The following is a 144,179-nucleotide window of genomic DNA, read 5'->3' on the forward strand; positions in this document are numbered from 1 at the left end:
TATTATGGAGCACACAGCAGGCACCTATCACCCTGGGAATATTTTCCTCATTTAGATCTAACCTGCCACAAAGACATCACCAGTGAGCTTTTAATCTGCCAAATGCACATTCAATGGTCATTCAGCACCTGCTCAACCTGTTATTGAAGCATTCCTTGCAGCTATCCAGGTTGCCCGTGTGAGCCATGGCAGTAAGGGCTAGGCTGGTTTCCCAGGATCATACGGGCATTTCAACATCCCCCATTGGAATATTTTGGCCCAGAAAGGAAGTCCCTGCTTGCAGCTTTCTGTATAGATCAGTGTTCCTGAATATGTGTGCACCATGCACTTTCCCTGACCAACCCGCACTGATGTCAGTGAAATGCTCACAGTGATCCTCAGGCACCTGCAGTACCATAGAGAAGTACCCCTTTCTATTGATGTACTCTGTCACAAGATGGTCTGGGGCCAAAATTGGAATATGTGTGCCATCTATTGTCCTGCCACAGTTAGGGAATCCAATCGCTGTGAAGCCATCCACTATTTCACACACATTTCCAAGACTCAGTCCTTCATAGCAGAATGCGACTGATGGCCCTGCACACTTGCAATAACACAGCTCCAACAGTGGACTTCCCGACTCCAAACTGATTAGCAACCAACCGTTGCCAGTTTCCACATGGCAATTGCCACATGCTTCTCCACCGAGAGGGCAGCTCTCATTCTGATGTCCTTGCACTGCAGGACAGGGGCAAGCTCCACACAGCGTTCCATGAAGCTGGCTTTGTGCATTTGAAAGTTCTGCAGCCACTGCTTGTCATCTCAGACCTGCATAACGATGCGATCCCATCACTCAATGCTTGTTTCATGCATCCAAAAGCAGCGGTGCACTGTGTGCAAACAGTAATCCTTCGTTGTTTGTTTGCATGGCACACAACAGGTCAGGCACCTCGGATTCCTGTTCTGACTGGGAGCTCATGACATACTGCATGACCAGGCATGATGTGTTCAGAACACTGACAACAACAGTGGAGAGCAGTGCAGGAGCCATCCATTCAGATAGAGATGGCAGGCGCTTAGGAAACTGGAGCCATTGAAAAATGCCACAAAACGCAGTCAGAAACCCATGGAATGACAGGATGGAAATCACTGCACCGTGGGATGTTGAGCCCACACCCATGATGCACTGCAATCCTCTCTGCCGTCCCACAACTCCTAGGGGCACAAGGTGGCAAGATGCACAGTGGGATAGCTGCCCACAGTGTTCTGCTCTCACTGTCGGTGCTACAGCACCAACTATGGATGCACTTCGGCGACACCCTTCATCTATACCTCTCCCTCCCCACTTCAGAAAAAGCCTAAAATATCCTAAGAGATTTCTCTCTGCTTATAAAAACCAGTCTTTAGAAAAAAATAATTAAATATAGCTTCTTTTTTATTTTTTTAAACCCAGAAGTGGATTTCTTAACTCTGGTGACTATATGATACCATGTCATTAAAAAAATAATCAGAGGGGATAGAGACTTTACAAATCTTAGTGCTCATCTACTTATAGAAGTTGTACTTTAAACTGATATGTGTCCACACACAAAGCTGCACCCATTTAACTAAATCAGATTAAGATCACACCTTTATTTAAACTGGTACAATTTAGCAAAAAAAAAACAGCTGGGAGGTGTAATTCCCAGCTGACATAGCCATACATGCACTAGCTCTGCTCAAATTAGCATTGTGGTGGCAGCTGCACAGGCGACAACCCAGACTAGCTGACTGAGATTGTACCCACGGGCTTGGTGGGATTATACATGGGCGACTAACCTAAACTGCCAGATTGTGTTGCCACAGTCATGTTGCTATTTTAGGCGTTAACTCAAGCAGAGTTAGTGTGTGTACATCTCCCCCTCGCTGTGAATTATACCTCCCAGATGTTGTACAGACATAACCTTTGTATGTAGATCAGGTCTTTAGATACGTTTAAAAAAAATCTTATTTAAAATAAATACAACCTCAAAAGAAAAAAGAGGGTGGAAGGGCAGAAATCACATAAAACACATTAAAATTCAATACAGTATAGTTTAAAAACATAGCTCATATGGCACTAATCTTGCAGCCTATAAATCAGGGGTGGCCAAACCACAGCTTGCGAGCTGCATGTGGCTCTTTTACAATTAAAGTCTGGCTTGCGGAATCCCCTATGAGCCACTGCCACCACCATTCTCCACCTACCAGACTGGGGCGTGCCTGCCGGGGCTCAGAACTTCAGCCTCCTGGGCCTGAAGCCTCGAGGCCTGGCAGGCGCACCCCCCAGCTCTCAAACGTCTGAAGATTGTTGTATGCGGCTTGGAGGGTCAAGTAAGTTTGGCCACCCCTACTACAAACTGTAGGCTCATCCTGCAATCAGGTCCACAGACAAGAACCTTGACTCCCTTGCAGAGTCCCATTAGCTCTGTCCCCAATAAGGAATTTTTGCAAAAATTCCCCACCGTTGCTAATGCTTGTTCAGCTAAACCCATGTTAGCAATACTGAGAGGGAAAGGCTGCCAATGACATTTTAAGCACTGTGTTTCAATTAAATTAATTACTTTGAGTGGGGTTAGATGATACAGTGATTAAAAATTCAGAAGTAGTCAAAGCCACATCATTATGGCTCCCAAACTTGCTAAGGTCTTAGTTACATGGGGAAATTGTCCAGAATAGCTATTATAGACACTTATTTCTTGATGGCTATTCTGATCTATTTCCCTGCGTAAACAAGCCCTAGGAAGCCATGAATCTGTGGTAGAAGTAGACAAGGCCATTTACTTCAGTGGAACTCTGTGCAGGGTCCTCATTTGTGGATCTGTTTGCAGGACCAGAGCCTTGGGTCTCACTTTGCAAAACAAAACAAAACACTTTGATACAATCATCAGATTGTCCAGCTTTCCTTTGCCATTCATAAGATGCACTGTCTCTGTGAGCTTTAGAGACCAGAACCAAAGTCCATTGAAATCAATGAGAGCTCATTGACTTTCATTGGGGTTTGGAGCAGGCCCTGAATGAATGAATGAATGAATGACCTGAAACTTCACATTTCTGCTCAGGATTATTTACATAACCGCATATCCTCAGATCGGGAAATTAACAACAAAAACCCAACAAATGGAACATGCTTTCCTTTTGCAATTGCTAAAAATGTTTGTTTTCCTCAGCACAGACATCACTGTCTTTTTAATCATATCTCATTTTCTGCTCTATAGCACACACACAACGTTTTCTTTGCTTTCCTTGGAGGAGTGGGTTGGACAGAACGTGTCTGTTTTATCGCCAGGGCTCCTGCAGTGATTTGTTCAAGAGAGTCCTAGAAGGGAAAGCAGCAGAAAAGTCTTGAAGTCATTAACAGAGGTAAATAGTTCCAAAATGTTGAGAAAACAATTATGCAAGCCACAGAAAAGTGGAAAGAGGAGGAGGGGGGAAATACATCCCTTGCAAGGCTAAGTAAAGTTTCAAGTCAGGGAACAGATAATTTAGCAGGGAGGGGGAATTCCCTGACTTTCCCCATATAGAAAAAGCCCCATTGGCAGTGTGTTTTTCCCTCTATCTCCTCCTCTCTCCATCTGTGGTAGGCATTATCATCTGCTAAATATATTTGACCCAGTCCATGTCTTCAAGACGTATGTATTGAGTTGTTTATAAGACCCCCACTAGTTATGTCTACTACCTATTTCCTACTCGTCCCTGCATTTTTACTAATTGATGTAGTCCTGCTAAGATTTACATTCTTTCTAGGGAACCAATCCTGAAAAGAGATGTGTATCAACAGATTTGATTTCAATGTGGTACTGCACATAGGCATACTTACAAGAAGGTCTTTGCAGGATAGGGAGGGAGTCTTAATTAGATAAAAACATACATACAGAAAAATATTACACATTATATAGTCGAGAGGTTATTTCTTTGCACATGATATGCCTTGTGTTAGTTCTGTTTTTGTTTTGTTTTTATTCTAGTTTATTTTTACTAATTTGGCCCAGGAGTAAGGTTTATCATTGGCAAGAGAAGCCAAAAGAAGTGTATATTGAGAATGAATTTTGAGGATAGAGAGACTGTATGACATGCAGGATCAGAAAGGATGGTCCAGAGATAGGGGGCAGCTTAGAAGAAAGTGCAGCCACTTGAGGGAAGGGAACAAGGGGTGTAGAAGAAAGCAGACTTAGCAGTGTGCAGTATCTGAACAGGACAGCGGTGAAGTCAAGCTATGTAGGACCTTGACAAGGAGAACAAAGAGTTGAATTGATTGCAGAAGGAGATTCAGAGTTAGTGAATGGACACTAAGGGTGGTCTATCCTATGACAAAAGGCATATTTTAAAAACATGTTAATGAACACATTTTAACTAACATATTTAAAAACCCAAGTGGAGACAGTGTAAGTTGTATTTTATCACATCAGTTGGGTGGGGTGTACCATAGGGTGAGGGTCAGAGTGGAGAAAAAATAAGGTACTGGTAGTATTCCTCCAAGTTCTGCCCACAAAATATGCTCCCCCAAACCAAAGTCACCAAAATGAGATGCTGCTCTCAGTAGACTGTGCGGATATTTTAAATATGATTTGTGTTGCCATTTGTGGGCTGGTTAAACTTGACTCCCTCTCATTGGGGCTTAAATATGCCTGTGGGCTCTGCTAGCTTCCTGGTGCTTGGCTCTTTCTTGATTTGGGTGGGCTGGGTCACCTAAACAAGAAGTGCAGATCTGTAACTCTCCTTCTTCTTTCTTACAGAAGGAATTAAATAGATTACATTTAAATTATCATCACTGGGCATCTGTGTTAATGATTTCCGGCTTCCTGCAGACTTACATAGACGTTTGTACATCAGGCCTAGTCTACACTGGAAAAGTTATATTGTTGTTAGAGGAATGATTTTTTTTACCTATATATAGCTATATCAGCATAAACCCTAGTGTGGACATAGTTATCAGTTGGGTTCCATAGGTATAGTTTATTTTGTTTTTACTGGGGAGAGGTTGCCATTCTAACTAAAACATTGTAAAGCAGCCTGAGTATGTGCCCAGGGGGTCAGGTGGGATTGTACTCGGGTGGCTAGCTCAAGCTGCCCCCCGGGCCACAGTGCTATTTTTAGCATGCTAGCTCAAGCAGAGATAGCACTTGTCTGTCTACCTGCACTGAGAAGCACCATGCCAGCTGCTGTGCAAACTTACGCATAGCATAGACAAGCCCTCAGTGATGTTCAGTTCACATTTTTTAGGCTTTCTCCACAACTATAACAGCTAGAGACTGACTTCTTTAAAAATATGAAAACTGACACCTGGTCTACACTTAGGGTTTGTCTACACTTAAAACTTATTCCAGTAATGCTACAATCTGCTAGATGCTACCCATGTATAAAGAAAGACACAGCCCCTGCCTCAAAGAACCAAGGCTATGTCTGCACTTAAAATGCTACAGTGGCATAGCTGCAGCTGTGTCATGGTAGCACTTCACCATAGATCAATGTTTCTCAATTGGTGTTCCGTGGAACCCTGGGGTTCCGCAGGAACACTGTTAAGGTTCCGCGAGAAAGTGACATTGCGCCGCTGAGAGCAGCTGTTTCTCCACGCCACCGAAAAGGAAGATGTCCCGGATTTTTCGGCGGAGGGTATCAAGTATGAGTGTAATTTCCCCACGGAGCCTAAAGGGTTCCGCGGGGAAATTTAATTGAGAAACGCTGCCATAGACACTTGTTACAGTGGCTCTCCTGTCACTTTAGTAAATCTACCACCCTGCAAGGCAGTAACTAGGGCAATGGAAGAATTGACCTAGTGCTGGCTACACCAGGAGTTAGGTCATTTTAACCGCGTCGCTCATTGGTGTGTATTTTTCACACCCAAGTGATATAGTTGTACTGACCTATTTTCCTAATGTAGAACAGGCCTCAAAATTTAAGTCAATGTTACTGCATTGGTCAGGGGTGTGAAAAATCCACACCTTTGAATGACGTAACTACACCAACCAAAACCCTAGTGTGGATGCAAAGTGATATTCAATTAACTCAAGTTAAAAAGACACTTGTTCTAAAGAAACCCAAGAGGATGATACAGTGATGGAGGTGGGATAAGACGACAAATTAGGTGGCAATATTTTGGATAGATGGGAGGGAAGTGAGATGGGAACTGGGGAGACCAGAAAGTTGGAGCTCTACAAGTAATCCTAATGAGAGACTACCAACAAACCACTGACTGATATGGGTTTAGGTGGTGGAGGAAGACACGGATTTTGTAATGTTGTAGAGAAAGAAGCAACAAAGTTTGCAGCAGCATGGACGAGGTTTACATTTCTCTATCACCATTTCAGCCAGGAACAATCTACACCACTTTGGGTGAGAGGAGGAGGGCCAGTTGCATTCACAAATATCATTCAACACCGCAGCAGCCAGCACCGGAGAGGGGAAGAAGGAGCGGGGCAGGCAGGTATTAATCAGAGGGAGCGGGGGACATGACTTTTGATGGGGAGTCACACAACCCCCGGGACAGTTGGAGCAGATCCCCGATCTGCACCCCGGAAGGTTTGCAAGCACGGGGGAACAAGGGGTTTGTTTGGTCACTTATACGTGGCGGCTGGAGCGCGCTGGGAGACTCCTCGTGGCCCGGTCAGGCTGGGGGGCGGGGCAGGACTGCTGCAGCCCCCTGCTGGGTCAAGCGGCGAGGGGAAGGTGACGATTCCACACGCGCTCTGAGCGGCGAAGGGCTGCTGCGACCGGGTGCACGTGGCACGTGCACAGACCGCCCCCCCCCGCCCGGCAGGGTGACCGGAACTGTCTGTGACTAAGCCCCCCTCACCCCGCAGAGCCACGGGCCCGGGGACAGCGGCACCCCCGGATTTCAGGGCGCGAGACCAGGTGTGCCCCTCTGTGCCCCTCTCCCCCTCCAGGCTCAGGGAGAGGGAGCGGTGCGTGCAGGGTGCCTGCTGGGGGAGGGAGACAGGATAGGAACGGGTCACGTGGGAGGCTCAATCCCGGTCGCTGGGAACGTCAATAATGACATCAAACATGATTATAGACAGTCTCGGCTGACGTCAGCACCTCGCACCTCCCTCCCTCCCCCCGCGCGGAGCCCAGGTCGTTCGGTCGGCGTCGGGGGGCGGCTCCGCGCGGGCAGTGGGCTGGTCCCCCCCCGGGGCGGGGCTCCGTCCGCGCGGCACGATTGGCGGAGGGGGCGGGCCGGTTGGGCGTGTCCCCCCCGGAGCGGGCGGGGCATTGTGCTGAGTGGGCGGGGCGCGGTGGCGGCTGCGCGCTGGCCGGGATGGCTGGTACGTCAGCCGCAGCAGGATGGCTGTAGCTGCGGCGGTGGCAGCGGCAGGGGCAGGCAGCGCGGCCCCGGCGGTGGCGGCGGCGACAGCAGCGGGGTGGGGGGCAGTGTAAGATGGCGGCACTGCGGGAGGGGGGCAAGTACGGCGTGTCCTGCGGCAGGGTCACCCAGGACAACATCACGGTGCTGCACGTCAAGCTGACCGAGACCGCTTTCCGCGCTCTGGAGAGCTACCAGGGCAGCAAGGTGAGGGGCGCCCCCCGCTCCCGGGGCTGGCTCCCGCCCCTGACGGGGATTAGCCCAGGCGGGGGGGAGAAGAGGCGGCGGCCGCACCGTGTCCGGGGCTCAGGCGGCGGCTCCCGTGCGCGGCGCTCGCCCTGCCCGCCCCCCCCCCCCCATCCCCTCCCGCGGGAGGCGGCAGCTGGTGAAGAGTAAACTTCAGTCCCCGGGGCCGCGGGGCTGCCAGGCAGCTCGGAGTCCGGTTGGGCTCCCCCTCCCTCGGCCGGTCCCTGAAGCCCCCGCCGGTGGGGACTTGCCCCGCGGAGACCGGCCCCTCTCCCGCTGCTGCCGAGTCAGTTCCAATGGCACTGGAACAAAACAGCCCTTTTCCCACTGGTGGTGCCAGCTGGTGTCCCTGGAGCCGGCGGTGACCGGAGCCAGCAGCTCCCAGATGGGGCAGATTTCGCTGAGCTGTCATGTGTGTTTGGCTCTGCCTGTCTCTCCTCTCCCCCCCGGCCCCCCTTCAAACCTGACTCCTCGGGAAAGCGGGAGGTGGCAGACTGTGGGTCTGAAGTGACAATGGCATCCATGACAGTTTTATTGCATATCCTCACAATGCTGCCAAGAAAACTTTTTTATGGCTGCTCGCTGCCTCCTCGCCCCCTTTCCCTGGGCCTCCCTGCGACCAGGCTGCCCTGAGATTATGCTTCAAGCCCCGTCTCCGGTGCCAAAGGCTGCCTCTGCTCCAGGGGCTATTGTTCAACGCAAGAGAGTTAAAGTTGCAACAGATCTCCTGCCGGTTGGGGAGACCTGTCTTTTTGGGGGAGACAGGAGATCTTGGTTTTGTCTCTTTGATTGTCCTTTAATCTCTTTCTATAGGGGGAAATTGACCTTAAGTGTGTCTCAGTATAATTAAACTGCTGTTTAAATTCTGGTTGGGAAGTTTTGTAAAGTTTTGGGCAGCATTTTACAACTTGTTTAAAAAAAAACACACACACACCCAAAAATCCCCCATCTTTACAGATGGTGTGCAGAAGGGTGATGGTGCCCATAACCTTTTTTCCGACTGTAGTTTTCCAATTGAAACTTGAGACCTCAGGTTGCATTTAATGGAAGTTAAAAGTGGCTATGTGCTTCAGTGTGTCCTAGGGAAGAGGAGGATTAAACTCTAATTAGAGTATGGCCTTCCATTGGATTTCAAGTTAAATACCTGCCTTTTCCCCTCCCCTTTCACTTTTTTCATTATGGTTAAGAGAATTGGTGGGGGTTCTGTGTGGTGGGTTTTTTTTTGTTTGTTTGTTTTTTTTTTTGTGGGGAGGGGGGGGGGATGTAATGCAGGACTTGGGGAAGGGAAGGTGCTGATTGAACATTTCCTTTCTGAATATGCTCTCTTCACTGCCAGCAGGCCTTCATCCAGAAGGCCTCTTCCACTCACTGAATTGGCTTCTAGAAATACTTCTGAAAATATGAAGAATTAAGTGCTCACACTAAAAGGAGAGACAAAGCTGGGTGATGACTTGTCTTCAGGCTCTTGATTGACACTAGTTTCTCTCCAAGGCTGGCCACTCTTTTCCTTTATGACCTCCTTCATGCTAAGCTAAGGGCTGACTCAGACCTGGATTTCCCAGAACTGACCCCCCAAATGGAGCCTTTTCCTATGACTAATAGTGGCTTCTCCTTCCTCTATAATAAATGGGTTACTCTAAATAATGTTGGAGTGTACTGTGCTCTGTCTCCTCTGGTGTGCTGGCATGTTAAGTTTGTTTTAATGTGTTTGGCAGCTTGCTTCCATGTTGCACTCTTACCATTTAGCAATGTCTAGCCAGCCTGGGTTTAAATGCTGCATAATTACACCACGGCTTGACTTTTTTGCCTGTAAAACTGAAAACTGTTTTTGCCTGTAAAACTTTTCCAGAGAAAGAATCAAACTTTGAATTGCAGCTAGTTGTCCTATATGTGATTGGGGAATTGTAGTTATTACTATGGCATAAATAGTTCTGGGTTTCCTTTCTTCTGGTGGGAGGGACTTCATTAATTCCTGTAGCTCTACATGTAAACCTTGCCTCCTTGGGTTTTGTGCATTATTCACAGCTGCAGAATGAGTCCCATCTGGGCAGGGTTAAAGCTGTCACTCATACTCTAGACTTTTAAAGGGACAGCTGTTCTTGTGAACCAGTGGCTTAAAGAAGACACTTGCAGGTGTTAAATGGAGAATTTTAGAAATACTTAGAAGGCTTCATCTAGTGCTACTTGGTTAAGTAAGTTCTGACTAAACTGTGATTTTTTTTTTTACCTGTATAAACTGTTTTTGAGCCTTTGCTCCCCATGTGGGAGGGCTGTAAAATGTATTAGCAATGCCATAAAAGGTTTTAAAGCAACTTACACAATGCACATGGGTGCTTAAGTGACTAAAGTTTCTGTTGATATTTGAAGTTGCAACTCGTATTCCAAGCTGTTAAAATCATAAAGACAATTAAAGTAATTATTCAAGGTATCTTGCTTTATGGTAGTAAAGAAAGGAAGCATTCTTACTGGTCCGTATAACACAGATGAAATGTATACTTCTCAGATCATGTTTGATTTTAAGATAATTCTGTAACTTTTAAACAAGTTACTTTATATTCAGATTTAATTCTAAAAAGTAATTTTCATGTGTGTGTGTAAACTATAAATATGGTGTATAATGTTGTAATCTGAAATTGACACTTGCATGTTAGAACAGATGACACTTTGGAAATTCTGCTGACTGCAGTAAAACTGCTTTCCTCACTGCAAGTAAATGCATCTTGTGTGAGGTTTAATTGCCTGAGACTTGTAAAACAATTATGCTAAATTAAACCTTATTTTTAAGTGATAATCAGTTTCTCAATTCTTGTGGTCTCAAAGAATATACGAGAAAAATATTTTAATTATTACTCTTCATTATTCTGCAGATTAAAGGAAAATTGAAGTATTAACAAAATAATGAAAATTCTAAAGAAAAAAACCAAATGTCATCATAAGTACCTGTTGCTGTTTTATTATCTTCATAATAGTGGGGCTCTCACCCTATGGAAACTGACTCCCTAGTTGCAGTCTAATAACAGCAGAAATTGAAAATGAGAGAGGGTATAGAATCTGTCACCATTTGAACAGATGGCAAGTTAAAGAATTACAAAACTGTTGCATAAAATTAATTTTGTCTGAATAAACAATTTCAAGTTGTCTTAGCCACTGAAATGTCTAGTTTAAAAAAAAAAAAAACAAACCTGACCAGTTTAAAGGATTAAATCAATTTAAATAATCTTATAACAACTCTGATTTGTCCACCCAAGCATTCATCTACATCAGGCTGTCAGTAACTGCTTCCTGATTATTTAATATTTGAGATGCTTTTCAGTTTTTTAGCAATTGATTAGAATATCTTTTTATATCATTGCCATTTTCTGGGTGGGAGAGAAGGAATCACTTTTCATAATTAACAACTAAATGGTCCCAATTATGCCCTGCAATTCACATGTCATTGAGATGGCTGGCGAATGAAGAGTTCTTCTCACTCTTGCAGCTGCTGTTTTTTAGCTGGTAAAACCTGTCTGTTAGCCTAGACAGATGAGTATCGGAACACCAGCTTACCTTAGGAATTCTCTCTTTGCAATAGGAAACATTTCTTTTAATGAAAACTTAGAATTTGCATTGCAGAGAATTGAGGAATGCTGTAAAATTCTATCCTTTTCACCTATGTTTGTAATTCCTCTGCTCTCCCTAATGTTACCAATTCTTGTGTTGAAGGGTTTCTGTGTAATACACATGAGCAACATTTCAGAGGCGGCAGTAGCCAAACTTGCAGAGCTATGAGAAGAGGTCAGGGTCAAGGATAAATCTTCAAGTACTAGTGAACCCATCACTGTAGTGACTAGGTACCATGTTAGGCTGCAAAGCAGTATTGTGCTTGTGTTTAATACTCAAATAGTTTACATAAAAAAGTGTCTGAAAAGCACCGTATGTTGTCACAGCTACTAAACCAAAAGTTTGCCTCCTTCACATAAACTGAATTCTTAATACAAGGATTCTTAATATTTTGGTTTTTTAAAAAAACAAACAGTGATAGCTGCAACAAAACTGTTAACTGAATCTCTTCTGCATGGTTTGTGTAGCAGCAAATCTTGATTCTTTACTTGGCTTTAGATGTCCTGACAACATGGCGTGACACACAAATTGGGATGCAAATGTAGGAGATGGGAGCCAGTAGTAATTTATGCTTCAAAGGTCCAATGTATAGGGAGTGCCCTTTTTAGCACTTTTAAAAATAAAATAAAGTCCAAGTATCCACACAATTTCTGGGTAAAATATTGTTACACTACCATGTTAGGTAGCTGTGGTGGGAGCACTGGTGTACACAGACTCAGGTGACAGCTGGCATTCTTACTGCTGTGTTGGTAATCCTGCTATGTTTGGGGTTAGGCAACGTGATCGTGAAAATGCCCGAGCCCTGTTCACACTAGTATTCCATTCATAGGTAGAGCTGAGCCAGAGCAAGATTTCTCAAAGAAGGCTAGTGTCGACTTGAGCCTGGTCTACACTAGAAAATCAGTTTAACTACGTCTTTCAGGGGTGTGAAAAATCCATACCCTTGAATCAGAGTTCTTCCTTCCACCTAGCTACCACCTCTCAGGGAGGTGGATTACCAATGGGTAGTGTCTACACTGATGCACAACAGCAGTGTACTATGCCACTGTAGTGTTTAAAGTGTAGACAGGCCCATGATCAAAGTTTGCTTTCCCATGTGAAAGTAGAGTGAATGCTGCAGATTACTTTGGGTGCCTTTTAATGGAAAATTGTTCAATTTTCAAAAGCTGAAACCATTATTGAAGGATAATGGTAATTGCTACTAGTCCTGAGCAATGAGAAAATAGAGTTGAGAACATGGATTCCAAAAATCTGGTACATTCAATTGGTTTTGCTCAAAACCAAGTGGTCATTCAAGTCTCTCAGTTGCAGAGGCAGTGTAGCTATACTCTTTATTTACTATTTGATCTTATGCAACTCAAGCGGCTAATCAGGGTTCAAAAAAGAACTAGATAAGTTCATGGAGGAGAGGTCCATCAATGGTTATTAGCCAGAAGGGCAGGGAATGCTGTTTGCCAGAAGCTGGGAATGGGCGACGGGATGGATCACCTTATGATTACCTGCTCTGTTCTTGTCCTCTGAAGCACCTGGCCACTGTCGGAAGATAGGATACTGGGATAGATGGATCATTGGTCTGATCCAGTATGACCATTCTTATGTTCTTAATCATTTTAAAAAATAATTCTTCTAGACTGTTTGTTTTTTTGCTCATGTGAGGCTTTTGCTTTCACTTGAATGGACAAATCACTTGAAAATGCACACAAAGGAATAATTGGGTAATTGAATGGAGCGGTTCCACTACAGTTTTTTGTGACATTCTGCTTGTATTCAGTCTTTACCTCAGATGTATGTTTAACTGAAAACTTAATTTTTTTCCCCTTAGGTAAAATGTGACTGCAGCAGTGTTTTAAAGACAAAAGCTGCACTCTATTGCCATCTGATTATAACTTAACTTTTTTACATTAAGGTTGTGATGCTTTGCATAAGGTCCATCATAGCAGCATAGGCATGAGCAATCTTGCCAGTGGGATTCTCCCTGGGTTGGCAAGCAGGACTCAGTTACTCAGACTGCATTTACTTCCTCGGTATTTTTCTCTTCTCTTGGTGATCTCTCTGTCTTGCTATTGGTCACTTACATTTAGTGCAAAGATTATATGGCTTCTTTCTTTGACCGCACAAACTTCTTGAACATTTTACTTGGCATGGGTGCTGCAGTGCCTGCACCCTACACAGGCTTCCACTTAGCAGCTGCAAATCCACTAGCTTAAGATTTGAACTTTGGGTCCTTCATGATAGTGCATCATGCTGCAAAACAGATCAAAAAGTCATGGTGTCATATCAGAATATGAGATTAGTACTGGGTAAAATACTGCAGTGCGGAACTGTTTTGAAGATCGGGATGGAGGGAAAAAAACTTGCATTCTCAGTGGTTCTGTCCTTTTATTTAGATAACATGTTAAGGTCTCATTTGCTCATTTTTAGTTGCTTTGCTGCTAGAAACTTAAAAGATCCTGTAAGGCATTTTCTCCGTTGAAGTAGATAACCTAGTGTCTTGGCCAACATTCCTTTGCAGAATTGAAAACTGGTTTATATTTAAAAATCTATGAGCTTGTCTAAGAGCATATGGTTACTGCATTAGCCTACGCAGTCACTACATTAGTGTCTAACTCAATGCTTTGTCAGGAGCCCTGATATATAAAATTTTTTACTTAGAATATTAAACTAAATTTTATTCCAGAAAATTGTGACTATGGACTGTTTCCTCTATATTTTTCTTGTACTCAGCAGCTATAAACTCCACTGAGCACTACATTTTTGTCCCTGGGCAAGTGTAAGCTTGAAGTTGTCACCCCTTCCACACCAAGGTGTGTGTGTTGGGTGGGGAGGGGGGGAGAGATTGTGTGGGGAGGAGTTTGCCCCAGGGTGACTCATCTCCAGTATCTCTCACTGGTTTCTGTCCCTGCCATTCACAGCCTTAGGAACCTTGCCAGGAGTCAATGTGTGTGGGGAAGGAGGGGCTGAACACCACCTCCCACATTGATTCCAGTCTCGCTGGCTACTTTTCTCTCCTCCCCTGCCTCTCAGTGGCAGCAGCAACTGCCACAGTGCTGGAAACCAACTGCTGGGCAGGGTGGCGGGGGGGGGGCAGATTTGGCACCATCAGACTGCAGTCCAGAGCCACTGCTGATCTGGATCAGCAGCAGAGAGCCCAGGAAGCCCCCTCCCCTGAACTTCTGCTCATGTGGTGTCCCAGAACTGCCGCCTTCTTCCAGCTGTGCAGGCATGTCCCTGAGGCCAGAAGTGCTCCCACTCCTTTCCCCACCCTGGCTTGTAGTGAGGAGGCAGGCCACATACACCCTGACAAGGGAGGGGCGGGGAGTAGAGCACAGCAGGTTCTAAGGGCCACAACACATTCCGGCTGGGGCCACACAGGGAGACAGAAGCGGCGCTGTTTCTGATATGCTCAGTATATACAAGATTGCTACATGGCCATGTAGTTTGCAAGGAACATTACTACAGATCAACATTGGGAACTTTAATTACACAGGACCAGTTACATATAAACTTATGGATTACTTTAGTTGTTGGATACTTTTTATGGATCCATAAATATGTGCTGACTTATATGCTCACTTAAAAGTGCACTTGAAAAACACTTCAAAATGGACCATGTTTTGAGTTTTGCAGGCTTCTATGAATGGAAATCTCAACAGAATGCCACTCCTTCCAATTTGTGGTTGATCTTTTTTAGCTACATGATAGTAAAAACTACCTGTGTCTAATCTGCATGAGGATTTTTCAACAAGATTGCTAAATGAAGTTAGCAATCTTGTTGTAAAAGGACCTGTTCTTTTGCAGTGAAGCTATGGCCAAAAACAAAACAGTCTAATTTTAACACACATTAGTATATTGAGTTAATGACTAGGCTCCCCCATAGTCTTTAACTTGACCTTATATCTTGTGTGAAAACTACAAACTGCCTTGTCTTCACTAGGATTTTAACTGGAGCTAAGAACACACCTTCTCTTCCTAGTAAAGATAAGGTCACAGACATCTTGGCATCAGTTACATTCTGGTCACGTTTTTTAGGGTTGTTTAAACAAAGTGGCTTGGAGTATCTCAAGTGTTCACGAGGCATCTCCCCGCATATCACTTGACCAAACAAACTTCCCAAGTTCCTTTCATACTGCTTAGCTCTACGTGGAGGCAAGGTCCTTGACCTCGGAAGTTTCACATAGTTCAAAATGGAGTCTTAAATGTTGGCAAAACACTATTTGGTGCGTATGTTTAGCTACAAAGATGGAAATATGGCTAAGCAAAACTGGAACGTGGTATAAGCAGAATTTCTATTAGCTTCATTCACATTTTTTTCTCATTGTTTGTTTCAAAGTGGGTCAAAAAGAAGTTTGATGAACTAATTAAAACATCTTCTGTATTAGGACGCTGATTTAATTATTTACCCTTGTTTTTTGGCAGCTGTTTTTTGGCTTTCACAGTGAAACTTCAGGTCTGTCGAGCTAATGGCATGTCTTTACTGCACAGTTAATCCAGACTCTTCTTTGGGTTTTACACCAAACCCCGCTACAATCCACACAGACAAACCTCTGACAGGTTTGGAGGTGCGTTAAACTTAAGCTAGTTTACATGCTGGGGGTATAGAACATGGCTCCAGTCTAACTTGGCTGGAACTTGCCCACTTTGATGTGAGGATGCAGACAATATCACTGCTGATATTCCTTCAATGCCCTTCCCACAATTACTCCCAAAAGACAGACCAGTTTTCCCACGGTTGACTTGGAGAAGGAGTACTACAGTGTCAGTATAAAGAACCAGCAACTCCTGTCTCTCCTCCTCTCATTCTCTGCACCTCTCAGCTTCTTTCCTCCCCTCCCCCCTTGAGTCAGGAAGCAGAGGGGACAGTTCTCTCAGTTCTTGTGGCTAGCAGCCACTGGGCACCAGGAGGAACAATTTCAGGAAAAGTTGTGCTCAGTCCCTTGCAGCCTGGGTTGGGGCATGTCTCATTTACTCTGGGCAGGTCTACACTAGAAGCGTTACATCGGTGCAGCTACATCAGCGCATTGTAGCACATCTGTTGAAGACACCTTAGGCTGATGGGAGAGCGTCTCCTATTGACATAGCGCTGGTGTGGACAGTGCTTTGGTCGTCACAACTTGTGTCACTCAAGGAGGTGTCTTTTTCACACTTCTGAACGACATAAGTTAGAGCAGTGGTTCCCAGCCTTTTTGGCTCGAGGCCCACAGATATCATTTTTACAACCCTGAAGGGCCATCAGTCTCCCCACCCCCATACTGCAGCAGGACAGAAAGAGTTCAGTGAGGAGGCTGCCTCCTTGCTGATCTCCTGTCCCCCTGCTGTAGAAGAGAAATCGTATGCGTCCTGTAGCCCCGTGCAGTCCAACAGGGTCCCTAGGCAGTGGCTGCCTTTTGCAGCTAGGGGGACAGGAGATCAGTTCTCCTCTTCCTCTGGCTCCAGCAGGGACCCCAGCACCTATGGAATCAGGCGCTACAGTCGGGGAGGGGAGTGTTGATCTCCCATCCCCTTGGCTGCAGCAAGGAGCCTGCACCCGTCTTGTAGCCATACGGCAACGCAGTCCACTCAACACACTCCTTAGGTAGCGACTCCCTTCTGCAGCCACTAGGAGGGGATTGGTGGGCCACTTTGAAAGACCCTGTGTGCCAAAAGTGGCCCATGGGCCACAGGTTGGGATCCATTGAGTTAGTTTGACTTCAGCAGTAGTGTAGATCTGCCCTCTATAGTGATGACGTGTGTGGTCTGATCAATATATTGGAGTTATGCGTGGATGGGGCATGATCCTTGCAGATGGAATCTGCAGAGAATTTAGTTACCAGCCTCTTACAAACTTGTACTGAGCATACATGGACTGCAGTTTTCAGAGATTTATAACTTTGGCCAAATTTAGACAGATTGTCAGAGAGACAGCAAAAGGCACATTCCTGACACCAAGGTGACTTCCCCTACCAAATTTCAAATTCCTGCTTCAAAGCATGGGGGCCCTAGAGGTTTTCAATGAAATGTTTGTTTGCTCATGATAAAATAAATACAATTTTTAAAAAATCAAACAAACTTACGATCTTCCATTACCTTAACCGTGTGCTTAGAAACATCTTAAAATATTTTACCTGAAATTTCCCAAACAGATTCAGCCTGAAACATACCTGGTATGGAATATTTCAGCCTGAATGGTTAAATTTTATCAAAGTTATAAGCAACTGAAAACGAGGCCTTATGGAAAGTGTTGAATAGCCATAACTATAGGCATTGCTACCAGCTCTACCTATAAATATTTGACTATTATATTGTGTATTTTTTGGAAAAAATAAATGCAATTATCATACAATCTGATGATTTTGAGTTGAAAATGTATGCAGTTTTCAATCTGATAATATTTCCTTTGGGGGGAGGAAAGGAGTTAAATCAGACCAGAAAACATGATTTGATTTTTGTTTTTAAAAAACTCATGATTTGTGGGGATTTGATTCAAGTTTTTGGAACTTTTGGGGGTTGGTAATATTGCTGTAGAATGTTGAACATTAGTTGGCATGTCTTACTGCATTTTTTACCACAAAGCTGCATTTTAACACTGCTGTCTATTTTAAAATTAAACTTAAATTTCAGTAACTTTAAAAATTAAATGGGACTTCTCAGTACTGATTTGAGTATATTTTTTTGCCACTTAGTGTGTGCAAGACAGGCTACCTTTGTAGTAGCTTTGCAATAAAGAGCTTATTTACTCTAATTTATTGTATTTGGATCAGTCCCAAAGTTTTATTCATGTAGTGATAGGATGCCTAAAGTTTTTTAGGTTCTCCAGTCTAGCTATTTTCTGATTAAAATAAACCATGCTGTGTAGGCAATGAAAACATTAAGCGTTAAGCATTAAGTGTCTTTTAAAAATATTTAAAATGTTCTGAATCAGAGTTAATGATTACATGCACTACCATAACACACATGCCTCTTTATTCTTTAACAGGCATGCAGAGCTATTATAAGACAAAATTACATTACCTTAGTTGTCTTTCTGTAAAATTTCACTGCTGCCCAACTACATTCAAGCGCCTCCTCTCAATTTTTAAATTCGCTATAGTCTGATCTAAGGAAACTGAACTTTTTATGGTGTAATATGTAAATGTAAACCTATGGAACACTTTAAAAGGCTTAATACAGCTTTTAAAATGAGATATTTTGTGCTTTTACTTTTAACTTCCACTTAATTATTAGAACTAAAAAGTCATGGAGCGAAGCTTCAAACAAGAATCCTAGTTTTACAAATTAACCCACACTTCCCTGCCCCACTCCGGGTCTCCCAAAATAGTATCTTAAATTATCTCTAACTACTCTTTAATGACAAATTCTGAAACAGCTTTTCTGTGTTCAATACTTCTTTGGAATTCTTTGTTCATGGTTTCTAGTAATGTGTTCCTCACAAATTGTAAACTTCAGTAAGTGTCAATTAAAGAATGATGAAAGACTGTCCTTCCTTTTATATTGGGTAACCTGCTTCTCTTTGGTTTTTTTACATGCAAGAACAATATGTTTCTAAAGTCATATAGTCCCAGTCAGTTTAATCCTCTCAGTATTAAATTGTTGAGTATGATCTGTAGTTAGCCACTTTCTATATATTAGCTAGATATCTAGCAGGGTTTGACAGGCATTTAGAAAAAAACAAAACCCTCTTTTTTCTTATTCTGGGTGAGGTTGCTGAGTTGCAGTTAACACTTTTACATAATTTCATAATATATGTAAAATATGTAATCTTAGAAGATCCTCTATTAGTTGTACTAAAATTAATATAATTTGAAGTATAATTCAATGTAACTAAATATAACCTGTTTGTGTGCACTTCAGTGACTGACTCAACATATGAAAAAATAAATGGAAGAATGTTAGGTTACATCTGACAAAGCAAATAACTCTTAGAGGGGAAAAAGGTTGGATCCATGCTGAAAAACTTGAAATTTTGAAAAATTATTTAATGCATATTAAATCTCATCTTGGTTTGGCATTTATAGCTGTTTACAGATTATGACAGAAGTTTTACATTTTCATCAAACTTGTATAAATTTAGAAATACTCTAGGTTTGGAATGCTAAACAAAGTTGGTACAATATATAAGTATTTCTTTTACCTAAAGGTTCAGGTTCTCATTTTGATAACATCTTTATTTTCATTTAGGGGTTGAAGTTCAAGGTCAAATGTATTTACATTACTTCAGATTATAAAACCTTTATATAACTAGCTTTCAGCATACCTTTGTCTTGTGTTGCTCAAAAGACCACAGCTTTGTAAATGTCTGTTCAGATAATTTTGTCGTGGCAAACCCCAGTCCGGGTTGGAATTGTGAAGTTTATTACAAGATTAATTAGTTTTTCACTTTTTTTTTTAACTTTTTTTAATAGAATCTTATTCCTTCTCGACCTTCAATCCAATTTCAAGGACTTCAAGGGGTGAGTTTTCATTACTCTTTTTAACGTGGCAGATAAAAATAATGTAGTATATAAAGTTTAGCTCTTACTTACATAGCTGCCTTTTTTCTTCTAGAAATATTCATAATTAAGTATGCAATAACTAACTTTGGCTATCCCTCGATACGAGGATGATGTCTGCACAAAGGGTTCATTGGTGGATATTTAGGTGGCTAAAGAGCCCAATTCGTGCCCTACAGATTTTCCCACAGAAGTGACAGGTATAATCTTGGAGGACACATAGTTGTTAGAGTGTTGTGTGCTTTCTTTCCTCCTTTGTCACTTCTCTGTCTCATGAGCATGTCTGTTCTCCTCAGAATGGGCCATAGCTTGGTGTATGGTATGGTGCCACTGTGTTCTGTTCTGTGCCAAATCCTCCCACTTTGTTGGATTGATATCACCCTTTTTAAGGTGTTCTTTCAGTACCTCTTTGAAACACATCCGTTGCCCTCCACAAGCCCTTCTTCCCTGACTTAACTGAGAGAAGAGGACTTGCTTTGGGAAGCAAGTGTCAAGCTTACATACACAGTGGGTAACCTAACAGTTGGTGTTTCATGACCTGAACTTCTACACTGCTGATGTTGGCTGCAGAGAATGCTAATGTTATTGCGTCGGTCTTCCCAACTGATCCTGAGGATCCTCCTAAGGCAGTGCTGCTGGAACCACTACAGCCGCTTGAGATGTTGTCTATAGGTTTCCCATAGAGGAGGGTGAGGATGAGAACTGCATTGCAGACCAGGATCTTGGTGCCTGTTTGCAGCTTTCTGTCTTTGAAGACTTTTTAAAGTAGTCTTCCAAAGGATGTGCTGACACAGTGCTCAGTTTCTGTGTCCATGCTGGCTGTTTAGGAGAGGTGGATACCAAGGTATGGGAAATGGTCCACATTTTCCAAGGTTCGCTACCGATGGTGATTTGTGGAGTACAAAGAGTAGTTTGTGCAGGGGATGGCTGGGAGTGTATCTTGGTTTTTTCCGATGTTGAGAAAGACACCCAGGCTGTGATAGGTATCTGCAAAAAGCTTTAGGGTGCTTTGCAGGTCAGCCTTTGTGTGTGCAAGTATGACACAATCATCTGCATGATGCCAGTTCTCGTGATCTTAGATATTGTTTGGAAACGTCGGAGATTGAAGAGTTGGCCATCCATATGATACTCAGTTCTAATTCAGTCAGGAAGGCGGTCATGGAGGCAAATCAGGATCACAGCAAAGTAAAAAGAAGAAAACGTTGGAGCAATGGCTTAATACCAGTGGGAATGATGAATGGTTCGATCTGAGCCATTGCACAGAATGGTGGCCATCATCCCATCATAGAGTAGTCTAATGATGGAAATGAATTTCTGTGGGCAGCCAAGCCTACACAGCACCTTCCATAGGGCATGGCAATTTAAAGGCCTTGGTTAGGTTGATGAATGCCAGGAACAGTTCCTGGTGTTGCTCTCTGCACTTCTCCTGAATCTGTCATGCCACAAAGATCATGTCAGTTGTACCTCGAGAGGGCCTGAAGCCACACTGTGATTCAGAGAGAAATTCCTCAGCAAGGGGGAGGAGGCAGTTTAGTGGGATCCAGGAAAGGATCTTCCCTGCAATGGACAGGAGGGCAACACTTCTGTTGTTCTTTCACAAAGATTTGTCCTCATTCTTGGATATTGTAACAATGTTAGCATTCTTAAGGTCAGATCTAATTTCTTTGCAGGTCCGGATTTTGTCAAGGAGTTGATGGGGTTTGTGCTGGAGCATTGGTCCCCCTAGCTTTAAAAACCTGAGCTGGGATGCCATCCGGGCCAGGTGCCTTGTGATTTTTTTTGGCTGGGTGATGGCACATTGGACTTCCTCAGAAGATGGGAGATCAGCAGGGTGTTCCATTGCTGATTGTGGAATAAACTTGGTGGTGTCTTCCAAGACCATGGTTTTGCGGTTTAGTAGGCTCTCAAAATGCTCCTTCTGGCATTGTGTAATGGTTTCATTGTCCTTAAGGAGGGTTGAGCCATCCTGGGAATGTAATGGGGTTGGGCCTTTGGAACTTGCCCCATAAATAGCTTTTGTTGCTTGAAAGAAGCTTCTCGTATCATCCTGGTCTATGAAACCCTGGATCTCAGAGGCCTTCTCTTGTCACCACTTGTTTTTGATGTCACATAACCTCCTTTGGACTTTGGCTTTGAGCAGGTGATAGGCCGCATGTTTTCATTGGTTAGAGGAATCATTTTGCCAGTTACAGAATATATTTCTTTTCTGTTGAATTAACGCTAGGATTTCCTCATTGTTTTAATCAAACCAGTCTTGGTGCCGGTGAGTGGAATATCCTATCACATGCACATTTCAGCACCTGCACTGTGAATTGTATTTTTAAATTGATCCCAATGCTCTTGAATGTCAGTGATGTTATCAGGCAAGTTAGACTGTTTCTCAGACAGGTATTGCCGGAAAGTCTCGCAACTGGCTTGGTCCTGAAGTGCTTTGATGTTGTACCACTTTCACTTAGTCTTTGGGTGTTTGCGGTGTGGTGGAGCAAGCTGCAGGTACGTGATTGTTCTTACTGATCGATGGCCTGTCCAACAGTGGCAAAATTCGTTGTCTTGTATCTCTCATTTTGGCTGCAGAGTTGAGTGATCTCACTGGATGCAGCCATCCAGTCGGAGGAGTGAGACACAACCTATGTTTAGGGCACCTTTTCTAGCCCGCTCCCCATTTGGGGTGAGCAGAGGGGATCCTAAAAAGGCCTGTTCAGTCTCAGCCGCTGCTGCCGAAATACATTCTCTCCCATCCAAGCACAAGATGACCATCACACGGCTCCACCTGCGTGCAAATTTGTGACTGAAGACTCCCAGAGATCCCTGTTCCTGTCTTCACTGCCACTCATCTGTCGCCACAGGATTTTATGTCAGTGTGAGCCCTTCATCAGAGGCCTATATATGAAATCTTTTAATGTGGGGAAACTAGTGCGCAGGCATTAACCACACAAACCTTGACAGGAGGAAAACCCAGACCCATTGGCAAAGAGATTCAAGACAACCAGGGGCCTCCTTCCTGCTGCAGCCCTCATCTGCCTTCACAGCCACAGAGTTCTAAAAGATCCTCTTACACTTCTGATCTACTGTTGGAGTCTTGTGGCATTTGGACCATATTTAGTCAGGAGCCTTGCCTCAGACCTGCTGTCAAGGGTGACTCTACCAGAAGTATGAAAGCTCCGGACAGTATAGCTGTGAGCGTCTTTATCCCATGCAAGCCTTTCCACCACAACAATGTTGTGGTCCATCCAGAGAGGGACTAATGTGCATCTCACAAATAGTTAAGAAAAGACTCAGTTACCTGTGAAAATTCCTTTTCCTTTGAATAGATCAAGATATTTGGCATGTGTTGCCCCTTAACTCCTCTCCTTCGTGTTTAGGGTTTAACTTGTATTGTAAATCAGCAGTTTAAATACAATTGGAGTGGGTTCAGAAGAAATCACAAATGTAGTCTGCTTGAGAAGTGTAGACAGGGAAGTTCTTAAACTATTGTCTGAGCCATCAGTGATATATGAGCTGTTCTTGGAAGTCTGTAAAAGGAAACTTTTTTGGAGCCAACTGGTGAAGGTTTGAGGTGAGGATGGGAGTGGAAATGGGGTCTATGAAAGGATCCTTCTCTTATGAAGTGGTTCATTAAGTGAAACAGTATGAGACATAGTGCAGGAGACATACTTGAGTACAGGTTATGATTTTCCAGAATACTATAATGAGTTGAAAGCATTTTAGATAATTTTTTTAAGGTGGCAGTAACCATCTATTGAAATAGATCAGCTCTTTATAAAACAGAGACACAATGAAAAATAGTTAATAAATTTGTAGTTCAAAAAAAGCTCTGAACTGGTTGTAGGACTTCATGCCAATATAGTTACAATGACAGCTACTTATTACTGTTTAAATTCTAAACTTAATCATCTATTCACTCCCTCAGCCCCCCTCCCATCCTCTGTTTCCATTTGTGTAGAAGCTAATGTGACTGTTTACTTGTTTTTATGCACTGCTGAGATTGTTCTTAATTGCTGCAAAGAAGCAGGGGGGAAGTTTGAGGTTACTAAACTGGTGATAGATTTAATATCAATACCTAAAATCTGTATGGCACGTTGTAGCTGTGGTGATCCCAGGATATTAGATAGACAAGGTGGGTAAAATAGTAGCTTTTATTGGTCCAACCTCTGTTGGTGAGAGAGACAAGCTTACAAAGAGCTCTTCTTAAAATATGGGTATTTATTACGGTATGTCAGATACTGAATTTTTAATATAGGTGAAGTTCTTAACATGTATAATCTATAAATGTTTCTGAGACAATTCCTACTTCACTACCTAAACAGTTTTATGTTCCAGAAGCCCTTAATATATATTTTAATTTTATTCATCAAGGACAGTGTTTTGGATGCCTCTTCCCTTTCACCTTAAGAGACCTTTGCAGTACACTGGAGGAAAAAAATGAGTTCTGTGTACTGAATGCTACTAAAATTCCAGTCATGTTAAATACACATAGTATTCTACTAGTATGACACCATTAATGTATTCTCTTCAATATGCAACAGAACAGTAAAATACACTTAGAGAAGAGGTAAAATGTTTACATAATTATTCTGGTCCTTCAGCGTACCCTTTTTTAAATGAATGTGATTTGTGCTAGCATTTTCTATTCAAGAGAATACACTTACATTTTGGGCATTACAAATAAAGCATCAATTCTGTTTTTAAGGATATTCTGGTAATTATTTCAGAATGTGGCCATTCAGCAGAGTGTGTTCAAAAGCTTCCCAGTCCTCCACACCTCTTTTTTTAGAAGGGGTTTAGCCGTGTTGTTCAGTAACCTGCAGTATTTATCTGTGTCAAATTTGGTTTTAAGTGAGCAAAGCATTGATGGATTTGTAGTTCCTAGACTTCAAAGGTGAACTGACACTTTTAAATATAAAACTATTAAAGTTCCAAATATCGCTAATCTGTAATGTGGACATCAACATTCCGAAGAAATATAAACACTGTAGTTCAAAATGGACTCATCTGTCACTTAATTGTTCCGTGCCTGAATTTCATACTTGGAGTTTTGTTTCCATTGAGATGGTTGATGCCAAAGCTAAGATCTAAAACTGTATAAAGAATGCAGCTGCTAAAATGCCTCAACTGTTTGTTTTGGGAGAAATATGCACAAGAGCTTGGGTGCTTTCAAGCAAAAGGCACTTCAGATGATCATTATAAATCTATTTGTAATAAGTTCTTAATGTGTATTTTGTTAATGAGTTAGATCTGAAAGTTTCCTGTTTGCTGTAGCAAACATTAAAAAGGTGTTGCAGGGAGAGATTCTTATGAAACACACAGTAGTTTAGTACTACTGTTCATAAAAATTCTAAAAACTGTCTTAGTTATAGATATCTATCCCAAATTCCCCAAAATTAGATGCTTTAGACAGTACACACTTTATTACCTGCTATAGGTAAGGCCCTATGTACTCTGAGGTACGCTAGAACTAATTTCTGTGGCACATTCCCATGACTTCAGTAGTGATTTGCTGCTGAAGTCTAAAGCAGTGTGAGTATATTTATTTTAAATTTTCAGGAAAATGAAATGTATTGTATTGATGTGTTGATTATAACTTCTCCTAGGAAAAGTTCCAATGCTATTCAAGCTGCTGCTTAACTTCCATTGAGACAGGATACAGCATTGGCACCTTTTAAAATAAATCATGGAATACTAGAATTTCTTTATATGTCTGCCTTTTGGCTACATAAAGAATATTGTACTCCTCCTTTGTAAGTGTTATGAGGTCTTGGGGGAAGATGAGAGGGATTACACTGACTCTAGGTGTTGTAAAGCTGCAGTGGATGTGAGAAATGAAGGGCTGAGCATTGGGGATGGGAAGGTAAGGCAAGAAGAGGACAACTCTTAAATAAGCACATTCCAGTTAGATGCCAAGGCAGGTTACTTGGTATCAAACCAATTTCCAGGAAAACTCGGTTTCTGTGCCCAGTGTCCCAAAGATGGATTTGAGAACTTTGATCAGTGTTTCTGGTTTCCAAACAATCAACAATAAAGGCTACTTCATTGGGCTGTTTTAGAATCTCAATTTGCCTTGTATTAGGGTAGTCAGCCATTATAGTGAAGTAATGGGAAGGAAAATAAATCAAAACAGGGGAGAAATCAATTTTAACTGATTATTTTCCTCATATTATTTCCGGTTAAATTTAAAAGTTGAGTTGTTCACATTCTGGTCAGTGAAGGGAACCTTTCAGCTTGCTCGAAAGCTTATACATTTCTTTGATTATGAAGTTCATACAGTCACCTAGATGCCGTGACGACGAGTGCCTTTTAAGTACTTGTAATAGTAATAAGTGGGATATTATAAAGGTAGTCATTTAGAAAACCGTTTACTTTTGAAGTAACATATCATGGCTGCCATACTAATATTTTGCTAGTAGAAGGCCGCAAAATAACTAGCTAACTTTTCATACATGCAAAATATAGCATACTTTATATCCACACAAATTTAGTAGCAATCTGGAACATGACAGTCATTACATAATCTTTGTCTGGTAGACAAAGGTTTTAATCAGATGTAATGGCTGGATGGTAAAAGTAGGCAAATTTGGACTAGAAATGAGGTACAGATTTTTAACAGTGAGGGTGATTAACTATTGGAACAATATATCAAGTACTGTGGTGTGTTTCCCATTACTGGCAAGTTTTAAACCAAGATGAGTGTTAGAAATGATATGCCCTACTTCAGATAGGAGTTCATTAGAGAAGTCCTATGTATTAGTCACAATGGTCCCTTCAGGGCTTAATCTATGAACCAAAAAGAGTAATACCCACCTATTATATCAACTGCTTTCTTCCCGTACTACAAAGGGGTGCTCTAATGCTAGAACCTGAGGGGGTCTCCTTTGTGCAACCATAGCCCCCACCAAAATGTTGGCTCAAGAGCAGAACTTGATTGTTTGGAAGGAGTCTAGCACCCACAGTAATTGGAGAAAGTACAGGAACTTCTATTCACTCTCAATACAAGACAACAATTGAAATAATGAAAGATGGCAAATTCAGAGCTGATAATAGGAAATCCTTTTTCACACACAACACAAAATTAGCCTGTAAATGTGATTGCCATAAGATCTCTTTGAAGCTGAAAGTTTAGAAAGATTTGAAGAAGCATTGATCAGTATATGGATAGGGATTTCTAGAGTTGCTATGGTAAATGTTACCATGTATAATCAAGAGTTTTGTCAGGAATATAAATGCTCATGCATCAAGGTATAACCAACTCCTTACTCGTAGAAATTAGGAGAGAACTTTTCTTGGAGGCAGGTTGTTTTCAGAGTTGCCTGGTGCATAGTTTCTTGCATCTTCCTCTGGGGGAACTGGTAATGGCCATTGTCCAATAGAATACTGGATTAGATGGACCGCTGGTCTGATCTAGTATAGCAATTCTCATGTCCAGAGCAGGCAGCCACAAAGCACAAACGGAACAAAGAAAATGTGGAGAGAAGTTGAGGGTTACTATGCCAGGTTACAAAGACTAGTTGTGTGCACACCTTGATGGTTCAGATTAAAAAGTTTTACTAAGAAATATCTGTAATCCCACATGTATCTCTTATGCCATTGGTGATCTAGACTTGTAAGAAGTTATGCTTCTTTTGATCTCCTTTGATAGTAAGTGCTCCTAACATTTTGGCAATAGTCTCCTTGTTATGGTATTGTGCAGTAAGATGACTAAAAGGAGGGTCTGCTCATTATCCATTATACCCTCCAATCTTGTCTGCATTTATAAACACTCCTATACGAAGGGATCACACATTTTGTAGTTTCTGAAGGATCAACTTATTGTGTACACCAGGGTTTCCTTGCATTCCACCCTGGTGTGCCACCCTCCCATCCGTCTCTATTTCTAAAAGAGCTTAAATCATGCAGAGAAAATGGACTTGCCTCTTTAAACCAAGGAACTCCTCCAAATCAACATCTCCAACAAGTGAGAGTAAATAGTTAGGGGATTAATGTAATTGGTTTGGTGAATCTCCATACAAACTCACTGTGCATCTTGTCTTCCTTTCTCCTCCCCCTTGCCTAAATTGCAAACTGTAGGAGTAGTTTCATGCATTTGACGAAGTGGGTTGCAGCCCACGAAAGCTCATGCCTGCAGAAATTTGTTAATCTTTAAGGTGCTACAGGACTCTAATTGTTTTTGCTGTAGGAGTGGGAGATCCCAGAAACAGTTTCCTGCCACTGCTGCCTAGTTAACTATGGACTTCTCCATTTTTATGTTCACCATTTAATTTCACTTCCTATATGGATCCCATCACGTCCAGAAAAATGCAAAATTTTCACATCTGGTGAACTTTAAAGATCCAAATCCAGCACTAATTAATGTTTAATACCCTGGAGTTGGCCACCTGTGTGTCCTCTTTCTCTGTTAATCCAAGTAGTTTTTGGTCTAAAATAGCTGTAATTCTAGTAATCCCTGAATGTTTAGACACACAATCTTTATTCAACCCAAGATTCTTTTATCTTCCACAGTTACTCCACTGGCTAACTAGGTGTTAATTAAGAGGGATTTAGCTAAACACAAAGACAAGGGAAGGGAGAGGAGCAAGGGGGACAGAGCAGGTGAGAAGAGGGAAGAAAGGAAGTCTGAGATAAGTGTGGAGTGAGGCTGGGGTAAAGAGACTGAGGGCTTGTTTACACTTAAGGCTGCTGTGGCACTTCAGTGAAGATGTTAACTAGGTAATCTACCTCCCAAAGAGGAGATAGCTATGTTAATGGCAGAAGCCCTTGTTTTGTCCTGGTGTTGTCTACCCTGGGAGTTAAGTTGGGATAGCTGCATTGCTCAGGAGTGTGGATTATCCTCACCCCTGAGCAACATAGTTATACCAACATAAGTGGCTAGTGTAGACCAAGTCTAAAACAGCGTTAGAGGGGGTTGAAACAAACACCCAGTTGGCACAGGGCAGAAAAAGTTCAATCAAAATTGTAGAAAATATCTGTCCATTGGTCCCAATTTAAGGTCCCTCTGCAGCTGTTGTGCTGGTTTAAGTCTCCGGTTGGCTGTTCCCTGCAGTCTTTCCCAAACACCATATAGCTAGGGGGGGAGGGGATAGGGCCTGGGGATAAAATGGATGTCTCCCTAATACAGTTCTTGGTCCCAGAGTGGGGTAGGCCCAATTTTACCTCTTCTCATACACCCCTATGCAGCACTACACACTTAAGCTGTTTCTGCATTTACATGCCTTGTCTAAGAAAACTACCTGGCTTTCAGCAATGGGTGCTGTTGAGCACAGTTTAGTGGAAAGTGTAGATACAAGAGACTAATTGAGAGAAGCACCAAGACCAGGTCTCAGCAGTGGGCTTGGACTGAGTGTAGAGGGGAAGCTGAGTTACTTGCCTGCAGGAGGAGGCAGCAGCAGCTGGAAACAAAAAGGCTGAATTTCCTGCTCCAAATGTTGCTGAATGGAAGAAGGTGTTAGAGGTTGTACAAGGAGAACAAAGGGCCATGAGAGAGCTCCTCTGGTGCTATGATAAAAGTACAATCTCTGTGAGGAGTAGCAGTTGCACATTGCATTGTACTACACCTTATGGTAGCTGAATGAATTTTCCATGCGTTGGAATAAATGTTTATGGGGAAAAATGGGAAGGAAGATATACCCCACTTAAAAGTTTGTGGATGAAAGGAAATGATGCAGGAGAAAACATAAAGGCTCTGGTATCCCACACTAGTACCTATTTGCTGGAAAAATGGCAGCTTGAATAACTCTCCCCTGAAGAGACCTACCTGTTGAAGATATGGAGTAAAGGCATAGACAGTTAATTTCACTACGGCCAAATCTACACCTAGACAAGACCTAGGTGACTGTGTAGAAGATACATCCATAGACTTTGCAGAGCTTTCTAAACTTTCATTGCCTTTTTTTGTCTGGGAGCTAGTAAGGACAAAGTAGGCCAAACGACGTATTAGGCAAGGATATTTAATTGAGGCAAGGACTTCATAGTTTTCAGAAGGAAGTAAATAGAATGGATTTTGATTATTGTACCACCTTCGATCTGTGCTTTATGGCATATGGATATACAGTATTTGCTGTTTTGGAAATATGTGGCAATGAAAGATAAGGGGGGAATATGACTAACATTGTTTTTAAATACATTGCATACCAGGTATCTACATGGATGCATTTTATTGTAAAAAAGATTAATCAGAGTTGGGTACATACAGCAGCTTTTCAATAGAACTTAAAACCAAAAAAAATATTGCTTCCTGATAACTAGGAATGGAAAATGCAAGCTGTTCCTGCTAACACAAGTGTTGACTGAAGAATATTTAAAGTATGGCTCTCTGACCTTCTGCTAAGTATACATCAAATAGGAAAAACAAACATTATAAATGTCCAAAAGTTTATCTTGAGTTGAAACATTGCACTTTCATTCTGATTACCCCAGAAGTCCTTGACTTGTGCATTGAAGTTCTCTGATGATTATTTAATTTTATTGTAAAGAAAGCAGGACTAATACAAAAAATGAGTATAAGTAAAGTTTGTGAGGATCACAATGATTTGACATTTACATACCATTCTGACTTTAAATTCATCTCCTTATAAAATCAGAGCAGACAACTAACAAATCATACAAAGCTGCAAAAGAACCCATATTACAGATTAGCAATCTAATTTTTGAGAGCCCAGGCTTTAACTCAGCCATTTTAGCTAATGTTAAAGTAGACACTGTGTGGTCCATACTAGACTTTTAGCATACAGTAGCAAACATGTTCCAACTCTGCTACTTTAAATCCTAACCTAGATAAAAGCTTAGTTTGAAAGTGAGCGTCTTGAAAGAGAAGTGGGCACTTGTTTTATTGGAGGAGTTAAGCTGCTCCTGAAGGTACAGCATAAAGCCATGAAATCAAAATGGGAGGAAGACAGCAATTTTGGGTAGGTCTAGTGGAGTTGACAGAGTACAGTGTGCTGGAGTGGGGAAAAAGAAAAGATAGCAGAATTCTGTATAGATTAAAGTAGGAAGCCAATGGGACTCAACAAGGGATAGTGAGACTATCAGAATGGCTGGCAAAAAAAAAAAAATTCAGTTGTAGTATCTTGACTAAATCAGAAATGAAAGTTGAGACCAGAAAGGAGAGAGACTAAAGGAGTGCAGAGTTTTAGCTGTGGGAACGTATGAAGAGAAGATTTTAGAAGTTGTAAAAAGCGAAATATAACGTTTTGGGATAAAAGATCCCAGATAGGAGAGTAAGAAGGGAATTGGAAGTGAGGAAGGTAAGGTGTTATTCTCTAAAGAGCCTGGAGGCATGGCAAAAGAGAGGCAGCTGGGAATGCTTCTTAGAGAAATGGAAGTCAACAGCCTGTTTAAAGGTGGAGTAGAGGGAGCCAGAGAGTGACATTTCAGAAACTGGCAGGACCTTGGAAATTTATATTTTGCCTACGGATTTCATCCATAACCACTGAAACATGCACCCATTTCTCTGGAGTGTTTCTTTGTACAGGCAATATGTAACAATTTGATTGTCAGGCACTACATGGATTTTCTTCTGCTGATTTGCACATTCTGTGCTCTGCCTATTGGGAAACTGAGTAGATTTATTGCACAATGGGAATCTGTGGGTTGTAAAGATGAGTGGGTATTCTTAAAAACCTCTAAGATTATTTTTTTAAACTTCTAACTGCAGTTTACAAGTGGCAATCAGTTTAAACCTCTAGACTATAAATCATATGTAAAATATTTTAGGATTATGGAGAACAACATTTACTTTAAATCCCAGTTGTTCAGTGATTACAGATAGAGACAAGGTTTTGGCTACTCCCTCTTCCGGAAAGATAGGACCTGATATATCATGAAATATCTATACAAGTACAGTATACTTTTTGTAGCTATTTCATGCCATTTTAATCTGATCTGATTACAACAAAAACAGTCAAGTTGTGTTCCCACAACATAACCGTGTCCCAACCACATTTGCATGTTGCGTAATTGTTTCAGTGCTATTTGGAAAAATCTGGGTAGCTATTCTGTAGTGTCTCAGCAAGGGATAGTACACAAAGGACATGCACACAGGCCAGACTTGGCAGTGCATGGAGTAAAGCACTGTAGGTAGGGGCCTAACAAATTCACACCCTATTTTGGTCAATTTCACAGTAATAGGATTTTTAAAATAGTCAATTTCACGGTTTCAGGTGTTTACATCTGAAATTTCATGGTGGTGTAACCGTGGGGATCACGACTCAAAAGGGAGCTGTGGGAGGTTGCAAAGCTGTTGTAAGGGGGTTGTGGGATTGCCACCCTTACATTTGTGCTTCTGCTGGCAGAAGCACTGCCTTCAAAGCTGGGCAATGCCCAACTATGAAGCCAGCACCACCACCAGAAGCAGTGCAGAAGTGCGGGTTGCAGGATATAATGATATCATTTTTTTAATATCATTTTTTGGGCGGGGGAGGGCTGCCGAGGGTTCCATGGTCTGGGGGGCACTGTGGTTCATACACCTCCCACACACACAGCCAGCCCAAAGCCCCTTTAAGCCCCAAGCGCTGGGCCAGAGCCCAGGATGGGCAGAGCTGGAGGTGTCCCACTTGGGGGCTTCTACTGTGCACTGGCTCCAGCGGCTAGTCCCGGTAGGGCTGGGGTGGGACAGGACTTCCTCTTCCCTTGCAGTGGCCATTCCTATGGCTGAGTTAGACCCACCGCTGGGAACCCCCTCCCAGCTGCAGGAAGTTCCATGCCTGTACTGCCTTCAGAGCTCTGCTCTGGTGTGCCACCCTCACTTCTGTTCTGCCTTCGGAGCTGGGCTTCCAGCCAACAGCTGCAGCTCTTCCTGCAGCTTGGAGAGGTTCCCAGAGGTGGATCTAACTTGGCCCCAGGAGCGGCCCCTGTAGGGAAAGAGGAAGTCCTGTTCCTCCCCAGCCGGGCTGGGACAAGCAGCTGGAGCCCAGTGCAAGGTAGGAACCCTGCACCCAGCAGCATGGGGAGATCAGATCAACCTCCCCTATAATAGCCAGATATCACAGGGGAGATCAGATTTCACAGTCTGTGACAGGTTTTTCACAGCTGTGAATTTGTTAGGACCCTAACTATAGGACATCCGAGCATGCACAGAGCTGAAAAGAAGGGGTCCAATCCAAGAGGTCTTCTAGGCATATGGGTCCTGTCGTCTGGCACTCCTTTGCCATGTATGGTTACAAAAAGACAGTTGCATACTAACCTGGATGTGGGGAAGGATTAAAGCAGTTAGTAACCATGTTGAATATGGACACAACCATCTGTGTCACCAACTGGTTACAGACTTAGTAAAGTCCTGACTACACTACAACTTTTAACCATCAAATTTCTCCCTTCCCCCATGTTCATTTTTAACTTGTCTAAACTGAGTTGTAAGTTCTTTGAGGCAATAACCTCCCATTTGTTTTGCAGCATAAAATACAGCACCATACATGTAGATGTGGCCTACTTGAGATATCGGACACGTCATTGGATATGTCTATGCTACATTTTAAAATCCGCGGCAGCAAGTCTCAGCGCTTGTCTTAATATGCACCAGGACAGTGGGGCAGCTGCACCGCCGACAAGAGAGCTTCTCCCATTGGTGTAGTAGTTAATCCACCTCTCCAAGAGGTGGTAGCTGTGTTGATGGGAGGTCTCCCATCAATATAGCGTTGTTTGCACAGGAGGTTAGGTTGGAATAACTACATTGTTCTGCAGTGTGGATTTTTCATACTCCTGAGCAATGTAGTTATACTGATATAAGTCTGTAATGTAGACCTGACCTCAGAGCCCGTGTTTACAGGCTCAAGCTTGTGCTCTGGTATTAAAAATAGCTGTGTAGACATTAATCTTTGGGCTGGAGCTCAGGCCTTGAAACCTGTGGAGAGAGTTGGGTTGCAGAGCCTAAGCTCTAGCCCAAGCCAGAATATCTACACTTCTATTTTTAGTGCCGTTGTAGACCCAGGCTCCGAGACTCGCTGCTGTAGGTTTTAAAAGGCAGTGTAGACACACCCGTTGTTTCCCAGCTATTCCCTAAATGGATTTCTGGGTCTAAGCTTCTTAAAGGATGGATCCCAGAAAACCATTTAGGATATATCTGAATGATGTTTGGTAAACAAGATAATAATATGGCTGTCACAATCTACAAATAGATCCTAAGACTTAAGTACTTGTAGAAATTTAACCTCTGTAGATCATCCTATTATTGGAAACTTTTGGGATAGCTTTCAAGTTTTTAAGGTTTTAAGTACAATTATATGACAGATCCTTGGACATTCACTAATTTGGATGGGGTTTGAGGTGGGAAGGAGTGATAGTGTCAGATTTCTGTGTCTAAAGGCTCTTTAAACTACACAACTTTGTGAAGTAACCACATCACTGCTTTCTGAAAGTGGACATGGAAGTGTTCCATATTTTATAATCCATGGGTTAGTCAAGTTCCTCCAACTTTCAGACAGAGCTGAGACAAAAATATAGGGAGGAGAAAGTTTGAGTGGGTCTTAAGGTCTCAGTTGATAAACTTGTTTAGGAATTCTTCTACTAATAAAACTCTAGTTTTGGACATGGAGTAGTAGTTAGTATAGACCCCCTTTTAATGCAGAGAAGTTGAACTTGAATTTAAATTGTGTTGACTTCACTAAAATGAAAATAACTGCTTGACCTACAGTTCAGTCACATTAATGGTAACTGCTTCCACAGGGGGACTTTATTGGCCTTTTAAATATGGTTTTTACTTCCCTTGTAAAGTTCTTTCAAACGCAATAGCTTGAATAGTAACTATTGTCAAACAAAACAAAAACCCCACTAAACTACTGGTTCAAACTACTTAGTAGAATTCCTTTCTCCCATCTCTGGGTGAAGATGGGGAATTGAGTTAAGAAATGCAATCACTTGCTGATGACTGCAGTAAATGCTTTTGTGTGAAAGTACGTCATTGCTGTACAGGCCCCATTGGTTCTCTGGCAACCTGTAAGAAAAGGGAGCAAGGAAAAAAGCTTATGCAGCACTGGAGTAAAAGGCAGTCTGACAGGCTCATACACACAGAATTCCTCCAAATTTGCACCACTTGCTGCATTGGAAGCTGATAAATTAACCCTCAACCATAAGAGCAACAAATATTTCCCTCCTCCTGCTCTTCTGGATGATAAACCCTGAATATTTCCACTCAACCCCAATCCTAGTGTCTTTAATTGTGAGAAATTTTCCCCTCATTAGATTAAATCAGTTGCACATGTGAGCACTTCGCTAATCTCCGGAAAAAGAAACGAAGCAGAAAACAAAAGGAGAAACAACCCCACCAGCATCCCTTTCCCAAAATTCAAACCGTTCACACAAGAAGTGATAGAAGAACGAAGAGCACTCAAGACAGATACCTTCAATGCTGATCCTTGCCCTTCCTGGCTGGTGAAAGAGTGGGGGACATTTAAGACCAAGGCTAACCGACATTGTCAATAATACCTCCTTTGAAAAAGGAATTCTACCTCTTACCCTAAAATATGCAACAGTCTGCTTGTCCAGTCCTAAATAATAACTTGCTGGATGCCCATGACCTCCCAAACTATCATCCAGTTTTCAATATTCTATTTTGAGGCAAGGTAACACCAGCTGAAAATAATCTCCATTTCTACTGCCAACATCCTGGATCCCTTCCAGTCTGACTTCAGGCCTGGATGTGGGACTGAAACAGCATTGATTGCCCTCTTGGATGACCATTTTCTGTTTACTGATGGATGTACTTCATTCACCACTAATTCTGGTGGACCTCTCACCAGCATTAGATGTTGTGGGCCATCAAACTCTTCTTTCCCAGAAGTTAGAGGCGGCAAGGCTGAATGAAGAAGCCCTAACGTTGCTCCCAGAGAGACCTGAGCTAACCGAAAGGGTTGTCCTAGGCAACTGCTCTGCCTTATGGTGTCCCATGTAGTTCTATTCTCTCTCCCAGCTTTTTCAATGGCTACATGAGGCCATTGTGAGAGCTAGTGAGACAATATGGACTGAATTGTGAACAACATGGATGATACCCGATTCTGTGTAGTCTCTACATCTGAAAATACCACCTTCAAGAAGAGCAGCTGGCTGACTCTTAATGTGGATGAGACTGCAGTAATGCTAGTACGATAAGAGAAGCATCCTAATGAACATCTCCTTCATAATTGTCCTTTCCAGCAAATGCATCAGCCTTCAACCTGTAATAGAAGAAATGGATAGATGTGTCATTCTGGTATTGTCTTCTGTACTATCTACAGTAACTATTTTGTAACGTTAATTATGTAAATACTTGTAATATGTCATGTGCCTCCACAATGCATTTTTTTAAGACGGTCAATTAATACATTAAGTTGTGTACACTTTCAAAGTAAACTCCAAGCATACATGGCTGCAGTCATCCGCTTCAATCCATTTAATTGTTTTGGGGGAAATACTCTTGAAGTATAATTTTAAATGGAAGGAAGACATCGTCAATGGAATGTTTGTAGTCTGTTTTGGCTTTCTCAAAAGTGGAGCTAGGGAAAAAAGCTTACTCTTTTTAGTGGATCAAAATCTCAGAAAACTTCATACAGAAATGTCAGTCATGCAAGGGACACAAATATGGAAATTAGTTTTACTTGTTTTTCAGATACTAAGTCTACATCTGAACTCTCTGCCGATTCTTGTGGGTTTACAACCAATCTTTAAAACGTGAAAGACCACACAAATGGGAAATCATGGAACTGACTCTCTACAGTGCTGTCCAATGTTCACAGTAAACTTGGGGGAAATATTTTTTCTTTCATTTATAGTAATCTGGTAGTGAACAAGAGTAGGCTGAAAAAAATTATCGTAATATTTTTAGTGTTCCTCTAACAGTTTGGTAGATTCTTAAGATAAATCTGTGATTCAGGATCAACAATGGCTTCTACAATAGGTCTTTTTATAGCTATTTTATTATAAATCTTCCAATTAGGAAAGTAAACTGTTATAACAAATTCAGATACATAATAATCCAAGATTCAGATCTGCTAATTAAAATACTTTGCTTAAATCTTTCTCTATAGTATACAGTGCTTTATTGAATAGGAAAAGTACATTCATGTTTTGAGTTTAAATAGCTGAATAGTGTACAGGTATAGTCCCTATCTTTCTCTCTGCAGGCCAGCAGTTGTCCCAAGCTGCTGATATGTTCTGTGTAACACTGGTTATCAAAACATAAATGGCAGAGACTTTTTTCCTAGGCTTTCATTTCAAGGAAGAAAAACATGTGTTCTGTTAGTTGTGCAGGTTAACACTAAGCATGACCGTTGACCAATTTTATAAGCAAAATAAAAGATGTGTATGAGGAGGATTCCAAAAAGGGCATTATGAATGTTGCTTGTAAGTAAACAAATATTTTCCTTCAAAATGGGTTATTTAATGTGTTCAAACTTCAAATAGATTCCACAAGAATTTGAGTTTGTCTAAAAATAAGTTTAACTTACAAAATATAGTACACAAAAACGTGTGTGCTTATTTTTGCTTTTGTAGAACAGCATGTTGGAGCACGCATCACGTGACTTTGCTATTCTGTTGATCATGTGAAACTGATACTTTTAAAATCTCCAGAATACAGAATGTTCTGTACTGTGCACGAATTATAGGATGAGTGTATTGAACAAGGAAAGCAAGTTTTGTCATCTGACTTCCTAATTCTTGTACAGAAAGCTATGTTTATTTTATATTTATACAAGCAACTTGATTTAAAATAGATAAAAATATTTGTTTGACAGGCTTTTAATCCAGGAGAGTTTAAACAAATCCATATAGCTATACTATTGTTGACAGTTTTACAGTCAGTTAATGTTCTTGATTTCTCTCCTTCCATCCTTGGTTTGTTCTTCAATTTTTATTCTAGAAATTTAATCCTATCTAAATTCCACTAGAGTTAATTATCTGTTAAAAGCCTGGAAGCAAGGTACAATAGCTTCTACTTTCAATACACTAATAGTCCTCTTGGAGTCAGTTGGGTTTATTGGATACATGATCAGAGTTTAACTTGTACAGTTACAGGTATAGTCTTGTATCGTGATTAGATTTTGGTGGGGAAGTGTCTGAGTTAACTCTTTTTAACATATACTTCATAATTTGAGTAGCATATCACAAATATTAAGCATACTGTGTCACTGCACTTGAATTTAAAGTAATATATATATTTATATTATAGTATAGTATATTTAAAGTAATATAATATATATATATACACACACACAAATCACATTGATTGGCACCTGTAAAACTTCAATTTATATTTATCTTTTAGCTTGTCAAAATTCCTAAAGCTGATCTCCCTAATGAAGTGCATAACTTTAACTTCTACTTGTCAAATGTTGGCAAAGATAATCCTCAGGGAAGCTTTGACTGTGTCCAGCAAACTGTCTCAAGGTAAGCAATACTTAAATTTGTCCTGAAAGAAAATACTTGGGTGGTAGTGTGGTCTAGAACAGAAACAGTGAAAGGTTGTAAAACTTTTTTTCAAACTACAGTAAAACATAATCCCCAATTAAAATAGTATCGCCTCTTATAAAGTATAAATACTTGCTTTTACATATCACTATTTTTGTTTTGCTTTCCAAAAGCTAACCTCTGAGTACTTTCTCACCTCCCTAGTGCCACACTTGAAAAGTAGGCAGTATTGTCAATGCTAGGCTCAGATCCATGCTACTACTGTGTTTAAATATGACTACACCTGGCAGTATTCTAATATGATTTCTCTGACCATGATGAATAAGGATTTTATTTTAAGAACTACTGCACTAGTCAAAAATATCATCCACAGTTGCACAACTACCTTGTTCCAGGACCTGGTTACAGCACAGCAATTCCTTGACACTGTACAGTGGATTTGCAACAAGGCTAATACTGTTCACTTGCACCTATGCAGGCAAGACTGCTATACCATGCTGGAGTAGAAACTTATAAGTGGATCCAGGAAAATGGTGTGTCTGGTACTGTAAATTGAATCCTGTCCTCTTGACCAACTCTCTGTGTAATTTATAATGTTAGAACATGAATTGCAGACAAACAGCTATGCATACTGATCAGAGAAATTGTGCTAAAACTCTGCAAGTAAACAGCCATGCATGTACCGGGGTTTAGATGATACAGTTGTGCTCTCAATCTAGACAAAGCGAAAAGTCTAAAATTCTTAAACCTGTGTGGAGAAACTACCACAGTCAACACACTAGTTCTTTTTGGTTTTAGAGCATGTGTGCAGAAACTTCATGTTGGAATTTGACACAGTGTTTAATTTGTTCAGTTTTGAGAAGATCGTATGAATCTTTCGTAGGACAGAAAATGCGATCAGTACTTTAAAAAAAAATTGTTCTGATGTTTCATCACTAGAGTTGAGAAGCTTAAACTTTTAAATTACAGTGGTTTGGAGTTGCCAACTGGTCAACCCAGGCTGCAGAATTCCCCGGCAATCCCTTTTCTTCTCTGGTCCCTGGCCTCCTTTCCTTTTCTCTCCCACTCCCCTATCCTTAGACCACCCAAAATTATTAGCCGTTAGTGGCCATTTTGTAAGCGATAGCATGTCCTACTTATTTTTGTCTAAGAGATAACTAAAATGTTTATCATGAGTCTCAAATTCATTAACTTGAAAATTTTGGTGTAAAAATGTTGAAAGATAAACTGAATCTTTCTTTTTAAAAAGCCAAAATGGAGCCCAATTGAATGCTGGAAACAGTATTCAAGGAGTCAGGGGAAGGGGTGCAATTTGCCTGGGGGTGATGGAATTAAAGGAGTACTGCCTTGGGTTTTTTAATATCCTTGTGCATTCTTTGAGATGTAACACACTAAAGAACATGGAAGTTATACAGTATTATAACATACAATTTAATTTGAGCCATAGTAGAAATGGCACCCTGCTCCAGCGTGGCACCGTAGTAGCTGTGAAATCTTAAATGATGTATTTTGGGATGTTAAAGCTGAGCTTGATCTATCTGGCATGACTTCATGGGAGCTAAAAATAAAATGGTAAGTTAAGGAGAAATGATGTGCTGAATGTTCTTTACCCATTCTATTTGGAACATCCATCAGAGAATTATGGGATTGCTTTAAAAAATGCTGAAGGTCAGCTAGAGGCACTGTCCTTTGTGGGATCGGAGCTGCTCAGACGAGCATGGTTTTAACTAGGCATTTATGCTGTATTTGTCACCAAGTGTTTAAAACATGGTCATTGTTAGAATTTGAATAGTCTTCCCTGTCAGTATGGAACAGGGACTTTTATATAAGAACTCTTTTTAAGCAACAACTGTCTTCATAAACAGTTACAGGTGTAGCACATTTTTAATCCATGTATGCAGGTTTCATTGTTCTTGGAGCACCATAGTACTTGAAGGGACACTGAACTTAACATCTAGTCAGTTTTTAATGCACAAATTACATGTCCTACACCTGCCCTTGAGTTTATAGGTTTTGCTATCACACTTTACTGTTTTTAAAATGTTGGTCCCTGTTGTTACATGTAAGACCGACAAAAACGAATGTAGAAACTATGACAGTAGACTCTTCGGTGTGCTGTTAAATGCACAAAGTAAGCAAGTTGAGAAATAGAATTTTTTAATAACTGAAGGATTAGAGAAATTTTAGGCTACAAGTAATGGTAAAATTGACACTGAGCATTAGGTTGATGTTTTTCCTTTAAGTTAGACACAGTTAATTAGAACTGACTAAGACCCTGTTTTGATACACAAAAAATGTCGGTTTTTCACTTGTTAACTCAGTTGAGTGAGTTTAACACAATTTGAAGTCTTTTAATGCTTATTAAGAAACCAGCTAATGCATATTTTATGTACAGTTTTGGTACAGTATAACTATTTTGGTTAGAGAGGTTACTTTTTTATTGAAATAGTCACACTGTTACAACCAGCATAAGGTTGCCTAATACCATCATCACTTTGTTCACACTGGGGGGGGGACACGTACTATTACTTATACCAGTATAGTTAGTAGTATAACGTGTGTGTATAGAGATGCCATAAAACACATTTGGAGCCACGTTAGAAGTTAGCTAGCTGTGTTATAGCCTAGAGGGATTGAAAAATGCATCCTTTTTGCACATTAAGATTTGCCATAAATGCTCCTAATTTTTATTCTGTATTGATAAATTTAAATTCAGAATAAATGCAGAATACTTATTCTCTTGAAACTGTATTTTCTTTCAATATTTTCATAGTTCTGGAGCCTCGCAGCTCAATTGCCTGGGATTTATACAGGATAAAATTACAGTATGTGCAACAAATGACTCTTATCAGATGACAAGAGAACGCATGACTCAGGCAGAAGAGGAATCTCGCAACCGCAGTACAAAGGTCATAAAACCTGGTGGGCCATTTGTAGGTATGGTTGTATTTAACTTTTTAATCTAATAGACAATCAGAAGGTAGTAATTCTGACAGTCTTCAAGATCCATAACTTTTTAGTCTTTTGACACTGCTTATGTCAGAGCATCTCAAATTTTTTTGTAGTACAGCTTCACATAACCTATTCACATTGCCCCACTCACCTGTTTTCCTTTTTCTCCCTAGCCCTTGTCATTCTCCACCTTACTCCCTAGCTCCTTCCTGCCTGAATCTCCATTCTTTTCCAGAACCTAGTACATCCATTTTCTCAGTTCATTACTTCCTGTGCCCCTTGGTTATTTTCTTCCCTTCTTACTTAATATTCTCGTTGTTTGTAAGTACCATTACAAGTTATTTAAATATTACATATGTTCATGGATTGACCTGCAGTGTCTCAATTCATAAAGCTATCAATATTGCCTTAACCTGTAATCTTGAAAAATAATACAGTGAAGTTTTGGTATACAAGATCATAAACCTAGGAGCTACAGAAAAGTGTATTCTTTATGCAGCGTGATGCATGATTTTGATTAAAAATCCATTTAACAAGGACACAATTTCCTCTGATAGTAGTTTGACCATCTTATTTGCAGGGTTATAATGAGAACTAGATTTAGTGATTTACCAGAGACAGTAATTCTTTGCTTTCCTGGGAACCACTGGTAGGATCATAGAATTGGAGCCTTCCTGTGGATTTTATAGTGTTCAGAATTGAAGATTGTTATGCTTTAAATAGTCGGCTCTTATTATATAAAGATTCGTGACAATATAAACCATTCCATGCATGTTTGTTAATCTGCAGCCTGTTTGAAATAGTACCAAGATCACAGAACCCTAGAGATGTAGAGCTGGAAGAGACCTCGTGGTCATCTAATCCATTCCCCCCACACTGAGGCAGGATCAAATATATCTAGACTATCCCTAACAGGTGTTTTATCTAACTTGTTCTTAAAAACCTCCAATGATAGGGATTCCACAACCTCCCTTGGCAATCTGTTCCAATACTGAACTATTCTTGTAGTTAGAAAGCTTTTCCTAATACCTGATTTAAATCTCCCTTGTTGCGGACTAAGCCCTGGTCTACACTTACCTGGAGATTCGGCGGCAGTCGACGGAAGTTATGCAAACTACGCAGAGTAGCTTGTGTAACTCACGTCGACTGCTGTGCTTCCCTTCTGTGTGCTGTCTACACTGTGCTGTGCCAACGGAAACAGCATTCCCATCGACGCAGCGCTATGCTACTTGAAGAGGTGGTTTATCAGCATCGACTTCCTGATCGATTGAGCGGGTCTACACTGACCGCTCAATCAATCCAGAAAGATCGATCTGGCGGCGGCGAAATTGCCTAAGCCTATTACTTCTCCCTTCTACCTTCATTGGACAAGGAGAACAATTGATCATCATCGCCTTTATACCACCCCTTTATGTATTTGAAGACTGTTATCAGGTCGTCGTCTTCTCTCTCTCCTCCTTCCCCTCCCCCCACCCCCAGTCTTCTTTTCTCAAGACTAAGCAGGTCAAGTTGTTTTAGGCTTTTCTTATGGATCAGGTTTTCTAAACCTTTTATCACTTTTTGTTGCTCTCCTGTGGATTCACTCCAGTTTGTCCACTTCTTTCCTAAAGTGTGGCATCCAAAACTGGATACAGTACTCCAGCAGAGGACTCACTACTGCCAGCTAGAGCAGGACCATTACCTTCCATGTCTTACATATGACACTCCTGTTGATACACTCCAGAATACTAGCCTTTTTTGTAACTGCATCACAGCATTTGCTCATATTCAATCTGTGATCCACTATAACCTCCAGATCCTTTTCTGCAAGTACTACAGCCTAGCCAATTATTCCCCTTTTGTGTTTGTGCATTTTATATTTCCTTTGTAAATGAAGTACTTTGCACTTTCTTTATTGAATTTCATCTTGTTGATTTCAGACCATTTCTCCAATTTGTCAGGTCCTTTTGAATTCTAATTTTGTCCTCCAAGGTGGTAACACCCCCTTCTAGCTTGATGACATCTGCAAATTTTATAAGTATACTCTCCACTTCATTATCCAAGTCATTAATTAAAATGTTAAATAGTACTGGAGTTAGGACAAACATCTGCGGGATCCCCCCAGTTTGACAGTAAACCATTTGGTAATTATTTTTTAAGTGTTTTTTCAACCACTTGTGTGCCCACCTTCAGTAATTTCATCTAGAACACATTTCCCTCGTTTGCTTCTGAAAATCTCATGTGGGACTCCAGCCTTGCTAAAATCAAGATCATGTCTACTGGTTTCTGTCCTCCCCTTCCCCTCCCCCCACGAGACCAGTAATACTATCAAAGAAGGAAATTAGATTGTTTGTCATGACTTGTTCTTAACCAATCCATGTTGACTATTACTTACCACCCTATTATCCTCTAAATGCTTACAAATTGATTGTTTAATAAGGTAAGTGTAAACTACCTGCTCTCTTATTCATTTTTATTCATTTAGTGGTCCAGTCAGTTGCAGTGACAATCTCTGGATGTGAATTTTGCCATATGGGAATGTAAAATCCCATTAACACAGGTAGAGCAGATTACCATGCCTTACTCCAGCATCCACACACTTCTACTTTCTCCTTCATCCAGCAGTGACCTCTAGAAAGAAAGAAAGCAAGATATTTAAATCTTAAAGTACTTCCCCTGTCATTATTTAAACATTTGAGTCCAGTTACACTGCAATGCTGAGTTGGTCAAGAGCAAGTCATCTGAAATGGGCACCTACCTGGCCTGTTGAAATGCAAAACTGAATATATGTTGTCTATGAACTGTAGACTCCGGGAAGGCACATTGGCTTATACTGGAGCTTCTCCTGCTGTACAGTGAGGCTCAGAATTCTTTTATCCTGTAGACTGCCTTCAAAGAACAGCCTTCTGTTGCTTTATCAACTGAGATGCTGGTGGGGTTTTTATTGTTTTATTCCATTTTCAACATGTTGATAGGATGTTCACCTGTTTACTTAAAATTGTGTTCTTTTGAACACATCATTCACTTTGGCTACATAACCCTTATAAATCATGTTAAAAACAAGCTTTTAGATGAGAATATGCTTACCACAAAGAAAACAAAAAGTAGGTTCTATAGCCAGTGTCCAGACCCTATGTCAGTCTCTCAGGATGTATACCCTTAACTCCACTAAATTTTCAACAATTATAGCTATTCCCTTCTGAAGATCAAAATTTTAGTATGGTATGGAAAGATCTTAATACACTACAGTTTTAGGACTAGATTGCAATGAGGTCAGGCCCCCAACTCTGTTTTTAATTGCTAATGCATAGAGTCCTAGAATTAGTTTTTGCTGGAATAATGCTTAAATAAATCTTGAACTCTGTTCTAGCCTGGTGTGCAAGAGATGTGTGCCTAAACTGCAGTTTAACTGATCACACTGGTGTGAAACTAATCCAACTAAAATGACTGACTAGTTAACACGGTTGTGCAAAAAATACAAAGATTTATCTGTTCATGTGGTTATGGTTATTTCTGAAACCCCAAGTGTAAGATCTAAGGCATCAGTGTGATTCTAGGAATGGTTAAAAATGGTTCAGTCTCTACTGCAAAATTCAAACGCTTTTACTATTCCAGCGGATGACAGCCAATGTAGCTGATTTCATACTGTAAACGGAGTGTGTTTGTGTGAAGTTCTGATTTCAAAAAAATCATTTAAGAAACTTTTCAGGATTTCGAAGTATCTAATCCATGTGAAGGAAGAAGCCAGAGCCTCAGACATTTTAACACTCGCAAGTTTCTGTTTTCCTACATAAGAACAGCCATATTGGGTCAGACCAATGGTCTCTAGCCTAGTATCCTGTCTTCCAACAGTGGCTGTTGCCTCACGCTTCTGAGGAACAAGACAATTGAGTGATCCATCCCCTGTCATCCACTCTCAGCTTCTGGCAGTTGAGGTTTAGGAACATCCGGACCACGGGGTTGCATCTCTGACCATCTTAGCTAATAGCCATTGATGGTCCTATCCTCCGTGAATGTTTCTAATTCTTTTTTAATTCAGTTATACTACTTTGCTTCACAACATCTGTTGGCAAAACGTTCAACAGGTTGACTATGTTGTGTGAAGAAATACTTCATGTTTGTTTTGAACCTGGTGCTGCTGCCTACTAATTTCATTAGGTGCCTCTGGTTTTTGTGTTGTATGAAGGGGAAATAACACTTCTTCACTTTCTCCACACCATTGATGATTTTATAGACCTCTATCATAGATTAGTGAGGCATGATTTCCCTTTACGAAAGCTGTGTTGACTCTTCCCCAGCACATTGTGTTCATCCTATGTCTGATGATTTTGTTTTTTGCTATAGTTTCAACCAGTTTGCACTGAAGTTAGGCTTACTGGCTTGTACTTGTCAGGATAGCCTCTGTAGCCTTTTTTAAAAATCAGCTTTACATTATCTATCCTCCAGTGATCTGGTACAGAGGCTTATTTAAATGATAGGTTACATATCACAGTTCTGCAATTTCATGAGAGTTCCTTCAGAACTCTTGGATGAATACCATCTGATCCCGGTGATTTATTACTGTTTAATTTATCAATTTGTTCCAAAACTCACTCAGTTGACACCTCAATCTAGGACAATTTGTCACCTTAAAAAGAATGGCTCAGGTGTGGGAATCTCCATCACATCCTCTTCAGTGAAGACTGGTGCAAAGAATTCATTTAGCTTCTCCGCAATGAGCTTGTCTTCCTTGAGTGCTCCTTTAGTACATTGATCATCCAGTGGCCCCACTGATTATTTGGTAGATTTCTTGCTTCTGAAGTAGTTACAAAAAATTTTTGCTGTTAGTTTTTGTATTTTGCTAGTTGATCTTCAAATTCTTTTTTGGCCTGCCTAATTATACTTGACTTGTCAGAATTTATTCATTTCTGTTTTCCTCAGTGGAGTTTGACTTCTGATTTTTAAAGGATATTTTTTGCCTCTAACCACTTCTTTTACTCTGTTAGCCATGGTGGCCTTTTTGGTCCTTAATGTTTGGGTTTTGTTTTTTTTTGTTTTTTTGTGGAGAGATGTACATTTAGTTTGAACCTGATTTACAGTGTTTTTAAATAGCTTCTGTGCAGCTTGCAGGCATTTCACTCTTGTGACTGTTCTTTCTAATTGCCATTTAATTAGCTTCCTCATTATTGTGTAGTTCCCCTTTTGGAAATTACTTTGGTGGGTTTCTTTGGTATTTTCCTCCCTACAAGAATGTTAAATTTAATTACATTATGGTTGACCATACTGATCAATTCAGCTATGTTCACCTTTTGGACCAAATCCTGAGCTCTACATAGAGCTTAAATTAAAAATTGCCTCACCCCTCATGGGTTCCAGGACTACCTGCTCCAAGAAGCAGTAATTAATGATGTGTCTACATTCCATCCTGTCTCTGCATTTTATCTCTGCATTCCTTTCTGAGGTGACACATCCCCAGTTAATATAGGGATAGCTGAAATCCCCCACTGTTGTTGAGGTTTCAGTTTTTGTAGCCTCTCTAATTTCCCTGAGTATAGCAGTCATAGTCAGTCACCATCCTGGTCAGGTGGTTGATAGTATATTCCGACTGCTATACTCTTATTTGTCGAGCATGGAATTTCTATCCATAGAAATTCTATGGTAGTTCTGCTTCACTAAAAATTTCATTATAGTCGACTCTGTGCTTTTTTCATATATATAGTGTCACTCCCCGCCAGTGCAACCTACTCTGTCATTCCTATATATTTGTACTCTGGTAGTACTATGTTCCATTGATTATCATCATTCCACCAAGTTTCTATGATGTCTATTATTACATCAATATCTTCATTTAATAACAGGCACTCTCAAGTTCACCCCCTTGATATTTAGATTTCATGAATTTGTATACAAGCACTTGTAATATTTGTCAATATTTAGTTGTCTGTGTTCATGTGAAATAACTGAATGGGGCCCTTTTTTTTTTTGTTTGTTTGACAGTTTCTCTTCAGTTCTTGCCTGTACCTTACCAATGTCTATCCTCTCCTCTTTACTAGGATATAGAGTATCCCCTTTAATACATCCTCCCCTAAGGGATGTCTGTCTGAACCATATGCTCCTTGGCTTTCCCCCAGCCCTTATTTTAGAAACTCCTCTACAGCCTTTTTAATTTTACATGGCTGCAATCCGGTTCCATTTTAATTTAGGTGGAGCCCATCCTTCTTTTATAGGCTCCTTCTTTCCCAGAAGGTTCCTCAGTTCCTAATAAACTTAAAACCCTCCTCCCAACACCATCCATGCACGGAGACCCACAGTTTAGCCTCTCTAACTGGCCCTGCAGCCTAAATTTGACCTCCAGTACCTCTCTCCTACCTTTCCCTATGTCAGAGGTACATATGTGTACCATGATACTGGTTCTTCCCCTGAATTACACATACATCTATTTAGATGTCTCGGGATCCATAGCCTTTGAACCCAGGGGGCAATTCCCCATGCGGGTCTCCCAGTCATCACAAACCCAACTATCTATATTAGTGATAATCAAATCCCCCTTTACTCTTACTTGTCTCTTCCTAATAACTGGGGTCCCCTCTCCTAGAGGGGTATCATCAGTGTGAGAGGATACCGTGATATCATCTAGCAGTAGTATCCCAACTGTGAAGAGTTTTCCTCCACTCCAGCTTGATGTTCTCCCTCCCCGAGACTTTCATTTTCCTCAACAGCACGGAGGCTGTCGGACTGGGGGTGGGACCACTGAATTGTGTCCCTGAAAGTCTTCTATACCAAACTTGTAATAAATTGGGTTTGGAGGAATACCCAAGTCTCAACTTTACTCCTTGATGTAAGCCAAAATAGTAAACCTATTACAGTAAAATTCTTAGATTCAATTAAATCTGTGTCCTGTCTGTAGTGGTGAATGTTTAAATGCTTTTAAAAAATATTTTTTTACCTGGCCACTTTACTTTGATTCTGGTGAAGAAGAGCTATTACTATTAACCATTTACCTTTATGGAAAAAATAGCCAGTTTGATTAAATAAGCTGTTGCATATGTTTACTTCATTATCTTTGGAGGGGTGCCTTTACAAACATGCAGACCACTTGAATTTATTGGGAAACAATGTTTTCTAGGCATGTAAAACTTTTAATTAGAAACAGAGCATTTTTGAAACATCTGCGGATTTGATCCTTGGAACAAAGATGTTGCATTTGACAGGTTCTTTCTAGTGAAAAATTTCAGGTCCATTACATGGATTGTTTTGGTAATGGAGGTAAAAGTTTCATTTTTGAAATTATGTGGCACCAGTGATTGGATCTGACATGCCACTGATCAATTCAATACTTGGTGTTGAATGTAAATTTTTGTTTTTCCCCCCAATAAATTTCACAACCACATGGCTTGTATATTCACTTCCAAGCTATGGAGTTGTTAATATGTAGATTTGGGTTCCTTAGGCACCAGTGGAGAACATGTTAGTCACCTGAAGTTAGTTTCATGCGAGTTTTGTCCTCATTTAAACCATAAAATATCACGTTAGCTTGGTGTTGAACTTTTCTCAGTCTGTGAATTAATAAAGAAAATACTGAAGGCATGCATCTGTATAAATAAAGCAACATATCTTGCCTTCCTAACAATATCACTTACATTTGAGTAATTTTGTATCAGACTTTTTGAGTTCTGAACATGATGCATTTTATGATATTTTCTTCGAACTAAACCATACTTGTACAGATAATACTCTGAGTTAAACGTTGGGAAAAAACAGATGTTTATAAATCATGCAAAAGCTATTAATTTTTTCCCCTTTTTTAAATTCTGGATTAGGTAAAAGAGTACAGATTCGGAAAGCACCACAAAGTATTCCAGATGCAGTGCCTGAGAGGAAAAGGTCAACACCCATCAATCCTGCAAATACAATACGAAAGACCCACGTAAACAACAGTATTTCTCAGCGACCATATAGGGACAGGGTGATTCACTTACTGGCACTGAAGACCTACAAGAAACCAGAGCTACTTGCTCGCTTACAAAGAGATGGCGTTAATCAAAAAGACAAGAACTCCCTTGCAGCTATCCTTCAGCAGGTGAGACCATCCGGACAGGATGTCTTTCCTGATCTTTCTCCTATTTGTTTCTTAATACAGTTCAAGATGTTACTGCCATATTTCATCTAGAAAAGTGAGAGTTCACTTTGGTGAATGGTGGACACATTCACTGTTCTTTGACTGACTTCTTGAAAAGGTACCCTGTTTTGTAAATAATTAAATCAAAACTAATTGGAAGTTTCACGAGTTTAGAGTGGAAGTTTGTAATATTGAAGACTTCTAAAGCTTGAGTGTTAGGGAAAAATTGCTGTCTATATTTTATGTATCTTGTTCCTAGTGCAGTTTTTTTTTCCCCTTAGGAGGCTTACTCTTGTTACTCCAGGATGCTTGCTTGGTGAACATAGTTTCTCTTAACTGTTCAGACTGATTCACTAAGGAACTTATGTTTCCTGTGACAAGTTTACTTTACAAGCCCATTTTATATACTTGAAAGAAGTTTTGCGGGAGGGGGTAATGTTTAAATGAGAGAGAAATCTGTATAATCAAGTGTAGTGGCCTATGACTTGGTGCCTAACTACATAGTTAGTTAAATATTTTGTGATAGAATAATCTTAGCATTGAAACTTAAATGTTACAGTAAATGAAAATATTGGTGTTCACCTTCTGTAAGAAAGAAAATTTCTTAAAATAATTCTTCACTAAACATTTCAGAAGAAACTATATCTCTCTGCAGAAGAAAATACATCTGTAACATTACACATATACTGCACATTTTCCCATACGTATATGTATGCAAAGATGGCCATGGAATTGAAGAGATTAAATCCCTTTTTACACTGCATGTCAGAGCCCTTTTGAGTAAATTACAGTTCAGTCTGGAGTCATCCTTATTCCTTGGCTTCTTTAACCTCCATTGAGAACATAAGAATGCCTATACTTGATCAGACCAATGATCCATCTAGCCCAGTTTCCTGTCTTCTGACAGTGGCCAATGCCAGATGTTTCAGAGGGAATGAACAGAACAGTGCAGTTTATCAAGTGGTCCATCCCCTGTCATCCACACCCAGCTTCTGTCAGTCAGAAGTTTAGGAACATCCAGAGCACGGACCATCTTGGCTCATAGTCATCAATGGAAGTATCCTCTATGAATTTATCTAATTCTTTTTTGAACCCAGTTATACTTTGGGCCTTCACAACATCCCATGGCAACGAATGCCATAGGTTGAGTATTGTCTCTTGTTTGTTTTGAACCTGCTGCCGCCTAATTTCATTATTCATCATGACCCCTAGTTCTGGTGTTATTTACCCCATTCACATAACGCTTCCTTATTCACTTTCAACACACCATTCATGATTTTATAAACCTTAATCATATCTCCCCTTAGTCATCTCTTTTTCTAAGCTGAACAGTCCGTCTTTTAATCTCTCCTCATGTGGAAGCTGTTCCATACCCCTAGTCATTTCTGTTGTCTTTGTACCTGTTCCAATTCTAATATATCTTTTTTTAGATGAGGCAAGTAGAATAACATGCAGTACTCAAGGTGTCAGTGTACTGTGGCATTATGGTATTTTCTGTCTTATTATCCATCCGTTTCCTAATGGTTTCTAACCTTCTGTTAGTTTTTTTTGACTGGTATGGAACATTCAGCAGATGTTTTCAGAGAATTAGCTATGACTCCAAGCTCTTTCTTGAGTGATAACTGCTAACTTAGACCCATTATTGTGTACATGTAGTTGGCATTGTGTTTTACAATGTATATTACTTTGTGCTTACCAACTCTAGTGAAGACTGGGCAGCAGCGAAGTCTTCATTACCCACAGTGGTTGAACCCTTTTATGTCAATGGCAATGGTGGCCATATAGCTGAAGCAAAGAACTAATTGTTAGGAAAACAGCTTCAGTCACTGCGCTTCCGTGCCCCCGCCCCAAGATGGCGAAGTATTTAGGGACATACGATCCAATATGGCACGCGCCATAGGGGACTGTCGCAACAGACTTTTGCTGTCTAGGCGAACTGATGATGATGATTACCAACACTGAATTTCATCTACTATTTTGCTACCCAGTCTTGTGAGATTCCTTTGTAACTCTTCACATTCTGCTTTGGACTTCACTATCTTGAGTAATTTTGTATCATCTGCAAACTTTGCCATTTCAGTGTTCCCCCTTTTTTCCAGATCATTTAGGAATATGTTGAACAGCACTGGTTTCAGTACACATTCTTGGGGACCCTGCTGTTTGTCTCTCCACTGTGAAAATTGACCATCTCTTCCTTTATTTCCTATCTTTCAAGCAGTTACTGATCCATGAGAGGACTTTACTTCTTATACCATGATCACTTACTTTGCTTAAGAGCCTTTGGTGTGAGTAAGGTGACCAGTTAGCAAATGTGGAAAAATTGGGACAACTGTGGGGGGAGAGGGAATAATAGGCGCCTATATAAGAAAAAGCACCAAATATTGGGACTGTCCCTACTAAATCAGGACATCTGGTCACTGTAATTGTGGGACCTTGTCAAAGGCTTTCTGAAAATCCAAATACACTATATCCACTGGATCACTCTTGTCCACATTTGTTGAGTCCCCCTCAAAGAATTCTAATAGATTGGGGAGGCATGATTTCTTTTTACAAACGCCATCATGATTCTTCCCCCAATTCATCATTTGTTCTCTCCATGAGTGTAACGTTTTTGTAGCAGAGTTATAATTGTTTTGGAGAGGGTAGTGGAATTTTATCCTTCACCAAAATTATCCTTAAGTTTGTGTTCCCTCAGTATATGCTCTTGGACTCCTGGACACAAAGGATTGACTTCATTTCATGTTCCATTATAAACAGTTGTGACAGAAATGCTTGCTAGGATGCCTTTTTAACATTCAGCTGTGCACCTGTCCCTGCATTGCCTACCAGAAATCTGCAGATTTAGTCTCCCAAACTTTTTTATTCATCTCTAAAATAGGCTTTAGTTAAATTTAAAATACGTTTAAAATACCTTTAAAATACCACTACTTACAGAATTCTTTTCATACAAATTTACTGTAACTTCCATCTCCATAATATTTGAGCAAATATGCTTAATTCAGTTTTTCACACAGTAAGATTAAATTTATGTAAATTTTAAATTTATGTAGGCTGAAGGTTTTTTTATTGGCTGTTAAAATATGTTAACAATTATATCATTTTCTATAGCTCACTGTAGTAGTTCTAAAAGATTAAGATGACAGATCCTGAAACTTAAGCCATGGTGTAGCTGCATAGCAAAGGAATTGGACCGTAGATGCAGTAATGCTTTTTTAACCTGGCTAAAAGAAAAAGATTGCTAATAAACTCTGTACATCTGCCAGACCAATAAATTGAAAGTTTGAATAGTGCTTTGTTAAAATGTTCAAGGTCAGATGTCAGTTAATTGTACAGTTTAGTTATAAGCTATACTTAACGTCTTTTTTAGTACAACATTTCAGTCCCCTTGTAGCACCTACTGATGCTAATATAAAATTCTAAAGGCCCAGGCCTGTATAAATGCACAGTGAGAGGAGGCAGAGAAGAGTGCAATGATTTTTCTCCAATCCATCCTCCTCCATGGCTATAGTATGGAATATCTGTCTCATAGCCTGCTGCCTCCTCGGCACATGCATCTTTCCAAAAAGTCTGCAGTGCAAAGTGCTTGAAGTATACTTGGGCTTCAGAAGCCAGCAGGGATGGTTGCTGATTTAGTATAGTGCTAACTCATCTTATTTCTACAAGGCAAGTTACAAAGTTTTTTTATTTTTAGATCCGTAATGCTATCATTTCATCAGCAAAGTTCTAACAGACCTTTTATTAGACAGTGTTAAACTGTAAATGGTCCTGAAGTATGCACATGTATTCAGTGAGGGGCTGAAACTAGGAACCTAAACATAGTGAATATTTGCACATTGTAAGAAAACATTCTTTACTGAAAGTATTGCTGTTGCTTTTGATTCTAACAAATGGATCCACTCTGCTTTGATTTTGGTAACTTTTATTTGTTTCAGACAATATGGTGGGTCACTAAAAGTCTTCACAGGCAAAATATAGGCATGTACAAGTCCTAGTTTAGTAATGGTATTTCAAAGAACAAAATCACAATCAGCTGTGACAGAATCCATAAAACATTTTAAAAATGAGATGTGGAACTATATAAGACACCTAATAAATGTACTTGATCCACTAGCACACATTCAGATATCCTCTTCCTTTGAGACTCCATGTCCAAATTCCGGGAGGGAGGAAAATCTACATAAATCACAGTGATTTAGTGTCCATATGCATTTCAGTGTGCAAAGGCTCTTTTAATATCTTAATTTGCTAGGAGCAACAGGCAAAGGGCCTGTTCCTAAATTCCTGGAGAAGCAAAAATTTCAGAGGTCTGTTACACATAGTACAGTTTGAAGGTATAAAATTGGCCTTAAAGGGGAAAAGTGTCAAATTACTGCATTGATGTAGTAGGCATCAGTGAGCATGGACTTTTAGCAGCATGGCTTTTTTTCAAATACATAATGTATTTCTCTTCAGGAATGGGAGGGAGCTATCAGAAGCTGTCTTAAAGCAGAGCACTAATAGGCTGCATATGCTAATGAACAACAAGGCTTTAACTAGTATGGAATTATGAGTACAACCTTTCTCCTGGAATTCATGGATATGTTTTTGCATGTACACTTGGGGCTTGTCATAGAATTAGGTGTGGAACAGGGCCTGTGCATCCCTTCTAAATTGCATTAGTGCTAAATTTTACTTGGACCTTATTGCATGCCTAAAATGTATTGAGGTACATGGCTGCAATTGTTTATCTTCATTACACTAAAAATTTTAGATACACTTAAAAAAAATTGGTCACTCATTTAACTGACAGTTGTTTTTGTCCCTTTATCATTAAAGGGAAAATATAGTGGTGGGTCAAGTGTTGTACTATCTTGACACTATCCAGTGGAATGCTACAACTTCACATGGTTTCTAAGGAGTGTGCATATACTAAACTCCATGACACAGTCACTAGGAAACAAGAAAAGTAACCTATTTTTGTCATAATCATTTGGGTAGATAAAAAAGCTCCTTTTGCTGGCACTGCAGCATTAATTAGCATTATTCCCAGAGCTGTGCCCACTTTTCTTCTTTTTTATTTTTTGTGATCTAGCATCATTGATGTTGGCAGAACTGTGTTGGCTGCTAATCCATTAGAAATACAGGAAGAATAAACACTTGAATTATAATGTTTGAACTTGAATTCCTAAAGTTAGAATTCTGCATTTGTACTTAGACATGTAAATATGAATAAGCCTGACTAATGCACACTGACCTTCAGATCCTCTGAAAAACCAGGTCATTCTTTTATAAGTACCTAAATTCATACACCCAAGATTGAAAATTTTGGCATACAAAAGTGTTCACTATATGAAAGGTCTATCCTTTGTTGCCTTTAAAGTTGAAGGCTAAAAAATACATAAGAATACATTTTTATTGTTATATTTTCAACCAATATTTAAACTGTCCAATCTATTCTCGTATTGTAACTTGTAGATAGCTTTAATGTTTGTATTTTTAAATATATATTTGTAGGTAGCCAACTTGAATCCCAAGGACAACTCTTACACGCTGAAGGATTATGTATTTAAAGAGATCCAAAAAGACTGGCCTGGATACAATGAGATAGACAGACAGTCATTGGAGTTAGTACTTTCTAGGTAAGTTCAATCTTTTTCTTTAAAGGTAGTAATAAAAGAATACATTGTTTGAGAATTAACAGGCTTCTTTCTTCTCAAATAATGTAAGATCTATTAGAGCATCTTTTTCTTGATTTTTTTTTTCCTTGTAACCTGGAATATGGGTGATCTTTACAGAAAACTAAATTCATCTCAGAATGCCACCAGCACCAGTCATTTGGAATCTCCTCTAAGTTCTACTAAAGATGCTGCATCTGCTTCTCCTTCCCAGGTATTTAATTTGTGACTTTCTTTACATTGCAATATGATGCAATAAGACATAATACATATGAGTTTTATATTGGTGTGAAAGTTTTAATAATGTAATGAGGCACCAATACTCCTTCTAATGTATGGAAAAGGTGAAGCAACTATTTCTATATAATTGGATGGTGGCATAGAATATCACTTAAAAATAGTTGCATCATGGAAGACTGTGGAACTTGTGTGGGGTTTTAAAAAAAATTCTTGTCATGTAGTCCCTAAGGACCTCTAAACTTAACCTGTGTTTAGAGATTAAATAGTGTTGTTGTAAACAAAACTTCTACATAGATGGCTCATAAAATGTTTTGTGAACATAGGTTCTCAAATTGTGCCTTCCGATATGATATCGGAACACGTAAATGGTCATGCAAAATGTAACTATTAATAGTTTGTTGGCAAAAGTTGTGTCCTTGCTCAGATTTGAACTTGTCCTCAGAGGCATAACTTTTAGGTGTTCATTATTGTCACACAATCACTTTGTGGTTGCGAAATATTCAGACAAAAAACATATATCGTATATATCCAAACAATTTTATCTTGGTGTGTCTTGGTACTTCAAATGAGGGCAAGATATTTGTATTGCTTAACTCTCATACCCTGTTGCATGCTGTAGGAGTTTGGTCATATTGTTTTGATATTTGATATTTCTGTCATACAAGCATTTTTATGCTGCATCTTTTTAGCCATTAGTTTAAATGCAGTATCTACGCAGGAAAGGGTAGAACTAATGTGTTCTAGAGCAACCATATTCTTTTGCTGGAAAAAATACTCCATTTATTTTTGCTGTGGGTATTATTTAGATATCAGTTATGATTAAGTGTAAGCTAGTGGTTAAGGGATGGAATGGAGTCAGAAGATCTGGGTTCTAGACTCAGCCTGGCTGCAGACTTCTGAGACCTTGGATAAATTATTTCTCTTTGCTTCATTTGTTCAATCTATAAAATTGAGATAATACCCACTTTTATAAAGCACTGGAAAACTTTCAGATGAAAAGCACTATTTAAGATAAAGTATTACTGATTGCAATAAAAATATAAAATAACACTCTAGCAGTAGCAGAGGTGCTATTGGGTTGTGCTTGCTTACATTTTCTGTTTCAGGACAGGTGGAACTAAGTACTGAACATCCTGTACTGAGACCATTAACATATTTAGGACAGGGCGAAAATACATGCCTGTTTTTTGCCAACTTTGGCTACTGTTTCTCATGGGAACAGTTAAATGGTATAAATTGTGTGGTTCCCTCTTCTCATCCACTCCATCACACACACACTAAATCTGGAAGTAATTTAGCTGTGTAATAGAGCTGTACCTGCCACTTCTGGTCAGAGCACTGCTTTGTACTGTAACATAAGCAATATCTGCATATTAAGCACACTGACATGAGTCAGCTAGTATTTCAAAAGAACTCCAATATTCTCTGAGAATAATTTAGAATCCAGGCTCCCAAGTGCAGAAACTAGATTTTCCTTGCCCCTTTTTGAGGTTTAAGCTTTCTGATAAGCGCACTGTTCCAGATTGGTTGGAACTACTTGAATAAAAGCACAGACTATATGGAGGCAACAACTGTTTACTTATTGAATGTATCTATAGTGCACAAATATCTACAGAGTACTGACTAGCCTGTCACGTTCAGCACGGACTGTGATATTTCCCCAGATAATATCATATGTGGTTCCAAAGTCTTGATCACAGGCCTGAAGGGGGAATCTTCTCAGGATGACAGATCTTCTTTTTTTAAAAACAATCTAGATTTATTTTTTAAGCATGAAACAAAGCATATGTTTAGCTGTTGTGATCTTCATCTTATCTCAAGATAGACTAGCAAGCATAAAAGATTAGGTTTTAATCAATTTATGTTGTACCTTAGAATTGGACTAAATAGAAACTAATGCCTTTTTTAATTGCAGAAACGGCTTTTGGATTCAGATTTTATCGATCCTTTAATGAATAAAAAACCAAGAATATCTCACCTTACCAACAGAGTTCAACCAACATTAAATGGTCACTTGACTACTTCCAATGAGAGAGCTGTTGCACCACCACCACCACCACCTCCTCCCCCTGCAGCTGCTGCCACTCCAGCCCCTCCACCACTTCCTTCAACTCGCCTTCCTGTTTCAAATCCTCCTCAGCCTGTAAACTCTAACTCCAATTCCCCTAGCACTCCTGAAGGCCGGGGGACTCAAGATCTGCCTGTTGATAGTTTTAGTCAGAATGGCAGCAACGTCTTTGAGGACCAGCAAGAAAAATATACCTCTAGGACTCCTTTGGAAATCCCAGCACCCACTGCAGTTCAGTTAGCATGTCCAAAGTCAACAGATGAGATACATTCAGTGTTGCACAAAAAATCCAAAAAGAAGTCAAAAAAACATAAGGAGAAGGACCAAATAAAAAAACATAACATTGAGAGTGTGGAAGAAAAGGAGAGAGACCTAAAGAAAGAAGAAATTGCCAAGCTAAAAAACTCCAGTTTGGATTCAAGTGAAGGTATTTAAAGAGCTGCTTTTAAAAATTATTTTATGAATAAGTGAGACTGATCTAGCGGGTAAAACAATGGACTAGAAAAAAGACGACAGTTCCACTCCTAAGTGCCACTGACTCACTAAACTTTGAATAAGTTACTTAATTTCTCTCTGCTGTATCCTTCCTTAGCTGTAAAATGGGAATAATGATATTTACTTGCCTTTATATATAGCGGCTTTCGCCTGAACCAAAGTGTAAATTATTACCTTACTAAGCTTTAAAGCTATATAAAAACAAAGGGGAGGAATTACATATTTATACAAGTACAGCTAATAATGGCATTCCAGACAGAATGTTCTTCAATTTTATTTTTGGTTAGATTGATTTCAGCTTTTGAATTATAGGAATAATTCATATTTTTTTTAATTATAATCAGGTTGTTGGAAAGGAATGTTGGGTAGTCAAAAGGAGAGAACAAAAAATATTTCTTTAGCTTTGTTTTCTTAACTATCAGGTGTTCACATACCACTTTGAGCATAGGGCAGTTTAATTATTAACTGTCTTAGGTTAAATCAATTTATCAGTTGGCATCAGTGTTGTTGGGATTTTCTGCATTCTTCAGAGAATTGACTGTGACTTCCTGGCTGTGAAATGACTTTTAAAGAGAGAGAGAACTAACTGAAATTTGATTGACCATACAGCAAACAGCATTATTGAATCTCACAATACAATGTTATTACTTCACAGTGGCTTTTATAAATTAAGAAATAAAAGTACACACTAAAGGCTAGAGATAATGCTGCATAGCATACTTATCAACTGCAATTTATATTTAATTATAGTACAATAGCAAATGTAGTGTAATTTGTAACAAAAATCTAACATTGTGAATCTTGACCCCAGAACACTCCAGATCTCTGAGAATTGGGGAGAGACTATACCAGTTTTCTCTAGACCAAAAGCCTTGCAGTTTACTCAAATAGTACTGAAGTCTTGGTTTGGAAACTTCCTCTCCTCCCCGCTCCAAAAAGTGACTCTTACTGCTACTTTAAGCAGTAGTGAAGAGGATATAAAACCCTTAAAACCCTGATTGCAAAACTAAGTAAAAGCTTACCAAATACATTTGCTTTCCAAATGCTATTTAAAAAAAATAAATAAATAAAGCTGTGGAATGTGGCTAATTGAAACCCATAAGATACCAGTTGGAGTTACAAAGTTTTTAATATTCACATTTAGTAAACAAATTATCAAGAGTGAGTAAGTAAGGGCAATTCCTTTAACATTGCATTTCATGTTCTAAATAGCTTTTGTTAAATCAGAAGAGAGATTCAGGCCTCACCTAGTCTAAAACTGTTGTTTCATCTCTGGAAACAGAGCTGATTGTATGGATTGGGCTCTCTTTGAAGGCATCCCTGCTCTTGTAGACCGCTGATTCCTGGATCTTTGTGGTTCATTTAGGCACACAATATGGCTGCGTTTGCAGGGATGGAATATGTTTCTGAAAATCTTTGTGCCCAATACACCAATATATGGTAGCATTAAGAACACTGTCAGCCAGTTACAGAATTCTAAATGCCTAGAAAAATTCTATATTGTGCCTTAAATTGATATTTTATATTGATAGAGCACAGCCTGCTGGGCACATTGAGAGGAAGACCTGATTGTAAAATATTTTTATTTAAAAAAAAAAAAACCAAACGTTCATTTTTAAAATTGAATTTTTGTTCATTGTACTGAAATGTGGATAACATAGGTTTATTTGTATAATAAAATTTATTTTGCACATCTCATTGAATTGATAGTTACTATTAAACTTAGCATGTCTCCTTTATCTGTAGAAATTAGTACAAAGAATGCCACTTGTAGGAAGAGTAATCCATTTAGCATAAATATAATTGCTTTACTCAGACACTTGTCTAGTCTGAATTATATATATTCTTACAGACCTCTGATTATTGGAGCCTGCGTGAATGCTTTCGCCAAAATAGTCTGTTACTCAAAATAACTCAGTGTTCTGCAATATAAGGGTAACACTAATTTGTCATATGTGGGATGGTGTGTTCAAAAACTTGCTAGCAAAACTAAACTTTTAACTTTGGGTTTTGCCCGTAAGTTTCAAATACCACATCTGAAAATATACGTAGTGAGTAAGAACATAAGAATGGACATACTGCGTCAGACCAATGATCCATTTAGCCCAGTTTCCTGTCTTCTGACAGTGACCAGTGCCAGATGCTTCAAAGGGAATGAACAGAACAGGGCAATTGAGTGCTCCATCCCCTGTTGTCCACTCCCAGCATCGGGCAGTCAGAGGTTTAGGGACACTCAAAGCGTGGGGTTGCATCCCTGACCATCTTGGTTAATAGCCATTGATGGACCTATCCTCGATAACTTATGTAATTCTTTTTTGAACCCAGTTCTACTTTTCGCCTTTCCAAAATCCCTTGGCAACGAATTCCACAGGTTGATGGTGTTGTGTGAAGTATTGCTTTTGTTTGTTTTGAACCTGCTCCCTATTCATTTCATTGGGCCCTGGTTTTTGTGTTATGTGAAGGTGTAATAACACTTCCTTATTCACTTTCTCCACGCCATTCATGATTTTGTGGACCTCTGTCATATCCCCCCTTATTTGTCTATTTTCTAAATTGAACAGTCCACAATTTTTAATCTCTCATCCTATGGAAGTTGTTCCATTTCCCTAATCATTTCTGTTGCCATTCCCTATACCTTTTCCAGTTCTAAATATATCTGTTTTTTAAATGAGGCAAGCAGAACTGCATGCAGAATTCAAGGGGTGGGCGTATCATGGTTTTTTTATAGTGACATATTTACTGTCTTCTTACCTTTCTGAATGGTTCCTAACATTGTTAGAAATATAAGAATTGTCAAAACACGGGGCTCTTCCTAAAATAAAGGAAATAGTCCCATTTGTAATGCTTGCAAATAGATGGATTGTTTAGGGATTACATGTACTCTACTTTCATAACACCTTCCTGAAGAGCAGCATTGATATTTTTTTTTTACCTATAAAAACCAATGTTGCCTTATTGAGGAAATTGTCTATTGAAGATTAAAGCCTAAATCCTAAATATATTTGCATAAAATGCTATAAGGACTTCATTTATAGATAAGTGTTCAAATTAAATAATAAACTTTGTGTACCCATACAAAGGGTTGGGGCAGGGGGAGGGAGAGGAAGAGAATCCTGCACCAAGCAACGCACTTTTGCTTTCCACCCTATTGTCCTTTAATTTGGTCCCATGAATCATGTAAAACTTCTAGCTACTATTGTGTGGCCACATCTGCCACCTCGGATTTTGAATTGTTGTGCAGATACCACAATTTATCTTGATATAATAGAAGGGTTGACCTTGGGTTAAGATTGGTTCATTTATTTGTACAGATTCTGCAGTAGCTAATGCACTTTAAATTCCTGATTTTGACTACTGTAGGGTGGTCATATGGCCCCTATATTAAATATTCAGTTGTGTACTTCACTCATGATTGCATACTGACACAACAGAATAGAATTCCTGGGAAGAAGCATACCCAGACTCTTCAAATTTGGATCGCGTTAGGTATATTAGAATCCTATTATATGTCAACCTTTTATTTTCATATAGGAGTTAAAGAGACTTGCACTGACTCCACAGATCCTTCATCAACAAGTGAACTACCAGACTACTTTGTGTAAGTAAAATTATGCCTAAGATTGATAAAATTCATGCCATGCACTAACAGGCAGTTCAAAAATCAACTGCGAAAGATCTTCTGTAATTAGAAAATGGAAGTTACCAAAATATAACTTTTTAAAGGGCCAATTCAATGCTGCTGGTTCTAAAAGTAGATCTACCAGCCACATTATGTGAGCACACGTGCATATTGAACATTCTCTGAGCTTGTCTGTTCAGGTCTTGAGCAAGAGCCAGTCAATATCTAAGAATCTTTCTTTCTGAAGAGCTTCAAAAAGTGAAGTTCTTGAGCAGGCAAAATACTGAAATAAAACAACGAAGTGGGTGGTAGACATGCTCCCTATTTAGTAGTTAGATTGCCCAGCAGGAAAGTTAAATAATAGAAGCTTTTGGTTTTGAGTATATTTTTTACTACTATATATTCACTATTCTTTATAGAATATATATATATATATATATATATATATATATATATATACTACTTTCTGCAGCAGAGTTTACAGCTAGAGTGAATAAAAACTGAATCCGATTTTTTTTAAATGTAAATAAATATATTTTTTAAAATGTCTTAAATTATATTTGAAATTTACAACTTACTAAGTCCTATATTTATTATGATTAAGGTTATGATTTTGTCATGGGTACTCTTTAGGAAAAGTCATAGACAGATCACGAGCAATAAACAAAAATTCCCAGAAGCCTGCAACCTGTCCTTGATTTTTACTGAAAATACTCTGGCGGGAGGGGTTCTAATAGTTGAAGCCCCGCCAGGGGCTGACTGCTGGCCGCTGCTTCAGCCTCGCCATTCCTCCTGCAGCGTTGACCCAGTCCCTGCGGCGAGAGTCCGCCACCGGCCTCGGCAGCCACTGCTGCAGCCCCAGTGGCCACTGCCGTGTGCAGAAACTGAAAATGTCACTGAGGTCCGTTGAAGTCACAGAATCCGTGACAGAATGAGATCCTTCACTCTGATCTATTACAATAACTTCAAAATAAGCTGCATCAATGAACCCACAAATGGTAATGAGTGAAAGGGTATTGCGTTCATAACAATATATGGAATCAGAACGAAAATACCTTTAACTTAACTTTTGAGGTCATCTCAGCTTTTTAAATATATCAGTGTCATGTATAGCATTAAGTATTTTTTTATTTTTAGTCTTTACAATGGAGCAAATGCTGGTATTTACATTTTTCTAAATGTAAGTACTTTCAGTTTGTGTGCAGTAAAGCTTTTGTCATAACTTTTGGTTTTCAGTTTAGCTTGCAGGTGAAGAAAATATTGTCTTCATTTGGGCTAGCTCATGAAAAGGCAGGATAGCTTGTTTTCTTCCAGTCTATATGTAAAAGCCAGGTGAGAGTGTGCAGGACTGATGTCCTTGCAAAATCAAATAAGGGGAGAAGATGGGCTGTGATAAAGCAAGTTTTGGCTTAAGTACAGTTTTTCTATTGCAACAAACATAGAATAAATTAAAATGTGACTGAGGGATTTCCACTAATGTTTGAATACTTTCACCAATATAAAAGTTCCTCTGTACAGTAAGTTAAAATTGAACTTGTCAACCTTTTTGTCTCTCTCTCTCTCTCTCTCTCTCTCTCTCTCTCTCTCTCTCTGTGTGTGTGTGTGTGTGTGTGTGTGTGTGTGTGTGTGTGTGTAAACTATAACCTTGCTGCACTTCATTTAGATAATATAGCTTTTGCAAACGTGTACAAAATATCTATATAAAACACACATTAGTAATGATCTTGGGATGTATGCTCAGATATATTTCTATATGAACTAAGTATATCTTATTACAGCTTTACATTCCCTGCATCTTGTCGAAACATTCCAGGTTTACCTGGCATGAAAAGAACACCAGTTACAGTTAAATCACAGGAACACTTCTCTGTTTCTGTGGTATATGGTTTTAGCTCTGTAGGAGCCTGAACGCCATGTTGTCTGTTTTTAAATGGTCATTGAAATTAAAGCCGCATCACCTTTAGCAGGCAAATAGTTGGAAGTCAACAGTTTTTTAGTGAAACACAGCACTCGATGTATTTCTAAGGGGAGAGATTTGTGACTTAGTGCATAGTTTAAAAGTAATTAAAAAGACTTCAAAGACTATTGTAATGCTAAATCACAGATGTCATCCACTCAGAAATTGTGTTAAGCTATTAAAGGTTTGATGCCACCTGACTATAGTCTGAACTTGAAACTGCTGCAGAAAATAGTCATTGTACCATAAAACTGCTCACCGGAGAGCTGCTAAAATCAGGGGACCTTGATTCAAATTTAAGGTTGAACTTCCTGAAGAGTACACAGGAGCCTTGGTTATAACTGAATAGGTGTGAAAAATTGGCAAGTACTAATAAATCTTAATTTTAACTCTTAAACCCATTCCGTAGGAGATTATGTGAAATTTTTCAATATGCCAAAAATATTAGATCTAACTGCATAACTCTTGTCTTGGTACAGCTGAATGTTGAACATTCTCTAGTATTTAAGAACTTGTCTCAGATTGAAACAACTATTGTAACAGAGCCAGTGTGTTGGCTAAATATGTATTTTTAGAATATTTTAAACCAATATTTACTAAAAATTCCTTGAACAGTTCTAAAAATCCTACATATAGCTTCTGCAAATGTTCAGTAGCTGTTTTTCACTGTTTTATTGGTGGCTTTACATTTTTCTTCAAAATGTAAAAATCAAATAACCATGCTATGAAATAAATACATCTTGCCCAGTTCCAGTTGTGTTACTAACAAATATGCTCTTCTGTTATTTTGTAAAGTTTTTCTTATACCAAAAACGACAAAAAAAAAGTCAACATGGATTTTCTTAAACTCATTCCTCAGTTTAAAGAAGAACAAAGTCTGAGAAAGGAGTGAGGTATCTGAAGATGGTTCTAAAATGTCCAGAATTGAAATGCTGACACAACCCTACCTAGCAGCCATACACGCTGCTCTAATGTAAAACAGTGACTAATCGCATTGTACATGTGACTTCAGTGCTAGAATCTCATTGCTTGCACGTGTCAAAGATATCAGCTATAATATTGGCAATGAGCCATGTTGTCATGCTCGGGCAGCACACTCCCCTTCTCCTGCAGATTCATGTTTGGTAAAATAGTGGGGTGGGAGGGGTTTCTCTTCTATTAGCTTCATCAAGGGACAGGGTTAACAATAGCTCAGTTAAACTAGGAATAAATGCAACTTTATTTCAGGTAGATGAGTTCAGTCCCCACTGGGGGCAAGCTTTCTCTAACAGTCAGCTTTTTAACTTTGGTACATCCTGTTTTCTGTTAAAACAGATGGTTCAGTAATGTCCTGTTCCATCTTCTTTAACGTGAGAAATGATCAGATAAACATGCCTGGAAAGAATGAAAATAAGTTTGACCCAGTTTTCAAACTCCTCTTAATCCCTTGTTCAGTGGAGTAATTAATAATTCTGCCCCTCCAACAGAGTTAATATGGCAGACCAAGACAAGTACCATAATACCAATAGATGCATATATGGGGATGGGGTGAAGCAGTGCACCACCCCAGAGTGGTGATGACAATGCTAACTTAATACTTGACATGCTGAGTGTAAATAGCACTGTTAGAGCTGGGAAGAGAAAGGTATGCCACTTCACATAGGATTTTTGCTTTTCTTTTCAAATTTGTTTTTGTTCTGATTCAGAATGAAAATTAGAAATTTCCTGCAAAAGGGGATGGAACTCCAGCTCCGGGGCAGTCCACTTTGTGGACCCTGGAAGTACTGGAGTCAAGGAACCAGGGCGGCAAGCTGGCAGGAAACGGACATGTCATCAGAAACCAGCCTGATGAAATTGCCATTTCATCAGCATTTTCTGAAAACTTGAATGGCACAAACTGAGTTTATTGGAAATTTTCTATCAGAACATTAAGCAGGAGCTTTTAGGACAACGTTGCTTGTCAGTTACATCTGAAAACTACTTCCTAAATCACTCTTAATTAGGACCAGATTGTATCTGAAGTGGTTGAGGAGACAATGTGGTGTCTTTTCCGCTTGAATCTTGGACAATGCCCACAGATTCTGGAAGTACTAGTGGAGTTTTTGGGCTATGACCAGTTGTGAGATTCATGTCCTCCAAGCCTTTTGGTATCCACCGGAGAGTAATTTGTCAATCCATCCCTTCAGGATAAACTTGCCAGTTAACTTGCTTAAAAAGAGGAATGAGCGAGAGAAGCTGGTGGCAAAGCAGTTCTGCTGATACTTCAGAGTAAAAGAACTTCCTTGATCCCTGTCAGCCTGATCTCTCTTTTTAGAGCCTGAATATAGAACCGAGACTACTTAAAAATCTGACAGCTGTCTCTAACATCATTGATCACAAGATAAACATACTTCTGGGCCCTGAAAGGAATAGTTGGAGGTGCTCCTGTTCCATTTCTTTATCTGAGAGAATCCAGAGAGCACCACTGGACAGTGCCCTCATCTGCTGTTGTACCCTTCTGCTCAATGTATACAGGGCACTTGGGATTGTAGCACCCTTGGTGACAGTGTAGTTGATAAGTTTTCCCAGTGTCTGGTCAGAATAGGGGTTTGGATGAGGGCCAGTTGGCTGAGGCTAAAGTCAGACATGACCGAAGGTAACACTGGTGTATTTGGGAAAACTGGAAAAAAGATTATATTTGCTGTTTTGATTGTTTGCCTACTTTTAATCACACACAGGTTGGCAACTTGGCCTTGCTGGATCCTCAGCTACTTTTGGGGATCTGGGTAGCATCAGTGTCCAGAAGCATTTTTTTTGTGCTTGGCAAAGTTGTAACAGTCCCTTTGAGCTGCAGACCTCATCAGACCTTTTTATGTTGCCTGTCACTTACCACAGATTCTTTAGATGAGTTTGACACTTAATACAGCAAATTAATATTTTATCCTATTAATTGTAACTTTCTATTCAAGAGCCATGCATCTGCCAAATCTTGAAATAAATTCTTGTATTCCAGCTCATCCATTCAAACACTTGCAAATGCCAGCAAAAAACTGGTGGGCTTTAACAGCGTGCCCAGGAGGTAGATGCACTTCATTCTAGCTGATCAGTACAGGAAACAAATTCTGAAATTAAGGAGCCATCATAAGAAATGAGTTGCCAGCAGTTCCCCTTGTATTTAAACTGAGGCATTGGTTCTGTTTAATTTGATGCTTAACTATTCTGTGTATACACCTATAGTTGTAGGTAGTCTTATGACTTCTGAATAAGCACCGTATGGTGCAAAATACTAATACATCTATAGATTGCCATTTGCCACTGAAATATGGTAGGTTCTGATTGTTTGTAATACACTGACTTTAAAAACCATCTGAACCAAAGTGTTCAGTTAAATATCAATATGTCTAGCGCAGCAGGATAGAAGTATATTTTAAGTTAGTCACATTTTTGGCTTACATTAGTAGGCAATTCACTTCTCAGTATGTTCCAGCTACTTACGATGAATTGTACAATCTTATACCCAGGGCATTTCATGGAAAGTAAGTGTAACTCTACTCTTTCCATTAGAAAATATATAGCTATTGTCTCGTATGAGCAACGCCAGAGTTACAAGGATGACTTCAATGCAGAGTATGATGAATACAGAAGCTTACATGCCAGAATGGAGAATGTCACTAGAAGATTTATGAAACTTGATGCTCAACGTAAGCTCCTTTCTCCAGGATCTAAGGAGTATCAGGTAAAGAAGGAATAGAAGGCATTTTGTTAGCCATTTTTACCTTTCACTTTGTTTTTAGTCTGTTTTTAAATCTCCCTCTTCTTCCTCTCCCCGAACCTCAAGCCTTTAAGCATGTAGCCAAGTGCTCCAAACTTTAAAAACTAATATATATGATAAAAATCAAACTTCACAGAAAAACCTTAGATAAATGTATAATTTGGTAGAAGCATGTTTTATCTGAAATTATCTGAGTGCCCCACACTCTAATGTATTTATCCTCTCAACACTCCTGTGAGGCAGAGAGGTACTATTATCCCTATTTTACAGATGGAGAGCTGAAGCATGGGGAGACTGTGACTTGCCCCAATTCACAGGAAGCCTGTGGCAGAGCAGAGAAATGAACCCAGGTCCCCAAGGCGTAGGCTAACAACTGAAACAATACATTCCAGATGTTAGTGTACCAGAACATCTAACGAATTATTTTGATCTGAAGTACATTCTACTAGGAATTGTACAGTATGTAGCATTGCGGGTTTGTGCAAGATGAGAAGTTTAGTGCTGTTTGTAGATCATACTCGTGTGCAGGATCAGAATATATGAGTGGGGGGGAAATAAATTAATGGAAAGTCTCTGTAGCTGCAACTCAGAATTTTCCCCCCTAACCTCTGCTTCCAAGGGGTTATGTTATGGGCAGCAGATGGGCTAGGAAACTGGATTCTTAAAGTGTGGATCTTGTCCTGTTGTGCACAGGGACCTGTTTCTCTATAATCTATACTCCAACCATACCAGTACAATAGGACCGGTAGCTATGCTGCTATTGGTTACTGGCCCCAGTTTCTCTGACTTTGCTGAAAGAACAGCGAGCAACAGAGATCAGTGCTGTCTCAGGTGATATCAAAGCCACAACTTTTCTTACAGGTTTTCCAGGCTTTGGGAGGGTGGGAGACGATCCCTCCCCTTAATTTAAGGTCTTGCCTACTTCTAAGCAGCACATGGCTGCACAGTATTTTACAGGGGGCATGGAGGAGGTGCTGTACAAAGGGATCTTCAAACATAACCACTTCCCCTCCATGGCCTTATCACGGCTTTGTCTGCAGACTTGCTCTTCTATACACCACACACAGGAGGGTGACCAGAAAATAAGGACTTGTCTTTACAAATATTTAGTTCGTGTCAAGCTGCAGTGTGAATCTATTTGCTGCAGACTAACTGTCCATGTGAATTAGATCAGAGTGCATTCATGGACTATTCAGGGATGTTAGCAGGATCCACACAGGTGGTTAGTCCATGACAGTCTAGTACAGAGTAGATTTATATTCCAATTTACCATGAACTAAATGTTTGTGTAGATCACCTTTAAGTGTCTGTGAGGTAAAACTGAATCTTCACCCCACTCCTCTAGTCGAGTTAATATTCAGTTGCACTTTGCAACAGTGAAATGGTCTTCAGCTGATCTTTCAGTTTTTTTACTTGCAGGTAGTTCATGAGGAAGTCCTACAAGAATATCGGAAGATCAAACAGGTGTGTGCAAATGGCATTTAAATTTGTTCTTTAGGAGGTGGGAAGTGTGAATATGTTAAACACTTTCATAATTCTTATTCTGTGTACAGGATCTAGGTGTCCTTTTAAGTGATAGGCACTCAGATTAAAACATTGCAGAAATGTTTCTGTGCCCTGACTTTTTTCTCTTTCTTTGCAGTCTAGTCCCAACTATCATGAGGAAAAGTGCAGATGTGAATATCTTCATAACAAACTGGCTCATATTAAAAGACTAATAGGTGAATTTGACCAACAACAAGCAGAGTCATGGCACTAGATCTCTGCTTGGACCAGAAGATGTGAATAAACTTAAGCTTATTTATTTAAAATTCCAAATGAGTTGCTCTAAGAGTCTAAAAAGATTAAACTTTTGCATTACAAAAGTTTCAGTATTAGCAGACTTAAGTTACTACTTTTGTTGTTGTTGTTGAGGTTGCTTCTCTGCATATTTGAAGCTGCTTTTTTTCTGGTCCCTTCTTTTCCTTAAGACTTATGTTTGTCCATGGAAATCATTTTACCAATAGATACTGGGACTTAGTGTCTCTACTTTGAAGTTGTGCACATTTAAAAAAAAATGTAGCAAGTTGAAATGCTTTTGGATAAATATAAGCCTGTTTTCTGACCTTTCTTGTTAATGCAAACTCTTTGCCTTAAACAGTAGAAGGTTTAAAATTTGCACAAAATGTTTTTAAAAAGTGAAGACATTGTTTTGGAGGGTTAAAAAAGAGGTGTGTGTATATATGAAAGCTATATACAGCCTCTTTATTGACAATAGTAACTTACCCCTGCGACTTAAACCCACATTGCAATGGTTGCCTTAAGGTGTTTGCTTGTGTGTGCTTAGTGTAGTTAAATTATTAGCTACACTGCTTCCCATTTTATTAAAGCAATGGGAAGCACCCTGTGGCCTACCAGCGTCTGAAAGTGTGTGCTTGTACTGTATGTGTGCAAGGTTGTGTGGGTGTGAGCATGATGGGGGGGGGAGAAAAAAAGCTGCTACTCTAAGTAGGCCAAACGCTCAGGTTAAAACAACTGACGAGTGTTGCAGTAGGTTTTTTCCTATAAAATTGCTACTTCTATTGTGGAAGATGAAAGCATTTCCATTTCAACAGTTTGTCAGCCTTATTCATGTTGGGGAAAATTGATACTTTACAAAAATTAAACAGATCTATAGTTTTTGGGCAAAATTATAAAATTAAACATGTAGGTGACCTATTTATATACTGCTATAAAGTATTTTTTTGAAGAGAGATATGCAAAGAAGCTATTGCCTACATGAAATGTATATTTAAAGAGTTTTCTCCTGGGTGCCAGGAATATAACACAGAACAGATGTATTTAACTATAAAATACTGTGATCATCAAACAGCACAAACTTTCATTTCATGCAGTTTATTGGTTTAATTTGATTTAAACCATCACTTTATCATGTGGGAACATAAGTTATTTGGTCAAAAATTAAGCATTTTGAATTAATCTTTGTTTACTTGTCTTACTGTATTTGTCTTTTCAAAGTGCTGCCAATAGAAAAGGGAAGCATTATGTTTACAAATCTGATTTTGGAATGTTTGCCAAAATTTTGGTAGTATCTTTAATAAACTTTATCTCCAGCATCAAAAAAAAAATTGTTGTGTATCACTGTAAACCAGAAAATGTTCTATAGAATTGCCAGAAAGTACAGACTCAAATAACTGGAACAGGGGAGTTCACCTTTAGTGTCAGTCCTTCTGATACATTACTTTCACTAGAAAGATTCAGTAGCTTGGAAGACAAGTCCCACATAATCAGAGCTCTGTTACAGTTACACTACAGATATGCAGGGATTTTCATTATTTTGTATAAACTTGACATCTCTAACACAGTATGTTGAGATTTCAGGTGCTTTTACCTGACTAATTGTAATTGGTACAATCTGCATGTTAAGTTTTGAATTATTTGAAGTTTTAGTAAAAGTGTAAGAAGATGTAAAGGAAATTTCATGCCTCCTATTGAAATAAATGCATCTTTGCGTGCTGAATTAGATCTCAGGCATCTTATGAAAGTAATGTGTAAAACTTAAATACAGTGTCTTGTCACTTGACTTCAGTTTTGGTATAACAAGTTTAGATGTTGATCCATCAGCAAAAATGAAATCATAATGGCTGTATTGTTTAAGATAAACAACAAATTTACGGTTCTAAAAACTCGGGCTATTTTAGGCAATAAATGTTCTGGTATCTGAAATGTAACTACAGGGCAAAGCACAGCCTTGTAACATCTACATCATTACTCTACAGCAGTGATAGTACATGTAGTAATTATCTCAGTGCTTACTTGGTTTGTAATACCATCACTTTATAAATTAGCCCCACTGCAATTGAAGCATTCACATTATCTTTTTGTGCAAAAGGAATTACCTATACTGGCACACATCTTCTGGTTTACAGGCATCTATTGCAGCTGGAGGTTAATCTATCATCAGAGGTCCAGCATTGCTCATCATTATACCTGACAAACTACTGTAAAAGCCTTAATTTAAATGTTGTCCTTTGCATTGAGCATTTCTCAAGCCTTGCAAAATATACCCAACAGCCTGTCTATTGCAAAATTCAACATATCTTCTGTTTCCCTGGAGTCTACATTCCTATTGAACAAATGTCAGAGCCTATTGAAGTAGGGCCTCTAATAGTATTGCCCTTCCTGCAAAATTTGCCACCTCATTCAAACAGATTAAACTTTTTGTAAATGATGGCAAATCTTGGTTTGAGTTACGCTACTATTAAGTCAATGCTATGTTGGTTTTAGAGAAATGGTGAAGGGGAGCCAGTGTGTGTCTGGTTCTAGGGAACCCAATGAGTCTTTTATTTAAATAAACTAATGAAACATTTGAAACACTATTTTGATTGTTTCTGTCAAAGGAAATGAATAGCTGCCCCCTGTTGGCAAAAAATTCATACACTAAAAGGGGATCACTTTTCAGTTTTACTAGTTTGTTAATCTGATGGGAGGAATTGAGGGGAGGAGAATTAGCATGTTTTTTTTAATTGTAGCTGTTAAGTGGATGTTGTGAAAACAACAGTTGAAATAACTTATAGCTCTTTTTGCTGGCTACTTTGAATTTTTTATATTTGGTTTTAATTTTTCTAAGTATCCAGTGGACTTAGTTTTGCAATAATTTTCCCCTAAAAGTATTTAACTAGGATGATATGTAAAGTATATGCAGACGTGAGTGTTGGAGGCGCACGTTCCTTAATGGGCCTTAAACATAAATTGGATTGATTAAGCAGTTCAGTTACTGTAACTTCTACTTTGAAATAATAGTAATACCACAGCCAGTCTCTCTTTCTGGCAATGTAAATGTGTATTCATTCCATATAGGCTTGCCTGGTTGCCTTTGCTACTTGGAAGTCTCCTTACAGCTAATTATTTTCATAAGTGTTATTAAATTTCTTTATGCATACCTGATGGGAAGAGATGTGGCTAGCGCTTTGGTAGCCTTTTAGTTTTTGGGAAGGATATTAAACTGACATTACTAAAGGAAGACAGGGAATGTCAGACAGCACTGTGGTAATGTGAAGAAAAATAGGGCTAGAATCCCCCTTTCGGACTTTTTCTGAAGTGTTTTAAAACAACTATTTTTCAATAATTCCACACAAACTGTATTAAGATTCTATAAAGTGAAACGCCCCCAGGGGCATTTTGTTAACTGATGAACACTTGAGCCATTGTTGCCCCTCTGTTCTACACCAATTTAAGTTCAATAAAATGTTAACTTTGCAATTCTGACACTTGTGTGTTCTTTGTTTCATTGTAAAGTTGTAAATAATTAAACATGTCCGATTCTATCACCAGAATGATTTGCTCACTATTATGGTGTAACCACATAGCCAGGCAAGAGTGTTGGCGGTATATTATAGTTAATGGATATGCTGCAGTAGGCAACACAGGAGATGGTATTCTGTGGGCTCATTTTATTAGTGGCTGCCCGGGGAGTGGGGGGGGGGGGTTACTCTAGCTATGGAAGTGCTGCAAATTCAGCTGTCAAGGGTTGATGGGTGTGAAATAGAGAAGATTTAGAACAGGAGTGTCAAACTTGTTCTGTGGTGAGGGCCTTAATTACCCTTCAGTTAAAGTTTGAGGGCAGGAGTAAACATTTCACTAGCAAAACTCATGTTCTGCCATCTTGTCTGACGCAAAATATGCTGCTTGTTTACCAAGTGAAACATTGCACTTATTAAAAGTAAATTGATGGAAGCATTCTCCCTTCCTCTTTCCCATTAACTTACCCCTTCTGTGCATCCCCAACTATAACCAGTCTCCCTCCCTCATCCTCTACTTTAGAGGAATTTTCCATCAGCTCCTTCCCCTGCTTTCGGTGCTTTGGGAATTTTTCCCCTCCTCCCTCACTCTTCCCCACATTAAGATCTCCCACTTCCCGTTTTTCCCCTCTTCCTTCTCCATCTTGAACATATGCTTTCTGGTGGTGATAGAAACTAGGGCAGGGGTGGGGCATTTGAAAAGGAGCCTCTTTCCTTAACCTGTTTCTGTGTGAACTTGATAGTGCCCTTGTGTTGAAAGGGGACTGGTCTCCTGCCAAAAAGATATAAAATGTTAAACCAGTGATTCCCAACCTATGGCCCAGGGGCCAAAAGTGGCCTGTGGGGTTTTTCAGAGTGGCTTGCAGCTCCCCTCCTGCTGGCTGCAGAAGGGAGCCGCTGCCTAAGGACCCAGACGGAGTGTGTTTCCACACAGCTAAAAGACCGGTGCAGGCTCCTTTCTGCAGCCAAGGGGACGAGAGATCAGCACTCCCCTTGCCTTGGCTATAGCAGGAAGCATGGCAAAGTGCTCTGCCTGGGTCCCTAGGTGCTGGGGTCCTTGCTGGAGCCGGAGGGGAGCACTGATCTCCCGTCCCCCTGGCTGCAGAAGGGAGCCACTGCCTAGGGACCCAGGTGGAGCACACGAGGCTACGGGAGGCGTGTGGTTTCTCTGCTGCAGCCAGGGAGGCAGGAGATCAATGAGGAGGCAGCATCCTCGCTGAACTCCTTCCTTCTGGCTGCAGCGGGGGAGAAGGGGAGCTGCTGGCCGAGACTGGTGGCCCTTCAGGGTTGTAAAAATATCTGTGGCTCTTGAGCCAAAAAGGTTGGGAACCACTGAGTTAAACCTTTGTTTGTTTTTCTATTACAACGTTAAACAGTTAACTTGACACAAAACCACATACTGAATGATCTCTAACTCCCAAGGTAACAACCAGCACTAAAATCTTTTAACTTTAACAACACACAACAATTTAAAAAAATTAAGGCTTTCATTTGAACAATTGCCTGTACTTGTTTTCAGTATAGTCCTCTTACGGAAGGCACCCCCTGCTTGATAGTCCTTTTAGATGACACTAGATGCTATTTAACTCTCCTTTTTCATAACTTCCAAGGCCAGAAGGGACCGTTGTGATCATCCAGTCTGACCTGTGTAACACAGGCCATAGAACTGCCCCAAAATAATTCCTAGAGCCGGTCTCTTATAAAAACATCCAGTCTTGATTTTTAAATTATCAGTGATGGAGAATCCACCACAACCCTTGGTAAATGGTTTCAGTGGTTACTTATTCTCACCATCAAAAATGCACACCTTGGTTCCAGTCTGAATTTATCTAGCTTCAGCTTCCAGCCATTGGCTCTTGTTATACCTGTCTCTGCTAAACTGAAGAGCCTGTTATCAAATATTTGTTCCCCAGATAAATACTTATTGACTGTAATTGTCACCCCTCAATCTTTTAGTTGTATTTAACTGTCTTTTTGGGAGAAAAGGAGTTAGCTTAGGTAAGCATGAGCAGAGCTGGGTGGCAAACAGTTTCCCATTCTGTGAAATCACAAAAATTCAAAGACTTTCTGGTTCTGGATTGGGGCAACCTGAGACCTTTCAAAGTTTGTTTGTGAAGAACCAGAGAGAGACCACCACTGCAGAATAGCCCAGTGGTTAGGACATTCACCTGGAGTGTGGAAGAGACAGCTTCACAGCCCTGCTCTGAATCAGGCCTTGGCAGGGATATGGGAGACCTAGGTTCAAGTGCTCTCCCCTTCTTGTTTTTTCTGGATATCCCATCTTGGACCTGCGAAGCCTTCCTGACAAAAGTTGAGTCAAAACTGATATATTCTTGTGAAAAAGTTTGCTTTTACTGTGAATTGGCTTTCTCTGACACAAGCTTGGCTGAAAAATTCCTGACTAGCTCAAATCCTGAGCTGCTGCTGTTCTTGCAAAGTGTGATTCTGTTCCTTGTAAGACAAAATAAAACTCACACCGGGGGGGGAGGGGGGAGAAGAACAGCAGCAACAAAGGGAAAAGCAACTTCTGCTGCTGAAGCCTGCTTGCTGCTGGCAAGTCACAGACACAACACATACTTGTCAACCACTGTGAGGTCTGGCAAACTTTTATTGTGCCAGCTGTTTAAAGCTTTGCTTTTAGCTTGCTTTCCTGATTATAAACTCTCAGCAGTGTTGTAAAAGGAGGAGTTGACCTGGCCAGCTAAGCCAGATTCCTGTAACAGCTTGTCTGCAGACAGCTGTTGTGGGGATTTAAATGCATCTTCTGCTTATATTGATACTTAGTTCTACCTCAGGCATACATTTTACATGTGTATGCTCCTTTATGCCAGTATAACTGTATCCACACGAGTGGGTCTCTGGGGCCTGGTAGCCAATACTTATATTTGCACCCTGCCCGTCCCCTCCCTCGGCAGCAACGTCCCGTAAAGGGTGGGGGTCTGTGGGCCCATTTCCTGCTCTCCCCCACTGTGTGGGGGGGGGGGGTATGGCAGGGAGCAGGAGTGGGGGAGAGTGGGAAATAGGCCTACAGACCTCCTCCCCCAAGAGGCGCAGCCACTGCTGCCGACGGGGGGCGCAAATGTAAGTATGAGTGGGCTGTCCGGTGGCAGGGTGTGATGGGCTCTGCTCTGGAGCCCTGCCTTTGGCTGCCTGCCACCTGCGAGGCTGGGATCCCCATGGCACTCTCCTTGTGCCCAGCATGGGGGTGGAGGGGCCAGGCACAGCGCAGCTGCTGGGGATGTCAGCGGGGGGCAGCTCCTCCAAGGAAGGCCTCTCCATATCCCCCTTGGTACACCACTGATACAGATAATCCGTATAAAAACAGTTTGTAGATGAGAAGGCAAAAAGAGAAGAGGAGAAAAAGGTGGGGCAGGAAAACAATACACTTGGGCAGGAAGCAAGAGGAACCTTCGGTTCACATTTTAATGTTCAGGATTTAGCTGTGGCGGTGGATGTCACTTGGTGCCCTCTCTCTAGCCTGCTCTGGTTAACATACCTTTCAGGATCAGGATGCTGAAAGCCAAATCATGGTATGCTGAATGATCCCAGAAGAGACTGAGGACAGGCAGGGGGGATAGTAAAGCTTGCTCCTTCCAGTCTGCCTCTGTCAATGACACCTAGCTAGGCAATTTCCCAAAAGGGGTGGCAGCCTCATCCTCAATTACAATCCAAACACGTTTTGGAATTTCAATTATAAACACTTCTCCCTTTTCTAGAGTCATTCAACTCAACATTATTCCAGCCCATGACTTTAGCAGGGCCTTGAAGAGCTCCTGTCACAGTTCTTTTAACTTAAACAAGCCTGTTTGTACCAGTATTTCCTTTATAAACTTTATAGAGCTGGCTGAGCTGGACTTTTATTAGCTTGGACAACTTAAGACAGGCCTCTGTCAAACAGGGGCAGGAGGTGAAGCAGCCACTCCTGAGCACAGTCCAGTGGGCTCAGCAGAGATATGGGAAGGCAGGGGAGATGGGTGAGGAGCTACTTCCAGGCTGAAGGTCATAGCAGTTGCAATGGAATAGAGAGGAGGGAGGGGCTCAGGTGCCTGGGCCCAAGTAGGCATGAGCTCCACATTTCCACTCACTCTAGCTGCATTCATTCCTTCCTGGTCCCTTTGGACAAGCTGCAGGGGAGCAGCTGTGGCCCAGGACTCTGTGAACAAAGGGAGCTGTGGGCTAGTTGAAAGTGCCCGGTAGGCTGGCTCCAGCCCCCATGCCATATGTTTGACATCGTAGCCTGGTGTAGAGAACAAAATGAGCACTTGAAGTGTCAACAGGATGTCTTTTGTGGGCTGGCTTCAGTTGCATTAGGCTCTGCACATGGAATTCTGTGCTCTGAATTCAGGCAGTGCTGAATAACTGGTGGTTAACACTGCAGTTAGATTCCCCACCCAGTCACAAACAGAGCTCTGCTTTCCTACACTGGTTATCAAGAAATTAAAACAAAAAAATTACACAGCCCCCTTACTACATGTCAGTCTCTGGCTCCGAGTCAGCAACAAGGTCCAGTAAAGAGAGAAGTTCTTTAAAATTCTATTATTCCCTTTACCAAAATGTTCTCCTGACACCAAAAGGTCTGCCACATTACCAGATCAATGTAAGCTTAGATCTGATCCAAAATACCACACTGCCAGCAAATCTAAAACTAAAGGTTTGTTATAAAAGAAAACAAGAGATGTTAAATGGTCAAAGCAATCAGATACACACAAATGGCACTGCAGTTCAGCTGTATCAGATTCTCAGTAGAATTGTGCAGTTTCCAGGTTTGGTCAGTCCCTCTGGTGCGCATCTAGCACCTGGCTGGGTTTCAGTCCTTTAGTTCCACAGCTTCAGTTGCAGATGAGTTGATCCAGAGGTAGGAAACAGGAATGAAGACAAGGTGGAGCTGGTGCAGCTGCCTTTTATGTCCCTTTGCCCCATGGCTTGCCCCAAACATAGCCAGGCAGCACATGGCATGGAAAAGCCCCAGAGGCCCCTGAGCATGTTCTTACATGTCATGGTGACTCATAAGGTGTAGCTGCTGGGTCCTTTCACTGGATTCATCGTACCTTTCTCTTGATGGGCCATTAAGCAGGCTTAGTGCTGCTGCCATCCTGTCTGGGGGTGTCACCCAGAAACAGCACATGTTGAAATACAAATATGCTATACATATTTAGAACTTTATAATACAAAAGTGACACATCTAAAGGTGCTTATCAATCTTAGGGAATTATAACCTTTCCAATGGTACCTGCCATGGTGTGGCTCATATGACTTATTGTAATTTTGCAATATGGAGCTGAATAATATTATAAATGGTCACCCCAATCTAGACAAGGCCTAAAAGCAGTTTGTTCAAGGCTGGGAAACAAAATTCCACAGCAGGGTCTTTCCCATGTTTCCAAAATCTGTTCCCCAGAATCTCCTCCTGCCCCGCTCCCAGGTACTCTGGGCAGCCAGCTCCCCAGAAGGCCTGATAGCTGGGCAGCCCAGGCAATTTGATTCTGGAGAGATCAGAAACTCCAGACCATTTCTGCTGCAGAATTTAGTTTCCTTGACAGCTCTAAGCAATAGCCACATAAAAATGTCTAAACCTGTTAATCCTGTTAAATTCTTGCCCTCAGTAATAATAGCTTGTGGCAAAGAGCGCTTTTGCACTGCATAAAAAGTATTACTTTTTATTGATTTTAAAATGGAATTATTCAATGGATGAACTTTAATAGTTCAAAAGATTGGCATGCTTTTACTATTGAAGAACAAATATGATGAAAAAATTTTGCTGTAGGATTCTGTCCAAGTTGAAATCCTTGATAAATGCATGTAACAAGTCTTGAGTTCAGCTACCTATTTGAAGTGCTACCATCATTTTTAAAGCACTTGTGGTGCGCCCGCCCCCCCCCCCCCCCCCCAGTGCTACTAAATAGACAGTGAGTCATTTTGCATAAGGCTACAAGAAATTAAATTTAATATACCAGAAAAGGGTGTTGTTTACCTGTACAATAATTGGAGTTCTTAGAGACGTGTTGGCTTTATGGATTCAAAATCTGATGCCTGTGTGCACAGGATTGGAATTTTTTGGCCAGCAGCAGCCGCTGGGCCACACCTGTGCCTTTCAGTCTCACCTACGTAAGGGCATAAAGGGGACAGCAACAAACCAAACCTCAAGTTCTTTGCTAATACAGACGCCAAATGATATTAGTCTGCAGTAGTGAAGAAAGCAGGGTAGGTTGTGGAATACATAGAAAGAACATATCTGGAAGAGCTCCAGTTATTGAACAGATAAGTAACTCTCTCTTCTTTGTAATGCTGCTCTGGGTATTCCACCTCTGGTGACTCATAAGCAGCTGGCAAAAAACAAAGGTGGGTGCTGACTGGCGCACAGCTCTGCCAAGTCAAGCATCAGATCGAGATGCTTCTGTGGTGGAATAATGCTTAGTAAACGTATGTATGGTCTGCTATGTAGCTGTCTTACGTAAGTCAGCTGTGGGGATGCTTCTAAAAAAAGCCAGAGAAACTGGCTGTGCTCTTATGGAGTGTGCTTCAATCTGCCCTGCAGGTTCCAAAGTAGCTACTCTGTAGCACATTTTAAAACGCTGCAACCCGCTTAGATAACCTTTGAACTGAAATTGTCTGTCCCTTATATATTTCAGTAAAAGCAACAAAAAGCCCAGGAGAAACTCTAAAGGACTCTGGTCTTTATGCAAATAAAAAGACAGGGCCTGAAGAACATCCAAAGTCTGTAGCGTGACCTCGCCCTAGAGCAATGGCGCATGGAGGGGAGGAAAACCTGGTAAATATATGGACTGATTCAAGTGAAAGTCTGAGACACCTTTAGGAGAAACTTAGGGTGTGGCCTAAATGTAACCTTCTCTCTGCGGAAGAGAGGGTATTTGGTGGAGCTACCATAACAGCCTGCAATACACACACCTTGCAAGCTGAGGGTATTACTATGACTATGTCTTTATACAGAGAGGTATCAAAGACCATGTAAGCTAATGGCTCAAATGAAGGACCTAATAAACTCTGAATGATATTGAGATTCCCAGGACCGCGTGGGTTCTTGAATTGGTAGGAATTCTCAAACAAGTCCTTTGAGAAACTTGACCACTGATGAGTGGGGGAAGAAACAGTATGATCTTGAATCGGTGGATAATGAGCAGATATGGAAGTTAAATGGCTACATAATGAATGTATGGACATGCCAGAACCCTTTCAAGATTGGTTGAAACTTTCAGTGGAAACCAAGCAGGTAAGTAGCGGTCGGCAGGCAGGATGGCTGGCTGCCACGCTGCCTGATTCCTTATTTTTTGCAGCCTGCCTGGTGGATGTCCAGGTTCCCTGAAGTCCACAGTTCCCCCAGAGCCTGTCTGCTGGGCTGCCCTTCTGGCTGGTTAGGCAGGCTGCTTGGCTACTAGGCAAACCTGCAGCCCAACAGGCAGGGTCTGGGAGAAGCAGGGATCCCAGGCAGGCTTAGCAGGCGAATGGGGGAGCCAGGCAGCTGGCCAGCCAACCCTCCTGTCTTCCTCCCTCCCTCCCTCTGCCTGCTTGGTTTCCGTCAAAACTTTTGACAGAATCATGATGTTCCTAGGGAATGTTTTGAGTGTGTTAAATCAGCATTTTCCAGCAAACTGTTCCATCAGGAAATCACAAATTACAGTAGATAGGGTCATGAATTTTACAAGCTGTAAAGACGCCTGCTTTAGGCCATAAAACCATTAACTGGTGAGTTAGGAATCAACTAACTTTGTGCGCAGGGTATGCTATACCGGTGTCTTGCACTTTCCTCTGAAGCATCTGGTATTGGCAACTGGGATAATAGCCTGTAAAGGGTTAAAGTGGCTCCAAAGAGAGTGTGATAGGCCACACTGATGGAGAATCTACCACATCCACATATAAATTGTTCTAATGGTTAATTACCCCCACTGTTACATTTGCAACCTATTTCTACTCGGAATTTGTCTACCTTCAGCTACCAGCCATCGGCTCTCATTATGCACTTGCCCACTAGAACAAAGAGCTCTCAACTATCAGAAGTCTTCTCCCTCTCTAGGTATTAATAGACCATGATCAAGGCACCTCTTAACCTTCTCTTTCATAACTAAATAGAAAGCAACTATAGGGTGTGATCATTAATACCATTAGAGGTGAATTAGCGCTTTTTATCATGATTGTTTGATTATTTTTTTCAGAATTTGTCCAGCTAATTATGATAAACCTGGCGTTGACTTATTTTCCTTCATTAATATTTCAGGGACAATTAGGTGCTATTGCTTTCCAAGAAAACGCTCCGTTTGTCTGTTTTGTAGGACTCGGATTTTGATTGGTTCACTATGTCTGTACACAATAGTGTGGAAAGAGGGAAAAGTTAACAACTAAGTTAATTCATTTTGTGATAAAGAAGAGAAAAGGGAAAGGAGACCAAGTAGCTCTCTGAAATGGCAGAAAGCTGAAGCAAAGACTGACTTTCATAGAGGTGACCGTCATTTATCAGTGCAAATTAAAATTGACCACACACATCTGTATTTCAGTTAGAACAAGGGTAATGAGCTTACCTTCATACAACACCCCTTATCCTGAAGAATCAAGTGCAAACTGATATACAATGGACTGAACTGTACCAACAACCATTTATACTAGCCAACCTGCTGTCTTCAGAGGCCATCCTAAAATATCCCCAAATTTACTGAGTACAATTCTATTTTTCTCCACCTTTATGCAGTGACTACTTGTTACAGTAGTTGAATTATCAGCTTCTTTGAGTAGTTGATTAAAGCAGGTTTCAGTCTAGAGATTTTCACCCCAGAGAACCATATTTCATCAGTGACTGAGTGATCCTTATGTACAAACTGTTTCACATTGTCCAGCACTTCCTGAGGATTGGCTTACTGGGGGCTCAGAAACAATAACACATTATAACCTTCCGTGTACACTCCTCTGAGCTTGGTTGTAGGGTTTCTTCTCCAAGTCTTCCTCTCTCTCCTTGTTTCCTCTCTAGAAAGTCTCTCTGACCTCCCATATATCAAGTTGGAATTAATGAGCCACAATGAACTGGTTAGGCCTGGTCTACACTTACCTTGAAATTTGGCAGCAGTCGACAGGAGTTACGCAAGCTACACAGAGTAGCTTGCATAACTCCGTCGACTTCGTAACTCCTCTTCTACGCGGCATCTTCACTGTGCTGCACCGACGGGAAATGCGTTCCCATCGACACAGCGCTACGCCGCTTGAGGGGGTGGTTTTAACGCATCGACTTCCAGATCAATTGAGCGGGTCTTCACTGAAGACAACAGAAGAACCCTGCTACCCTATTTCAGCCATTGTTTAATGGCCACAAATGGCTAGGATCACTGTCTTATGTCACATCAGAAAGATTGCACCAGCACAGTGCCCCATAGCCTTAAACTGGGGTTTTGATTCAATACTTACTGAGAGTAAGCGTGTCCATTTACTGAAAGAACAGCACCACTTCCTGCAGCACCTAAATGTTTCTTATTCTCTGTCTTAATTTCAACAAATGAGGAATCTATAGATGTATCTCCCCTTTTTTCTGTTACATTTGCTCCCCCACTTCCCTTCCCCCTCCCCCCTGCCGCACACACACACACACACACACACACCACACAGTTAGTTTAAACACAATTGTCTTTTCTGACTTCTTTCTCTTTGGTTTTTAATCTGATACTTTCCCTATAAGATGAGTCTATATTTTTTAAATACCCCCTCCTTCCTTCCTAAACTGGTAATTAGGTTTTATGATTTTCCCCCCTCAATAATGTCTGACATCAGCAGTGACTAATGACTCCTATTTTTGACTTCTGATGCCAGCAAAATGGACTTGTAGCAAGACTAGTCATGGCCAATTAATTGTTCATGAAAGTTAGCGATGTGTACAGTCATCTCGTTTAGTTTTAGAGTACAGCTCTCCTATTGGTTTAAAAGCAGATTTATGTCACAGGTGAATGTAAACACTACTCACTGTGCTGGAATAAAACAAAGACATTAACTATGCCTGATGGAATCAGATTGCTGGTTGTTTAACCTGTGCTGTGAGAAGTGTGTGTTTAAAAACAACTCCCAAATTTAACCTGGTCAGAAAGCAGCTTTTGAACACAGCATTTAGCAATGGCGTATGTAAAGTTTAGGTCAGTGTCCCATCTCCAATATTGGCCTCTTGGTACTCTAATGGAAAGTACTTTGAAAGCACGTGGGCTGTTGTGCAATGCTATACTAAGAAGGAAGCCTCTTTCCGAGTACTCAAACTCTTTATAAGGGTTTATCATAATTTTCCTGTAAAGAAATCTCTGCTGGCCAGTTCCAATATTACACTCTTTCCTAAATGATGCACCCTGGAAGAGAATGCAAGGAGGCCAAAGTACTTGAGAAGGGTAAATTATAGCAACTGAACTATGAAGAAGCCTGACCACAAGAGAAAAGTACAACTAAAATCAAGTCTTTCTCTAGCTTGGGTCCCTTTTCTTCTTAGATTTGTAACTATCTTTTTTCTCTCTTCCTGTAAATGGGTAGTGACTCAGTATAATTAAACTGTGTTAGCTATGCCTATGCCAGCTGGCCAACACTGGTCCCTACCATAAACTTGCATATTTCCTGCTTGAATTAAGCCTTGGCTTGCATTTGCTGGAGGCAAACTTCAGCAATGTTACATGTTTCTCTGAGTTATCCAGGAAACAGTAGCTGCTTTATTAATCATTTATAATTATTTAACTTTTCTTCAGAGACTGCTAGTAATGTGCAAACTAACTATTGGGTCACAAATGCTAACGGGTGACCATCAAAATGTTCAGTTCTCCTAAGCATCCCAAAGTTCAGCCTGTTTCTACCCAGAGCTTTACTAGCCAAGACTGGGCCTTTTCACGAGATTTACAGATGATAGCCTGGTTGTGACTGAGCCAGAACTGTTGCGAAATTACCTTTGAGCCTGGTCAAATCCTGGAGGTGCAGGGACTCATGCAAACACTATTTAAACAAGAATTTAACAAGTTTTTCAAACCTCAAAATAGATCCATAAGTCAAATACTGGGTGAATAGTTGGGTCAGTTCTTTAACCAAGCCAGTTCCCCCATCCCTAATTCCTGCCCATTCTTCCCTATTACTGTTGCAGCGTCCGGGTTGTTTAATATTATTCATACATCGCTGGTGATGTTACACAGCCTGCCCTTTGTTCTCTATGTTCTTTAATTCTTTCCAAGCAGGTATGTACTTTTGTGTCTTATCTGTTTGCTTTGAAGGCAGGGAATCTTTATTTTTATCTGATTAGATTCAGTCTATTTTACTACAGTCAGTGTAACTCGACTCTCCGAAACCCTGAGATTCATTCTCCCATAAAGGAACAGCAAATGTTAACCTTTGAGATGTAATAAAAGGCTCACAAACTGGTGTCCCATATGCAAAGTATAAACTCTTTCCCCTTTCTCTTTTAATCTGTATTATAATTTTTCTATTTTTTAATGAATTTAGGTTTTGGATTGACAGATTTGAGATCTGAAGTCCTCCTTTTAGCTGCAGAATATGAAAAGATTCTTCTGAAACTAATAATGTTTTATGCAGTGACCCCCCTAATGCTTGCTTGGAAGAACTGCCAAAGTTTTTCAGAAGCGCAATGCTATAAAAAGAAAATAGGTCACACGGTCTTGGAGATGTACTCTGTGGTTTGTTGATTAGAGATCAAGCTCAATCTTACTATGGTTTCCAGTCCACCGCCTACTTACATTGCAAAGTTGTAATGGTTGCCTTTGCTAGACTTAGGAAGCAGATGGCCCTGATGTTAATGGGCTGACACAATTTTTGAAAAGTCAGAAGCAGGTATTCAGGCAAAAACGCCTCTATGATTATTCAAGTAATTATTGGGATTGTCGATGGAAAATGATATTGAGAGACTCAAATAGCTATCTGTATGTGGAATTGCCCAGTCTGCCTATGCAATGGCAGGTGGATTTTCAGATGCAGAACACAGGCCTTGAAAAAGTGGCCTTTTCTGTTCAATAAGCCATGATGAGTGAGTTGGGAGCTTGAAAACAGATCTACCTGCTACGAGAGATGGAGATGGGAGATGGAAGAGCTAAACTGAAAATGGGACTATGAATATTTGCAAATCATTCGACAATTGTGGTTTTTCATGATTTCTGCAAGAGCTTGTTTCTGGTCAAAATATTTCAATAATAGCGGACGTGGAAGGTTATACTAATAAGTTTGTGTATGTCTCCCTGTCCTCACTATTCCAATACTTGGCAGAATGTTTATGCCTAATGCAGTATGGCTAACAAGCAGCCTCATGCATCTGCATGAAAAATTGCACAGAGGCAAGAGTTAATTCGTTTACAAGCTTGAAAAACTGAATTCTACTTGATTTCCTGGCAGTTGAAAGTGTGTCTATAAATAGAGAAGGACAATTCAGATAGCTATTCTGCCTATATTATGACTGTCTCTAATTATTGTAATGCTAAGGGCCACATTTACAAAGGTACTTAGGTGCCTAGTGGGATTAAAAGACATGCTTAAGCTGGTTAGGTGCCTAACTCCCATTGACATTCAATGGGAGTTAGGTTCTTTTGTAAATCACTAGACCCCTATCTGCATGTTTAGGTACCTAAACATCTTTGCAAATCTGGGCCTACATGGTTTAAAAAAATCCTCTCCTAGGAGTTTTGCTCCTCTCCCCTATATTCGTCACCCGACTATTTCCAGCCCATTTATAGTTGCTATTTTTACTCAGGCCCTTCGTATCAATTACATTGTACATTCTTAAGGGTAATAGCCTTGTCTTATTTTTTTATGTTAATGAGCCTTGCATGACTATGGCATTGTATAAAAACTGAGCCTCAATTTGCTACCAGATTGGGCCTCAAACAAACTTAGATTATCTTTGGCTATGCAAGAGTGAGCTAAAGGTTATCCAGTATGTAAATCCTGAGTGCAATGTAGCCACATGATGTGAGAACTGAATTTTATAGACACATGGTTCTTACTTCTAAACTATCTAGTCTGTTGTATGTCAATTAATTGCTTAGATTGCCTTTTTGCATCTTCTCTGTGATAGCAATTTGCTTCCTGAAAAACTTGGGGTTCATCTGCACAATGAAAATCTGCAGCACCGAGTCTGAGCCCCACTCTCCTGACTCAGGTTGCAGGGATATAAAATTGCAATGTAGACATTTTGGCTCGAGCTGGAGTCTGGGCTCAGACCCCGCAAAAGTGGGGTGGGTCTCAAAGCCCAGCCTCTAGCCTGAGCCCAGATGTCTATCCTGCAATTTTATACCCCCACAGCCCAATTTTATATCAAGTCAGCTGACCCGAGCCAGCCACAGCCATGTTACGGTTCTTTAATCACAGTGTAGATATCTGACAGAGTGCTGAAAGTCAGCAGCTGAGCCAGCACTCTGGTCACTGTAAATCCAGTTAGTTCCCCTGGAAAGGGCCCGATTGAGGGAAGGAGTAGCTAATTAGCCACTAATTTGCCTGGGCTGGGCAAAGCTAAGGAGGTAAGTATCCCATTAACTGCAAGAGTAGGAAAGGAGCAAAGGAAGTGCAAGAGGGTGAGGAGAGAGAGAGGGAGAAAGGCTAGCAGGGCCAGGGTAAAGGGAGCTCTGTGTGGAGAGGTCTCTCTTATGATTTCATAACACTGTAAATGAGAATTGCTGCACAGGACTGTTAGAGGGTGGGAGTGGATAAAACAAATAAAGTACACAGAGGTGAATACAGACAGGAGGTGTCAGAGCCAGTTACATGAGAAGACAGGAGCAGAGGGCCGAGTCCTGTCACAAATGGGGGCTTGTCATGGATCTTTCTTCTCCGTGCTGATGGAGAATCTGGTGCTGGAGCCGGTGCAAAGGTCTGGCAGTCCAGGCAATGGATGAGACATTGCAATGGCTCATAAAACTGCAGAAGACCTTCCAGCAGTCCCACCGCCGGAGAGATGGTCCTTGCAACAGAAAAGTCTTCAGGACTTTATTCAAGAACAAGATCATGCACAGCAGCAGCTTCTCCAAGGTGCAGCAAATAGCAACCAGGCATAGGTGGTAGGCCTCTGTAAAATGGGCCCTGTGGATGACCCCAGTGCAATCTTGGTCACTTTTGAAAGAGTAGCTATGAGTGCAGGTTGGGACAAGGAAACGTAGGCCCTATAGCTAGCACCCTTCTGGACAGGGGAAGCTCAGGTGGCCTACATGGCTCTACGTGACAAGCAAGCATGGGATTATGATGGGGCTAAGGTGGCCACCCTAGATCAGGTGGTCTTATCCACTGAAAAGTACCAGCAAAAGTTTGGGGCTGCTAGATGGACTGGGGGGGTGGGACAGGCATGTTACAGTCCCCAGAAACTGATGGACTGGTCTACTTGCTGGTTGAGGCCAGACACACAGACTGAGGCTGAAATCATGGATGTAGTACTTTTAGAACAGTTCCTGCTGAGCATCCCTGAGATGCTGGGTATGGCTCAGGAGGCATCAGCCCATCATCCTAGATGCTGCAGTCAAGCTCACAGAAGAGTCTGTAGCTGTGGATATCCCCAAGAAAGAGGGTTGACCATTCCAAGGAAGGTTGGAGAACCCCAAGCTGGAAAGGTCAGAGAGAAGACAAGGGAAGAACCTAAGAGGACTCTGGCTGGAACTTGGGGTATTGTCTGTTACCAGTGTGGGCAACCAGGACATAAAAAGAAATTGTCCTTATCTGGGTTTGGAGAGTTCTGCGGTTGGGCAGGGGCTCTTGGGCATGGAAGGAAAAAGAAACTACTACAATTTCTGTAAAGGTTGGAGGAGGTGTAAAAGGTGTCTGGTGGAAACTACCCCAGCCTGTTCACTAGCAAAGAAGGAATTGGTAAAGCCCCACTGGATGCTCCCAGAGCAAAGTTGTGGCTTTAATGCATCCAGAGGGTCTAAGAAACATCCCATCTCATCATACAAGGCATCATACTAGGCATGGACTGGAACTCCTTCCCACTGTGGAGACAGGTTGTGGTCTAGAGTCCCCTGTGGGGAGGAATAAAACCCTCAAGGGATCAAAAGGAGAACTAGACCTAGAAGGGTTAGAAAACACTAGACAAAAAGAATGCAAGCTGGGGAAAAAAAGTAAGAAAAAGGAGGCTCCCTAGAGACAGAGGGGAAGAAAATACAACTTAGCCTTGCGGGATAAGGACAACCTGTACTTGTTGATGGGTTGGGTGGTCACCCAAACAGGAGAAGGGACCCCAGGAGCTGTTTGGAGGCCTGAGTGAACGTGAGACCCCAGGTATCTAGGAGGGTGAAGGATGCCAAAGGGCCCTACTACAGAACAAAGGGGGCAAGAGAGGGGAGAGAGTTCCACCAGAGTGCACCTGTTGTGAAGACCTATGGGCTGAGAAAGACTTGTGGGCAGGGGTTGTCCTCAAATGTGATTTTTGTGTGTGGAGAACGGGTAGACCCCATAAGGCGACCCTGGAGGAACATCCTGGAGGTGAAGAAGGCCTCAAAGAGAGCAGCATTTCCAGCAAAAGAGGGAGATCCCATAAAAAGAGAAACTTTTCCACCAGATGAGGGGGTGGGGAGAGGTGTGTGACAGAGTGCTGAGAACCAGGAACTGAATCAGCACTCTGGTTACTGTGAAACTAGTTAGTTCCCCTGTAGAGGGCCTGATTGAGGGAAGGAATGGCTCATTACTAGCCCAGCCTGGGCGGGAGAATGCTAAGGAGACAATTAGCCCGTTAACTGTAAGAGTTAAGAGAGAAAAGGAGCACAGATAGGAAGCACAAGGTGAGGAGGAGGAAGACAGTGAGAAAGGCCAGCAGAGCCAGGGTAAAGGGACATATCTGCTTAGAGAGATCTCTTCCCTCTCTTATGATTGTATAATGAAGTGAAGAATGTTTGCCAATTGAAAGCCCATGGGCAATTTTAAGTCAGCAAAAGATTGCTTTCAACATAAGTAGGCCACAACAATGGGCTTAATGCTGCTAAGTGTTCGGACGGACACTGCAGGGTCTTTAATGACTACCAGCAGTCAGAACCCTGATTTCTTTTTTTGATGTCTCATTTTCCAGTCTTGCAGCACTCCATGTTAATCATAGAGTCTGTATTGACTCAGAAGGAGCAATGTTGCCAACCGAATCATCAACAACTCCACTTCCTGCACCACCTTCTAAGACCAAGTATTGACCAAGCCTGACCCTGACTGAGCTAATGAGATGTCAAAATCACAGCCAGTGACTGCATGTCTACAGGTGTACTTGTAAGGTGTTACAAAGATCAGCGCCAGAGATGTTTGTCTTTTTATAATTAGCTGTAGCCATTGATGATTTACACCACGCAAATCCCGTGTTACAAACAGACACTGAAGTGGCATCACACGATGAGCAAGGTGTACTGTTTGCTACAAGTTAGAGGCAGCGAGCTCACTGAGCACATAGAGAGAATGGGACTCCAGCTAGAAGTCTGGAAACTTCTCTCTCATACTTCAGCTGACCCAAAAACAAGGGGGTGAAGTACCTAGAAAAGGCAAGTCGTATTTGATGTCTCTAGCTTTGGCCACTGCCTAGGGAGGGTTTGAATGTCAACAGTCAAAGTAGAGATGCAGCTCTTTAAAAACAAAGAATTGCAGCAGAAATAAGGGAAGTCAATTATAAGTACAGGAACAAATAGCTTATTAAGACCCAGGCTTACATGAGTACTCATCCCTTGAAGTCTAGGAAGTGTCACTGAACAAGTGGGTGTATGATGGGAAAGCCTGTTTGTAATAAGCAAACAGGCAAGTTATTGCGTGTGGCTGAAACTCGCTGTGTGCCTGTCTTCCTGCACTCTTCTGCAGTTGTGACTTGTCTGTTGTTCGCATAGGATTACAGATTGTTTGGCTTGTAGAGCTAAATGGCCATTTAGATCTCCATCTACTATTAAAATAAACTTGGGGCTGCCCCAGTATCCCTGTCATAGGCCTCTCTTGAAGGCGAGACCGCCAGTCAGATGAGATTACAGGGTGATGAGGTGGATATGAACAAATGGGAACAAGAATCACTCTCCCTGGTGATACCAGCTCTTCAAAAGTTGCATCACCTAAGCATCTGTCTAAAGTGCCTAACAGTGTGTTATCGAAGTGTCTCCATAGGGTGGGATCCACAAAGAGGTTTAGGTATAGCAATGCAGAATGTCGTGGTGCCAAAGTTTTAGACACCTAGGAAGTCACAGGAACAAACCCGCTATCTAAAAAGCCTGAGTTAGGCTGCCTATACAATGAATGGGGAGAGAGAAGCATCCAAAAACGTGTTCCACAAAGGCCAGCATTCTCAGTGGGGAGTCAATGGGAGCTGCCCAAGAGAGGTGGGTGAAAGGCCCACCCCTCTCTGAGATAGGTGCCTAAATCTGGGCTGCAGGGAGGCAGTTATCTCTGCTTAGCAAGTCATGAACAGGAACCTGCTGTCTGTGGTAGTTTCTTGTAGGAATGAGGTAAGTGCCTGCCCCACCTAACACAAAAGAGGGAGACCGTGGTGCCCACCTTTACCTTGTATCCCAACAGTTAGCTGGGGTGTGGGAAACCCAGATTCAATCCACCTCTGCCAGGGGGTGGAATAGGGAAAAGTGTTTTTGATGAAGGATCTCTCACTTCTCAGGAGAGTGCTTAACCACTGGGCTATATAGGATAGTCTGATTGAGGGGGAGGGAGGGCGCCCTCTGTCTCCCCTATTGAAGCGGTCCTGCTGTGGATAAATAATGAAAGAGTGATTGGAGCAGGGGGAGTAGACCTGGGGTCATCCACCTCCCAGGTGAGTGCCTTAATCACGGGAGTACAGAGTTCACGCAGAGTGACTGTGTAATGGTCATTTAAATATTTATCCACAATGCAGTAGTTTCAACAGGAGAGAGACCGAGGGAATCCCACAGCAGGATATCCCATAGCTCAGTGAGTAGTGCACCCACCCACCCCTTAGACATGGGTGACTCCACTTCTCCCCCAGGTGAATGCTTGAACCACTGGGCGCCATTGATGGGATGCACATCCCTATCTTAGCGCCTGACCACCTAGTGACCGAGTACATATACCGCAAGGGGTACTTTTCCATGGTCCTGCAGGGCCTTGTGGATCACAGGGGTCATTTCACCGACATCTATGTGGGGTGGTCTGGGAAGGTGCATGACGCACGTGTATTTCATAACTCGGGGCTGTTCTCTAAGATGCAGGCGGGCACTTTTTTCCCAGACCAAAATATTCAAATTGGGGGGGTATGGAAATGCCCATAGTGATCCTGGGGCATCCTGCTTACCCCTTGCTCCCCTGACTAATGAAGCCATACAGCGGGCACCTTGACAGAGACAAGGAGTGTTTTAATAACAGGTTAAGCGGTTGCAGAATGGTTGTAGAATGTGCCTTTGGGTGTTTAAAGGGTAGATGGAGGAGTTTCCTCACTAGGCTGGACATGATTGAGAAGACACCTCCCTTCTGTGATATCTGCGTGCTGTGTTCTTCACAACGTGGGTGAAGCGAAGGGTGAAAGGTTCCCGCAGGGTTGGGCTGTTGAGGCAGAAAGGCTGGCCGCCAATTATGAGCAGCCAGATGCCAGCACTACGCTGAGAGCTAACCACGGAGCACTTTGCATTAGGGAAGCTTTGAAAACCAGGTTCTGCAATGAGATGCAGGACTGATTTCTGTTCCTGTATGTTGTTTGCCTTTGGTGAAACCCGCCCCATCCATATCTGTACCTGCCAAATCCCTCCAGAACAAGATATGATTTAATAAAGAAATGTGTAGAAATGATGCTTAACTTTATTTCTGAACATTCAAGTCATAGGGGAAGGAGAGAAGTGTTCATTCACTGTCTCAAGGGATAGGATGGTAGCTTGCTGGACAGATGTCAGCATGTCCACCACTGCTTTCTACTCGCCTCCACCAGGGTGGAGGTGAGCACGTACTGCAGCCTGGACAGTCTCCTCCTAGACCTCTTGGGGGCAGGGGAGGGGGAGGGCAGCAAAGCCCTCGGTTGAGGAGCATTATGGAGAGGCTGCAGTGGGCCTCTGTCCTTCCTCCGCTCCTCCTGAAGCTCCACAAGCCACCGGAGCATGTTTGCCTGGTCCTGCATGATTCGCAGCATCTCCTGCGTGGTACTGCAATCAGGCCCCATCATTTCTCTGCAACTCTCCCTGTCAATGTCCATATTCTGGGACAAGGTCAGCCACCACGCTCGGAGCTCTGTCTCTGCGGCCGCTGAAGCGTTCATGAGCTCGCCAAACATGTCAGCTCCATTTTGTTTTGTTTTTTCCTCTTTGGTCTTTCCACAGCATTTCTTGAGAGTCGGTCCAATGCTGAGGTGTCTACAGAATGAAAGAAAAATAACAAAATAGCCACTGTTAGCATAGTGAAGAAAATGATAAAACTGCAACCATGTAGAAAATGATCCCCTGATACAATGTAGACAATAATCGCCATGCAGTGCACAGGGCAAACACAGATCCTCATTCCATTCCTGACGTCCCGGAAGGGGCTGCCCGCTGTCCCCTTACAGAGAGGATCTGAGGACAGCGTGATGAGGCGGGGGAAGTCTCTGCTGGTATTTTAAACCCTTACAGAGAGGAACTGCAGAGAACGTGGGGTGGGAGAAGGGGGGGTCTCTGCTTAAAACACAGATTTGCTGGACACAGCGTGGAACCAGCAGTGTTCCGCCATGATGCAGGCTCCATTGATTGCAGCGAAGTATCCTACCGTGGAGGGAGGAACAAGGCAGCCCTCCCCTGAAAACTTTTGTGAAGGATAACAGATTACATACATGAACGTTTCCATGAGATATCAGCTGATGGTAAACGTAGCATTTCTCATCACAGAAATAAACTGTTCCCTGGATAACCCCCCAGTACAGTCACCAAAACTCCTAAAATCCCCTGCCTGCCTCCCACCCCCAATGTAAAAGGACAGAACTGCTAAGAAGAAAAAAAACTCACCAGATGTGCCTTCCCCGGGATCATTAGCGCTGTCCTGTGTGCTGCTGGACTGCTCGGGGGTCAGGAATAGGTCCTGACTTTTAGGGAGAATGGACACCCCGCTCTCCTGCACCCTGCTCTGTTCAGCTTCCTCCTCCTTCTCCACGGAGTCCTCATCATCGTCCATGGACTGTGACCTAGCGGAGGTATCGATGCTGCAGGGCGGCACCATGTGGGATCACCGCCGAGAATTGCGTGCACCTCATCATAGAAGCGGCATGTTTTGGGCGAGGAGCCAGAGTGGCTGTTAGCTTGCCTGGCTTTCTGATATGACTGACACAATTCCTTGAACTTCATGCGGCACTGCTGAGCGTCCTTCTTGTGTCCCTTCTCCAGCATGCCCTGGGATATCTTCCCATAAATGTCCAGATTCCTTTTGCTGGCTCTGAGCTGAGCCAGAACGAACTCCTCGCCCCACAGACCGATGAGATCTAAGATCTCTGGTCGACTCCATGCTGGAGCACATTTGGGCTTTGCAGTAGCCATGTGGAGAACAGTGACAAAGCTCTCTCCACGCTGGCAGCACAGGAACTGAAAATTCAAATCTTCCCAGGGCTTGAGAGGAGGGGACATTTCCTGGTAGCGTGACCAAAGAGCAGCACAGCACGACTGTCCAGAGCGGTCAGAACAGGGCATTTTGGGATACATTCCAGAGACCAACAAATTCGATTTAAGTGATGTTGTGTCTACACTGACACTAAATTGATTTAACAAATTCAATTTAGGCACTACACCACTTGCAGAGGTGGTTTTATTAAGTCAATTTTCAGGTGACTTAATTCGAATTAACAGTGGTGTCAGTGTAGACACAGGTGTACGTAGGTCGATGTAAGTGACTTTACGTCAACCTACGTCACCAGTGTAAACCAGGCCTCAGACAGCCTCTGAGCATGCCTACCAGGTTGAGCACTGCATATGACTTGGCAGCTAAATGCCTATCTTCTCCTGGTCCGTGGATGGCTCTGGGGCTAGGTGGGAGATAGGTGCCAAAACCCCAAGAGTGAGGCAGCAGTGTGCATGCTCAAAGGCAGAAACATAAGTACCTAGGGAACTTTCAACCTGAAAATTTAGGCATGAAGTCAGATTCAGTGCCTACAGGCATCCAGTATTGTGGATTGTAGTGGGACATAAGTGTGTAAGTAGATCTGGGGATCTAGATTTTCCTCTCCACAAGAATTCAAGGCTTAGTTTAGTTTATAGCAGAATCTGAGAGACTACGGTACTAAGCACTTCTTACATGCCTCCAGAGTGATTATGCACAATGCATAATTTTTTCCTTACACCAAGTCTACTGAAACTACTCTCTAAGAAGATTAATAATGAGCACAAAAATGTTCAGGGAAATAAAATTCCCTGTGTCACCACCCACCCTAAGGATGTGTGTCATATCTTCCTTGTTCCTTTTAAATGTGCTGTGTTCTATTAAAATGGCTCTGGCCCCTGAGGGCACCCTCTGCCTCAGCATGCAAAGGGTTATCACACCTCTTACAAAACTACTAACTTTTAAAAAGAGTCCTTGTATTACACAAAGTTGGAAAAGCAAACATGCTGATGTTCTAGACAAGGCTCTATATTTAATTATACAAGATTAAAAATAAGGAGCACTCATTAGATGTGTATCTTGGGCTAGATTAAGTTCCTTTCTGTAAAGTGTCACGTTATATACCACTATATGGCAACGTACAGCCTGTCAAAATAACTATAACAATAATAATTTTGACCTGATACAGTAAAATGACTTTGATCCATATGGATTCCCAAAGTGTTTTATCCAACCTTTGCTGACTACTTGTATGCACAATATATATTGGGGAACTATGCCAACAAATGAAATCCAGCAGCAGTTTAAGGCTCTGATCCTGCAAGACACTGAGGGCTCTCGCCCAGCATACGTCAGTGGGTGCTGAGGGAACACAACGCGCTGTAGGATGTGTTTGACACATGTCAGGCGTGACTTAGAGCAACGTCATTCAGAAATTTCTGATAGGAAGTGAAAAAAGAAATTTAGAACTAGTATTTTGTGGGTCCTTCATTCAGATTTTTAGTTGGAACAATGCAATAGCAATCTCAGTCTCTCAGGTTATTTTTAGCTCAGATCCTAGTTTGCAGCTGAGGCTGAGTGAGTGGAAAGGTGGTGGTAAACCTCTGCTATGCCCCATGCTGATCCTGGGGTAATTTGGTTGTCAGGACAGTCCCAGGCATAAGGTAGATACTATGCCCCCAGACCTATCCCTATGCCGTGGGCCAGGAGTGAGTGACACTCGAGCAGATGCCGTGGGTAGGGAGGAACCTCTGGCCACATATCCACTTGGTGTAAGGCGGTTCTGTGCTAAGCAGTCGTTGCAGGGCATCATATTTTTGAATAGTTAATTTGGGGGCTGTGGGGCATCGGCGGGTATTTAGAATGGTATGGTTTCTCCAAGACATGCAAATGGCTTTTGCACTTGGCTGATTGCACGTTCATCATGAGTCCTAGTGCCAGTGTGCTTCCTTGTGCGTTGACTCAAGTTCTAACAAAAATGTTTCCATGCAGCGCAGGAGGGAGATTCTGGTGGCTGGTCGCTGACAATGGCAGCAGGAGTTCAGGCAGCAACTGCTTTGTGGCGGTGGTTGCTGGGGATGTTCATTGGTCAGTTCAAGGCCTGTTGTTTGCAAGCCAGCTAAGGACCAGCACTGAAAACGTGACACAAACCTGATTGGCCAGTGGCACGTCAGCAGCGGCACCTAGTTCAGGGTTTACGGCCTAAGCTTAAAAAAACCCAGACTGTCTAAGCATGTTGTAGCCAAATGAAACTCCGCAAGGAATTTAGACGGCGCAAATGGAATTACCTAACTTAGAATTTGGCCAAGATACCAAAGTTAACAGACCTGGACTCTTGCAGACATGTGAGGTCATTGTTAATGACCCACGTGGGGCCAGGACTTTGGTTTTATGTGTCAACTGAAAGACAGCACCTCCAGCAGCACAGTGTCACCTAAGAACATGCTCGTTCAGTGCTGCCTCACAGGGAAACACACCACTTCCTCCATCACCTAGGATTTCCCTGGAGATCTTCTACCCAAGTATTGGACGCAGCCTCACCAAGCTGTTGTCTGTTTCTGGAGGTGTAGGTTTAGTGATATACTAATCGTGGGATCTCTTCATCTGAACAGGTGACCCACAATAGCGGCTGTTGCTTTCTTTTAGTAAATGTTTTAAACTGATTTTTTTTTTTTAAATGCCAGTAGAAAGCAATTCTCTCCATAGCATCAAAGCAAGCAGCTGAACCAATGGTGAAGGTTAAGCGCTGACTGATAATGCCCCTCCAGCAGTGGTGGATGGAATATTTAATTACACAGGGGCAGCAGATCTCAGTGGAGTACTTTCCCAGAAATCCTTCTGTATTTTTTTTAACCTTGATATTTTAATGGCACCTGAAAGGCGTGTGGATGTGCTTGTCGCTATTGGAAGCAACTCCACAGTTAAGGCTGCATTGAGATTTTCACTTAAAACTAAAATCTCTGTTTCTCACTCTCTAATAAACTGTGTCCCCAGACTCTTAATAAGATCACTGGATTCTCTGTGTATTTTTTTTTTTTTTCTGATAACATCTCAGACTTGGGCCATTTTTGAAATTTTAAAATTAAAGTTATTCACCTTACCCAGAAGTTCTGTTTTGACCTAAAAAAACATTAGCTCCTAGGACTGCTCAGATTTGTCAACTACCTGCTGTTTTCTGATGCTGCCAGCCTGCCTCTCTGACTTTCCTGCTGCCCTCTGCACCCAGCCCAAACTGGGGGTCTGTGGGAGAGAAGCTGATAAACAGGGGCAAGGGAGGGCAGGCGGAGTGAGCAGGGTGAATGGGGGAGGCAGAAGAAGTTGAGCTCCCCACAAAAGGAAGCAAACATGAGTGAAGGCAGAGTCTTGGAGCAGAGGACCTGGTCTGGGGACAAGCTCACTGTCTGCAGACTAAGGCAGTGACACCTGGAGAGCTCTGTTAGCACCAGCACTTTGGGTTCCTGGAATGCTGCAGCCAGAAGCTTCAAATGGAGCCTGTCAAATGCCAATGTTTCAGTCCCAAACCACTCAGACCTTTCATGCTGCTGCTTCAACTCTGTCCCACCAAGGAGCAGCACCAGAGGAGCTGGGTGACTCAGTTGGGACCCATCCATGCCTAGGGTAGCCCACCTGAAAATGCCAAGGTCAGGGCAGGCTGCAAAAGGACAGCAGACTCTCCCAGCACTGGTGCATAACACTGCAGTTAGAGTCCCCAGCCAATCACAAACAACACTTCTGATTCCCCACACTCATTATCAAGAAGCTAAAACCAAAAAATTACACAGCCCCCTTTACTGCATTTCAGTCTCTGGCTCCCGGTCAGCCACTAGGTCCCGTAAAGAAATGAGTTCTTTAAAACTCTATTCCCTTTACCAAAATGTTCAGCCATATCACCAGACCAATATAAGTTTGGATCTTACCCAAAATACTAAAGGATTGGCTGGCAGTGTGGTAACTAAAACTAAAGGTGTATTATAAAAGGAAAGCAACAAACGAGAAGAGAGATGTTAAATGGTCAAAGCGATCAGGTGCATATAAATGATTTCAAAGTCCATATATATCAGATTCTCAGCAGAATTGTGGGGTTTGCAGAATTGTACAGTTCCTCTAGTTACCTCCAGCACCTGTGTGGGTCTCAGTCCTTTGTTCCACAGCTTCAGTTGTAGCTGAGTTCATCCAGAGATAAGAAGCAGGAATTAAGATGAGGATGGTGCAGCTGCCTTTTATGTCCCTTCTCCATGTGGCTTGCCCCAAACACAGCCACACAGCACATGGCATGGAAAAGCCCCTGAGTCCCCTGTCCCTGGGCATGTTCTTACATAGCCTGGTGACTCATAAGCTGCAGCCCCTGGTTCTTTCACTGGATTCATTGTACCTTTGAGTTCCCTTGATGAGCCATTAAGCAGACTTAGTGCTGCTGCCCGCTTGTCTGGGTGGGGTGTCATCCAGAAACGCAGCACAAGTTGAAATACAGATTTACCAGAGATATTTAGAACTTATAACACAAAATTGATGCGTACATATAAGCAAGTTTATCAATCTTAGCGAAGCATGATGTTTCTATCGGGACCTTGCATGACATATCCGATACAGTATTTATTGCAGTTCTGTGACATTGGTATTAGTAATATGATGACGGATCATTCACATTCCACACCAGGTCACACCAATGCTGATGCACCAAGGAGACTCCCCAATGCATTGTTACGTTGCCAAGACAGCAGCACCAGAGAAGCCCTTCTTCTTCCAATGCATCCGCCTCACCTCAGGCCTCTCTTCCAACCTCTGTCCCCACAACCAGATGCCATGAAAATGGCAGGCAGTTCTCAGCAATACAAGCTTGGGGGTCTGATCTGAATTATGATATTCTAAAACGAGACAACTTAGAAACATTGTTTTAAAAATAAATCCTGCCAGTCCCCCACTGAAAGCCTCCGGGACATGACATGACTTAGCCATCATTTCAAGGCTAATTAACTGCTCTAGCCATAGTATCAGGTAAGATCACTGATAATCAACACTTGGACTGCTGCAGGGCCTGGCACTTCTGCAGCATGTCAGTGTTCACGGGGGCAAGGATAAAAGAATTCTGCAGCAGATTTTAATAAACTGAACACCATTTTTGTGGCAGGGCTGAATTTGGCCCATGAAGTAGGAAGAAACAGAAAAATGGGAACGATGCAGGGATAGATTAATGCTAAGTTTCATCTGGATCCACCAACCCTAGCTCAGGGTTGCCATTCAGCCTCTTCCTTCCCACCAAGTTGCACTATGTCCCCAGCCCTTTCTCCCTGCTGGATTGTTGTTTTCCATCCCCAGTGAGGTAGCCTAAGCATATCCTATCCTATAGCTTGCAAGTTGCAATCAGCTGTGCACTGCATGGCAACCTGTTGTTCTGCCACTGATTCACTGTTCCCTCTGGGGCTTGGATCCCAAGGATTTTTTTCCTTAAACCACCCTGCACCAAAGGGTGATTCACAGTGCCCATGCTTTGCTTCTTCCACTGAAAGTACCGATAAAAGACTCAACAGCGCCAGGAATGGCATTTTAAATCTAACCAGTGGATTTTTCTGTTTGTGGGCTAATCAGGCATCTGCCAGCAACGTCATCTGTATGTGCCTGACCCTGTGAGATGCTACGCAGCATCCTCAACAACTGCTGACTTCACTTGGAATTGTGGACATTCACTACCTCACAGGTAGCCTAGCCTAGAATTAAAATAAATTAAATAAAATAACAAGTCCTTGGGGGTGCAGGAGAGGAGGCATTTTTTTCACTTTAAACAGATTTTAAATTCTAATATATTTGGCAGGCCACGCTCAGAAGCCATGAGCTATCACCTGCTATCATTCCTCCTTCAGATGCTGTGCTAGCCAAGTTACCTGGATACCTGTTCGGGCAGGATGTGTCCAGTGGCAACCATGTAATATAAACATCCGGATTTGTCATCTAATAAAGAACTTTATCAGCAGCTATTTGGCTACTGCTGTCTTAAACACGCAATGCTGATAATTACTTTAGCATTTGGTAGCATCACCTCCTTTGGAATATGCAGCATGCAGTGCCTAACTCTGTTTTATATTGAGGTTTTGGTTTTGTCTTAAACTGTGGTGCAGTTCTGCAACCTTTAATTACAATTAGTAGGATTTATGCAAGTGGCTGCTTATGCAAGAAAGTACTTGTCCAGGTGTGTAAGCATGGCAGACTCAAACCCTGAATTTGTTTTAAAATGGTCACACTTGTGAAGTCAAATTTATTCTTGAGATTGATTTTGGCCCACTGGCTCTATCATTAACAGGAGAGTAATTGTTATTTAAAAGTTGTAGCTGCATCAGTTCTGCTAGTAGATCACATAGATTTGTTCTGTTTGATTTGCATCTGCTCTTTTTGATTAAAAGGATTTAAATCGTTCCACTTCTATTTAAAAATGTATTATTAGAGCATCATAGACATCATGGCAGTTTACATATACCTAAGACAAGATCCCTATCCTACCCTGAAGAAGTTATCATCTAAATTAGACGGATTGCACAAGCAAGAATAAATTTTAAAGTGAGGATTCTTTTTATCTTTGTCCTCCCAGCTTTAATTACAGACTATGGATGAGAGCCTGGATCAGTTAAAATAATTATTCTATCATGGTTCAAAATTCAAATCCTCATTTACATTTCTCTGCTTCACTTCAAACCAACACCCCTGCTAATATTGGAGTAAGTGATACAGTTTGTCATAGCAGCAAAGAATCAAAGTTCTGACTCAGTTGTTTAACCATAAGACTCAGAAACACAAATTGCACAACAGTCATGTGTGCAAACGTGATGCTCTGAGAAATACGCCCGAATATAAAAACTAAGTGTTGCAGTAATCAAAAGAGGAATCACTGTCATATGTATGTGATCTATATTTTCTCAGAAAGTCTTTTCTGCCTGAAGTTCCTTCCTGTTATTCTGTTCATTTAATTCTCTCTTCTTTCTTTTAATTATGAAACCTATGGGCCTGATTTTTCTCTCATGCCAGTTTTATACCTGAGTAACCCCATTTCTTCTTTTTAGCGTATGTGCAGCATGTCACAGGTGGCATGTGGCCAGGATTCATCACCAAATTTAGTCCTCTGGTTGGATCATTGGCTTCCCCAGCCCAGGCTCGATACTGACAGGGAGCACGACATGAACATTGATGGCTGTGTAAGTGAGAGGAAAACATGGTTTATTTGTGAGCACTGTGGTAATTTAGAAGACTGAATACATTCACAATATAACCCCAACTGTAAGAACAATTGAGCAGGATCTCAAGCACCCAAAGTTACATTGATTTTTCCAGTGGGATTATAAAGGCAAAAAGAAATACATTTAAGTCCAAACAACAGTTGACAGATGATAAATAACTTCGCAGCCTCTCTGTTGTAGTATGAGTCAATGAGACAAATACTTGAGCAATGAGGGAAAATTATAGCTGGAGAAATACAAATACAGGAAATCGACTCAGCTACCCAAACATACAATAGGAACAGAGGGGGAAACATTACTAATAAAAGCCAAGGTTAAGTTGAAGATGCTGGACCAAATTCATTCCTGATGTCACCCGAGTGACATTCTGTGTAGATACACCAAGGATGAACTTGGTCTCCTGTCTTCTTCTGCATGACCAAATAAGACCGATGACGTTTCACCGGATTAGCAAACAGCAATGAGACCATTTTTAAAAGGACATGCTGATTATTATCATGCTGAGCAAACATACACAAAGCTCCCTCACTAGAAACCACTGTGAAGCTGATTCTGTACACAAAAGCAGAGTTCCAAATTCATTTGAGAGGAAGGATGACAATCTTCTGTTTAAGGCACAGATTAAGGCCATATCCTACACTGTCTCTTATATCGGCAACGTTTATGTCGCTCAGGGGTGTGAAAAAAACACTCATGTGCCCAGCGCTACATCAGCAGGAGACGCTCTCCCACCATCATAGCTACCGCTGCTCATTTAGATGGTTTTATTATGCTAGAGTTCTCTCACATTGGCATAGCATGGCTACACAACTGCTCGTACAGCTGTATCGGTGCTGCTGTAAGCTTGCTAGTGCGGACATGGTCTAGGAGACAGGAAATTGGGATTCTGTTCCTGGCTCTGACACAAACTTCCAGTGTGACCTTTGGTAAATCTCTCAGCTGCTTTGTACCTCAGTTCTTCCTTCTGTGAAATGGGATAATAATGCTTCCCTACATCAGAGAAGTGCTGTGACGTGTCCAAACTCAGAACTGTAAAAATCCACATAACTACACTATTTAGATGTCTGTAAACGCAGGGCTTGAATATGGTTCTGGTAATTAAAATTTAGGCCAGTAAAATATTGAGGTTGTCTGATGTTGTAGAAAGGATGGGCTGAAGCAGTTTTCCTAAAAGACGAAGAAGATGTTGCCCATCCCATGCTAATTAAAATCTATTCACTGTTGCATTCCTTTGGAACATCATCTCTTCAGCGTGAGACACCTGACATGCCTTTTGCCTTACATACCCAGTGTCTAACTCAGCACTTAACGGTCACCTGTGAAGGCGAACAGGCTGGGCTTGTGTCTTTTTTTTTTTAAATACTTTATGACAGAGAAAGAAGAAATACCAGAAGGGTTGGGGGTTTAAATTTTCCTGCATGTTTTTAACCTTGTAAATATCAAGAATAACCAAGTATTTTCATCCCTGCTTTCTGCTGGAGGTCTCCTTTAGAAGACTCAGAGAAGTGGAATGGGAGACGGCTGGGCTTTTTAGTTAAATCAGTGTTAGCAAAAAGCAAATTGTTTTGAACAGTCAGAACAGAAATCACATCTCAATCAGATTTCACTTTTCTAGTATCTGCATGTAACCCTTCTGCCAGACGGAGTCGGCAGCAGCAAGGGCCGGGTTCTATATCTAGGGGTCCCTGTCAATGATAAAACAGCAAACCAGCTTGAGCCCGACCCAGCCACCTGGGAAATCCCACACTACCTCCTGGGGGGCCCCCAAAAGGCAATACTTCCCCTCTCACAAGCACAGAGTCTGCGTGTAGAAAGTAAACCTTTTAACAAAGGGAAGAAAGTAACAGCACTGGTTTGGGAAAACCGTGTAAAAAGGATTCATAAACACAATGAGCAGAACCCACCCGCCCCAGGTACGTGAGGCTTGTCCTTTGCCTCTCCCTTCTCGCTTTCCCCTGCCCTACTGACCATCGACCATCGTAGTTGCACTGTCCACCTCTCGGTTGTGGGGCTTGACCAGACCCCCTTTGCTGGCTCCCTCCGGTGGCCAAATAAGGGAAGACAAGACCTGATTTTCTAGGGGACTAACCACCATGTCGGTTGTCTACCTGCAACTCTTGAAGTCAGCAGAGGACGGGGTGCCGGAACAATTTTTATAGTGGGGGCGCTGATGATGGAAACCACGTATTTGGTGTCTGTTATTACTAGAGTAGCGCCCCCAGCACTCCTAGTTCCAGCCCCACTGGCAAAAGAGGATCCTCAGGCCCTAACAGAAAAAACAAGTAGAAAGTAACGAAGAAAAATCATTCCTTCTTTATACATTGTAAAGAAGCAATAAAGGGCACAAGCTTTCGCTGGTCACCCTTTAAAGTTATGGGTTAAAGCATTTTACGGTCACATGCCACGGAGAAGGGGATGTGTATGGCCCCAACATGGCCACCGTGTTATCTCTAGGCCTTCACCAAAGCTCCACTAGCTGCCTACACCCCACCCCCTCCAACTGACTCATCACCTCTCACTGATATTGCTGAAGCACAGCGCCCTCTGCTGGGTCCCAGCCCCCGTTTAATTACACCTCACCTAACTAGGTGCTGCTGCTGAAGGGGGGGAGCAGCAGGCAGCCCAACTTTTCCCTCCCAAGAAAGAGGTGTGGGGAGTGGACACTGTGAGAGAACATGCACCTGCTAACCTGCTGCACAGGCCCTCCCAGCCACACGCCCCTAATAAGAATCCCCCAGCTTCCAAGTGATAAATAGCTCTAATAGGCCCCCTTGCCCCAGCCCCCTGTCCTCATATACACTACAGTTAGCAACCAGCCCATCTGACCTCTTCTCCCAGGCTGCCAAACCCTTTGACGAAGCCGCCTTCATCAAACAGCCAGCACCTGGTTATGAAGGAGGTCAGCCCAGATTTTCACAGTGGTCCCTTAGAATCTATGAACCCTCTTATACCACATACAACCTGATCCCACTGTTCTCAGCTGGGAAATCCTCCCAGAAAGTACCTACATCTCCTGCTTCCCTGGAGCAAACTTCTGCTACCCATTTGTCATCCTCTCTCTCACACTCACCTACCCACACTTTAAAAAGCTGGGCCCTCTGGTCTTGAGGTAAGGGTGGGGGAAATAGGAATAGTATCTCCTGCCTCTTGCCTGTTGAAAGCTCTAAGAGGGACAAATAAACCCTAACTGTGTCTTGTTCAATTTGACCATTTAGGGCCTGCTCCAATGCCCATTAAATGCCCTCTCTATTGGCATCAGTCGGAGCTGGAGTGGGCCCTTACTGAGCTACATGTAATGTAATGTTGCTGATTTCAGAAATATCACAGCTTTATGTGGCTGAGTCATTCCTGTTGCTAATTCTCTCGTCAGATGTGAAATGTTTGATTGGGACATGAAAACTACATAACACCTGATGAGTTCTTGCATGGTGCTAACTCCATAAAGTGAAGCATTTACATTATTCTACTGAAAATGAACTGGTGGTACACCAGCCCCACATTTGAATAGTTTTACTAAACATAAATGAATGTTATTTACTAACATGATGCTGCTACCTGCTGGACAGCATGCATAGCACAAGGACATCATTACATAACAGAGTGTGTATGGCAATACAAAACTGGTTGCTAGCTATTTGCTTTAGTTGATCAGAATGTAAGTTTATTAATAATTCCTGCCAAAAAATGGGCTTTATCCTGAGCGGTACTGACCACTTGTAATTGTTGTTAATTGAAATATAAGGAGAAATTAAACCTGAAGGGCCCAGTTCTGTTTTCATGCCATTGTAAATGAGGAGGAATTCCATAGAAGTCAATGAAATACCCCAGTCTAAATCAGAGTAAGTGACAAGAATCAGCTGCAAATTGCTAGAAAATTTTCAGTTAAGGTTCCACCAGCAAACATAACGCTGCTTATTTTTCAGTGTGCACATTACAGTTACAGAGGGACAAAATATCTGTGTCAAAATAAGACCTGACCTAAACTTTGGCCCATCCCTCAGACCAAATGAAACCCAAATGTGTTTAGAGGTCTGGAAGCGACTTGGTTAACCCTTTCCCCACCTCTTACTGGGCTCTCACACAAAATTATTTCTGCTGAAGTCCCTCAGCATGCTTGACACTGCATCACCATAAGCAGAGACAGTCAGCCCCAAAGAGGTTGCAGTTTAATTCAGACATCAACACTCTGGCTTCTCCTGTCTTATATAGGATGTATCTGACAGTGTTTGTTTCTCCGCTATCTTGCTGCTTTGGGGCAATTTACTCATATGCCAAGTTGGAGTAGAACACTGCCCCTCTGATCTGGTAGCATTTAACACTCACTTTGCACCAGTACAAATAATTACACACGGTGCATAACATGGCAGAATTAAGCCCCAAGAATGCACACTGCACCTCAGAGGCCCCACATTTCCCTGCTTTAAGCTTCCCATAAAGTCTTCTCTGCCAGGGCAGCTCCAAACCATGCTAAATTCAAAATAGGAACCAGTGGATACCACCTGCTGCTAACAGGGGAGCCACAGAACAGACAGGTGAGGGCACAGAAGGAGAAGAAGGGTTGGCGTTGAGGCTAAGGCACTGGTCTGGGACTCAGGAAATATTCCTGGTCAAGTAATATGAGGCCAGATTTTCAGAAGAGTTCAGCATTCTACATCTCCCATTCAGGCACCGAAATGCAATGGCTGGATTTTCAAAACTGCTCAGCATCCATCAACTCCCTCCGTTCTCAGAGGGAACTGCTTGGGTGCAGAGCACTTCTGAAAATCTGGCCACCTCATGAATGGGAGCTGAGCTTATTTGAAAATGTATCTAGGCTTGGTTATATAGCTCTGTCTCCATAGTATCTGAGCATCTCCCAAGTGTTAGTGTATTTATCCTCACAACACCCAGGGAGGTAGGTCACTGCTATTATCCCCATTTCACAGCTGGGGACTGAGCTGCAGTCAGACAAAGGGGCAGGTTTTTAAAGGTGTTTCAGCACCAACTGACATGGATAGACGGCTAGTGGAGTTCTAGGCACTTTTGAGAATTCCATTAGGTCCCTACCTACATCTTTAGGTGCTCAAATACCTCTGAAAACCTGGTCCTAAATGACTAGCCCAAGGTCACATAGGAAGCCTCTGACAGAGCCAGGGGGAGTTCATTAATGTTTGTGAGGTGCATGCTGCAGGCTGCTTGTGTAAGTACAGGAGATAGGTGGAATGAGAGGAAGGAGGTAAAGAGAAAAGACTATCACAGCATGGGGCCCATTTGAATTTCTGAATGCTTCATCTAACCAAAGCAAACCTCTGAACTGTTTGAGGTTTACCCATTGCTAATCACAATAGGGTCATTTCATGCTCACACAACACTGGGAAATGTGACCTGCTAGTCGGCAAATAAGACAATGTAACATAATACAAAGGAACTGCACCTTCTGCTCTTCTAGTAAATCCCCTCTGAGCACAGCACGCTGCCTGTATATAACTGCTATAGAAATAGCAGAGGCTTTGCATATAGGCCATGCTACAAATTAAGATCCCAAAATATTAATTTCCTTTAGCTATAAGATTACTGCTTCATATGAAATAAAAAGTATCTGCAAAGCCAGCTAATGTTTCTGCCTGTGGATTTTGTGATGGTCACTGAATTCTAGTTGAGTGCTAAAACATAGATGCAATATGCATCTATCACAGTAGCTTGCTTATCTAAACACCAAAAAATATCCTCCCACCCTCCTTTTCTCCCTCTCCCCCACCCAGGATGCCTCCCTCCTAATTTCTCCCCCCCCCCCCCCCCCCAAAGGATCTGTGTTAGGCCCGGTCTACACTAGAGAGTTTTGTCGACAAAAATAACTTTTTGTTGACAAAACTATCCCGGTGTACACACTGCAGTGACCATTTTGTCGACAAAACTGCCCTGTTTTGTCAACAAAATAAAACCTAGATGAGAAGCGTGGAGCCTTTTTTGGCAAAGTTTTTGTGGAAAAATCACACATGTAGACACTGCCCTTAGGTTTAACACTAAAAATAGCCCCCCCAGCATGCCATCCTGAGTGCTGCTCTGGCAAGCAGTTTGAGTTTGGCTGCCCTGCAGCCGTTCACCTCCACCCCTCCCCTTTCAAAGCCCCAGGAAGTTTTCAAGGTAACTCACCCTGGAGAGCTCACTCCACAGAGCAGCAAACACAGTCCTGCCTGCTTGCCCAAACCAGAGGTTCTCAAACTGGGGGGCAGGTTCCCCCTGGGGGGATGCAGAGTGTATTCTGAGGGGGGCATGAGAAGCTTTAGGAAAAAAACCATACTGCGCACATTTTACCCACCGCCATGAATAACTAGCCAAGCTGATCCCTCCTGCCAGATCAGGGCCTCAGTTGGCGCTGTGCAATGGACTCCAGATGGCGCTGTGCATTTGGCTGGATTTCTGTTACGCTTGCATAGCACGCATCACACAAAGTCGTTGCCATGTGTACTTTAATCCGTTTGCTACCATGCAGTGTGCACACTTAATTGCAAGCATCGATCAGTTTTGCTTTTTCTCTTATTACAATGGCTCGTGGGTTCTGTTTCAATCAATGCCTTGCTGCTTTTCATATTTAGTGAGAGTTACATGTTGGTTTTTCTTTATCAGTATATGCAATTGTGTGGCGGGGGAAGAGGCATAAACTACTCAAGACACAAAGAAGCGGGGGCGCAATCAAATAAATTTGAGAAGCACGGCCCGAAGCTACAGGGGAGGGATGTAACGTCTGCTGTGCTGTGCAGAGCCAGGGAGGGAGATGGAGGCTGTATCCCTCTCTCCGCCGCCCCCCCCACCCTGCGGGTGTACCAGACCCATCTCTACTGAGGGGGGGTAAGGGAACGGGGACACCAGCTGTGAGCAGTCTGTGTAGCAGCTCCTGCCTTTGGATTGGTTGCTTCCAGCTACTGTTGTCTGAACTTAAAGAGACAGGACAAGTGCAGACACACTCACTGTCCCCCTACACATGCTGTCTGTCTGTCTCTCTCCGTGTGTGTGTGTGTGTGTGTCTCTCTCACACACTCACTCATTCATTCACTCACTCTCCCCCCTCCCCCCACTTCTGTGGGCTTCTTGTGTTTGTATTCAGCAGTGTCAGTTTGGCTGACGGCAGTTGAACAGTGGCTGTCAAACTAGGAGGATGCCCATGGAATGATGGGATTCAGAAACCTTCATCATGTGACGCTGGGCCTGTCCCATGAGGCATTGCAAACCCTTCCCAGAGCACCATGCGTGCAGGTGCACAGTGAGATAGTTACCCACAGTGCACTGCTCACTTTATCAACAAAAGAGCCGATAGTGTGAATGCACTCCACTGACAGAAGGAGACAGTGAAGACACGCAACAGTGATTTAATTACAGCAGTGGCTGTATGCCAGCAAAACTTTTGTCGACCAAACTTTCTAGTGTAGACAAAGGCCTTAATGTGATCTTCCTTCTGATGATGAGGACTGGCCACAGCTTCCTACTGTGCCAAATAAACAATTCTGTGCCTTGCGTTGGCGAGAAGGGAGTCAGAGCACAGAGGCAACAGGAGCCAAACATGTTGCTTCTTTGGAACATCTTGTCCCTGTTGGCCTGGGGAATGAGACCCCAAATCAGATCCTGGGGTCAGCAGGTCAGCGCAGGGCACAGCCACTAGGCCAGTGGGTTAGCCAATAAATATGTTAATTATTCACTGGCATGTAAATTACATACCGTATTCTTTTATACACCATGTCCTATGTGTTACATTTAATAACCAACATTTCACGTTGATGATTTAACAATTCTATGATAAATTGATGCCAGTAAATTAAACACATGCATTGAAAAATAATATAGTTGATATGCATCTGTATTAAATAGTCATTAAATATCTGTTGTTCAATTATCCATTTATTCATATGCCACATTACCTCCAACTCTCAAACATTTGAGAACATTCATTTTTAAGTGTTACTTTTCTACATTCCATACAATAGTAGGATAGCAGATCTTAACTCCCTGATTTTTACTTATTTATGCCTTATTTGTTTTCTAAATTTTTCCTATTAAAACACCACCATGTTGCTAGGTAATAAGTGAATATGTTCCACATAGGCGGTGGTGATATTTATGTGACAAATTGTATTTATCATGTATCAACGACCACCCACCTCCCCAGAGCCACTTCTAACATTCCTGATCAAGTGAGCTGTTGCACACAGCTGCCATGTTAAAAACAAAATAACTCTCAGAGAAATTATTCCCATTTACCCCGGTGGTCTGAAGTGCAGGATATGACAGATGCAGTACCCAATATCACCTCATGATTCTTCAAGGCTAGAAAGAGGCGTTCAATCCTCATAGTCTTCCATGTCTGTAATCATTTCAACCTGTGCACAGGGATTGCAAATTGTTACCAGATCAGACCTTAAACTCACAGCATTATCATACAGAGCAAAGCAGCCTTGGGTAAATATTTGTGATTTCTATTTCTAGTCATGTATTAATTGTCATCTGTAAGCCTGGCTTCACAGACAGAATGAGGTAGAAGTGAGTACTAACGCAAGTTTTAAAAACTCACTAAAACATTTTTATTTTTGTCTATAAAATATGCTTCCTGAACACATGATGATGTCCTGGTAGGTAGGTTTTATTGGCACGTGTTCTGGATGACCTGAGTAACTTATATATTGCTTTGCCACTTTGTGAGTAAAGCAACCATCACTTTAAACTGATAAAATCTTTATACCTATACTTCATCATCTCAAATTCTCTACACATACGTTTTCTGTCAGTTACAGCTCTCTAGAAAATGTGCATCTCTAGAGAAATTTTAATTACTAAGGCCTCAATGTTTCACAGAAGCCTACAAGACTATCCATTAACAGAAAGTTAATTATGTCACATGTGTAAGTCTTTGCAGAGTCGGGGCTTAAATCAAGTGAAAGCAGTGTCCTTTCCCCCTTCCCCCCTTTATTCACTAGTTACAGCATTTACTTATAGGGAATTAGATGTTACATAAAGTAACATCTCAGCAGTTCCATACTGTGGCTACAAAAAGCTTTCTGCCTCAGAGCTGAATGTATGTGTAGAAAAAGAAAAATGGGAATGGAAAGCCTTACAGCAAATCTAAGAGTCTCCCATGAATTATTTGAACTAAAAGAGCATAGCAAAAAATATGTTACAATGCTATTAAGTTACAAAGGACAAGAGAGCAAGTAAACTTCAAGGAGTGCTCTTATTTCCACAATCCCTACCCCGTTCACATTTACCTCTCTGAATGGGCCGTTAAGTTACCTCACGACGCTGCCCCTGTAAAGAATATTTTCTGTTATTAAGTCATAGAATCTAGAGTTGGGAAAGATCTGATTAAGACATCTAATCCAACTCTCTGCCAATGCAGGCTTGTTCCCCATTGCACTAGACAGGCAAAGGGCCAGACTTGCTGCCCTGTTAAGTCTGCTTTGTTCAACTCTGTCTGCTTTTCCCCTGTGGAGACTGATGAGGGGAAGATTCAACTTCTGGAGTGCTCTGGAGACATGGGCAGGGGCAGCTGTCCCTTCTGTCTGCATGGCGTCACCTGCTCTTCCCACACATGGGAAGTGCCTACCACCTTTGGGCTCTTTGGGACTCGGGAGAGAAGCCAGCATAACCACTCCTTCTTTTGGCTGTTCAGCCTCAGCTGGTCTCCCCCAGGGATGTGAGGCTTCTTGGGGTTCACTGTGTGATGGGGCCAGCATACACTCTCCAGTCCCCTTCTGACTCCCCCTCTCTTTCTTGATGATCTTCGTTCCTAATGTAAATAGAATCATTGCCCAGGCTCCAGGGCAGATTGCCTTGGATTCCTTGGCAGCCATTCTCCTTAGCACATCTTGTTGTGCTGCTAACAGATTTATATTATATTAGTGCAATACAGTGCTAACAACAAAGAGACATCACTGGCTGTCCCAGAGCAGATTTTACACCTGCCTTAAAAATATATATACTTTGTTTCTACCACTAGAGGGTGCTATAGACACAACCACAACTTATACATCTACTTGTAATCATGTTTGACTCTAGCATGGAGGTCTTTGCACTGCGGTGAGTTATTTACAACTGCTCTCCCTGTCTGTGGTACTTTACAAGGGATCAAAGGTGCCAAAATAAAATTATATCATCAGCAGGGCTGGAATTTTACTCAGAGGTTTTCATATTAAAAACACGCCTCATCTAATGCTATGACTTCATTTTCATTCTTCTTCCAGGAAATCAGGCTGCAGGGCTGGCCATGTGGGAGAGATTGTTCCTGTACTTGGAGTCTGAGTGACTAACACAGATCCACTGATAGTTAACATACATAGGATGTAGATAATGATTTTCAGCTTCAGACATTAACCAGTCCCCAAGACTCTCCTGAGAGATAACATGTATTATTTTACAGATGGGGAAACTGAGACATGGAGAGGTTAAGTGACTGACCCAAGATCACAAAGATAATCGAAGTCAGAGCCAAGATTAGAATTCAGTCATTTCTGACTGCCAGTCATGTGCTCAGAAGTAAATTTTAAAAATCCCTATTAGGTTGCATAGCTAAGTGAAAGGCCATGGAGCAGCAGCAAACCATTCTATGGGCTTGTTTGACTGCAGAATTAACTTGAATTATGACTCAAGTGTTGCCCTTAATTAGAGTCCTGTCCACACTAAAAAACCTTTAATGCAACGGTTGTGATACTTTTAACCTGAGCTGGCTGGCCCATCACCAGGTACAGAGGAACACTTGAGTTAACACAACGCATCAGCTGCTAACACCACTGTTCTGTGCATCTCCAGAGTTATTTTGTAGTGAAGTCACTCTCACCTAAGCAAGGCTAACAGGAGAGGAGCTATCTTGAGTTAATTCTACAGTGAAGACATACCTTATATATATTCATTAATATATAGAGAAAACTATATTTTAGGGTGCAACAACTGTGTATAGATCAGGCCCTAATCCAGATCTGCAGCAGGTCTGATCATTGCTGTGCTATGGGTGCTAATTTTACTCCCTATATTATAGAATCATAGAAGATTAGAGTTGGAAGGGACCTCAGGAGGTCATCTAGTCCAACCCCCTGCTCAAAGCAGGACTAACCTCAGCTAAATCATCCCAGCCAGGGCTTTGTCAGGCCACAGCTTAAAAACCTCTAAAGATGGAGATTCCACCACCTCCCTAGGTAACCTATTCCAGTGCTTCACCACCCTCCTAGTGAAAATTTTTTTCCTAATATCTAACCTAGACCTTCTCCACTGCAACTTGAGACTGTTGTTCCTTGATCTGTCCTCTACCACCACTGAGAACAGCCTAGCTCCATCCTCTCTGGAACCCCTTTTCAGGTAGTTAAAGGCTGCTATCAAATCCCCCCTCACTCTTCTCCTCTGCAGACTAAACAAGCCTAGTTCCCTCAATCTCTCCTCATAAATCTTGTGCTCCAGCCTCCTAAGCATTTTTGTTGCCTTCCACTGGACTATTTCCAGCTTGTCCATAACCTTTTGTAGTGGGGGCCCAAAACTGGACACAACACTCCAAATGCAGCCTCACCAATGCTGAATAGAGGGGAATAATTGCTTCCCTCGATCTGCTGGCAATGCTCCTACTAATGCAGCCCAATATGCTATTAGCCTTCTTGGCAGCAAGGGCACACTGCTGACTCATATCCAGCTTCTTATCCACTGTTACCCCCCAGGTCATTTTCTGCAGAACTGCTGCCTAGCCCGTCGGTCCCCAGTCTGTAGCTGTGCATGGGATTCTTCTGTCCTAAGCACAGGACTCTGCACTTGTCCTTGTTGAAACTCATCAGATTTCTTTTGGCCCAATCCTCCAACTTGTCTAGGTCCCTCTGGATCCTGTCTATCACTCCCCCTAGCTTAGTGTCAGTGCCAGGGATCTCGACGGCTCGGATGCCGGACGGAGCGCAGACTCCATGAGCAGCACCTTCAGTCTTGCGTCCCTTTCTTTTTGGGTTCAGTGCTTGAAGGATTTGCAGATCCTGCATTTTTCTTTGCGATGCTGCTCTCCGAGACAACGGAGGCAGCAGTCATGAGGATCACTCGCTGCAAATTGCTTGGAGCACATGGAACAGCTCTTGAAACCAGTGGAGCCCGGCATGGCTCCTGCAGAAGCCCCTAAGGGCATCTGACAGTACAACTACTACAATTAACTGTTTTTGAATAACAAAACTAACTAACTAACAAATCTAGAGCTCAAACGAGAGCGAAGAGGCTAAAGACTGCTGCTTGCAATAGCAAGGGGCAGAAGTTCCAGCAACCATCAGAGGTGGAAAGAAGGAACTGGGGACCCGTGGGGCCGGAGCACCCTACATACCACGACATGAGCGCGGCACTCCAGGGGGCGCCGCCCAGCCCTGCGGGCATGCTAAGGGAAAAAGTTCCGGGAATCTGTGCACGGGGCATGCACACACCTAAATTGGAATGCATATGAGCAATCACTCGAAGAAAGAACAAAAGCTTTACTAAAGTCAAGGTATAGCACGTCCACCACTTTCCCCACATCCGCAGAGCCAGTCACCTCTTCATAGAAAGCAATCAGGTTGATCAGGCATGATTTGCCCTTGGTGAATCCATGCTGACTGTTCCTGATCACCTTCCTTTCTTCCAAGTGCCTTAAAATGGATTCCTTGAGGACCTGCTCCATGATTTTTCCAGGGATTGAGGTGAGGCTGACCGGTCTGTAGTTCCCCGGATCCTCTTTCTTCCCTTTCTTGAAGATGGGCACTATATTTGCCTTTTTCCAATCATCAGGGACCTCCCCCAATTGCCACAAGCTTTCAAAGATAATAGCCAATGGCTCTGAAATCACATCAGCCAACTCCCTCAGCACCCTCGGGTGCATTGCATCTGGTCCCATGGACTTGTGTATGTTCAATCTTTCTAAATAGTCCTGAACCTGTTCCTTCAGCACTGAGGGATGTTCACCTCCTTCCCATTCTGTGCTGTCCTGCACAGTAGTCTGGGAGCTGTCTTGTCTGTGAAGACAGAGGCAAAAAAGGCATTGAGTACCTCAGCTTTCTCCACATCCTCTGTCACTAGGTTGCCTCCCCCATTCTGTAAGGGGCCCACACTTTCCCTAATCTTCTCTTGTTGGTAACATACCTGTAGCAATCCTTCTTGTTCCCTTTCACGTCCCTTGTTAGCTGCAACTCCAATTGCACTTTGGCCTTCCTGATTTCATTCCTGCATGTTTGAGCAGTATTTCTATAATCCTCCCTAGTCATCTGACCAAGCTTTCACTTCTTGTAAGCTTCTTTTTTGTGTTTAAGATCACCAAAGACATCTTTGTTAAGCCAAGCTGGGCGCTTACCATATTTGCTATTCTTTCTGCACATCGGGATGGTTTGTTCCTGCGCCCTCAGTAAGGTTTCTTTAAAATACAGCCAGCTCTCTTTGATTCCTTTCCCCCTCATATTAGTCTCCCATACCAGCCTACATGTCTATGATGGATCTAGAACAGACTTCTAAGTAGCCTCCCCTTGCTCTCAGCAGGCTCCCCTTAGTGAAAGATGCATAACCATATCACTTCCCAAACTAATCTCTAGGGTAATGCCATTGGCCTCAATGGGGCTACACCAGGGGTTTAGTTAGCCCAATGTGCTACTAGTGCTTAGATTTGACAGCACTGTGTGACAGAGAACCCTGAGACAGATGGATATTAAATGGCAAATATCCTTGTGGTGACCCTTGGCTGGTGTGAGATGGGCCTGCCGCAGCCACAACAACGACAGGAAGTGAAAGAAATGCAGGATAGACTTGACACAGCCTAGTCATTGCCAGACAACAAAATAATCACACAATCCTGTGGGATAAACTGGGCCTCTTTTCCCCCAGCCCCAAACAAGATCCTTCATGTAATAAGTTCTAACCCTGTGGGGCCTGTCTTTTTGGCGATGTGGCTGCTACTCCACCATTACAGCTCATATGAATGTCCAAAGCCACCCCTGCCCGGCTTTGTGGCTGCATACCACCATTCAGCATCGGGGTAATAACCTCATACACCCAGAACTCTCAGATTTCTTATCCCATGCAGAGTGAATGGAGACTAGGTTAAATTTAACAAGTCAGTAACAGCCAAAACCTCCATCTCTCCTTATAGTCTCAGTTTGCTTTTCCTAGTGCAATAACAGCAGTCATGTTTCTCCTTCCCCGCCCCTGGCTGGAGTGGTCTGGCAGTTGCTGTGTTAAGGGGCAGCCATCTGAAGAGCTTCTGTTTAGCTGTATATTTTTTTAACTCATTCTCTACCATATGTTGGCAGGGGTTTATGTTCTGCAGCTTCCCCATGAGACATTATGAATAATACAGCTCAGATCATGACTAGAAACATAAAATATTCCTGACGCACAGCATAGAACCAAGCTGACACCCTGTTGTTTGGAAATACAAGCTGTAATCTCTGTAATGTGTGTGGGTGTCAAATATCAGGAGTGACTCTCTCATAACCCAGCTGCAGCTCTGAATTTCCTGGCATTTGTCTATTTGTGTCATAATCCCGACATCATTTAAATCTAGGGTTGGTATTCACTGAAAGCTGACCCCAGAGACCCTGAGGCTCTTTTATGTGGTAAGTAAATAATTACTGACTTTTTGCCTGTTGAACTCTGGCAGCCACTGTTTTATTCATTTAGATTTATACAAAACATAAAGTACCCCGCCAGGGTGCCTTTACCATGTATTATAGGCAAATAAAAATAAATACAGTGCCAACCCAAAACCAGAAAAGAAAAAAAAAAACCATACATAAAACAAGTCAGTCACAAATCTCAGCCCTCAGCGTAGCCTCCCTCTCGACAACAGCCTGGGGGGCTTTGCAGCATGTCCCAGAGGCTAACAGCTGTGCCTTGTTTCTGACAGAGGGAGGAAGTAAATTAAAATATACAACGCACCTCACAGAAACTGACCTTTTTCACACTGAGGGCTTTCCCTCTCAGAAAACTTCATTGATTGTGACAGTGCTGCATGGAAAGTGAGCTGGTCTCTCAAACGGACCAATCCCAAATCATAGGGCACCAGATATTCAAAAGTGCTTGGCGTCCGCAACTGGGGCAAGATTTTTGAAAAGCTCAGTTCCCATGAGGGAAAGTTAAGATCTTTATAGACTCCCACCCAAGTCCTCCCAATCCTTCACAGACAGAGAAACAAATGCATCCTCCTAGGTCTGGATCCAGTATTGAGAACAGCGTAGGCACAAATGTTGTCTTAGGTGGTTCTCAAAGCAGGGGAGAGGCCTTAGAAGCTGCACATCAGTTAGTAGGTTGACCAAGTGGAAGAGAGAGTTTCCTTTTTCTTATCTAAAGAGATGCAATTGTATGTATAGTTCTTCTGTATTAAGCCTCAATCCTGCAAACAGCTAAACACATTTAACTTTATGCCTGTGAGTAGGCCCACTTACTTCAATGAGATTTCTCATATACATATAAGTATGTGCATAACTGTTTGCCAGATTGGGGCCGTATTCAGTAAACTGCTTTGATCTAATAAAGGTTAAAGCACAGGACTGGGACTTAGGATTTCTTTTCTGTATCTGACTCGGTGTGTGACTTTGAGCAAGACCCCTAGCCTCTGTGTATCTCAGTTTCCCCATCTGTGAAAGTGGGATACAACAGTTAGAGAGCCTCAGGAGGAAAGCTCTCTAGAAGTGCAAATTATTTATAATTTATCAGTTGGGAAGAATGGTCATCCCAACTAGAGCTTAAACGCCGACATTGTTCGCTTCATTTCACTTTTCAAGTCCCCCAGCTCAGGGCTTTTCTAAACAGCATAGAAGGGTGAGGAAAGGGCAACACAGGCAGAAAGGTATTCTGCAGCTCTGTCAGAGAAGTAAGTCCAAAGGGAGTCACCAGCACAAAAAGGTTGAGAACACGGCGTTAGAGTGATTTCCACCCTTCACTGGCACTGAGATGAGCAGCCAGCAAGCCACAACACAAACTCCAGTCAGGAGAGAGGTCAAGCCTGAAAGTTTAACCCTAGTTGCATGCATTAGTTAATAAGGAGCAAATTACCTCACATTTTAAAACTATTCGTCTGCTTGCAAATAGTACAAGGCAGCTTGGTGCATTATCTCTTTAAAGTGCAAGACTGAGTGAAGGAAAACTCCTCCTACAGGGTGGGTCCCTATAAGGAAGGCAGTTTACAGCTTACAAAAACCTCAAGCACTTACTACTGCAGCTGCTATTGCTTCTCTTCTGCTTTAAGCATAGAGTTGTGGGGCTCCTTGGGTTAGAAAATAGTCTCTTTAAGATGTCTCGGGAGTTTGTCAAGAGCAAAATCAGATCTGATAAAGTGGCTGTTTTTATAAAGCCCACCTGTCCTTATTGCCAGAGTGCAGTGAGCCTTCTCAACAAATATTCCTTCAAGAAAGGCCACCTGGAATTTATTGACATCACCACCCAAGATATGGGCAGCATTCAGGACTATTTCCAGCAGACAACAGGGGCAAGAACGGTGAGTTTTTCATGTATTCTTATTTCACAGTTGCATGCTTGTGGTCACAGTTATCTTATTTATGTAGCACACTGAAGTATGCTAGGTGCTCTACAGGCCCAGAGGGCTCTCCTGAGAAATTTGCAATCTAGCTAGATGGAGTAGAAGGAGAACTAGTATAAAGCACAAGACCCCCCCTTTCCCCCCAGTTCTGTTTGTTTGCAATGTTCTCTATGGTGTTTTTGTTAATCATTTTATTCTCTTGTAAAATGGCTCCTGATGTTCAGAATAACTGCCATACTGCTGTCCTGTGTGCTGTAGTGTTTTTGTTCACTTTGGGTCACACTGCTCCTCTCTGTGAGTCTTGCATCTGATCAGTGCTCCAGAGTAGCTAGTTTAATTAAGGTGTGATAACTTTTATAGAAACAATCAAGCCTCCCCACTGGCTTTCTGTGCCTTTGAAGGTGCTTGTTGTTTATGTCTAGAGGATCATAGATACAATTAACCTGCTTGACCCAAACAGACAAAGGTCATGATTCCCTGAGTTATTTCTGTTTAGGCAAAATATGGATGAAGGAGTCAGGCATCTCTTCAATGAAATCCTGTTTATTTACAAAGAATCTGCAAAGTCTTGTTTCCCTGAACAAAAGAGGAGACAGTTTCTCTGCTTCTAGCTCCAAGTCTCTTTTTTTTTTTTTTTAATTTAAGTCAGCACTGGGTCAAAAAGCTCTCTCTGGGCCATGTTCCAGTACTTCTGTGACTGTGTTTGTGTCGGGTGTTCCTTGTTGCCTTCTGTCAGCTTTTCTGGTCTTTCTGCTGTTTCTGTCACACCCAGGCACCCCGACTGACTAAATTGAGCTGGGTTCAACGTTCTGGTCCCTGCATTTGCTGTATCATTCGCCAGGGATACCCCTTGACCCACAGAGTTCATATTCTACTCAAGCCTTGCCAAGTGCATGTGTTTGGGGTAATGCTCCTATTATGTCTGCGATCTAGTTTTATAAATGACTTCTTATAACTGTTAAATGGAAGATGGTGGTTACACACCCCCCAGTTTCAAAGATGGCTCAACCCAACCCATAATAAGCCTAATACAAACTCACTCTGAATACACTGTTTTTGCCCTCTATTACTTGTATGGTAGGAATGGCGTCTAATCTTATGTACTCAGGCACTATGGTGATAAGCATCATGGAAACCTGTACCTAAGATAACCTTTCACAACACAAGCAAAGTGAAAGTATGCCCTAGTATCTTGAGCACAGGACTAGGAGTCGTGTCCTAGCATTTAGACCCAGCCTACTACTTGCTTTCTATATAGCTTTAGGCAGAGAAATTATTTGAATTGCCCAACTTTATTTAGTAGGAAAATAGATTATGATCTCATCTACTTCAAAATGCCCTCATCGTGAGTCATAATATTAGTGATGCAATTTGAGTTCCACTGGTGAAAGGTGTTCCCAACTACTTATGAAGCCACTTCCTTGTTTGCCACACAGAGGACACATTGTTACCTAAGTCTTACTGAGGACATTTCAGTTTTATATTTTACAAAATTGCACAAGGATTAGTAAGCAGATTTCCTACCAGATAACAACTTGCACACTAACAAGTAGGCCAGTTCCAGTAAGTTCAAAATCATTTCGTGGAAACAGGCTTTACACTGCCAATTCAGTTTTGTTTTGAACACAAACATAGATTTTGGTGTCAAAACACTGTAGACAGGCATAGAGATTTGCCTCTGAGTTGGAAATGTGCACGTATCTCATAAGAATGGGCAAGCAGAATCAGTTATGACACTCTTCATCCCAACCCAGATGCTTTTGCAGTTCTAAAACCAAACCTCTTGAGATTTGAAAAAGGTCCAGTTAAGAGTTTTGAGCTAGATTAACCAAGGTAAGTTAACACCTACATTCTATGTACGTTGGAGCTCAGTGGAATTCACAGACCCCAGTTAGGGTCCCAGGTGCTCCGTACAACGTATGGGAAGAGTTAGGTGCTTAAGGATAGGATTCTGAGACACCAGCCTAGGTGCCTAGACTGACAGGCCACAGAGGGAGATGCTTCCTCCACTGGGGATTTTCAGTTGTGAACCCTCTCCTGGAGTTAGGTGCCAAAGCCAGGTCAGTCATCTCTCACAAAATAACAGAATAGCCCATAGCCTAAGCTCCACCCCTTTCCTCTGAATTTCACTCCTGGCCAGCTTAGATGGCTCCCGCTCAGCTTGCTGGCTTCTGAGGCACCCTCCCTTAGGTGCCTACCTCTCTCCATGTGCTGTATGGGGAGCCTAGGCATCTAACTCAGGAATTCCACTAGATGACAGAGCACCTAGCGGTTAGGCATTGCAACCTGCATATGTCCTCGTGAATCTGGGTCCTAATATCTTCAGAGACCCTGCCGTGCTGCTTGTTTCTCCTCCCCACTGACTAACAAATGTCATTTGTGTGCGTGTCTAGGTCCCCCGTGTGTATATTGGAGAAGTCTGCATTGGTGGATATTCTGATCTGGCTGCTTTAGAAGAACAAGGAGAACTCGCCCAAAAGCTAAAGCAAATTGGTGCTTTGCAGTAACACAAAGGTAAGTGACAGGGAATGTACTCTGGCCACTAGAATCGGTTCCTATGTCAGACAGGAAATTTGAATGTAATCAGGTAGATCAAGTAAATCAAGATGACTTCTGACTCAAGTTTAACTGGTATTGTGCTTACTGCATCTTTACAGGGAACCTTAACATCAGAGCACCATTAGTTTCACTTACAACACAAAGGCAAACATCCTGCTGGTTATTTTGTGAGAGGTTGGTGGAGGATAATATATAAAGCCAGCTCTGCCGGCAGGGCTAAAGAGAATGCTGAACCACAAAAGCCGTTATTGGTGGTTCTTGTTTTAACCTCAGGAGAATACATGTCACCGCTTTTGCACATACACAAATATTTCAAGAAAATTCTTCTCTGCAGAAAGGTGGAGTGTTCTATTTTTCCTAAGTTGAAAATAGAAGCACTTTTATGGTGGTGTTTTTTTTTGTTTTAATGCTTATGGCTGACTTGGTATCATGCTGTGTGATGTATGGTTAACCAGAATTTGATTCCCAGGTACACTCATGGTTTCTTTCTACTTGCAAAAACTTGGCTACAAATTGCCTACCATATAGGAGAGAATGTTACACTTGCCCAAGTGTTTGACTCTTACCCTTTCCTAGGTGGTTTGTATAGGATATAGGCTGCTGAAAACTATTGCAGCTAACAGACTTTTTACCTCACAGGGCAGAAACTCCTTTTGGAGCGGAGAGATATAGTCTGACTGATAACTGGGGAGATGATGGAGGCCACGGTATTGTCATGTTGGCTCTAAAAGATCCATTGCAAGTTCCCACAATCTGTTAGTTTACCATATTTGTTACCTGAGGCACAAGTGTCAAATTACTTTTAAAACGTTATTGTTTGTATTATCATAGTGCCTGGGAGTCCTAGCCATTGGCCAGGACCCCACTGTGCTAGGTGCTGTACAAACAGAACAAAAAGACAGTGTTGTGTAGTAATACAAGTGTGGTGGCAACCATTTTGACTGACATACTTGGTATTGGAGCCAGGGACCTCCAGAGCTATAAGCATGAGCTGCTGCAATTTAACTTAAAGAGCCAAGGCTGTCTAGCTGGGGCTGTAACGAATTTACATCCTCCATGGACCTGCCACACACTCACCAGGGGTTGGGATGTAGCATAGCCAGGGATGGATTAAATCTATAAGGGGTTCATATTGGTGTCGTATCAGAAACTAGAGGCAGAAGATTCTGGAAATGGAGTGGGCAGCATTGCTTAGCTGGCTAGAAGGATGTCTGTCATAATACCAGAAAAACTAGATGAGGGTACTAGATCAATGGAAAGTTGTGTGGTCCTGTGGCAGGGTACTGGCCTGGGACTTAGAAAACCTGGGTTCTAGTCCTGGCTGTACCAAAGAGCTGCACCTCCATTTTCCACATCTATAGAATGGACACAATACATACACCTTTGAAAAGTGTCTCATTACCTGTCGATGAGAAGGCCTTTAACAGATGGCTATTTATGTTGGGGCTCTAACATGTATGGACAGGGATTGGACTTCATTTTAATCTAATCCTGGGGAAATAGTATTAAATAGTCTTTGCTAACTTGCCACATGAGACTAAGGAGTGGATGAAGTATTGATGGGGTTTTATAGAAACCCAGCATAATATCATACCAATGAAAGTGTTAGGAAGTTCTGCACTAGGCCAGCTACCTGTACCTGGATTTACACAGCACCAGATCTTCGCTACTGAAGCAAGAAACCTAGAACAGCCCCCAAAGAGAATAAGGGTTGCAGACAGGACAAAGCACTGTGATAGCTAGTGCAGGCCAACATGGCAAAGGTAATTGTTGTTGGAGAGTGAACATGAGCTGTGTATTTCCCTTTTTAAAAGGGATGAGACAGAGCACTGGGAATCCACCTTATTAGACTGAAAACTAGGCCAGTGCTAGAGATGCTGGTACAGTACTAATGTATTGATGTGTGACGTGGGTCAATGGGTGTGCTGCTACACAAATATAAGTAATGCAAATATTTAAACTTGGATCTGTTTTCTCTTCCCACTAACTAAACACTCGTTAAACTCAGTGGATGGCATCTCGGCCAGCAGATAAATAGTAACAACACTCATTACTTTATTGTAAACTTGATGTTCATGCATATATCCTGCTTACTGTGCAAAGATTGGTAACCTAGATGCAGCACCTCTAAATAACTCTCTGCTAAATATGCACTTTCCAAATGTGAAACTAACCAGTATGGAGCCAGCTGGCTGACCTGCTTTCCTGCCACATAGCAGCACCCTTACAATCATTACAGCACTCTCTACCCTCTGATATGAAAGCAATGATCTTGCTCTGAACTATGGCTGGCCAGAAAACAAGAATTCCATTTCCTGAAAAATGTTGAGGTTTTGACACTTGATTTCTCAAAAAAAAAAAAAAAAAAAAAAAAGGGGGGGGGGGAGGGAGAGAGACCTTCCCAAAAAAGCCAGTAAGACATGAATGTGGGAGATCCAGATTCAAGTCCCAGTTCTGAATTAGGCAGGACTTGAATCTGGTTCTCCAGATGAGTGCCCTCACCACTGGGCTATTGGTTATTCAGGTTGCTCTTCTTTTGAACAGAAATTTCATCCTGGATCTGGGGCAAGTCCTGTCAAAACTGATGCATTTCCACAAAAAGTTTTGGTTTCAACAAATCATCCTTTTCTGACAAGCTGTAGTCTGGATTATGACTTCAGTCAATCATACCATTCATCTTCCTGAACTCTTCATTCTGAAAGATTAGTGACTATTTACATTAAATAAACCCTACTATTTTTTTCCTTAATGATTTGAGCAGTAGATCTGTCAGTTAAAGATGGCTGGACTTCCTTGGAGTATGATACATTAGAGACATAAGTACTGCAACTAGACTTCATTTAAATAAGTGCTCTTCTAGGAATGTGTTCTTTGGGTAAACTGGCTCTTCCACACAGAACCTGTAATCTCCACTTGTCACTTCTAATTTCAGGCCAAAGACGATTGGAAGTTGTGACTGCACCACCCTGCCCCAGGAGCCTTTGGGAATGACTTTCCTGTCAACATCTGATTTCCTTTTAAATCTACAAGAGAAATGAATTTTGGCCATCTGTTCTTTTGGTCTTAACAGTGCTGCAATGTGTTATATCCCTTCGTCCTATCTGTAGCCTTGGGTGCAAGCCTAGACCATGACCGGAATAAAATGTTTGCACTAATGAGGAGTGTCCCAATTTAACAATACAAACATTCTTTGTAGTGCTCAGTCCTGACACTCATGCTGAGTGTCTCCCTTTCTACACCTTTCTCTCTCTGATCCCACCCTCCTCAAGAGAGTTATCCAGCAACTCAACTCTTCCCTGAGTAGTGTAGAGAACTTTAGATGTTTTCCACTTTATGAAAATGAAGCCATATAGGGGGAAGAGTAGGATGTTGATCCTAAGGGTCCAGTGAGGTCCTGGAACCATGTTTGAAAGTAGCCACTGGGGTCAGTGCATGCTGATCTCAGCCATCTGACAAGCATATTACCCTTTGGTAATCCCGGCAGGTCTCATAACCAGGCTTGGGGAAACAAATATTCTCTTCGCATCATTCTGCTGTGCTGCTCTTATTTACAACATCTAGCTACAGGCAGGAGGTAGCAACTCAGCTAGCTCAGAAGAGGTGCAGCTGGCTAGGAAAGAAGGGCTACATGGAAAAGTGTAATTTTCTGCCTGTGTGCCTGCCTGTAAACTGTGTTGGATCTTTAAATGGAAGTAACTTGAAAATGATGATTGTGGTGGGACTGGCCAATTTCAGGACTCATGGAGGACAGGATTGTGCTGGATAGCAGGGTGTGGGGGAGTCAGTGCCTTGGCTTTTGGCAATTAGAACTGTCAAAACTCCTGATTCAACTTAAGACAGTCATACAGCATTCTTGTATTCAGCTCTATTTCTGCTGTGCCTTTAGTTAAATGCTGCAGAAATGAAAAGTGATCCAATGAAAATACTGCAAGCAACTAAAGAATATGCCATGTGCTTCCTTCCATTTTGGAAAACCCGTGGGGGCTGGGGAAAAGTGCTATGGTTCTTGGCCAGCCGTACACCCTCTTCCTGTGGGAGGAATTTAGCTGGCTTTACACACTAGGGTACTGGATAGCTTGTTCCATAACATTTTTTCTATCACTCCCTTTTTCTTGGTGGAATTTAACAGACTCTTATAGTTTTATTTGCTATCTGTGCCTTAATTTTAACATCATCAAGTAGAGACTTCTTGGGTGACAGATGCTGCTGCTTTTTAAAACCATGTTTAGGCTACACTTTACTGTATACCTAGCATTATGTACAGCAGTGCTTCTCAATTATATTTCACCATGGCACCCTTGCGCGGCCATGCAATATCCTTGCAATACCCCTGCAATACCAGGAAATCTTCCCCTTTTCGGCGGTGCAGTGTAGGCTGGTTTCGGGGTGCACTCTGTAAGCAGTTTTCGGCAGCACGCTCACAGCTTTTCGGCGGTGCGCGATTTGTGTTGATTTCGGCGGCGCGGTTCCGCTTTTTCGCGGAACCCTTCAACTTCAGCAGAACACTATTTGAGAAACACTGATGTACAGTATTTCCAACTATTTATAGTAGCAGCTAGGTTTGTTAATGATTGGGTAAGTCTAATAGCAATTAATTGATTCTACTCTGTCATATTGCCAGTGTACCATGCTATGGCTCTGCTTTAGGAATTTCCCCTGCTCCACTCGCAACTGTAGCAAAATCAGTGTCTCATCATTTTCTGGGTAGGGTTGTTTTAGGGAGGGGGGGTCTTGCATATTGTGCAAGTTTGTGTGCTTTCCCTTTCACTGAAAGGCATAAATTCCCCACTATTGACTAATCTTAGTAGCTTCTAATAAATGCTCTTTACTAACTTAGACCACTGATCTAGTAAAATAGTGGGCCTCCAGCACCATCCGCTGTGGGCTTCTTCAGAGGGAGGTGGAGAGCCTATACAGATAACTTTGCAGCTCACCTTAGATTAATCTAAGTTTAGACTTCACAACTAAAAATCTGCAGTATTGGGTCATACAGCATAGAAGCTTTAATGAATACTTTAAAAGTACTTCACACAATGTGCAGTTGAATCTAAACTGGCTGCTCCATTGTAAAATATACAAGTTACTCTTGAACAAAAACTAGTTGATGCTTCAGGGAAATGCATTGCTGGACATGTTTGTATAATCACCTTGCATTTTTTTCTTAAAGAGCGTTAAAACAGAACTTTGTTGCCTTTGCTTGTGACACACCTGGGTAAGGTGGAGCTGAAGGTTAAAATCTTTTAGCTAAGACATATGGACTTGAGCTGGGCCTTACCCATGTACCATGATGTGCTCATGTTGGTTTACCAGGAAGAGGAAGGAACTTGAACAGAAATACTGGCTATCGCTGGAGAAAAAAAATCTCAAATGTTCCCAGTATTGAGAAATGCACATATGTGAGCCATGACTGGAAACTAATTTGTGTGCAATTAGGGAAGAAGTATGCTGGTGTTGCTAAAGCTCAGCAGTGGAAAGTCAGGTGACCTAGGCTGCATTCCCGGCTCTCTAGCAGGGTTCCTGTGTGACGTGTGGGGTAAGTCTCTTAACTTCTCTATACCACACATTGCTCATTTGTAAGATGTAGACAACTAGAGCTGTTCAGAACTCAGTTTTGCTTCTATAGGAAATTTGGAAATTTCCATTCCCTGCCCCCTCATTTCAGAATGAAAAATTTTGTTTTGGAAAAATTGAAATGGCATCTTGTTTTGACCTTATTGACTGAGCTCTTGTTCCATTATTGATATTGATGTCAAAATATTTCAATTTTTATGCCATGTCATTATGCCATGTCATAATAGTTGAAACAATGATGTATGCTGAAATATTTATGTAAACTAATTTTAATATAAAAAACCCTTATTTTTAAATTACATAATATAAAATACCTAGTAAAAGGTTAGGTTTGCTCCTTGGTAACTGCAGTGTTCTAACTGGTCACCTCTAATTGTAGTACAAGGCCAGACTCACTACTTTCTGTAAGCGCCCTTTCTTGGAGATCCTCTGATCAGACACTATTTACTACTGTTTTCGAAGAGGTAGAGAGAGAGGAAGATCAGCAGGGTGACAAATTGTAAAAGTCAAGGAAAGAACAGTGAAGTGAAGGCTCCTTGGGGTAGCCACTGCTCTACATTAATTCCAGTAGTACACCTAAGAGTCACTCTTATCTACTTTTCTAGGTGGCACAAATTTCCACAGGGGGAAATGATCCTTTTCTACCTTGTTTAGCACCAATAGAACCCTCAATGCATTTTTCTCAAACAGGCTATAGCTAGCCCTCCCCCCTGAACTGTAACATATCCTGTTTTACATAGAAAGATGTGGGCACAGGCTTTCAACCTCTTCTCTCTCACTCTCAACCCTAGGATGATAGATGACTGTGCTCCTTTCCACCTGGGATTTTATTATAGTTCATTTTGTCTCTCTAATAGTTCCCCTTATGGAACATCTGTGTCCCTAAAATATCCCTTCTTTGGAAGCAATAAATACAATTACTTATGGGATGTGAGTCACTGAAACACTACTTGAAAAGGTCAAATTGCAACAAGAAGGAAAACAATGTTTCTGCTGCTGGCAGAAGAGAAGTCATTTCTATTTTTAAACTTGTCTGTTTCTTGTAAATAACCTAGGCAACCATTTCATTAAAGTAGAGAGTTTCCTTACTTTCATCACTATTTCACTAGCAAGGAAGTGGTATATGTGTGTTTATGGAACACTGTCAGTGTGCCTGATGCCATACACAAGCCAGTCCTACCTCCCGGGGAGCTCCTTCTCTTAAGACCAGGGTTGTTAGAGGAGATAGAGTTAAAGATTCAGTTGGAAAGGAAAGATGGTCTGGCTAACGCATTCAACAGGTAGGGCAGCGATATGGGTTTAATTACCAGTTCCACCATGCAGTTCACATTTTATCTTGCACAAGCCATTTAATTTATCTGGCTTTAGTTCCCCATTATGTAAAACAGGGGAATACTACTTTCTTTTCCCCACCCTCTGTCTGTCTTGTCAAGACTATTATATCCTCTTCAGGGCAGGGACTCTTAAAACATGTATGTGTGATAAAGGTGAGGCCTTGGAAGCATGGAAACTTTAGCCTATTGTAATGAGATGTGCCAGATACTATGGGGATATGTGCTAGCTATAGACTACTATAAATGCTTTATGTATCTTTGTGAACTGAGGATTGTATTCTGGCTCAGTGGAGGAGAGTTACAGATCTTCCTACAGAAAATAAAATCCATGTGGAGGGAGGTAACTAAAACAAATCCCTGGACAGGTAAACAACTTTGGAGAAATAGCACTGCTTGGGAGATTGGGGAAGGGGGGGTAATTGCCTCTACTAGTTTCAAGGGGCCTAGGGAAAAATGCAGAATGGCATAAAGGGGGAAGCCTCCTTTAGTGGAGGTGCGGGACTCTCATTCAATCCAAGAATTAGCATGAGACTTTAAGCAAGAGGGGTACTCTGCTGGAAGGACTTCAAAACCTAACAGGATGTCCATGGGAAAGATGGGTGAGAACTGGTAAGCTTAGCATGCATAGAGACATTTTATTATTTTGATGTTTTCATCTTAAACTAAACACACTATGCTTTATGAAAAGTGGCTGGTTACTGTTAACCCTGTCCAAGATGGAAGAAAATCTGAGTTCCTGGGAGACTGATTGTAAGACAGTATTACCTCAATGCTCCAACATATCCTGGGTAAGTGCACTTTTAACCCCCACAGGGCAGCCTTGAAGACACACGAGTTAGGTCTTAGGCCTCTAGCTGCCATTTAAATGGGGTGTTCTTAAAAGATGTAACAAAGGAGTCAAAGATACAGTTACCCCAGAATTGTGACTGCATGTAGAATAGTTGGAGCAGCTACATACTACTATAATAAATCACTAGTCTCACATGGACACCAATTTTTTTTTTTTTTGAATGCAGTTCAATGGTGGATTAAAGTGTATGACTTTATGGGAAGTGTGGTGTTTCCTCAAGAAGGGAGGTGGGGGTGAAAAAAGGTTTATTTGTACAAGGCAAGAACCTATTAAAAGTGGTATGATGTTGTACTTAATCACACACTTAACACTGTTTCTCAGGCAATTTAGTATACAGCTTTTAGAGTAACTTCTATAGACTGTTAGTGGCTCTTGCCTGCTACTACCAAGCATCTGACTTACTCATAAGCAGAATGAGAGAGTCCAGAGAGTGCATAGGGGAGGAGAGCAGCACTAGGAGTCACCATATTCTTACAAGCGAATCTTAATTTCACTAAATAAAACTGCTCCTATAGCACATAATTAAGCATCTTGCCTACCTAAGGCCTAGCCTGCACAAGTCAATCTCTAATACATGACCTTACATACTCCACAAATAGATAAAATGGTTAATAGGCTCCAAGCACAATTTCTATAGAATTTTTTTTTAAAATAATTTCTCCCAGAGCAGAGAAACTCCACCACACTGCTCAGCCACAAAACATGTGGTGGGGTAACTCTTCTTTGGAGAGGGGAAGGAGGAGCAGCACCACAAAGAAACCAGTGCTAGTGGTGCACCCTGCAACCTGGCTGATAGACTTGACACAAAGTTGGCACAAGGGGCCTCAAAGGCTAGCCTCAGTACTGCCTCCATGAGCAGGGCTTTCAACCAAATTGGTCTTTTTTTGTTCTTAGGCTGAAGTTCTTGCAAATTTTGCACCTGTCCTTCCTCTCCAGTTCCCCCAGACACTTCAAGGAGCTGTCATGGGGGTGTTAAGCAAGTGCAAGGTTTAAACCCCAGGGAAACCGCCTGCCCTGCTACTAGGCAAACATCCTTATCAGACTTCTTGAACTATGAACTACCTACAATTAACTTGGAAAAAAACCAAACTACAACTATTAAGGACAGTACTAAGCACTTGCAGTAGCAAGTCAGAGCAGGATTCCAACAATCGGCACAGGCAGAAAGGAGAACAGGAGGGGGCACAGGGCTGGTGGCAGCTCATATACTGCTGCATGGGTACAGAGCTCCAAAGGGATAGTGTTAAGGGGGAAAAAATTCCACTAACCAGGCATAGTGGTGCACACACCTAGAGTGGAATCAATATGAGCAAGCATTTGAAGAATTCAACAGTTATAGGATTGCCATCTTCCAGACCCCTCACAGCATGAGCTGTAAAATAAAAATAACCCTCCCTCAGTACTAATCAGGATACTGATCCTGTTCCTATTTGAGTCGATCGTAAAAATCTTTTTGGCAAAGGGTGGAATTCATAAAGCTGTGTAGATGCTTATTGATTTCAACTGGAGCTGGTGCCTAAGTACCATTGTGAATCCCATTCAGTGAATGCAAGAACATGCTGTATGACTACAGGAAAAAAAAGACTAAAATGAACCTTCCAAAACTTCACACAGCCCAATGCTGCAAGTAACGGAAGATACTGACAAAGTCTCCGGCCAAAACACTGGGTTATAGCTGCACATGTACCAAAAATAAACTTTTTTCCCCATGGGCTTCTGAGCTTGTGGTCCCAAAGGCATGTACCTATCACAGGGAGTAGGGGAAGCTATTGAGATGGTTTTTCATAGAATCATAGAGTTGGAAGGGACCTCAGGAGGTCATCTAGTCCAACCCCCTACTCAAAGCAGGACTAACCTCAGCTAAATCATCCCAGCGGGTTTTTGTCAAGCCACAGCTTAAAAACCTCTAAAGATGGAGATTCCACCACCTCCCTAGGTAACCCCTTTCAGTGCTTAACCACCCTTCTAGTGAAAAACTTTTTCCTAATATCCAACCTAGACCTCCCGCACTGCAACTTGAGACCGTTGCTCCTTGTTCTGTCGTCTTCCACCACTGAGAACAGTCTAGCTCCATCCTCCCTGGAATCCCCTTTCAGGTAGTTGAAGGCTGCTATCAAATCCCCCCTCATTCTTCTCTTCTGCAGACTAAACAAACCTAGTTCCCTCAGCCTTTCCTCATAAGTCCTGTGCTCCAGCCCCCTAACCATTTTTGTTGCCCTCCGCTGGATTCTCTCCAACTTCTCCACATCCTTTTTGTAGTGGGGGGCCCAAAACTGGACACACTACTACAAATGCGGCCTCACCACTGCCGAATAGAGGGGAATAATCACTTGCCTCGATCTGCTGGCAATGCTCCCACTAATGCAGCCCAATATGGTATTAGCCTTCTTGGCATGCAGGGTACACTGCTGACTCATATCCAGCTTCTTATCCACTGTGACCACCAGGTCCTTTTCTGCAGAACTGCTGCCTAGCTCATCGGTCCCCACTCTGTAGCAGTGCATGGGATTCTTCCGTCCTAAGTGCAGGACTCTGCACTTATCTGATGAGGTTCAACAAGGACTTTTTTTGGCCCAGTCCTCCAGTTTGTTTAGATCCTTCTGTATCCTATCCCTACCTTCCAGGGTATCTACCCGTCCCCTCAGCATAGTGTCATCTGCAAACTTATTGAGGGTGCAATCTACCCCATCCTCCAGATCATTAATGAATTTCTGAAGGAAAATCCTAGAACGTGGAACTGTTAGCAATCAATGCAAAGTTTAAAACTATTTAAATTCATTATTTTTTTCCTAAATGAATCCATGCACTGAAAATGACCTACTTGCAGATACTGCTTGAGTAGAAAAGAGGTTACACTCAGGACAACTTATCTGTTAATAAGTTTGCTCAGTTCAGATATCCAGGTAAAACAAAACATAAAAAACTCTCAATTTTTAAAACATACTGGTAATTTTAATGGTAAAAATTAGTGGTTGGCCAGATCCACATATTACCAGAATTTGAGGCAGTTTAGGTCTGGTTCCAGATTGTTCTAGATTGAATTTATTTCTAGTTGTTTGTGTATTTTTCTTAATTCCATCACAGTCTGTCTCGGGGAAGATAAAGCCTTGCTTGACTAGATGTATCTCTGTAACTCTTACACTGCCCAAAATGCTTGGAGAAAATTAATACATTTCAGAAGGCTGATGAAACACAGCTTCAAGACCAGTATGTATTTCAATCCAGCAGTTCCCAAACTATGGTACACAGGCCACCTCCCAATGGTACACATTCACCTGCTGCTGGGGGGTGGTTGGCCAGGAGCCGCTCCAGCGCCTGTCCCGATCTCAAGCAGTGCAGCAGCCCAGCTGTTCTGCCCCCCTCACTCCCCCAGACACACAGTGGCTGGCCAGAAGCCGCTCGCCCCGTTGGGCCCTACCCCTTCTCCCCACCCCAACAGTGGTGGCGTTTTATGGTGGGGGTATGCAACACGGTAGAGTTTGGGAATCACTGTTTCAATCTATTTTCCAGTGAATTACACTAAAACAGAGTAATCTGACTTTCTTCCATGCTTGAATGCTGCTGAACAATCTGTGTCTTGGTGGGGCAGAACAGCCCCCAGACGCGTTCTTTGAAACACTGACATTCCTTGCACTTAAAGGAACGTTAGTCAAAATGGTGTTTTTATGCAGGTATTTCAAGGTATCACTAAAATGGTTTCCTTTAGCTTTTGTCACTTTAGCTTTTGTACAGACACTACATTTTAATAACGTCACATCCCTTCCCAGAAGTAGGTTTCATCCTGACCTTTACCTTAAAGGGTTCCACCCACATGTTGCAAGTGTTAATTCCTTCACTCCAGCAGGAGTGGAAAAATGGTAGAGAACATAAAATCATCACTGATAAATCTGCAAATGACACAAAGATTGGGAGAGTGGTAAATAATGAAGACAGTGGTACAGAGCAATCATCATCACTTATGGTAAGCTGGCTGCAAGCAAACACTATGCATCTTAAACCAGCTAAATGTAAATGTACATCTAGAAACAACAAACATAGGTCATCCTTCAAGATGAACAGCTATCCTGAGAAGCAGTGACTGTGAAACAGATTTGGGAGTTATGGTAGATAATCAGCTGAACATGAGCTCCTAGTGTGATGGTGTGGCCAAAATGCAATCCTTGGCTGTATAAACGGGAATGGGCTTTGAGATCTGTGCAGAGTTTTAATATTGTTACTCCCCTCTGCCGCTGAGGTAAGGTTAGGAATCCTGGGTGGCAGACTGAACCCTGACCAAGATCACTTACAGGATGAAGAAAAAAATTAGCTTTTATTGTTTACAGCTGTCTGGCACCTCACACAAGCCCTGGAACAACTTCAATACAAAACAAAAGCAAAAAGAGGGGCTACTGCATGCCAGTTACAACTGACTTCTGACTCCACCCAGGCTCTCTAGGATGTAATCAGCATCCCAGAGAGCCTGTTATCCTGTGGCCTTTTCCTTAGGGTTACCACTACTAACAGCTAATTAGGGCTTAGATGTTTAGAAAGGGGAATCCCCATCCACTCTGACTGCCAGACACAGCCACTCTGTGTCCACTCTGGGCTTTTCTACATACAAGATGGAGGACTTCCTGCAGATTCTGTCTCCAGCCCCCAGGACTAAACTTGTTACAATACTGTCTGGAATCTGGCCATTGGTATGTAGGCTCTCGCCAAGGTGGAGTTGAGAACTGCCCCTATAAACTCTACTATCTGCACAAGGGTGAGTACTGACTTGTCCTTGCAGATAAGAAAGACAGTTACTTACCTTGTAACTGTTGTTCTTCAAGATGTGTTGCTCATGTCTATTCCATTATAGGTGTGTGCACGCCTCCGTACACGGTTACTAGAACTTTTTTCCCTTAGCAGACCTAGAGGACCAGCTTCGGCACCCCCTGGAGTCTCACGCACAGGCCGTGGTATATGAGGCACTGCCATCCCTACATCCCCTCAGTCCCTTCTTTCTTCCAACTCTGGCAGTGGGGATAAGGGGTGAGTCATGGAATGGCCATGAGCAACACATCTCGAAGAACAGAAGTTACAAGATCATAGAATCATAGAGTTGGAAGGGACCTCAGGAGGTCATCTAGTCCAACCCCCTGCTCAAAGCAGGACTAACCTCAGTTAAATAATCCCAGCCAGGGCTTTGTCAAACCGCATCTTAAAAACCTCTAAAGATGGAGATTCCACCACCTCCCTAGGTAACCCATTCCAGTGCTTCAACATCCTCCTAGTGAAAAACTTTTTCCTAATGTCCAACCTAGACCTCCCCCCCTGCAACTTGAGACCATTGCTCCTTGTTCTGTCGTCTGCCACCACTGAGAACAGCCTAACTCCATCCTCCCTGGAACCCCCTTTCAGGTAGTTGAAGGCTGCTATCAAATCCCCCCCTCATTCTTCTCTTCTGCAGGCTAAACAAGCTTAGTTCCCTCAGCCTCTCCTCACATGTCTTGTGCTCCAGCCCCCTAACCGTTTTTGTTGCCCTCCGCTGGACTCTCTCCAACTTCTCCACATCCTTTTTGTAGTGGGGGGCCCAAAACTGGACACAATACTACAAATGCAGCCTCACCAATGCAGAAGATAAGTAACCTTTTTTTTTCTTCATGTGCTTGCTCATGTCCATTCCATTATAGGTGACTCACTCGGACCTTAAAAAAGAAACTTACTAAGGCTTTAGTAACTCAAAGGACAAGCTGGGTGGTGCAGCTGCCAGCCACTCTCCTCTCGATAAGAGCCACTCCCAATTCAACAACTGGAGTCTCACTGTTTAAATGCTTTCCTGGAATGACAATGTCCATCGGAGAAGGCTGGGTAGTTCCAGCTCCTCTCCACCTGGAGTCTGACACTGCACAATACATCCAACGATTAAATGAGACCCTGCAACCCCTCAGAATAAGAGTTAGGAACAAACAAGCTGATCAAGATCCTCGTGATCCTCCCTCCTGGCCCGACGTACAGAAAGGCAACCAAGTCATGGTAAAAACCTATAACCCCGGCCTGTTTCAGCCCCACACGTGGTGTTAGCACACATGGATACCTCTATCGAGGTGCAAGGGATTCCAACTTCGATCCATAAAACCAGAATTAAGTTGCATAAGTCTGTCTAATGTGTCCTGCAGCCCAGTGTCGCGTGTCCCCTCCCCCCCCCAAGTATAGCATGGAGGCCATGCAGAGGGGGCGTGGGTCGCAGGGCCGGAGAGGGGTGTTATTACATGACCTAAAATGCCACGGCCCTGCCCTCGACCACGACCCTGCCATCTGATTGGGCAGTCCTTCCACACATGATCAGAGGCACCACAGTTGTGGCAGGTCATTTTATTTCCAGTTGTTACTGCAGCAACATGGGGAACTTTTTTTTTTTTTTTTTAAGCCTATTTTGTTTTGCAGTTAGAAGCCCAAATACAGATGGACTCATAATCAGAGCCTGGATTGACACCTAGGTTGAGGGATGTCTGTAAATGAGAGTTAAAACTTCTCTTTAACATTTTTAAAAATGCTTGGTTGGGTTTTTTTGGCTCTGCAATACCAGCATTGGCTGCATATACATCCCATTTACGTTTGCAATATTGGGCAGCAGTTTTATTTTTGCCTTGTGCACAGCCAACCATGAGCCCCCAGTTTCCTACACCATTGCCCAAGGCTTCTTGGACTGTTTGCTGAAACTCAGTATATGCGGCATTTATAAACCCTTCTGAGTCAAATTTTACAGTGGCCCAAGTGCCATTACAGTACTTATTTGCAGTAAGCTTAGCTCAAGACAAGTTGGGGCATTTTGCTTTTGTAAGAATGGGCAGATCTTTAGGGTGTAAAGTATAAGTGGCTACCATCTGGGTGATCTTTTTCCAGAATGCAAGGTGTGGGTCATTGGGTTTGAAATCAGGGAGGTCTTTTAACAGACCACGCATTTCCTCGGTGCTGAGGGGAATGTATTTATAAGTGTCCTGACAGGTTGTCATTTCCCTGACCCGTCCAGCGTGTAGTTACTTGGAGGGGGCCCAGGGGAGCGCCGGCATCAGAACTCAGGTTATAAGGGGGAGGCCAGCTATGTTGAAAACAACTCCATATATGGTGGGGAGAGGAAGTGAGGGGAAGTGGTTTCAAGGATAAGGGGGGTACGTGAAGGAGCATAATGAGGGATGTCTGACAGTAAGGAGGGATAAGGGGAAATAGTCTCAACAGAAGGAAAATATGTTGAGGGGCATGAGCACGCATATGTGATGGAGGTCAGGGGCGCAGTGAGAGGTAAGAGTATGTGATAACATGCAGGAACAGTACAAAAGATATCCTGTTCGCTGCATATGTAGGTAGTCCCTGTGCTTGCAGTCCCTGGTGTGCGCTCCAAAGAAGTTTTATCCTAACAGATTCCCTCCTGTTTGACATATCGAACTTGTGAGTGATACAGTCAATACTTTAAATGTAGTTATATTTATGATTAATTTTGTGAGGGGCAAGGGGTCATAGGCAGGGGGAGAAGTATGGGTAGAGCAGGGGGAAGAAACAAAGACAGCGAGGGAAGCGGCTTTAGCAAGCATATATTTAAAGTAACAACACATACACAGATAGAAAGAGGACTAAGAGGGAAACAGTAGCGGCAGCTGTTTGCAAGATGGTCTACCAGGTGATGGGGTTGTAGGACAGACCAGAAGTCGAATCCTTCAAGTGGGTTATAATTTGGTTGGAGAGCTGAATCTTCACACGGCTTTTAACAATGTTTTTATGGATGGTGGCAGACACAGAAGCAGCAGCAAGGACTGCTTTAGCCAGCAGCTCCTTTGCTAGTTGGATGGGGGTGTTGTCCAGATATAGATTGCCATATTACTAAGGAAGTGTTATCATTTCAGTGAAGACACAGCCGGGTAGATGAATGTCACCCAGGGTGAAGGAATCTGTGATTTGCAGACACATGAAGGGATTGGCGGGACACTGTAGTGGGCCGTAGTTGTAATGCATTCCAGTGGTGATAAAGCCCCAGTGAGTGGCAGATACTTGGACAGCAGCTTCAGCATCCGGGAGGCAAAAGATGGTAATAACCACGGGAAGAAATGTTCAAAGGGTGAAGAGTGGAACAAGAGCAGATAATATAACTAGCAGTTTCTGTACAGCAATTTTAAGTTGTTATGATCATGCCGTCACTGGGGGAGGGAAACATATAGCCAGAAGATTTTACTTGATAAACAGTATTGTTAGACACATAACTAACAGATTTAAAATAAAAAAAAGGAAAAACCATGGGCAGGGACACCAAAAGGGTATGAGAAGAAAATTAAAAGAGGGAGTGGAGGAGACTTCAGGGGAAAGGGGAGGGCACCAATTAACTGGACAGACATATTTGCCAGGTGTGCAAGAGCAGAGGAGGAGAGGATGTGAGAAGGGGGGGAACCAAGGCATACATTTAACATTTTTTTTAATACATTAAATAAATCACAAGCTAACATACCACAAGTGCGTTTTTTAGATTGGGATTTAGTTATATTAATAATAATATTGGAGGACTTTTTAATTACTGCATAGAACTCGTCCATGGTTGCATTAATAGCAGTAAGGTCATATAATAAGCCAGCATTGGTGTTTTAGGGCCTGGGTAGTCTGGCTTTTGACCCAGGTTTTGTATGACTTATTTGCTTTGGCATTAAGTGAGTTTATTATGGAATTTGTGCTTTTAAATGGCCCCCCCAGCGTCACCTAGGGTGCCTCGCTTTTGTCTTTTTATTGAGTGGGTGCGGATAGCATATTGGTGCATTAATAGCTTTAACTGTTTTTGTAATTATTGTACAGAATTAGGGTGATCAAAACATATTTTGTAAGGGTGCAGTAAAGTTGGACAAATTATATTTAACTTTAATGGAAACCACAATTACATCTTGTAAAAGTGTCTTATTAGACTCTAAATGGATAATACCATCAGGAGGGATGGAGTGGAGTGTAGGACAGATGGTAGAGGGGGTATAACTACAGGGTAGTTAAATTATAACATTTTAGGCATCTGGGTTTGAATAATGTTTTTGGCAATACTCTCTCTCCATTTTAGGCTCCCATAGCAAAGGTGGAAGTTCTGTTCATTCTGCTTTTAGAATTTTTTTTTTTAAAATAAGTTGTATGTTGTTTTTATACCTGGTGCTACAAATACAGGTAAAATTTCCCAGACTGGTGGAGCAACTAAATATTTTGCACATCGATGGTACCGTCGAAGGCTACGGAGAAAGTGAGGTTGATCTTCTCGAGAGGAAGGGCCTTGAAGTGTTTTTTTTTTGTTTGTTTTTTTGTATTGTTTCGAAAATGGAACACATTCAGCTGGGCCCACTGGATACCCCCTAGTGTAGATGGGCAGACAGCCCTTAGGGTTGAAGTTCCAGGTACAGTTGTATCCAGCACATTTACACGCAGGCACTCTTATTTCGCTCCCGGGGGGGGGGGGGGGGGGGGGGGTGCAGAAGGGGTGAAGCTATGGTATCATTTGAGAGGTGGATGGGCCCAGGAATTACAATGGGTCCCTTCCCAGAAGGTGGGGCAGTAAGCCACACATTTTGTTTCCTTGCCCACTTGCCGTCTCCCCCTTTGGGAAGTTGTATGTATTGGCCAGCCTTGAGACAGGTGTTTTGCATGATTTGGACTACGGGTGGGTCCCAGGAGTATGTGGCATTGAGGCCCAGGAGAAGAATCATTAGGAGCATCTTTAACCTGAAAAGACAAACTTAGTGTACAGGACACACATTAAACAGACTTACTTATACAACTTAATTCTGGTTTTATGGATTTAAGTTGGAATCCCTTGCACTTTGACAGAGGTATTTGTGTGTGCTAACACCAGGTGTGGGCCTGAATATTTAGGCTGAAACAGGCCGGTGTAAGTTTTTAGCATGACTTGGTTGCCTTCCTGGATGTTGGGCCAGGAGGGACGATCACGAGGATCTTGATTGGCTTGTCTGTCCCTAACTGTTATTCTGAGGGGTTGCAGTGTCTCATTTAATCTTTTGCTGTATTCCCATGCAGTGTCAGACATCAGGTGGAAACGAGGTGAAACTACCCAGCCTTCTCCTAAGGAGATTGTCAATCCAGTAAGGAGTTTAAACGGTGAGACTCCAGTTGTTGAATTGGGAGTGGCTCTTATCAAAAGGAGGGTGGCTGGCAGCTGCACCACCCAGCTAGTCCCTTGAGTTACTAAAGCCTTGGATTTTTTTTTCCAAGGTTCGATTTGCATGTTTTACTATTCCTGAGCTTTGGGGGTGATCTGGGCAGTAAATTTCTGCCCAATACCTAGAGCAGAGCAAACATTTTTCATTACCCATTTTATGAAGTGAGTACCTTGGTCTGAGTCAATTGAATAAGGCAGGCCCCAGTAGGGGCAGAATTCATTAGCTAGAATTCGAGCTACAGGGAGGGCATCATTTTTAGCAGTAGGGAAAGCTTCAACCCATCTGGTAAAATGGTCAATTATGACCAAAAAGTATTTTTTCCCTTTAGTCGGTGGAAGTGGTCCTATAAAATTAATTTGAATATTTTACATTGGGCCTGTAGGCCTAGGCTGGTGTTGCATTGCAACCTTAAGCTTTTTCCCTTCATTACACCTAGCACATATAAGGCACCGTCTGCAGTAGTTATGCACATCAGCTGACATTTTAGGCCACCACCATTTTCCCTTTATGTGGTGTAGCATCGCTTTTTGACCCTAAGTGAATTGGCAGACGGTAAAGGTCACGGAGCTGAGCCACAATTGCTCTGGGGGCCACAAATTGTTGGTCTTTAGTGACCCAGGTATTGGTGTTGTCAATTTTACATGCATTTTTGGTTCATGTCTAGTTTTTTTTCAGAGCATTGTTCCTGTATTTCAGATAAAAATTTGTTTTAGGTCAGAAGTTTGGGTAGCGGCCACTGTATAAGCCCTTTGAGGTTTTAGTGCAGCCTCTTTAACGGCCTTATCTGCAGCTGCATTTGCTCAGGAGAAGGAGTCATTGTTTTTGATGTGTGCCTTGATTTTTACTACTGCCAGTTTAAATGGTTTTTGGATTGCTTCTAGTACATTTTTTAATATACTCCCCATTTTTAGTGGGATATTGAACGAGGTGAGTATGCGTCCTTGAGGTTGAGGGTGGCATACCAGTCTTCTGGATCCAGGGACGGGATTATGGAAGCTAGGGAGACCATGCGAAACTTCAGTCTCTTGAGATATTTGCTGAGACGATGCAGGTCTAATATGAGGCTTAGACTCGCTTTTGCTTTGGGAATGAGGAAGTACCTCAAATAAAACCCTTTTCCCTCCCATTATGTCCGGTGGAACCTTTTCCATGGCCCCCAGGCTGAGAAGGGTCTCTACCCCATGAGAGGGGTCCCTGAAGAGAGATGGGGAGAGAGGTTGAGAGAGAGAGAGGTTGTTGGGAGAGGTAGAAGCAAACTGGAGGGCATAGCCCGCCAAAACTATGCCAAGGACCCAGCGGTCTGAAGTAATTTTGGCCCACTCGGACCGGAACAGAGCTTGGCGGTTCAAAAAGGGACGGAAGATCCAGGAAACAGGCTGGAACGTCGCCCTCAGGCACATCAAAATGACCTCCTTTGGTTACGAGACCGCCTGGATGATTCTTGCTGGGGGGGCTAAGGAGAAACCTGGTGGTGGTTGGAGTCTCCTAGACCCCCTCTTTCTGTCCCCCTCTCTTAGGACGTGAACAGCTGTGGCTGATAGCTCTGCTGTTGCTGGCCCTGAGGACAGAACTGGTGCCTAGAGGTCTGGAGCATGTAAAGACCCAGGGAACGGAGCGTGGCCCTCAAGTCCTTCAGACCATGCAACTTTGCATCCACCTGGTCTGGAAACAAGGCCGACCCATCAAAGGGGTGATCCTGGATAGACTGTTGGACCTCCTGTGACAGCATCGAGGATTGTAGCCATAAGCACCCGCGCATGCAGATGGCGGAGACCATGGCTCTGCCCGCCGAATCAGCTGTGACCGAAGACACCTTCAGCGCTGCTCTAGTGACCGTGGTACCCGCCTCCACGATGGTATTAAAGTCCAGCGCCTGGTCCTGGGGCAGAGCATCCGCAAAGCACTTCAGTGAGTTCCAGAGGTTAAAGTTGTACCTGACCAGGAGAGTCTGCTGATTGGCAATTCTAAACTGCAGACTTGCCGTTGAATAAAGCTTTCTTCCGAAAGATCCAATTTTTTGGTGTCCTTGTTTTTTGGTGCGGAACTGGGCTGCCCCTACCTATCCATCTAGTTGGCTGCATCTACCACCAGGATCCCAGGAAAGGGATGGGTAAACAGGTACTCGAACCCCTTAGCCAGGACATATTTTTTCTTGGACCCCTTGATGTCAGAGCCACAGATGAAGGGGTCCTTCCACAGGGGCTTCACTATTTTTAAAACCCCTTCATGCACAGGGAGGGCTACCCGGGCTGGGTCGGCCGCTGCCAGAACGTTGAACAAACTGTCCGACAGCTCTTTCAGCTCCTCCACTTCCAACCCCAATTTGCAAGCTACCCTTTTGAGCAGCTGTTGGTGTGCCCTAAAATCATCCAGGGACGCAGAGTGTGGACTTCCCCTGTGACACTGGTCCCTTCTCTCTGGACAGAGGTCGGGGCAGGGGCAGTGGGGGCAAGGCCAACAAGGCCCTTGCCACCTAAAAAGCCTTCAGTGTCGATGGAGCCAGTAGGTGCAGAGATGTGCCCCCACTCCCAGAAGTCGGGGGTGGCTCCCTGACTGGAGAGACAGGCTCCAGCAAGCAAGTATCCGCAGTCCGGCTTTGGTGTGGTCCGTTGCTCGATCCCGCTTGCTTAGATGGTGCGGGGGAGCATCTGCACTCCGTGCGCTGTTTCCGCTGCTTCTTCCTCGGTGGGGATGAAGTCCGGTGCTGAGGTGGAGCCAGTACCAACAGTGTGCTCTGCACCAATGCCAAGCTTGGTACTGAGGCCTAATGGGTTGGCTTGGAGGCTGGTCTAAGTGCTGCCTCTATGAGTAAGGCTTTCAGGCATGTTTCTCTGTCTTTTTGAGTCTGAGGCCTGAAAACCTTACAAATTTTACACTTGTCCTTACGGTGAGCTTCCCCCAGGCACTTCAGGCAGCTATCATGGGTGTCAAGCCTTTCCGCAGGAGGAACACGGTTTAAAGCCCAGTGACCAGGGTATGCCCTGCTCCTGGCAAAGTCCCAGTCGGGACTATCCTAACTGAGTAACTACCACTATTAAATACTTAAAGTCCTAATCTACCTTACTAAGACAAACAACAAATGATTAGGTTGAAAACAAAGGGGATTGAGCACTAGTGATTGCAAGGCGAAGCAGTTCCAGCAACCGTCACAGGTGGAAAAAAGGAACTGAGAGGGCATAGGGCCGGCAGCACCTCATATATCGCAGCATGTGTGTGGGGCTCCAGGGGGTGCCAGAGCCGGCCCTATGGGGTCTGCTAAGGGAAAAAATTTCTGGTAATCGTGCACAGAGGTATGGACATGAGCAAACACTTGAAAAAGAATTTGTTGTTTCTCAGGACAGAAGGTTTCCTGTGTTAGTCTCTCAGTACAAAGCCTGCATACTGGCTTGACAAAAGTGTACATATGTCATAAACAAACATGGAAAAAAAGGTGTGTAACAGTGTTAAAAGGATTCTCTAATAAGGTAGAGGTCTAGTCTCTCCTCAATATTCACTCAAAGCAGTTATAAAATAATATATACCTGAATATTACTATACCATATATTAAACTGTTAAGAGATGATAATGCTACCTCAGGAGAAAAGTGCAAAATTATTAGAACAGCTTTTTCAAACTAGATTTGATTGCCTATAAAAAGCCCAAAGATAGCAACTTTCCTAAACTAATTTACTGGTTTTCCTTTCTTTCCTAAGCTATTTTAATATTTTCCATTCTTTAGTTGTTTAAACCAAGTTTTCAGGAACTTCCTAATTTTTAATTTAAACCAATAAAAGATGCTAAAATATTATACATGTAAAGTTGTCACATATATAAACTCAGTGGTGCTTTGACTAACTTCTGAATGTTATCTGTGGATTTCTGAATTGTACCTAAGTAACAAGGTATTGGGAGCAAAACCTGTATCTACAACAACCAAACATCACAACCTACTTCCATGTGAATGGTGTTCTTAATGCTAAGGCATGGATTTTAGATTAAAAGAAGCACTTTTCTAAAGAAAAACATCCTTTTGGTATTCTGTTTATGTACATGGAGAAATCTCTCATTTTCTTCAATTATCAGATCCATTTGGGTTTCACTAGTGTCTGTACCTGATATAGGTAGCATAATAGGGGCACCTGGGAAGAATGGAAAGATATTTTGTTTTAGTAATTGACAATATAAGTCTGTGGATAAATATCTCCTCACATTGTTTGGACTCACTATATAAAGTGTTGGTGGTTGATTAACACAAAAGGCTAAAATAAATATACAATACTATAAAATATTCTCTGGTCCACAGAAAGGGTCCATATTTCCATTTTACCTTATGGTTTTTTTTAAAAGCTATTAAAAGGAAAAGTATTTATGAAACTGCCTCCGTGAAAATAAATATTCCACTACATTTAAGTTATTGGTAAGAAATTCTAACATAGCAGATCAGATTTTCAAAGTATTAAAAACCTAGGACCACATGCAATAATGGGCAAACATTAACACATCTAATTTGTATATGTAATTACCATGACTGCATATATGAATTTAGTATTTAGTAGTTAAATGATTAAACTGGCGATTTGTATGAGGATACTATGACAGAGCATGTTAATAAGTAACTGTTCATACAAATTAGACTTACAATTCTGTACTCATTTTTGCTGATGGCCTTAAGCTTTCAAAACTTCAAAATCTGTGTTCATTCATCCAGTTGATCTACATCTAAAATTTTTAATTTCTACTATAACAGAATTAGGAAATAAGGAGGTAGTTAAATCTTTTTTTACATTTCTTTAAATTATGTGTGTATATTGTTTCTATTTTAATGTATGACTATTTTTATTCCATCTTTAACATGTCTTTTTCAGTGGTAGCAGACTAATCTGTTTTATTCCTTGCAGGAGATAGAACTGGGAATAGCACACTGTCACTGACTAGCAATGTGATCTTGAACAACTCACAACCTCTCTGCTTCAGTCTTCCTCACCTATGAAATGAGGTTAATAATGCTGCTCAGATTTGTAAATCTCTCTTATATCTTCAGATGAAAAGCCATATATAAATGCTATTAATTATCATTCCTATGCTGAGCTAATCTTCAATATTCTGAACTAGTGGAGTACAGTGCCATTATTTTTGTCCCAAAATAGGAAATGACATCTGGACCTTTAAAACCACACCAGAAGAAAATCACCTACAGTTCAAAAGTGTGGAACTCCCAAAAGAATAACTCTGTAGAGATTAAAAAAAATCCCTCTTTATTAACAAAAAAGTGCTTTAGGTACTACTCAACATGGTGGGTCTCACCGTTGCCTAACGGCTATTTTTTCTGCAGATGCCTGGTTCATCCAGCCTTGTTTTCAGGACTAGGTAACTTTTTCATTAATCTTCCTTGTATTACATTGTCCCCCTAGGACTGAACACTAACATACCACACATGCCACTCCCTACAATACAAGAACAGTTGGCTAAAGTTAAACCTAAGATTGCGGTGTTGCTGGTAGGCAGAAAAAACTATTTTGAAGAACTTGCTTACTGCATAAAATCCCCCTACTGTGAGCCTCTATCCTTAGATTGTTAAAATGGTCTGAGCCTAGGGCTCCTTTTGAACTTAGGGTTGTTAGATAGGCATACACCAACAGCCAAAAGAAACTGTCATCTATGCCTCACCAGAATATTGCACAGAGCTAGCGATGGTGATCCTATTTAAGATCTTCAGGCCCGGTTATTTTGGCTCCTATGAAAAAATGAATCCAAACAATCTGAACCGATCCAAATAGTACAACATGGAGCAACCCACCTACTTAGAAACGCAGATCACCATGAACACATTGGGCTTGTGCCCCACTCTACAAAGGCTTCCCATTGAACTCTTCCTTTGTGACTATGACCCCTTGGCCACCCCACCACCACCCCAGCATCTGTGTTCATCTGAAATGATTAAACTGTCAACCAATAGGGGGAGATTTGACAGAGACACACAGAACTTCCCCAGGAAAGTTCCCTACACTATAGAACTTTCTCCTGCAACAGGTAAGGATGACTGTCAACTTCATGGCTTTCAAAATTAAATGCAAATCTCTTCGACTTACTTTTCCTTAATTTCTCCACACACAGACATACATTACCACACAATAACTGAAAATGCCCTATAAATTAAACCAACCTTTTCTCCTACAGGCTGGGGAGAAAAATTATTTCCATTTTTAAAACCACAGGAGGTACTCAGACAATACACTGATAGGGTCATATAAGCACCTAGCTAGAAAGAGAAAATACCAGTTCATATGATTGCAAGGGTATGCAGCTAACATACTTATCCCCAATGTTTTGACAATACTCTTTACCTAAAATTATCTATAAAGCCCATAAATACATTACAAGGATTATGTGATAATCCTAGGCTAAAATAAGCATGTCAGATGGAATATTCAAACGAGTCTCAGAAAGCTGGATACCCAACTCCCTTACACTTAATTTAAAATCTCACCCATTAAAGATCAAACAAATGATTTACAAAAAACTTTAAATGTTTTCAGCATCTCATCTAGCAGTTGAAACCACCACTATAGCAGCAGAGAACTCTTAGAAAGGGAAAACATGTTGCAGCTAAACAAGAGGCCATGTCTACACTACGAACTTTGGTTGACACAAACTTTGGAAGTCACTGCTGTTAGTACATCACGTGTGTGTGCAGACTTGGCTCTTTGCGTCAGCACTGCCCGGACTCACGAGTGCTTGTGTCAATGCAGTGTAGGTATCCCAGTGCAACCCACTACTGTCCAGTGCACAAATTATTGGGATGTTTTGGCAATGCATGGCAGGGCAGAAACTTGTAAAGCAGGATGACTGGAAGCAAGAGGCCAACTTCCCAGTGTGCAACTGTTTCCATCCTATCCATGCCATGTCATCTATACCTCATAGTTTTCATGCCTTTTTCCCCATGAACCTGCGCAAGCCCTCCTCGCTGTCCACCATCTCTGACAGAAGCAGAGCTTCCACAGCTCAGCATACTGTCATGAGCATTGCAAGCATAGGATGCATGATCCTCCGGTTTGCAGAGCTGTAACATGAACAAAATCAGCAGGGAATAATACAGTATCTTGGATCACAGCTTGCTGTGGGACATAGTGAGAAGCAATTCAAGGTTGTTGTTGGTGTTCAAACTACAGATGGTAGAGTATCACTTGTGGGCCCAAGAAATGAGCACTGACTGGTGGGATCACATCGTAAGGCAGGCTTGGGATAAGCAGTAACTGCAGAACTTTTGGATGCACAAGGCCACATTCCTGGATCTGTACGCCAAGCTCACCTCCAGCCCTCCAGTGCAGGGACACCAAAATGAGAGCTGCACTTAGTAGAGAAGCAAGTAATGATTGCTTGGTGGAAACTTGCAGTGTCAGATTGCTACCAGTCAGTGCAAAATCATTTTGGAGTTGGAAAATCCACTGTGGCAGCTACTGTCATGCAAGTGTGCAGGGTGATTTTAATCATCTCCTGCTATGCAGGACTGACTCTCAGCAATGT

At 42.0% G+C, this 144,179-nt stretch overlaps 2 protein-coding genes across 2 annotated transcripts; both read left to right on the forward strand.

Annotated features, from left to right (window-relative positions):
• Nucleotides 1-7,360: 7,360 nt before the first annotated feature.
• Nucleotides 7,361-72,013, forward strand: ELL2 (elongation factor for RNA polymerase II 2). The gene is made up of 12 exons (XM_067569234.1): nucleotides 7,361-7,504; nucleotides 19,522-19,569; nucleotides 37,832-37,953; nucleotides 40,748-40,911; nucleotides 48,705-48,964; nucleotides 54,497-54,621; nucleotides 54,778-54,871; nucleotides 56,813-57,392; nucleotides 60,992-61,058; nucleotides 66,559-66,730; nucleotides 68,186-68,230; nucleotides 68,409-72,013. Exons 1-12 carry the CDS (start codon nucleotides 7,373-7,375, stop codon nucleotides 68,523-68,525), a joined length of 1,926 nt encoding a protein of 641 aa, XP_067425335.1. The 5' UTR covers nucleotides 7,361-7,372; the 3' UTR covers nucleotides 68,526-72,013.
• A 43,868-nt stretch (nucleotides 72,014-115,881) lies between these two features.
• Nucleotides 115,882-121,923, forward strand: GLRX (glutaredoxin). The gene is made up of 3 exons (XM_067568974.1): nucleotides 115,882-116,166; nucleotides 118,602-118,722; nucleotides 121,700-121,923. Exons 1-2 carry the CDS (start codon nucleotides 115,963-115,965, stop codon nucleotides 118,713-118,715), a joined length of 318 nt encoding a protein of 105 aa, XP_067425075.1. The 5' UTR covers nucleotides 115,882-115,962; the 3' UTR covers nucleotides 118,716-118,722; nucleotides 121,700-121,923.
• The last annotated feature ends 22,256 nt before the right edge of the window (nucleotides 121,924-144,179 follow it).

The sequence above is a fragment of the Emydura macquarii genome, unplaced genomic scaffold, assembly GCF_026122565.2.
Source record: "Emydura macquarii macquarii isolate MOO-44397 ecotype Brisbane River unplaced genomic scaffold, CSIRO-AGI_Emac_v2 contig_2897, whole genome shotgun sequence".
Taxonomy (NCBI): domain Eukaryota; kingdom Metazoa; phylum Chordata; order Testudines; family Chelidae; genus Emydura; species Emydura macquarii.

Bases quoted from the DNA above. Each gene is read 5' to 3' on its own strand.
- ELL2 (XM_067569234.1), top strand. From the start codon at position 7,373: ATGGCGGCACTGCGGGAGGGGGGCAAGTACGGCGTGTCCTGCGGCAGG. The intron at 7,505-19,521 runs GTGAGGGGCGCC...TTTTTTTAATAG, and splicing joins AGAGCTACCAGGGCAGCAAG to AATCTTATTCCTTCTCGACC. The intron at 40,912-48,704 runs GTATGGTTGTAT...ATTCTGGATTAG, and splicing joins ACCTGGTGGGCCATTTGTAG to GTAAAAGAGTACAGATTCGG.
- GLRX (XM_067568974.1), top strand. From the start codon at position 115,963: ATGTCTCGGGAGTTTGTCAAGAGCAAAATCAGATCTGATAAAGTGGCT. The intron at 116,167-118,601 runs GTGAGTTTTTCA...GTGCGTGTCTAG, and splicing joins AGACAACAGGGGCAAGAACG to GTCCCCCGTGTGTATATTGG.